The sequence below is a fragment of the Salvelinus fontinalis genome, chromosome 33 (assembly GCF_029448725.1).
Source record: "Salvelinus fontinalis isolate EN_2023a chromosome 33, ASM2944872v1, whole genome shotgun sequence".
Taxonomy (NCBI): domain Eukaryota; kingdom Metazoa; phylum Chordata; class Actinopteri; order Salmoniformes; family Salmonidae; genus Salvelinus; species Salvelinus fontinalis.
In genome coordinates this window covers 35,180,954-35,288,174 of record NC_074697.1, presented here as the reverse complement: position 1 = coordinate 35,288,174, position 107,221 = coordinate 35,180,954, and the positions used below count along the sequence as shown (strand labels likewise).

General features: G+C 43.6%; 42 non-coding genes across 42 annotated transcripts; all 42 read left to right on the top strand.

Annotated features, from left to right (window-relative positions):
* Positions 1–10,971: 10,971 nt before the first annotated feature.
* Positions 10,972–11,043, top strand: trnap-ugg (transfer RNA proline (anticodon UGG)). The gene has a single exon. It is a non-coding gene; the product is annotated as a tRNA-Pro (tRNA).
* A 3,575-nt stretch (positions 11,044–14,618) lies between these two features.
* On the top strand, positions 14,619–14,690 carry trnap-ugg (transfer RNA proline (anticodon UGG)). Its single transcript has one exon. It is a non-coding gene; the product is annotated as a tRNA-Pro (tRNA).
* Positions 14,691–15,530: 840 nt separating this feature from the next.
* Positions 15,531–15,602, top strand: trnap-ugg (transfer RNA proline (anticodon UGG)). Its single transcript has one exon. It is a non-coding gene; the product is annotated as a tRNA-Pro (tRNA).
* An 840-nt stretch (positions 15,603–16,442) lies between these two features.
* trnap-ugg (transfer RNA proline (anticodon UGG)) lies at positions 16,443–16,514 on the top strand. Its single transcript has one exon. It is a non-coding gene; the product is annotated as a tRNA-Pro (tRNA).
* Positions 16,515–18,266: 1,752 nt separating this feature from the next.
* On the top strand, positions 18,267–18,338 carry trnap-ugg (transfer RNA proline (anticodon UGG)). Its single transcript has one exon. It is a non-coding gene; the product is annotated as a tRNA-Pro (tRNA).
* Positions 18,339–19,178: 840 nt separating this feature from the next.
* Positions 19,179–19,250, top strand: trnap-ugg (transfer RNA proline (anticodon UGG)). The gene has a single exon. It is a non-coding gene; the product is annotated as a tRNA-Pro (tRNA).
* An 840-nt stretch (positions 19,251–20,090) lies between these two features.
* On the top strand, positions 20,091–20,162 carry trnap-ugg (transfer RNA proline (anticodon UGG)). Its single transcript has one exon. It is a non-coding gene; the product is annotated as a tRNA-Pro (tRNA).
* An 840-nt stretch (positions 20,163–21,002) lies between these two features.
* Positions 21,003–21,074, top strand: trnap-ugg (transfer RNA proline (anticodon UGG)). The gene has a single exon. It is a non-coding gene; the product is annotated as a tRNA-Pro (tRNA).
* Positions 21,075–21,914: 840 nt separating this feature from the next.
* trnap-ugg (transfer RNA proline (anticodon UGG)) lies at positions 21,915–21,986 on the top strand. Its single transcript has one exon. It is a non-coding gene; the product is annotated as a tRNA-Pro (tRNA).
* A 2,349-nt stretch (positions 21,987–24,335) lies between these two features.
* trnap-ugg (transfer RNA proline (anticodon UGG)) lies at positions 24,336–24,407 on the top strand. The gene has a single exon. It is a non-coding gene; the product is annotated as a tRNA-Pro (tRNA).
* An 840-nt stretch (positions 24,408–25,247) lies between these two features.
* trnap-ugg (transfer RNA proline (anticodon UGG)) lies at positions 25,248–25,319 on the top strand. Its single transcript has one exon. It is a non-coding gene; the product is annotated as a tRNA-Pro (tRNA).
* A 2,349-nt stretch (positions 25,320–27,668) lies between these two features.
* On the top strand, positions 27,669–27,740 carry trnap-ugg (transfer RNA proline (anticodon UGG)). Its single transcript has one exon. It is a non-coding gene; the product is annotated as a tRNA-Pro (tRNA).
* An 840-nt stretch (positions 27,741–28,580) lies between these two features.
* On the top strand, positions 28,581–28,652 carry trnap-ugg (transfer RNA proline (anticodon UGG)). Its single transcript has one exon. It is a non-coding gene; the product is annotated as a tRNA-Pro (tRNA).
* Positions 28,653–32,510: 3,858 nt separating this feature from the next.
* Positions 32,511–32,582, top strand: trnap-ugg (transfer RNA proline (anticodon UGG)). Its single transcript has one exon. It is a non-coding gene; the product is annotated as a tRNA-Pro (tRNA).
* An 840-nt stretch (positions 32,583–33,422) lies between these two features.
* Positions 33,423–33,494, top strand: trnap-ugg (transfer RNA proline (anticodon UGG)). Its single transcript has one exon. It is a non-coding gene; the product is annotated as a tRNA-Pro (tRNA).
* Positions 33,495–38,578: 5,084 nt separating this feature from the next.
* On the top strand, positions 38,579–38,650 carry trnap-ugg (transfer RNA proline (anticodon UGG)). Its single transcript has one exon. It is a non-coding gene; the product is annotated as a tRNA-Pro (tRNA).
* Positions 38,651–40,087: 1,437 nt separating this feature from the next.
* trnap-ugg (transfer RNA proline (anticodon UGG)) lies at positions 40,088–40,159 on the top strand. The gene has a single exon. It is a non-coding gene; the product is annotated as a tRNA-Pro (tRNA).
* Positions 40,160–42,506: 2,347 nt separating this feature from the next.
* Positions 42,507–42,578, top strand: trnap-ugg (transfer RNA proline (anticodon UGG)). Its single transcript has one exon. It is a non-coding gene; the product is annotated as a tRNA-Pro (tRNA).
* Positions 42,579–44,926: 2,348 nt separating this feature from the next.
* trnap-ugg (transfer RNA proline (anticodon UGG)) lies at positions 44,927–44,998 on the top strand. The gene has a single exon. It is a non-coding gene; the product is annotated as a tRNA-Pro (tRNA).
* A 2,035-nt stretch (positions 44,999–47,033) lies between these two features.
* trnap-ugg (transfer RNA proline (anticodon UGG)) lies at positions 47,034–47,105 on the top strand. Its single transcript has one exon. It is a non-coding gene; the product is annotated as a tRNA-Pro (tRNA).
* A 4,769-nt stretch (positions 47,106–51,874) lies between these two features.
* On the top strand, positions 51,875–51,946 carry trnap-ugg (transfer RNA proline (anticodon UGG)). Its single transcript has one exon. It is a non-coding gene; the product is annotated as a tRNA-Pro (tRNA).
* A 1,437-nt stretch (positions 51,947–53,383) lies between these two features.
* Positions 53,384–53,456, top strand: trnap-ugg (transfer RNA proline (anticodon UGG)). The gene has a single exon. It is a non-coding gene; the product is annotated as a tRNA-Pro (tRNA).
* Positions 53,457–58,823: 5,367 nt separating this feature from the next.
* trnap-ugg (transfer RNA proline (anticodon UGG)) lies at positions 58,824–58,895 on the top strand. The gene has a single exon. It is a non-coding gene; the product is annotated as a tRNA-Pro (tRNA).
* A 2,956-nt stretch (positions 58,896–61,851) lies between these two features.
* On the top strand, positions 61,852–61,923 carry trnap-ugg (transfer RNA proline (anticodon UGG)). The gene has a single exon. It is a non-coding gene; the product is annotated as a tRNA-Pro (tRNA).
* A 1,437-nt stretch (positions 61,924–63,360) lies between these two features.
* On the top strand, positions 63,361–63,432 carry trnap-ugg (transfer RNA proline (anticodon UGG)). Its single transcript has one exon. It is a non-coding gene; the product is annotated as a tRNA-Pro (tRNA).
* Positions 63,433–64,869: 1,437 nt separating this feature from the next.
* On the top strand, positions 64,870–64,941 carry trnap-ugg (transfer RNA proline (anticodon UGG)). Its single transcript has one exon. It is a non-coding gene; the product is annotated as a tRNA-Pro (tRNA).
* Positions 64,942–66,379: 1,438 nt separating this feature from the next.
* On the top strand, positions 66,380–66,451 carry trnap-ugg (transfer RNA proline (anticodon UGG)). The gene has a single exon. It is a non-coding gene; the product is annotated as a tRNA-Pro (tRNA).
* A 1,437-nt stretch (positions 66,452–67,888) lies between these two features.
* trnap-ugg (transfer RNA proline (anticodon UGG)) lies at positions 67,889–67,960 on the top strand. Its single transcript has one exon. It is a non-coding gene; the product is annotated as a tRNA-Pro (tRNA).
* Positions 67,961–69,398: 1,438 nt separating this feature from the next.
* trnap-ugg (transfer RNA proline (anticodon UGG)) lies at positions 69,399–69,470 on the top strand. Its single transcript has one exon. It is a non-coding gene; the product is annotated as a tRNA-Pro (tRNA).
* A 1,438-nt stretch (positions 69,471–70,908) lies between these two features.
* trnap-ugg (transfer RNA proline (anticodon UGG)) lies at positions 70,909–70,980 on the top strand. Its single transcript has one exon. It is a non-coding gene; the product is annotated as a tRNA-Pro (tRNA).
* A 1,437-nt stretch (positions 70,981–72,417) lies between these two features.
* trnap-ugg (transfer RNA proline (anticodon UGG)) lies at positions 72,418–72,489 on the top strand. Its single transcript has one exon. It is a non-coding gene; the product is annotated as a tRNA-Pro (tRNA).
* Positions 72,490–73,926: 1,437 nt separating this feature from the next.
* Positions 73,927–73,998, top strand: trnap-ugg (transfer RNA proline (anticodon UGG)). The gene has a single exon. It is a non-coding gene; the product is annotated as a tRNA-Pro (tRNA).
* A 2,035-nt stretch (positions 73,999–76,033) lies between these two features.
* On the top strand, positions 76,034–76,105 carry trnap-ugg (transfer RNA proline (anticodon UGG)). Its single transcript has one exon. It is a non-coding gene; the product is annotated as a tRNA-Pro (tRNA).
* Positions 76,106–77,542: 1,437 nt separating this feature from the next.
* On the top strand, positions 77,543–77,614 carry trnap-ugg (transfer RNA proline (anticodon UGG)). The gene has a single exon. It is a non-coding gene; the product is annotated as a tRNA-Pro (tRNA).
* Positions 77,615–87,469: 9,855 nt separating this feature from the next.
* On the top strand, positions 87,470–87,541 carry trnap-ugg (transfer RNA proline (anticodon UGG)). The gene has a single exon. It is a non-coding gene; the product is annotated as a tRNA-Pro (tRNA).
* Positions 87,542–90,029: 2,488 nt separating this feature from the next.
* On the top strand, positions 90,030–90,101 carry trnap-ugg (transfer RNA proline (anticodon UGG)). Its single transcript has one exon. It is a non-coding gene; the product is annotated as a tRNA-Pro (tRNA).
* Positions 90,102–93,187: 3,086 nt separating this feature from the next.
* Positions 93,188–93,259, top strand: trnap-ugg (transfer RNA proline (anticodon UGG)). The gene has a single exon. It is a non-coding gene; the product is annotated as a tRNA-Pro (tRNA).
* Positions 93,260–94,696: 1,437 nt separating this feature from the next.
* trnap-ugg (transfer RNA proline (anticodon UGG)) lies at positions 94,697–94,768 on the top strand. The gene has a single exon. It is a non-coding gene; the product is annotated as a tRNA-Pro (tRNA).
* Positions 94,769–96,205: 1,437 nt separating this feature from the next.
* trnap-ugg (transfer RNA proline (anticodon UGG)) lies at positions 96,206–96,277 on the top strand. Its single transcript has one exon. It is a non-coding gene; the product is annotated as a tRNA-Pro (tRNA).
* A 1,436-nt stretch (positions 96,278–97,713) lies between these two features.
* trnap-ugg (transfer RNA proline (anticodon UGG)) lies at positions 97,714–97,785 on the top strand. The gene has a single exon. It is a non-coding gene; the product is annotated as a tRNA-Pro (tRNA).
* A 1,436-nt stretch (positions 97,786–99,221) lies between these two features.
* trnap-ugg (transfer RNA proline (anticodon UGG)) lies at positions 99,222–99,293 on the top strand. The gene has a single exon. It is a non-coding gene; the product is annotated as a tRNA-Pro (tRNA).
* Positions 99,294–100,728: 1,435 nt separating this feature from the next.
* On the top strand, positions 100,729–100,800 carry trnap-ugg (transfer RNA proline (anticodon UGG)). The gene has a single exon. It is a non-coding gene; the product is annotated as a tRNA-Pro (tRNA).
* The last annotated feature ends 6,421 nt before the right edge of the window (positions 100,801–107,221 follow it).

Genomic DNA, 107,221 nt, shown 5'->3' with positions numbered 1-107,221 from the left:
ACAGCAATAAAATGTCTTCCACGAAATGGCTCTTTGGTCTAGGGGTATGATTCTCGCTTTGGGTGCGACAGGTCCCGGGTTCAAATCCGGGACGAGCCCTTTAACAGTCTGAGACAAGCGGATCTTTGTTTACTGGTTGGAGGGGCAACTGCCATCCCTGGAGTATAGGACGAGGTGGCTGAGTGATTAAGGCAATGGACTGCTAATCATTTGTGCTCTCCACTAGTGGCTTCAACATGTATTAATTTCTTCCTTGATTAAAAATCTGTAATTTTAACCGGTACTGGTTACCTTCAGACGAGTCCTGTGACACTTGTGGGGGTCGTAGAGCAAAACTGAGAACGGCATTGCGTTTGTTAGAGTCTCCCCTTTCCATAGAATGGTCAAACAATTTTGTTGGTCAAAGCGTTCGGAAGCTACAGACATTTATATGAGAAAACTGATATTCGGGATGTCTCATGTTTTGACAAACATCGCTCTCGCTCTGCCGCCTTTCACCGAAAATGCAGAGGTGTGACATCAGCGGTTATGGAAGATTGAGAAGCATCCAGTGCAAAAAAAAAGGTGAAATCTCTAGTTTCAAACTGACAGATTCCAATGGGGATTTTATCATTTATTCACATACCGGTGCGTCAATCGGCTCAAATTCAATGAGCTCCAATTCGTTTTGATGTCTTCTTTTTCAACTTCAAAATCTTCATTTAGCTCTTCTTCATTTGTTTCTTGCTGTTACAGAAAATGAAAATTGAATCTGAAAGACTCGGCAGATGAATTACAGAGGATTTGAACTGAAACCTGGTCAACTGCTTGGAAGACAGCTATGCTCACAAGTATACCAACAAAACTCACGTGATTCACTGTGGCCTGGCACCATCGACAAGTCAATCCATATCCTCACCGTCATTGCTGGCGACAGCAATAAAATGTCTTCCACGAAATGGCTCTTTGGTCTAGGGGTATGATTCTCGCTTTGGGTGCGACAGGTCCCGGGTTCAAATCCGGGACGAGCACTTTAACAGTCTGAGACAAGCGGATCTTTGTTTACTGGTTGGAGGGGCAACTGCAATCCCTGGAGTATAGGACGAGGTGGCTGAGTGATTAAGGCAATGGACTGCTAATCATTTGTGCTCTCCACTAGTGGCTTCAACATGTATTAATTTCTTCCTTGATTAAAAATCTGTAATTTTAACCGGTACTGGTTACCTTCAGACGAGTCCTGTGACACTTGTGGGGGTCGTAGAGCAAAACTGAGAACGGCATTGCGTTTGTTAGAGTCTCCCCTTTCCATAGAATGGTCAAACAATTTTGTTGGTCAAACCGTTCGGAAGCTACAGACATTTATATGAGAAAACTGATATTCGGGATGTCTCATGTTTTGACAAACATCGCTCTCGCTCTGCCGCCTTTCACCGAAAATGCAGAGGTGTGACATCAGCGGTTATGGAAGATTGAGAAGCATCCAGTGCAAAAAAAAAGGTGAAATCTCTAGTTTCAAACTGACAGATTCCAATGGGGATTTTATCATTTATTCACATACCGGTGCGTCAATCGGCTCAAATTCAATGAGCTCCAATTCGTTTTGATGTCTTCTTTTTCAACTTCAAAATCTTCATTTAGCTCTTCTTCATTTGTTTCTTGCTGTTACAGAAAATGAAAATTGAATCTGAAAGACTCGGCAGATGAATTACAGAGGATTTGAACTGAAACCTGGTCAACTGCTTGGAAGACAGCTATGCTCACAAGTATACCAACAAAACTCACGTGATTCACTGTGGCCTGGCACCATCGACAAGTCAATCCATATCCTCACCGTCATTGCTGGCGACAGCAATAAAATGTCTTCCACGAAATGGCTCTTTGGTCTAGGGGTATGATTCTCGCTTTGGGTGCGACAGGTCCCGGGTTCAAATCCGGGACGAGCACTTTAACAGTCTGAGACAAGCGGATCTTTGTTTACTGGTTGGAGGGGCAACTGCAATCCCTGGAGTATAGGACGAGGTGGCTGAGTGATTAAGGCAATGGACTGCTAATCATTTGTGCTCTCCACTAGTGGCTTCAACATGTATTAATTTCTTCCTTGATTAAAAATCTGTAATTTTAACCGGTACTGGTTACCTTCAGACGAGTCCTGTGACACTTGTGGGGGTCGTAGAGCAAAACTGAGAACGGCATTGCGTTTGTTAGAGTCTCCCCTTTCCATAGAATGGTCAAACAATTTTGTTGGTCAAACCGTTCGGAAGCTACAGACATTTATATGAGAAAACTGATATTCGGGATGTCTCATGTTTTGACAAACATCGCTCTCGCTCTGCCGCCTTTCACCGAAAATGCAGAGGTGTGACATCAGCGGTTATGGAAGATTGAGAAGCATCCAGTGCAAAAAAAAAGGTGAAATCTCTAGTTTCAAACTGACAGATTCCAATGGGGATTTTATCATTTATTCACATACCGGTGCGTCAATCGGCTCAAATTCAATGAGCTCCAATTCGTTTTGATGTCTTCTTTTTCAACTTCAAAATCTTCATTTAGCTCTTCTTCATTTGTTTCTTGCTGTTACAGAAAATGAAAATTGAATCTGAAAGACTCGGCAGATGAATTACAGAGGATTTGAACTGAAACCTGGTCAACTGCTTGGAAGACAGCTATGCTCACAAGTATACCAACAAAACTCACGTGATTCACTGTGGCCTGGCACCATCGACAAGTCAATCCATATCCTCACCGTCATTGCTGGCGACAGCAATAAAATGTCTTCCACGAAATGGCTCTTTGGTCTAGGGGTATGATTCTCGCTTTGGGTGCGACAGGTCCCGGGTTCAAATCCGGGACGAGCACTTTAACAGTCTGAGACAAGCGGATCTTTGTTTACTGGTTGGAGGGGCAACTGCAATCCCTGGAGTATAGGACGAGGTGGCTGAGTGATTAAGGCAATGGACTGCTAATCATTTGTGCTCTCCACTAGTGGCTTCAACATGTATTAATTTCTTCCTTGATTAAAAATCTGTAATTTTAACCGGTACTGGTTACCTTCAGACGAGTCCTGTGACACTTGTGGGGGTCGTAGAGCAAAACTGAGAACGGCATTGCGTTTGTTAGAGTCTCCCCTTTCCATAGAATGGTCAAACAATTTTGTTGGTCAAACCGTTCGGAAGCTACAGACATTTATATGAGAAAACTGATATTCGGGATGTCTCATGTTTTGACAAACATCGCTCTCGCTCTGCCGCCTTTCACCGAAAATGCAGAGGTGTGACATCAGCGGTTATGGAAGATTGAGAAGCATCCAGTGCAAAAAAAAAGGTGAAATCTCTAGTTTCAAACTGACAGATTCCAATGGGGATTTTATCATTTATTCACATACCGGTGCGTCAATCGGCTCAAATTCAATGAGCTCCAATTCGTTTTGATGTCTTCTTTTTCAACTTCAAAATCTTCATTTAGCTCTTCTTCATTTGTTTCTTGCTGTTACAGAAAATGAAAATTGAATCTGAAAGACTCGGCAGATGAATTACAGAGGATTTGAACTGAAACCTGGTCAACTGCTTGGAAGACAGCTATGCTCACAAGTATACCAACAAAACTCACGTGATTCACTGTGGCCTGGCACCATCGACAAGTCAATCCATATCCTCACCGTCATTGCTGGCGACAGCAATAAAATGTCTTCCACGAAATGGCTCTTTGGTCTAGGGGTATGATTCTCGCTTTGGGTGCGACAGGTCCCGGGTTCAAATCCGGGACGAGCACTTTAACAGTCTGAGACAAGCGGATCTTTGTTTACTGGTTGGAGGGGCAACTGCAATCCCTGGAGTATAGGACGAGGTGGCTGAGTGATTAAGGCAATGGACTGCTAATCATTTGTGCTCTCCACTAGTGGCTTCAACATGTATTAATTTCTTCCTTGATTAAAAATCTGTAATTTTAACCGGTACTGGTTACCTTCAGACGAGTCCTGTGACACTTGTGGGGGTCGTAGAGCAAAACTGAGAACGGCATTGCGTTTGTTAGAGTCTCCCCTTTCCATAGAATGGTCAAACAATTTTGTTGGTCAAACCGTTCGGAAGCTACAGACATTTATATGAGAAAACTGATATTCGGGATGTCTCATGTTTTGACAAACATCGCTCTCGCTCTGCCGCCTTTCACCGAAAATGCAGAGGTGTGACATCAGCGGTTATGGAAGATTGAGAAGCATCCAGTGCAAAAAAAAAGGTGAAATCTCTAGTTTCAAACTGACAGATTCCAATGGGGATTTTATCATTTATTCACATACCGGTGCGTCAATCGGCTCAAATTCAATGAGCTCCAATTCGTTTTGATGTCTTCTTTTTCAACTTCAAAATCTTCATTTAGCTCTTCTTCATTTGTTTCTTGCTGTTACAGAAAATGAAAATTGAATCTGAAAGACTCGGCAGATGAATTACAGAGGATTTGAACTGAAACCTGGTCAACTGCTTGGAAGACAGCTATGCTCACAAGTATACCAACAAAACTCACGTGATTCACTGTGGCCTGGCACCATCGACAAGTCAATCCATATCCTCACCGTCATTGCTGGCGACAGCAATAAAATGTCTTCCACGAAATGGCTCTTTGGTCTAGGGGTATGATTCTCGCTTTGGGTGCGACAGGTCCCGGGTTCAAATCCGGGACGAGCACTTTAACAGTCTGAGACAAGCGGATCTTTGTTTACTGGTTGGAGGGGCAACTGCAATCCCTGGAGTATAGGACGAGGTGGCTGAGTGATTAAGGCAATGGACTGCTAATCATTTGTGCTCTCCACTAGTGGCTTCAACATGTATTAATTTCTTCCTTGATTAAAAATCTGTAATTTTAACCGGTACTGGTTACCTTCAGACGAGTCCTGTGACACTTGTGGGGGTCGTAGAGCAAAACTGAGAACGGCATTGCGTTTGTTAGAGTCTCCCCTTTCCATAGAATGGTCAAACAATTTTGTTGGTCAAACCGTTCGGAAGCTACAGACATTTATATGAGAAAACTGATATTCGGGATGTCTCATGTTTTGACAAACATCGCTCTCGCTCTGCCGCCTTTCACCGAAAATGCAGAGGTGTGACATCAGCGGTTATGGAAGATTGAGAAGCATCCAGTGCAAAAAAAAAGGTGAAATCTCTAGTTTCAAACTGACAGATTCCAATGGGGATTTTATCATTTATTCACATACCGGTGCGTCAATCGGCTCAAATTCAATGAGCTCCAATTCGTTTTGATGTCTTCTTTTTCAACTTCAAAATCTTCATTTAGCTCTTCTTCATTTGTTTCTTGCTGTTACAGAAAATGAAAATTGAATCTGAAAGACTCGGCAGATGAATTACAGAGGATTTGAACTGAAACCTGGTCAACTGCTTGGAAGACAGCTATGCTCACAAGTATACCAACAAAACTCACGTGATTCACTGTGGCCTGGCACCATCGACAAGTCAATCCATATCCTCACCGTCATTGCTGGCGACAGCAATAAAATGTCTTCCACGAAATGGCTCTTTGGTCTAGGGGTATGATTCTCGCTTTGGGTGCGACAGGTCCCGGGTTCAAATCCGGGACGAGCACTTTAACAGTCTGAGACAAGCGGATCTTTGTTTACTGGTTGGAGGGGCAACTGCAATCCCTGGAGTATAGGACGAGGTGGCTGAGTGATTAAGGCAATGGACTGCTAATCATTTGTGCTCTCCACTAGTGGCTTCAACATGTATTAATTTCTTCCTTGATTAAAAATCTGTAATTTTAACCGGTACTGGTTACCTTCAGACGAGTCCTGTGACACTTGTGGGGGTCGTAGAGCAAAACTGAGAACGGCATTGCGTTTGTTAGAGTCTCCCCTTTCCATAGAATGGTCAAACAATTTTGTTGGTCAAACCGTTCGGAAGCTACAGACATTTATATGAGAAAACTGATATTCGGGATGTCTCATGTTTTGACAAACATCGCTCTCGCTCTGCCGCCTTTCACCGAAAATGCAGAGGTGTGACATCAGCGGTTATGGAAGATTGAGAAGCATCCAGTGCAAAAAAAAAGGTGAAATCTCTAGTTTCAAACTGACAGATTCCAATGGGGATTTTATCATTTATTCACATACCGGTGCGTCAATCGGCTCAAATTCAATGAGCTCCAATTCGTTTTGATGTCTTCTTTTTCAACTTCAAAATCTTCATTTAGCTCTTCTTCATTTGTTTCTTGCTGTTACAGAAAATGAAAATTGAATCTGAAAGACTCGGCAGATGAATTACAGAGGATTTGAACTGAAACCTGGTCAACTGCTTGGAAGACAGCTATGCTCACAAGTATACCAACAAAACTCACGTGATTCACTGTGGCCTGGCACCATCGACAAGTCAATCCATATCCTCACCGTCATTGCTGGCGACAGCAATAAAATGTCTTCCACGAAATGGCTCTTTGGTCTAGGGGTATGATTCTCGCTTTGGGTGCGACAGGTCCCGGGTTCAAATCCGGGACGAGCACTTTAACAGTCTGAGACAAGCGGATCTTTGTTTACTGGTTGGAGGGGCAACTGCAATCCCTGGAGTATAGGACGAGGTGGCTGAGTGATTAAGGCAATGGACTGCTAATCATTTGTGCTCTCCACTAGTGGCTTCAACATGTATTAATTTCTTCCTTGATTAAAAATCTGTAATTTTAACCGGTACTGGTTACCTTCAGACGAGTCCTGTGACACTTGTGGGGGTCGTAGAGCAAAACTGAGAACGGCATTGTGTTTGTTAGAGTCTCCCCTTTCCATAGAATGGTCAAACAATTTTGTTGGTCAAACCGTTCGGAAGCTACAGACATTTATATGAGAAAACTGATATTCGGGATGTCTCATGTTTTGACAAACATCGCTCTCGCTCTGCCGCCTTTCACCGAAAATGCAGAGGTGTGACATCAGCGGTTATGGAAGATTGAGAAGCATCCAGTGCAAAAAAAAAGGTGAAATCTCTAGTTTCAAACTGACAGATTCCAATGGGGATTTTATCATTTATTCACATACCGGTGCGTCAATCGGCTCAAATTCAATGAGCTCCAATTCGTTTTGATGTCTTCTTTTTCAACTTCAAAATCTTCATTTAGCTCTTCTTCATTTGTTTCTTGCTGTTACAGAAAATGAAAATTGAATCTGAAAGACTCGGCAGATGAATTACAGAGGATTTGAACTGAAACCTGGTCAACTGCTTGGAAGACAGCTATGCTCACAAGTATACCAACAAAACTCACGTGATTCACTGTGGCCTGGCACCATCGACAAGTCAATCCATATCCTCACCGTCATTGCTGGCGACAGCAATAAAATGTCTTCCACGAAATGGCTCTTTGGTCTAGGGGTATGATTCTCGCTTTGGGTGCGACAGGTCCCGGGTTCAAATCCGGGACGAGCACTTTAACAGTCTGAGACAAGCGGATCTTTGTTTACTGGTTGGAGGGGCAACTGCAATCCCTGGAGTATAGGACGAGGTGGCTGAGTGATTAAGGCAATGGACTGCTAATCATTTGTGCTCTCCACTAGTGGCTTCAACATGTATTAATTTCTTCCTTGATTAAAAATCTGTAATTTTAACCGGTACTGGTTACCTTCAGACGAGTCCTGTGACACTTGTGGGGGTCGTAGAGCAAAACTGAGAACGGCATTGTGTTTGTTAGAGTCTCCCCTTTCCATAGAATGGTCAAACAATTTTGTTGGTCAAAGCGTTCGGAAGCTACAGACATTTATATGAGAAAACTGATATTCGGGATGTCTCATGTTTTGACAAACATCGCTCTCGCTCTGCCGCCTTTCACCGAAAATGCAGAGGTGTGACATCAGCGGTTATGGAAGATTGAGAAGCATCCAGTGCAAAAAAAAAGGTGAAATCTCTAGTTTCAAACTGACAGATTCCAATGGGGATTTTATCATTTATTCACATACCGGTGCGTCAATCGGCTCAAATTCAATGAGCTCCAATTCGTTTTGATGTCTTCTTTTTCAACTTCAAAATCTTCATTTAGCTCTTCTTCATTTGTTTCTTGCTGTTACAGAAAATGAAAATTGAATCTGAAAGACTCGGAAGATGAATTACAGAGGATTTGAACTGAAACCTGGTCAACTGCTTGGAAGACAGCTATGCTCACAAGTATACCAACAAAACTCACGTGATTCACTGTGGCCTGGCACCATCGACAAGTCAATCCATATCCTCACCGTCATTGCTGGCGACAGCAAAAAAATGTCTTCCACGAAATGGCTCGTTGGTCTAGGGGTATGATTCTCGCTTTGGGTGCGAGAGGTCCCGGGTTCAAATCCGGGACGAGCACTTTAACAGTCTGAGACAAGCGGATCTTTGTTTACTGGTTGGAGGGGCAACTGCCATCCCTGGAGTATAGGACGAGGTGGCTGAGTGATTAAGGCAATGGACTGCTAATCATTTGTGCTCTCCACTAGTGGCTTCAACATGTATTAATTTCTTCCTTGATTAAAAATCTGTAATTTTAACCGGTACTGGTTACCTTCAGACGAGTCCTGTGACACTTGTGGGGGTCGTAGAGCAAAACTGAGAACGGCATTGCGTTTGTTAGAGTCTCCCCTTTCCATAGAATGGTCAAACAATTTTGTTGGTCAAACCGTTCGGAAGCTACAGACATTTATATGAGAAAACTGATATTCGGGATGTCTCATGTTTTGACAAACATCGCTCTCGCTCTGCCGCCTTTCACCGAAAATGCAGAGGTGTGACATCAGCGGTTATGGAAGATTGAGAAGCATCCAGTGCAAAAAAAAAGGTGAAATCTCTAGTTTCAAACTGACAGATTCCAATGGGGATTTTATCATTTATTCACATACCGGTGCGTCAATCGGCTCAAATTCAATGAGCTCCAATTCGTTTTGATGTCTTCTTTTTCAACTTCAAAATCTTCATTTAGCTCTTCTTCATTTGTTTCTTGCTGTTACAGAAAATGAAAATTGAATCTGAAAGACTCGGCAGATGAATTACAGAGGATTTGAACTGAAACCTGGTCAACTGCTTGGAAGACAGCTATGCTCACAAGTATACCAACAAAACTCACGTGATTCACTGTGGCCTGGCACCATCGACAAGTCAATCCATATCCTCACCGTCATTGCTGGCGACAGCAATAAAATGTCTTCCACGAAATGGCTCTTTGGTCTAGGGGTATGATTCTCGCTTTGGGTGCGACAGGTCCCGGGTTCAAATCCGGGACGAGCACTTTAACAGTCTGAGACAAGCGGATCTTTGTTTACTGGTTGGAGGGGCAACTGCAATCCCTGGAGTATAGGACGAGGTGGCTGAGTGATTAAGGCAATGGACTGCTAATCATTTGTGCTCTCCACTAGTGGCTTCAACATGTATTAATTTCTTCCTTGATTAAAAATCTGTAATTTTAACCGGTACTGGTTACCTTCAGACGAGTCCTGTGACACTTGTGGGGGTCGTAGAGCAAAACTGAGAACGGCATTGTGTTTGTTAGAGTCTCCCCTTTCCATAGAATGGTCAAACAATTTTGTTGGTCAAACCGTTCGGAAGCTACAGACATTTATATGAGAAAACTGATATTCGGGATGTCTCATGTTTTGACAAACATCGCTCTCGCTCTGCCGCCTTTCACCGAAAATGCAGAGGTGTGACATCAGCGGTTATGGAAGATTGAGAAGCATCCAGTGCAAAAAAAAAGGTGAAATCTCTAGTTTCAAACTGACAGATTCCAATGGGGATTTTATCATTTATTCACATACCGGTGCGTCAATCGGCTCAAATTCAATGAGCTCCAATTCGTTTTGATGTCTTCTTTTTCAACTTCAAAATCTTCATTTAGCTCTTCTTCATTTGTTTCTTGCTGTTACAGAAAATGAAAATTGAATCTGAAAGACTCGGCAGATGAATTACAGAGGATTTGAACTGAAACCTGGTCAACTGCTTGGAAGACAGCTATGCTCACAAGTATACCAACAAAACTCACGTGATTCACTGTGGCCTGGCACCATCGACAAGTCAATCCATATCCTCACCGTCATTGCTGGCGACAGCAATAAAATGTCTTCCACGAAATGGCTCTTTGGTCTAGGGGTATGATTCTCGCTTTGGGTGCGACAGGTCCCGGGTTCAAATCCGGGACGAGCACTTTAACAGTCTGAGACAAGCGGATCTTTGTTTACTGGTTGGAGGGGCAACTGCAATCCCTGGAGTATAGGACGAGGTGGCTGAGTGATTAAGGCAATGGACTGCTAATCATTTGTGCTCTCCACTAGTGGCTTCAACATGTATTAATTTCTTCCTTGATTAAAAATCTGTAATTTTAACCGGTACTGGTTACCTTCAGACGAGTCCTGTGACACTTGTGGGGGTCGTAGAGCAAAACTGAGAACGGCATTGTGTTTGTTAGAGTCTCCCCTTTCCATAGAATGGTCAAACAATTTTGTTGGTCAAAGCGTTCGGAAGCTACAGACATTTATATGAGAAAACTGATATTCGGGATGTCTCATGTTTTGACAAACATCGCTCTCGCTCTGCCGCCTTTCACCGAAAATGCAGAGGTGTGACATCAGCGGTTATGGAAGATTGAGAAGCATCCAGTGCAAAAAAAAAGGTGAAATCTCTAGTTTCAAACTGACAGATTCCAATGGGGATTTTATCATTTATTCACATACCGGTGCGTCAATCGGCTCAAATTCAATGAGCTCCAATTCGTTTTGATGTCTTCTTTTTCAACTTCAAAATCTTCATTTAGCTCTTCTTCATTTGTTTCTTGCTGTTACAGAAAATGAAAATTGAATCTGAAAGACTCGGAAGATGAATTACAGAGGATTTGAACTGAAACCTGGTCAACTGCTTGGAAGACAGCTATGCTCACAAGTATACCAACAAAACTCACGTGATTCACTGTGGCCTGGCACCATCGACAAGTCAATCCATATCCTCACCGTCATTGCTGGCGACAGCAAAAAAATGTCTTCCACGAAATGGCTCGTTGGTCTAGGGGTATGATTCTCGCTTTGGGTGCGAGAGGTCCCGGGTTCAAATCCCGGACGAGCCCTTTAACAGTCTGAGACAAGCGGATCTTTGTTTACTGGTTGGAGGGGCAACTGCCATCCCTGGAGTATCGGACGAGGTGGCTGAGTGATTAAGGCAATGGACTGCTAATCATTTGTGCTCTCCACTAGTGGCTTCAACATGTATTAATTTCTTCCTTGATTAAAAATCTGTAATTTTAACCGGTACTGGTTACCTTCAGACGAGTCCTGTGACACTTGTGGGGGTCGTAGAGCAAAACTGAGAACGGCATTGCGTTTGTTAGAGTCTCCCCTTTCCATAGAATGGTCAAACAATTTTGTTGGTCAAACCGTTCGGAAGCTACAGACATTTATATGAGAAAACTGATATTCGGGATGTCTCATGTTTTGACAAACATCGCTCTCGCTCTGCCGCCTTTCACCGAAAATGCAGAGGTGTGACATCAGCGGTTATGGAAGATTGAGAAGCATCCAGTGCAAAAAAAAAGGTGAAATCTCTAGTTTCAAACTGACAGATTCCAATGGGGATTTTATCATTTATTCACATACCGGTGCGTCAATCGGCTCAAATTCAATGAGCTCCAATTCGTTTTGATGTCTTCTTTTTCAACTTCAAAATCTTCATTTAGCTCTTCTTCATTTGTTTCTTGCTGTTACAGAAAATGAAAATTGAATCTGAAAGACTCGGCAGATGAATTACAGAGGATTTGAACTGAAACCTGGTCAACTGCTTGGAAGACAGCTATGCTCACAAGTATACCAACAAAACTCACGTGATTCACTGTGGCCTGGCACCATCGACAAGTCAATCCATATCCTCACCGTCATTGCTGGCGACAGCAATAAAATGTCTTCCACGAAATGGCTCTTTGGTCTAGGGGTATGATTCTCGCTTTGGGTGCGACAGGTCCCGGGTTCAAATCCGGGACGAGCACTTTAACAGTCTGAGACAAGCGGATCTTTGTTTACTGGTTGGAGGGGCAACTGCAATCCCTGGAGTATAGGACGAGGTGGCTGAGTGATTAAGGCAATGGACTGCTAATCATTTGTGCTCTCCACTAGTGGCTTCAACATGTATTAATTTCTTCCTTGATTAAAAATCTGTAATTTTAACCGGTACTGGTTACCTTCAGACGAGTCCTGTGACACTTGTGGGGGTCGTAGAGCAAAACTGAGAACGGCATTGTGTTTGTTAGAGTCTCCCCTTTCCATAGAATGGTCAAACAATTTTGTTGGTCAAACCGTTCGGAAGCTACAGACATTTATATGAGAAAACTGATATTCGGGATGTCTCATGTTTTGACAAACATCGCTCTCGCTCTGCCGCCTTTCACCGAAAATGCAGAGGTGTGACATCAGCGGTTATGGAAGATTGAGAAGCATCCAGTGCAAAAAAAAAGGTGAAATCTCTAGTTTCAAACTGACAGATTCCAATGGGGATTTTATCATTTATTCACATACCGGTGCGTCAATCGGCTCAAATTCAATGAGCTCCAATTCGTTTTGATGTCTTCTTTTTCAACTTCAAAATCTTCATTTAGCTCTTCTTCATTTGTTTCTTGCTGTTACAGAAAATGAAAATTGAATCTGAAAGACTCGGCAGATGAATTACAGAGGATTTGAACTGAAACCTGGTCAACTGCTTGGAAGACAGCTATGCTCACAAGTATACCAACAAAACTCACGTGATTCACTGTGGCCTGGCACCATCGACAAGTCAATCCATATCCTCACCGTCATTGCTGGCGACAGCAATAAAATGTCTTCCACGAAATGGCTCTTTGGTCTAGGGGTATGATTCTCGCTTTGGGTGCGACAGGTCCCGGGTTCAAATCCGGGACGAGCACTTTAACAGTCTGAGACAAGCGGATCTTTGTTTACTGGTTGGAGGGGCAACTGCAATCCCTGGAGTATAGGACGAGGTGGCTGAGTGATTAAGGCAATGGACTGCTAATCATTTGTGCTCTCCACTAGTGGCTTCAACATGTATTAATTTCTTCCTTGATTAAAAATCTGTAATTTTAACCGGTACTGGTTACCTTCAGACGAGTCCTGTGACACTTGTGGGGGTCGTAGAGCAAAACTGAGAACGGCATTGTGTTTGTTAGAGTCTCCCCTTTCCATAGAATGGTCAAACAATTTTGTTGGTCAAACCGTTCGGAAGCTACAGACATTTATATGAGAAAACTGATATTCGGGATGTCTCATGTTTTGACAAACATCGCTCTCGCTCTGCCGCCTTTCACCGAAAATGCAGAGGTGTGACATCAGCGGTTATGGAAGATTGAGAAGCATCCAGTGCAAAAAAAAAGGTGAAATCTCTAGTTTCAAACTGACAGATTCCAATGGGGATTTTATCATTTATTCACATACCGGTGCGTCAATCGGCTCAAATTCAATGAGCTCCAATTCGTTTTGATGTCTTCTTTTTCAACTTCAAAATCTTCATTTAGCTCTTCTTCATTTGTTTCTTGCTGTTACAGAAAATGAAAATTGAATCTGAAAGACTCGGCAGATGAATTACAGAGGATTTGAACTGAAACCTGGTCAACTGCTTGGAAGACAGCTATGCTCACAAGTATACCAACAAAACTCACGTGATTCACTGTGGCCTGGCACCATCGACAAGTCAATCCATATCCTCACCGTCATTGCTGGCGACAGCAATAAAATGTCTTCCACGAAATGGCTCTTTGGTCTAGGGGTATGATTCTCGCTTTGGGTGCGACAGGTCCCGGGTTCAAATCCGGGACGAGCACTTTAACAGTCTGAGACAAGCGGATCTTTGTTTACTGGTTGGAGGGGCAACTGCAATCCCTGGAGTATAGGACGAGGTGGCTGAGTGATTAAGGCAATGGACTGCTAATCATTTGTGCTCTCCACTAGTGGCTTCAACATGTATTAATTTCTTCCTTGATTAAAAATCTGTAATTTTAACCGGTACTGGTTACCTTCAGACGAGTCCTGTGACACTTGTGGGGGTCGTAGAGCAAAACTGAGAACGGCATTGTGTTTGTTAGAGTCTCCCCTTTCCATAGAATGGTCAAACAATTTTGTTGGTCAAAGCGTTCGGAAGCTACAGACATTTATATGAGAAAACTGATATTCGGGATGTCTCATGTTTTGACAAACATCGCTCTCGCTCTGCCGCCTTTCACCGAAAATGCAGAGGTGTGACATCAGCGGTTATGGAAGATTGAGAAGCATCCAGTGCAAAAAAAAGGTGAAATCTCTAGTTTCAAACTGACAGATTCCAATGGGGATTTTATCATTTATTCACATACCGGTGCGTCAATCGGCTCAAATTCAATGAGCTCCAATTCGTTTTGATGTCTTCTTTTTCAACTTCAAAATCTTCATTTAGCTCTTCTTCATTTGTTTCTTGCTGTTACAGAAAATGAAAATTGAATCTGAAAGACTCGGAAGATGAATTACAGAGGATTTGAACTGAAACCTGGTCAACTGCTTGGAAGACAGCTATGCTCACAAGTATACCAACAAAACTCACGTGATTCACTGTGGCCTGGCACCATCGACAAGTCAATCCATATCCTAACCGTCATTGCTGGCGACAGCAAAAAAATGTCTTCCACGAAATGGCTCGTTGGTCTAGGGGTATGATTCTCGCTTTGGGTGCGAGAGGTCCCGGGTTCAAATCCCGGACGAGCCCTTTAACAGTCTGAGACAAGCGGATCTTTGTTTACTGGTTGGAGGGGCAACTGCCATCCCTGGAGTATAGGACGAGGTGGCTGAGTGATTAAGGCAATGGACTGCTAATCATTTGTGCTCTCCACTAGTGGCTTCAACATGTATTAATTTCTTCCTTGATTAAAAATCTGTAATTTTAACCGGTACTGGTTACCTTCAGACGAGTCCTGTGACACTTGTGGGGGTCGTAGAGCAAAACTGAGAACGGCATTGCGTTTGTTAGAGTCTCCCCTTTCCATAGAATGGTCAAACAATTTTGTTGGTCAAACCATTCGGAAGCTACAGACATTTATATGAGAAAACTGATATTCGGGATGTCTCATGTTTTGACAAACATCGCTCTCGCTCTGCCGCCTTTCACCGAAAATGCAGAGGTGTGACATCAGCGGTTATGGAAGATTGAGAAGCATCCAGTGCAAAAAAAAAGGTGAAATCTCTAGTTTCAAACTGACAGATTCCAATGGGGATTTTATCATTTATTCACATACCGGTGCGTCAATCGGCTCAAATTCAATGAGCTCCAATTCGTTTTGATGTCTTCTTTTTCAACTTCAAAATCTTCATTTAGCTCTTCTTCATTTGTTTCTTGCTGTTACAGAAAATGAAAATTGAATCTGAAAGACTCGGAAGAGTAATTACAGAGGATTTGAACTGAAACCTGGTCAACTGCTTGGAAGACAGCTATGCTCACAAGTATACCAACAAAACTCACGTGATTCACTGTGGCCTGGCACCATCGACAAGTCAATCCGTATCCTAACCGTCATTGCTGGCGACAGCAAAAAAATGTCTTCCACGAAATGGCTCGTTGGTCTAGGGGTATGATTCTCGCTTTGGGTGCGAGAGGTCCTGGGTTCAAATCCCGGACGAGCCCTTTAACAGTCTGAGACAAGCGGATCTTTGTTTCCTGGTTGGAGGGGCAACTGCCATCCCTGGAGTATAGGACGAGGTGGCTGAGTGATTAAGGCAATGGACTGCTAATCATTTGTGCTCTCCACTAGTGGCTTCAACATGTATTAATTTCTTCCTTGATTAAAAATCTGTAATTTTAACCGGTACTGGTTACCTTCAGACGAGTCCTGTGACACTTGTGGGGGTCGTAGAGCAAAACTGAGAACGGCATTGCGTTTGTTAGAGTCTCCCCTTTCCATAGAATGGTCAAACAATTTTGTTGGTCAAACCGTTCGGAAGCTACAGACATTTATATGAGAAAACTGATATTCGGGATGTCTCATGTTTTGATAAACATCGCTCTCGCTCTGCCGCCTTTCACCGAAAATGCAGAGGTGTGACATCAGCGGTTATGGAAGATTGAGAAGCATCCAGTGCAAAAAAAAAGGTGAAATCTCTAGTTTCAAACTGACAGATTCCAATGGGGATTTTATCATTTATTCACATACCGGTGCGTCAATCGGCTCAAATTCAATGAGCTCCAATTCGTTTTGATGTCTTCTTTTTCAACTTCAAAATCTTCATTTAGCTCTTCTTCATTTGTTTCTTGCTGTTACAGAAAATGAAAATTGAATCTGAAAGACTCGGAAGAGTAATTACAGAGGATTTGAACTGAAACCTGGTCAACTGCTTGGAAGACAGCTATGCTCACAAGTATACCAACAAAACTCACGTGATTCACTGTGGCCTGGCACCATCGACAAGTCAATCCGTATCCTAACCGTCATTGCTGGCGACAGCAAAAAAATGTCTTCCACGAAATGGCTCGTTGGTCTAGGGGTATGATTCTCGCTTTGGGTGCGAGAGGTCCCGGGTTCAAATCCCGGACGAGCCCTTTAACAGTCTGAGACAAGCGGATCTTTGTTTCCTGGTTGGAGGGGCAACTGCCATCCCTGGAGTATAGGACGAGGTGGCTGAGTGATTAAGGCAATGGACTGCTAATCATTTGTGCTCTCCACTAGTGGCTTCAACATGTATTAATTTCTTCCTTGATTAAAAATCTGTAATTTTAACCGGTACTGGTTACCTTCAGACGAGTCCTGTGACACTTGTGGGGGTCGTAGAGCAAAACTGAGAACGGCATTGTGTTTGTTAGAGTCTCCCCTTTCCATAGAATGGTCAAACAATTTTGTTGGTCAAACCGTTCGGAAGCTACAGACATTTATATGAGAAAACTGATATTCGGGATGTCTCATGTTTTGACAAACATCGCTCTCGCTCTGCCGCCTTTCACCGAAAATGCAGAGGTGTGACATCAGCGGTTATGGAAGATTGAGAAGCATCCAGTGCAAAAAAAAAGGTGAAATCTCTAGTTTCAAACTGACAGATTCCAATGGGGATTTTATCATTTATTCACATACCGGTGCGTCAATCGGCTCAAATTCAATGAGCTCCAATTCGTTTTGATGTCTTCTTTTTCAACTTCAAAATCTTCATTTAGCTCTTCTTCATTTGTTTCTTGCTGTTACAGAAAATGAAAATTGAATCTGAAAGACTCGGCAGATGAATTACAGAGGATTTGAACTGAAACCTGGTCAACTGCTTGGAAGACAGCTATGCTCACAAGTATACCAACAAAACTCACGTGATTCACTGTGGCCTGGCACCATCGACAAGTCAATCCATATCCTCACCGTCATTGCTGGCGACAGCAATAAAATGTCTTCCACGAAATGGCTCTTTGGTCTAGGGGTATGATTCTCGCTTTGGGTGCGACAGGTCCCGGGTTCAAATCCGGGACGAGCACTTTAACAGTCTGAGACAAGCGGATCTTTGTTTACTGGTTGGAGGGGCAACTGCAATCCCTGGAGTATAGGACGAGGTGGCTGAGTGATTAAGGCAATGGACTGCTAATCATTTGTGCTCTCCACTAGTGGCTTCAACATGTATTAATTTCTTCCTTGATTAAAAATCTGTAATTTTAACCGGTACTGGTTACCTTCAGACGAGTCCTGTGACACTTGTGGGGGTCGTAGAGCAAAACTGAGAACGGCATTGTGTTTGTTAGAGTCTCCCCTTTCCATAGAATGGTCAAACAATTTTGTTGGTCAAAGCGTTCGGAAGCTACAGACATTTATATGAGAAAACTGATATTCGGGATGTCTCATGTTTTGACAAACATCGCTCTCGCTCTGCCGCCTTTCACCGAAAATGCAGAGGTGTGACATCAGCGGTTATGGAAGATTGAGAAGCATCCAGTGCAAAAAAAAAGGTGAAATCTCTAGTTTCAAACTGACAGATTCCAATGGGGATTTTATCATTTATTCACATACCGGTGCGTCAATCGGCTCAAATTCAATGAGCTCCAATTCGTTTTGATGTCTTCTTTTTCAACTTCAAAATCTTCATTTAGCTCTTCTTCATTTGTTTCTTGCTGTTACAGAAAATGAAAATTGAATCTGAAAGACTCGGAAGATGAATTACAGAGGATTTGAACTGAAACCTGGTCAACTGCTTGGAAGACAGCTATGCTCACAAGTATACCAACAAAACTCACGTGATTCACTGTGGCCTGGCACCATCGACAAGTCAATCCATATCCTCACCGTCATTGCTGGCGACAGCAAAAAAATGTCTTCCACGAAATGGCTCGTTGGTCTAGGGGTATGATTCTCGCTTTGGGTGCGAGAGGTCCCGGGTTCAAATCCCGGACGAGCCCTTTAACAGTCTGAGACAAGCGGATCTTTGTTTACTGGTTGGTGGGGCAACTGCCATCCCTGGAGTATCGGACGAGGTGGCTGAGTGATTAAGGCAATGGACTGCTAATTATTTGTGCTCTCCACTAGTGGCTTCAACATGTATTAATTTCTTCCTTGATTAAAAATCTGTAATTTTAACCGGTACTGGTTACCTTCAGACGAGTCCTGTGACACTTGTGGGGGTCGTAGAGCAAAACTGAGAACGGCATTGCGTTTGTTAGAGTCTCCCCTTTCCATAGAATGGTCAAACAATTTTGTTGGTCAAACCATTCGGAAGCTACAGACATTTATATGAGAAAACTGATATTCGGGATGTCTCATGTTTTGACAAACATCGCTCTCGCTCTGCCGCCTTTCACCGAAAATGCAGAGGTGTGACATCAGCGGTTATGGAAGATTGAGAAGCATCCAGTGCAAAAAAAAAGGTGAAATCTCTAGTTTCAAACTGACAGATTCCAATGGGGATTTTATCATTTATTCACATACCGGTGCGTCAATCGGCTCAAATTCAATGAGCTCCAATTCGTTTTGATGTCTTCTTTTTCAACTTCAAAATCTTCATTTAGCTCTTCTTCATTTGTTTCTTGCTGTTACAGAAAATGAAAATTGAATCTGAAAGACTCGGAAGATGAATTACAGAGGATTTGAACTGAAACCTGGTCAACTGCTTGGAAGACAGCTATGCTCACAAGTATACCAACAAAACTCACGTGATTCACTGTGGCCTGGCACCATCGACAAGTCAATCCATATCCTAACCGTCATTGCTGGCGACAGCAAAAAAATGTCTTCCACGAAATGGCTCGTTGGTCTAGGGGTATGATTCTCGCTTTGGGTGCGAGAGGTCCCGGGTTCAAATCCCGGACGAGCCCTTTAACAGTCTGAGACAAGCGGATCTTTGTTTACTGGTTGGAGGGGCAACTGCCATCCCTGGAGTATAGGACGAGGTGGCTGAGTGATTAAGGCAATGGACTGCTAATCATTTGTGCTCTCCACTAGTGGCTTCAACATGTATTAATTTCTTCCTTGATTAAAAATCTGTAATTTTAACCGGTACTGGTTACCTTCAGACGAGTCCTGTGACACTTGTGGGGGTCGTAGAGCAAAACTGAGAACGGCATTGCGTTTGTTAGAGTCTCCCCTTTCCATAGAATGGTCAAACAATTTTGTTGGTCAAACCATTCGGAAGCTACAGACATTTATATGAGAAAACTGATATTCGGGATGTCTCATGTTTTGACAAACATCGCTCTCGCTCTGCCGCCTTTCACCGAAAATGCAGAGGTGTGACATCAGCGGTTATGGAAGATTGAGAAGCATCCAGTGCAAAAAAAAAGGTGAAATCTCTAGTTTCAAACTGACAGATTCCAATGGGGATTTTATCATTTATTCACATACCGGTGCGTCAATCGGCTCAAATTCAATGAGCTCCAATTCGTTTTGATGTCTTCTTTTTCAACTTCAAAATCTTCATTTAGCTCTTCTTCATTTGTTTCTTGCTGTTACAGAAAATGAAAATTGAATCTGAAAGACTCGGAAGAGTAATTACAGAGGATTTGAACTGAAACCTGGTCAACTGCTTGGAAGACAGCTATGCTCACAAGTATACCAACAAAACTCACGTGATTCACTGTGGCCTGGCACCATCGACAAGTCAATCCGTATCCTAACCGTCATTGCTGGCGACAGCAAAAAAATGTCTTCCACGAAATGGCTCGTTGGTCTAGGGGTATGATTCTCGCTTTGGGTGCGAGAGGTCCCGGGTTCAAATCCCGGACGAGCCCTTTAACAGTCTGAGACAAGCGGATCTTTGTTTCCTGGTTGGAGGGGCAACTGCCATCCCTGGAGTATAGGACGAGGTGGCTGAGTGATTAAGGCAATGGACTGCTAATCATTTGTGCTCTCCACTAGTGGCTTCAACATGTATTAATTTCTTCCTTGATTAAAAATCTGTAATTTTAACCGGTACTGGTTACCTTCAGACGAGTCCTGTGACACTTGTGGGGGTCGTAGAGCAAAACTGAGAACGGCATTGCGTTTGTTAGAGTCTCCCCTTTCCATAGAATGGTCAAACAATTTTGTTGGTCAAACCGTTCGGAAGCTACAGACATTTATATGAGAAAACTGATATTCGGGATGTCTCATGTTTTGATAAACATCGCTCTCGCTCTGCCGCCTTTCACCGAAAATGCAGAGGTGTGACATCAGCGGTTATGGAAGATTGAGAAGCATCCAGTGCAAAAAAAAAGGTGAAATCTCTAGTTTCAAACTGACAGATTCCAATGGGGATTTTATCATTTATTCACATACCGGTGCGTCAATCGGCTCAAATTCAATGAGCTCCAATTCGTTTTGATGTCTTCTTTTTCAACTTCAAAATCTTCATTTAGCTCTTCTTCATTTGTTTCTTGCTGTTACAGAAAATGAAAATTGAATCTGAAAGACTCGGAAGAGTAATTACAGAGGATTTGAACTGAAACCTGGTCAACTGCTTGGAAGACAGCTATGCTCACAAGTATACCAACAAAACTCACGTGATTCACTGTGGCCTGGCACCATCGACAAGTCAATCCGTATCCTAACCGTCATTGCTGGCGACAGCAAAAAAATGTCTTCCACGAAATGGCTCGTTGGTCTAGGGGTATGATTCTCGCTTTGGGTGCGAGAGGTCCCGGGTTCAAATCCCGGACGAGCCCTTTAACAGTCTGAGACAAGCGGATCTTTGTTTCCTGGTTGGAGGGGCAACTGCCATCCCTGGAGTATAGGACGAGGTGGCTGAGTGATTAAGGCAATGGACTGCTAATCATTTGTGCTCTCCACTAGTGGCTTCAACATGTATTAATTTCTTCCTTGATTAAAAATCTGTAATTTTAACCGGTACTGGTTACCTTCAGACGAGTCCTGTGACACTTGTGGGGGTCGTAGAGCAAAACTGAGAACGGCATTGCGTTTGTTAGAGTCTCCCCTTTCCATAGAATGGTCAAACAATTTTGTTGGTCAAACCGTTCGGAAGCTACAGACATTTATATGAGAAAACTGATATTCGGGATGTCTCATGTTTTGATAAACATCGCTCTCGCTCTGCCGCCTTTCACCGAAAATGCAGAGGTGTGACATCAGCGGTTATGGAAGATTGAGAAGCATCCAGTGCAAAAAAAAAGGTGAAATCTCTAGTTTCAAACTGACAGATTCCAATGGGGATTTTATCATTTATTCACATACCGGTGCGTCAATCGGCTCAAATTCAATGAGCTCCAATTCGTTTTGATGTCTTCTTTTTCAACTTCAAAATCTTCATTTAGCTCTTCTTCATTTGTTTCTTGCTGTTACAGAAAATGAAAATTGAATCTGAAAGACTCGGAAGATGAATTACAGAGGATTTGAACTGAAACCTGGTCAACTGCTTGGAAGACAGCTATGCTCACAAGTATACCAACAAAACTCACGTGATTCACTGTGGCCTGGCACCATCGACAAGTCAATCCATATCCTCACCGTCATTGCTGGCGACAGCAAAAAAATGTCTTCCACGAAATGGCTCGTTGGTCTAGCGGTATGCTTCTCGCTTTGGCTGCGAGAGGTCCCGGGTTCAAATCCCGGACGAGCCCTTTAACAGTCTGAGACAAGCGGATCTTTGTTTACTGTTTGGAGGGGCAACTGCAATCCCTGGAGTATAGGACGAGGTGGCTGAGTGATTAAGGCAATGGACTGCTAATAATTTGTGCTCTCCACTAGTGGCTTCAACATGTATTAATTTCTTCCTTGATTAAAAATCTGTAATTTTAACCGGTACTGGTTACCTTCAGACGAGTCCTGTGACACTTGTGGGGGTCGTAGAGCAAAACTGAGAACAGCATTGTGTTTGTTAGAGTCTCCCCTTTCCATAGAATGGTCAAACAATTTTGTTGGTCAAACCGTTCGGAAGCTACAGACATTTATATGAGAAAACTGATATTCGGGATGTCTCATGTTTTGACAAACATCGCTCTCGCTCTGCCGCCTTTCACCGAAAATGCAGAGGTGTGACATCAGCGGTTATGGAAGATTGAGAAGCATCCAGTGCAAAAAAAAAGGTGAAATCTCTAGTTTCAAACTGACAGATTCCAATGGGGATTTTATCATTTATTCACGTACCGGTGTACTTTGGGTGCGAGAGGTCCCGGGTTCAAATCCCGAACGAGCCCTTTTGTAGAGCCTTTAACAGTCTGAGACAGGCGGATCTTGGGCAACTGGTTGGAGGGGCAACTGCCATCCCTGGAGTGCAGGACGAGGTGGCTGAGTGATTAAGGCAATGGACTGCTAATCATTTGTGCTTTGCACAAGTGGCTTCAACATTGCACAACTTTTCTTCATTTCTTCCTTGATTAAAAATCTGTAATTTTAACCGGTACTGGTTACCTTCAGACGAGTCCTGTGACACTTGTGGGGGTCGTAGAGCAAAACTGAGAACGGCATTGTGTTTGTTAGAGTCTCCCCTTTCCATAGAATGGTCAAACAATTTTGTTGGTCAAACCGTTCGGAAGCTACAGACATTTATATGAGAAAACTGATATTCGGGATGTCTCATGTTTTGACAAACATCGCACTCGCTCTGCCGCCTTTCACCGAAAATGCAGAGGTGTGACATCAGCGGTTATGGAAGTTTGAGAAGCATCCAGTGCAAAAAAAAGGTGAAATCTCTAGTTTCAAACTGACAGATTCCAATGGGGATTTTATCATTTATTCACATACCGGTGCGTCAATCGGCTCAAATTCAATGAGCTCCAATTCGTTTTGATGTCTTCTTTTTCATCTTCAAAATCTTCATTTAGCTCTTCTTCATTTGTTTCTTGCTGTTACAGAAAATGAAAATTTAATCTGAAAGACTCGGCAGATGAATTACAGAGGATTTGAACTGAAACCTGGTCAACTGCTTGGAAGACAGCTATGCTCACAAGTATACCAACAAAACTCACGTGATTCACTGTGGCCTGGAACCATCGACAAGTCAATCCATATCCTCACCGACATTGCTGGCGACAGCAAAAAAATGTCTTCGATAAAATGGCTCGTTGGTCTAGGGGTATGATTCTCGCTTTGGGTGCGAGAGGTCCCGGGTTCAAATCCAGAACGAGCCCTTTAACAGTCTGAGGGAGGCGGATCTTTGGCTACTGGTTGGAGGGGCAACTGCCATCCCTGGAATATAGGACGAGGTGGCTGAGTGATTAAGGCAATGGACTGCTAATCATTTGTGCTCTGCACTAGTGGCTTCAACATGTATTAATTTCTTCCTTGATTAAAAATCTGTAATTTTAACCGGTACTGGTTACCTTCAGACGAGTCCTGTGACACTTGCGGGGGTCGTAGAGCAAAACTGAGAACGGCATTGTGTTTGTTAGAGTCTCCCCTTTCCATAGAATGGTCAAACAATTTTGTTGGTCAAACCGTTCGGAAGCTACAGACATTTATATGAGAAAACTGATATTCGGGATGTCTCATGTTTTGATAAACATCGCTCTCGCTCTGCCGCCTTTCACCGAAAATGCAGAGGTGTGACATCAGCGGTTATGGAAGATTGAGAAGCATCCAGTGCAAAAAAAAAGGTGAAATCTCTAGTTTCAAACTGACAGATTCCAATGGGGATTTTATCATTTATTCACATACCGGTGCGTCAATCGGCTCAAATTCAATGAGCTCCAATTCGTTTTGATGTCTTCTTTTTCAACTTCAAAATCTTCATTTAGCTCTTCTTCATTTGTTTCTTGCTGTTACAGAAAATGAAAATTGAATCTGAAAGACTCGGAAGAGTAATTACAGAGGATTTGAACTGAAACCTGGTCAACTGCTTGGAAGACAGCTATGCTCACAAGTATACCAACAAAACTCACGTGATTCACTGTGGCCTGGCACCATCGACAAGTCAATCCGTATCCTAACCGTCATTGCTGGCGACAGCAAAAAAATGTCTTCCACGAAATGGCTCGTTGGTCTAGGGGTATGATTCTCGCTTTGGGTGCGAGAGGTCCCGGGTTCAAATCCCGGACGAGCCCTTTAACAGTCTGAGACAAGCGGATCTTTGTTTCCTGGTTGGAGGGGCAACTGCCATCCCTGGAGTATAGGACGAGGTGGCTGAGTGATTAAGGCAATGGACTGCTAATCATTTGTGCTCTCCACTAGTGGCTTCAACATGTATTAATTTCTTCCTTGATTAAAAATCTGTAATTTTAACCGGTACTGGTTACCTTCAGACGAGTCCTGTGACACTTGTGGGGGTCGTAGAGCAAAACTGAGAACGGCATTGCGTTTGTTAGAGTCTCCCCTTTCCATAGAATGGTCAAACAATTTTGTTGGTCAAACCGTTCGGAAGCTACAGACATTTATATGAGAAAACTGATATTCGGGATGTCTCATGTTTTGATAAACATCGCTCTCGCTCTGCCGCCTTTCACCGAAAATGCAGAGGTGTGACATCAGCGGTTATGGAAGATTGAGAAGCATCCAGTGCAAAAAAAAAGGTGAAATCTCTAGTTTCAAACTGACAGATTCCAATGGGGATTTTATCATTTATTCACATACCGGTGCGTCAATCGGCTCAAATTCAATGAGCTCCAATTCGTTTTGATGTCTTCTTTTTCAACTTCAAAATCTTCATTTAGCTCTTCTTCATTTGTTTCTTGCTGTTACAGAAAATGAAAATTGAATCTGAAAGACTCGGAAGATGAATTACAGAGGATTTGAACTGAAACCTGGTCAACTGCTTGGAAGACAGCTATGCTCACAAGTATACCAACAAAACTCACGTGATTCACTGTGGCCTGGCACCATCGACAAGTCAATCCATATCCTCACCGTCATTGCTGGCGACAGCAAAAAAATGTCTTCCACGAAATGGCTCGTTGGTCTAGCGGTATGCTTCTCGCTTTGGCTGCGAGAGGTCCCGGGTTCAAATCCCGGACGAGCCCTTTAACAGTCTGAGACAAGCGGATCTTTGTTTACTGGTTGGAGGGGCAACTGCAATCCCTGGAGTATAGGACGAGGTGGCTGAGTGATTAAGGCAATGGACTGCTAATAATTTGTGCTCTCCACTAGTGGCTTCAACATGTATTAATTTCTTCCTTGATTAAAAATCTGTAATTTTAACCGGTACTGGTTACCTTCAGACGAGTCCTGTGACACTTGTGGGGGTCGTAGAGCAAAACTGAGAACGGCATTGTGTTTGTTAGAGTCTCCCCTTTCCATAGAATGGTCAAACAATTTTGTTGGTCAAACCGTTCGGAAGCTACAGACATTTATATGAGAAAACTGATATTCGGGATGTCTCATGTTTTGACAAACATCGCTCTCGCTCTGCCGCCTTTCACCGAAAATGCAGAGGTGTGACATCAGCGGTTATGGAAGATTGAGAAGCATCCAGTGCAAAAAAAAAGGTGAAATCTCTAGTTTCAAACTGACAGATTCCAATGGGGATTTTATCATTTATTCACGTACCGGTGTACTTTGGGTGCGAGAGGTCCCGGGTTCAAATCCCGAACGAGCCCTTTTGTAGAGCCTTTAACAGTCTGAGACAGGCGGATCTTGGGCAACTGGTTCGAGGGGCAACTGCCATCCCTGGAGTGCAGGACGAGGTGGCTGAGTGATTAAGGCAATGGACTGCTAATCATTTGTGCTTTGCACAAGTGGCTTCAACATTGCACAACTTTTCTTCATTTCTTCCTTGATTAAAAATCTGTAATTTTAACCGGTACTGGTTACCTTCAGACGAGTCCTGTGACACTTGTGGGGGTCGTAGAGCAAAACTGAGAACGGCATTGTGTTTGTTAGAGTCTCCCCTTTCCATAGAATGGTCAAACAATTTTGTTGGTCAAACCGTTCGGAAGCTACAGACATTTATATGAGAAAACTGATATTCGGGATGTCTCATGTTTTGACAAACATCGCACTCGCTCTGCCGCCTTTCACCGAAAATGCAGAGGTGTGACATCAGCGGTTATGGAAGTTTGAGAAGCATCCAGTGCAAAAAAAAGGTGAAATCTCTAGTTTCAAACTGACAGATTCCAATGGGGATTTTATCATTTATTCACATACCGGTGCGTCAATCGGCTCAAATTCAATGAGCTCCAATTCGTTTTGATGTCTTCTTTTTCATCTTCAAAATCTTCATTTAGCTCTTCTTCATTTGTTTCTTGCTGTTACAGAAAATGAAAATTTAATCTGAAAGACTCGGCAGATGAATTACAGAGGATTTGAACTGAAACCTGGTCAACTGCTTGGAAGACAGCTATGCTCACAAGTATACCAACAAAACTCACGTGATTCACTGTGGCCTGGAACCATCGACAAGTCAATCCATATCCTCACCGACATTGCTGGCGACAGCAAAAAAATGTCTTCGATAAAATGGCTCGTTGGTCTAGGGGTATGATTCTCGCTTTGGGTGCGAGAGGTCCCGGGTTCAAATCCAGAACGAGCCCTTTAACAGTCTGAGGGAGGCGGATCTTTGGCTACTGGTTGGAGGGGCAACTGCCATCCCTGGAATATAGGACGAGGTGGCTGAGTGATTAAGGCAATGGACTGCTAATCATTTGTGCTCTGCACTAGTGGCTTCAACATGTATTAATTTCTTCCTTGATTAAAAATCTGTAATTTTAACCGGTACTGGTTACCTTCAGACGAGTCCTGTGACACTTGCGGGGGTCGTAGAGCAAAACTGAGAACGGCATTGTGTTTGTTAGAGTCTCCCCTTTCCATAGAATGGTCAAACAATTTTGTTGGTCAAACCGTTCGGAAGCTACAGACATTTATATGAGAAAACTGATATTCGGGATGTCTCATGTTTTGATAAACATCGCTCTCGCTCTGCCGCCTTTCACCGAAAATGCAGAGGTGTGACATCAGCGGTTATGGAAGATTGAGAAGCATCCAGTGCAAAAAAAAAGGTGAAATCTCTAGTTTCAAACTGACAGATTCCAATGGGGATTTTATCATTTATTCACATACCGGTGCGTCAATCGGCTCAAATTCAATGAGCTCCAATTCGTTTTGATGTCTTCTTTTTCAACTTCAAAATCTTCATTTAGCTCTTCTTCATTTGTTTCTTGCTGTTACAGAAAATGAAAATTGAATCTGAAAGACTCGGAAGAGTAATTACAGAGGATTTGAACTGAAACCTGGTCAACTGCTTGGAAGACAGCTATGCTCACAAGTATACCAACAAAACTCACGTGATTCACTGTGGCCTGGCACCATCGACAAGTCAATCCGTATCCTAACCGTCATTGCTGGCGACAGCAAAAAAATGTCTTCCACGAAATGGCTCGTTGGTCTAGGGGTATGATTCTCGCTTTGGGTGCGAGAGGTCCCGGGTTCAAATCCCGGACGAGCCCTTTAACAGTCTGAGACAAGCGGATCTTTGTTTCCTGGTTGGAGGGGCAACTGCCATCCCTGGAGTATAGGACGAGGTGGCTGAGTGATTAAGGCAATGGACTGCTAATCATTTGTGCTCTCCACTAGTGGCTTCAACATGTATTAATTTCTTCCTTGATTAAAAATCTGTAATTTTAACCGGTACTGGTTACCTTCAGACGAGTCCTGTGACACTTGTGGGGGTCGTAGAGCAAAACTGAGAACGGCATTGCGTTTGTTAGAGTCTCCCCTTTCCATAGAATGGTCAAACAATTTTGTTGGTCAAACCGTTCGGAAGCTACAGACATTTATATGAGAAAACTGATATTCGGGATGTCTCATGTTTTGATAAACATCGCTCTCGCTCTGCCGCCTTTCACCGAAAATGCAGAGGTGTGACATCAGCGGTTATGGAAGATTGAGAAGCATCCAGTGCAAAAAAAAAGGTGAAATCTCTAGTTTCAAACTGACAGATTCCAATGGGGATTTTATCATTTATTCACATACCGGTGCGTCAATCGGCTCAAATTCAATGAGCTCCAATTCGTTTTGATGTCTTCTTTTTCAACTTCAAAATCTTCATTTAGCTCTTCTTCATTTGTTTCTTGCTGTTACAGAAAATGAAAATTGAATCTGAAAGACTCGGAAGATGAATTACAGAGGATTTGAACTGAAACCTGGTCAACTGCTTGGAAGACAGCTATGCTCACAAGTATACCAACAAAACTCACGTGATTCACTGTGGCCTGGCACCATCGACAAGTCAATCCATATCCTCACCGTCATTGCTGGCGACAGCAAAAAAATGTCTTCCACGAAATGGCTCGTTGGTCTAGCGGTATGCTTCTCGCTTTGGCTGCGAGAGGTCCCGGGTTCAAATCCCGGACGAGCCCTTTAACAGTCTGAGACAAGCGGATCTTTGTTTACTGGTTGGAGGGGCAACTGCAATCCCTGGAGTATAGGACGAGGTGGCTGAGTGATTAAGGCAATGGACTGCTAATAATTTGTGCTCTCCACTAGTGGCTTCAACATGTATTAATTTCTTCCTTGATTAAAAATCTGTAATTTTAACCGGTACTGGTTACCTTCAGACGAGTCCTGTGACACTTGTGGGGGTCGTAGAGCAAAACTGAGAACGGCATTGTGTTTGTTAGAGTCTCCCCTTTCCATAGAATGGTCAAACAATTTTGTTGGTCAAACCGTTCGGAAGCTACAGACATTTATATGAGAAAACTGATATTCGGGATGTCTCATGTTTTGACAAACATCGCTCTCGCTCTGCCGCCTTTCACCGAAAATGCAGAGGTGTGACATCAGCGGTTATGGAAGATTGAGAAGCATCCAGTGCAAAAAAAAAGGTGAAATCTCTAGTTTCAAACTGACAGATTCCAATGGGGATTTTATCATTTATTCACGTACCGGTGTACTTTGGGTGCGAGAGGTCCCGGGTTCAAATCCCGAACGAGCCCTTTTGTAGAGCCTTTAACAGTCTGAGACAGGCGGATCTTGGGCAACTGGTTGGAGGGGCAACTGCCATCCCTGGAGTGCAGGACGAGGTGGCTGAGTGATTAAGGCAATGGACTGCTAATCATTTGTGCTTTGCACAAGTGGCTTCAACATTGCACAACTTTTCTTCATTTCTTCCTTGATTAAAAATCTGTAATTTTAACCGGTACTGGTTACCTTCAGACGAGTCCTGTGACACTTGTGGGGGTCGTAGAGCAAAACTGAGAACGGCATTGTGTTTGTTAGAGTCTCCCCTTTCCATAGAATGGTCAAACAATTTTGTTGGTCAAACCGTTCGGAAGCTACAGACATTTATATGAGAAAACTGATATTCGGGATGTCTCATGTTTTGACAAACATCGCACTCGCTCTGCCGCCTTTCACCGAAAATGCAGAGGTGTGACATCAGCGGTTATGGAAGTTTGAGAAGCATCCAGTGCAAAAAAAAGGTGAAATCTCTAGTTTCAAACTGACAGATTCCAATGGGGATTTTATCATTTATTCACATACCGGTGCGTCAATCGGCTCAAATTCAATGAGCTCCAATTCGTTTTGATGTCTTCTTTTTCATCTTCAAAATCTTCATTTAGCTCTTCTTCATTTGTTTCTTGCTGTTACAGAAAATGAAAATTTAATCTGAAAGACTCGGCAGATGAATTACAGAGGATTTGAACTGAAACCTGGTCAACTGCTTGGAAGACAGCTATGCTCACAAGTATACCAACAAAACTCACGTGATTCACTGTGGCCTGGAACCATCGACAAGTCAATCCATATCCTCACCGACATTGCTGGCGACAGCAAAAAAATGTCTTCGATAAAATGGCTCGTTGGTCTAGGGGTATGATTCTCGCTTTGGGTGCGAGAGGTCCCGGGTTCAAATCCAGAACGAGCCCTTTAACAGTCTGAGGGAGGCGGATCTTTGGCTACTGGTTGGAGGGGCAACTGCCATCCCTGGAATATAGGACGAGGTGGCTGAGTGATTAAGGCAATGGACTGCTAATCATTTGTGCTCTGCACTAGTGGCTTCAACATGTATTAATTTCTTCCTTGATTAAAAATCTGTAATTTTAACCGGTACTGGTTACCTTCAGACGAGTCCTGTGACACTTGCGGGGGTCGTAGAGCAAAACTGAGAACGGCATTGTGTTTGTTAGAGTCTCCCCTTTCCATAGAATGGTCAAACAATTTTGTTGGTCAAACCGTTCGGAAGCTACAGACATTTATATGAGAAAACTGATATTCGGGATGTCTCATGTTTTGACAAACATCGCTCTCGCTCTGCCGCCTTTCACCGAAAATGCAGAGGTGTGACATCAGCGGTTATGGAAGTTTGAGAAGCATCCAGTGCAAAAAAAAGGTGAAATCTCTAGTTTCAAACTGACAGATTCCAATGGGGATTTTATCATTTATTCACATACCGGTGCGTCAATCGGCTCAAATTCAATGAGCTCCAATTCGTTTTGATGTCTTCTTTTTCATCTTCAAAATCTTCATTTAGCTCTTCTTCATTTGTTTCTTGCTGTTACAGAAAAGGAAAATTTAATCTGAAAGACTCGGCAGATGAATTACAGAGGATTTGAACTGAAACCTGGTCAACTGCTTGGAAGACAGCTATGCTCACAAGTATACCAACAAAACTCACGTGATTCACTGTGGCCTGGAACCATCGACAAGTCAATCCATATCCTCACCGACATTGCTGGCGACAGCAAAAAAATGTCTTCGATAAAATGGCTCGTTGGTCTAGGGGTATGATTCTCGCTTTGGGTGCGAGAGGTCCCGGGTTCAAATCCAGAACGAGCCCTTTAACAGTCTGAGGGAGGCGGATCTTTGGCTACTGGTTGGAGGGGCAACTGCCGTCCCTGGAGTGCAGGACGAGGTGGCTGAGGGATCAAGGCAATGGACTGCTAATCATTTGTGCTCTGCACTAGTGGCTTCAACATTTATTAATTTCTTCCTTGATTAAAAATCTGTAATTTTAACCGGTACTGGTTACCTTCAGACAAGTCCTGTGACACTTGCGGGGGTCGTAGAGCAAAACTGAGAACGGCATTGTGTTTGTTAGAGTCTCCCCTTTCCATAGAATGGTCAAACAATTTTGTTGGTCAAACCGTTCGGAAGCTACAGACATTTATTTGAGAAAACTGATTTTTGGGATGTCTCATGTTTTGACAAACATCGCTCTCGCTCTGCCGCCTTTCACCGAAAATGCAGAGGTGTGACATCAGCGGTTATGTAAGATTGAGAAGCATCCAGTGCAAAAAAAAAGGTGAAATCTCTAGTTTCAAACTGACAGATTCCAATGGGGATTTTATCATTTATTCACGTACCGGTGTACTTTGGGTGCGAGAGGTCCCGGGTTCAAATCCCGAACGAGCCCTTTTGTAGAGCCTTTAACAGTCTGAGACAGGCGGATCTTGGGCAACTGGTTGGAGGGGCAACTGCCATCCCTGGAGTGCAGGACGAGGTGGCTGAGTGATTAAGGCAATGGACTGCTAATCATTTGTGCTTTGCACAAGTGGCTTCAACATTGCACAACTTTTCTTTATTTCTTCCTTGATTAAAAATCTGTAATTTTAACCGGTACTGGTTACCTTCAGACGAGTCCTGTGACACTTGTGGGGGTCGTAGAGCAAAACTGAGAACGGCATTGTGTTTGTTAGAGTCTCCCCTTTCCATAGAATGGTCAAACAATTTTGTTGGTCAAACCGTTCGGAAGCTACAGACATTTATATGAGAAAACTGATATTCGGGATGTCTCATGTTTTGACAAACATCGCTCTCGCTCTGCCGCCTTTCACCAAAAATGCAGAGGTGTGACATCAGCGGTTATGGAAGATTGAGAAGCATCCAGTGCAAAAAAAAAGGTGAAATCTCTAGTTTCAAACTGACAGATTCCAATGGGGCTTTTATCATTTATTCAAATACCGGTGCGTCAATCGGCTCAAATTCAATGAGCTCCAATTCGATTTGATGTCTTCTTTTTCAACTTCAAAATCTTCATTTAGCTCTTCTTCATTTGTTTCTTGCTGTTACAGAAAATGAAAATTGAATCTGAAAGACTCGGCAGATGAATTACAGAGGATTTGAACTGAAACCTGGTCAACTGCTTGGAAGACAGCTATGCTCACAAGTATACCAACAAAACTCACGTGATTCACTGTGGCCTGGAACCATCGACAAGTCAATCCATATCCTCACCGACATTGCTGGCGACAGCAAAAAAATGTCTTCGATAAAATGGCTCGTTGGTCTAGGGGTATGATTCTCGCTTTGGGTGCGAGAGGTCCCGGGTTCAAATCCCGAACGAGCCCTTTAACAGTCTGAGGGAGGCGGATCTTTGGCTACTGGTTGGAGGGGCAACTGCCGTCCCTGGAGTGCAGGACGAGGTGGCTGAGGGATCAAGGCAATGGACTGCTAATCATTTGTGCTCTGCACTAGTGGCTTCAACATTTATTAATTTCTTCCTTGATTAAAAATCTGTAATTTTAACCGGTACTGGTTACCTTCAGACAAGTCCTGTGACACTTGCGGGGGTCGTAGAGCAAAACTGAGAACGGCATTGTGTTTGTTAGAGTCTCCCCTTTCCATAGAATGGTCAAACAATTTTGTTGGTCAAACCGTTCGGAAGCTACAGACATTTATTTGAGAAAACTGATTTTTGGGATGTCTCATGTTTTGACAAACATCGCTCTCGCTCTGCCGCCTTTCACCGAAAATGCAGAGGTGTGACATCAGCGGTTATGTAAGATTGAGAAGCATCCAGTGCAAAAAAAAAGGTGAAATCTCTAGTTTCAAACTGACAGATTCCAATGGGGCTTTTATCATTTATTCAAATACCGGTGCGTCAATCGGCTCAAATTCAATGAGCTCCAATTCGATTTGATGTCTTCTTTTTCAACTTCAAAATCTTCATTTAGCTCTTCTTCATTTGTTTCTTGCTGTTACAGAAAATGAAAATTGAATCTGAAAGACTCGGCAGATGAATTACAGAGGATTTGAACTGAAACCTGGTCAACTGCTTGGAAGACAGCTATGCTCACAAGTATACCAACAAAACTCACGTGATTCACTGTGGCCTGGAACCATCGACAAGTCAATCCATATCCTCACCGACATTGCTGGCGACAGCAAAAAAATGTCTTCGATAAAATGGCTCGTTGGTCTAGGGGTATGATTCTCGCTTTGGGTGCGAGAGGTCCCGGGTTCAAATCCCGAACGAGCCCTTTAACAGTCTGAGGGAGGCGGATCTTTGGCTACTGGTTGGAGGGGCAACTGCCGTCCCTGGAGTGCAGGACGAGGTGGCTGAGGGATCAAGGCAATGGACTGCTAATCATTTGTGCTCTGCACTAGTGGCTTCAACATTTATTAATTTCTTCCTTGATTAAAAATCTGTAATTTTAACCGGTACTGGTTACCTTCAGACAAGTCCTGTGACACTTGCGGGGGTCGTAGAGCAAAACTGAGAACGGCATTGTGTTTGTTAGAGTCTCCCCTTTCCATAGAATGGTCAAACAATTTTGTTGGTCAAACCGTTCGGAAGCTACAGACATTTATTTGAGAAAACTGATTTTTGGGATGTCTCATGTTTTGACAAACATCGCTCTCGCTCTGCCGCCTTTCACCGAAAATGCAGAGGTGTGACATCAGCGGTTATGTAAGATTGAGAAGCATCCAGTGCAAAAAAAAAGGTGAAATCTCTAGTTTCAAACTGACAGATTCCAATGGGGATTTTATCATTTATTCACGTACCGGTGTACTTTGGGTGCGAGAGGTCCCGGGTTCAAATCCCAAACGAGCCCTTTTGTAGAGCCTTTAACAGTCTGAGACAGGCGGATCTTGGGCAACTGGTTGGAGGGGCAACTGCCATCCCTGGAGTGCAGGACGAGGTGGCTGAGTGATTAAGGCAATGGACTGCTAATCATTTGTGCTTTGCACAAGTGGCTTCAACATTGCACAACTTTTCTTCATTTCTTCCTTAAATAAAAATCTGTAATTTTAACCGGTACTGGTTACCTTCAGACGAGTCCTGTGACACTTGTGGGGGTCGTAGAGCAAAACTGAGAACGGCATTGTGTTTGTTAGAGTCTCCCCTTTCCATAGAATGCTCAAACAATTTTGTTGGTCAAACCGTTCGGAAGCTACAGACATTTATATGAGAAAACTGATATTCGGGATGTCTCATGTTTTGACAAACATCGCTCTCGCTCTGCCGCCTTTCACCGAAAATGCAGAGGTGTGACATCAGCGGTTATGGAAGATTGAGAAGCATCCAGTGCAAAAAAAAAGGTGAAATCTCTAGTTTCAAACTGACAGATTCCAATGGGGATTTTATCATTTATTCAAATACCGGTGCGTCAATCGGCTCAAATTCAATGAGCTCCAATTCGATTTGATGTCTTCTTTTTCAACTTCAAAATCTTCATTTAGCTCTTCTTCATTTGTTTCTTGCTGTTACAGAAAATGAAAATTGAATCTGAAAGACTCGGCAGATGAATTACAGAGGATTTGAACTGAAACCTGGTCAACTGCTTGGAAGACAGCTATGCTCACAAGTATACCAACAAAACTCACGTGATTCACTGTGGCCTGGCACCATCGACAAGTCAATCCATATCCTCACCGTCATTGCTGGCGACAGCAAAAAAATGTCTTTGACAAAATGGCTTGTTGGTCAAGGGGTATGATTCTTGCTTTGGGTGCGAGAGGTCCCGGGTTCAAATCCCGGACGAGGCCTTTAACTGTCTGAGACAAGCGGATCTTTGTTTACTGGTTGGAGGGGCAACTGCCATCCCTGGAATATAGGACGAGGTGGCTGAGTGATTAACCTGTTGGGGATGGGGGCGCTGTTTAGACTATTTATGCTAATGTGGCTAATTTTTTAAACGGCTTCCCACAAAATCCTTGATCGTACAATATGCATATTATTATTATTATTGGATAGAAAACAGTCTATAGTTTCTATAGGAGTTGAAATTTTGTCTCTAAGTGGAACAGAGCCCATTCTACAGCAATTTCCCTGACATGGAGTCAGATTTGAGAAACGTTGGCCACTTTTCTGAAGTCATTTAAACGGGCACTGTCGTTGCTATGACTATACGGACACTTCTTACGTCTTCCCCTGGATGCCTTTACGTGATGACGATTCCAACGGGCTCGATTGCTCGTTCACAGGCCCTACAAATGAAAAAAACCTTTAGCTAGCAAGTCTTTTCTTGCTGCGTAACGCGCGTGGAAGACACCGACCCTCTCCTGTTCCAAGCGTTAGTTTAGCCTGTTATATTTCTCCGGTCATCTTTTCACTCGTTATAGGAGTTACAAACATCACAAAGTAGTTAATTTAAAGCGTTTTATAGCAATTTATATCCGTTTAGTGCGATTTTGGGACATTTATTTTTGCAACGATGTGAAAAGTTGGGAACGCTTTTCAGTTCATCCCGAACGTAGTTGACATTTCCACATGGCAAGAGGACAGCTTTCCACCAAAAGACGATTTCTCCCAAGAAAGGATCCTTTGCCCAAGATACTGATGGAAGAACAGCTCAAGGTAGGACATTTTTATTATGATAAATCGTGTTTCTGTCGAAACATTTTAGTGGCTTAGGACGCCATGTTTTTTGACGTAGCTTCGCTTGGCGCAAACTGTATTGAAAAGTAAGGATAAATTAAAAAATGTAATAACGCAATTGTATTAAGAATTAAATTGTCTATCAATCCCTGTCCACCCTATATTTTTTAGTCACGTTTATGAGTATTTATGTATAAGAGTAGATCACTGTCTAAGTGGCGCAAGGACGTTTTCTTTACCAGCTTGTCTACATTTCACATTGTCTAACCATGATTTTGGTGGCTAAATATAAACATTTTCGATCAAACTGTATATGCATGTTGTAATGTGATGTTACAGGAGTGTCATCAGAAGAATTCTGAGAAGGTTAGTGAAAAAATTTATATCTTTTGGCGATGTTGACTTTTATCGCTCACTTTGGCTAGAATCAATGCTGGGCTGCTAATTGCTATGTGCTAAGCTAATATAACGATTTATTGTGTTTTCGCTGTAAGACACTTAGAAAATCTGAAATATTGTCTGTATTCACAGGATCTGTGTCTTTCGATTCGTGTATGCTGTGTATTTTTACGAAATGTTTGATGATTAGTAGTTAGGTAAACACGTTGCTCATTGTAATTATTCTAGTCCATTTGTGATGGTGGGTGCAATTGTAAACTATGCCATATACCTGAAATATGCACTTTTTTCTAACAAAACCTATCCCATACCATAAATATGTTATCAGACTGTCATCTAATGAGTTTTTTTGTTGGTTAGGGGCTATAAATATCTTAGTTTAGCCGAATTGGTGATGGCTACTGGTGTTGGTGGACAAATAAAAGATGGTGGATTATGCTAATGTGTTTTTAGGTAATAGATGTACATCTTTACATATTGTGTCTTCCCTGTAAAACATTTTAAAAATCGGAAATGTTGACTGGATTCATAAGATCTGTGTCTTTCATTAGCTGTATTGGACTTTAATGTGTGAAAGTTAAATATTTTTAAAAAATATTTTTTTTGAATTTCGCGGCACTGGTTTTTCAGTGGGGGGGGGGGGGGGTGTGCCGCTAGCGCCACGCTGATCCTAGACAGGTTAAGGCAATGGACTGCTAATCATTTGTGCTCTCCACTAGTGGCTTCAACATGTATTAATTTCTTCCTTGATTAAAAATCTGTCATTTTAACCGGTACTGGTTACCTTCAGACGAGTCCTGTGACACTTGTGGGGGTCGTAGAGCAAAACTGACAACGGCATTGTGTTTGTTAGAGTCTCCCCTTTCCATAGAATGGTCAAACAATTTTGTTGGTCAAACCGTTCGGAAGCTACAGACATTTATATGAGAAAACTGATATTCGGGATGTCTCATGTTTTGACAAACATCGCTCTCGCTCTGCCGCCTTTCACCAAAAATGCAGAGGTGTGACATCAGCGGTTATGGAAGATTGAGAAGCATCCAGTGCAAAAAAAAAGGTGAAATCTCTAGTTTCAAACTGACAGATTCCAATGGGGCTTTTATCATTTATTCAAATACCGGTGCGTCAATCGGCTCAAATTCAATGAGCTCCAATTCGATTTGATGTCTTCTTTTTCAACTTCAAAATCTTCATTTAGCTCTTCTTCATTTGTTTCTTGCTGTTACAGAAAATGAAAATTGAATCTGAAAGACTCGGCAGATGAATTACAGAGGATTTGAACTGAAACCTGGTCAACTGCTTGGAAGACAGCTATGCTCACAAGTATACCAACAAAACTCACGTGATTCACTGTGGCCTGGCACCATCGACAAGTCAATCCATATCCTCACCGTCATTGCTGGCGACAGCAAAAAAATGTCTTTGACAAAATGGCTTGTTGGTCAAGGGGTATGATTCTTGCTTTGGGTGCGAGAGGTCCCGGGTTCAAATCCCGGACGAGGCCTTTAACTGTCTGAGACAACCGGATCTTTGTTTACTGGTTGGAGGGGCAACTGCCATCCCTGGAATATAGGACGAGGTGGCTGAGTGATTAAGGCAATGGACTGCTAATCATTTGTGCTCTCCACTAGTGGCTTCAACATGTATTAATTTCTTCCTTGATTAAAAATCTGTCATTTTAACCGGTACTGGTTACCTTCAGACGAGTCCTGTGACACTTGTGGGGGTCGTAGAGCAAAACTGAGAACGGCATTGTGTTTGTTAGAGTCTCCCCTTTCCATAGAATGGTCAAACAATTTTGTTGGTCAAACCGTTCGGAAGCTACAGACATTTATATGAGAAAACTGATATTCGGGATGTCTCATGTTTTGACAAACATCGCTCTCGCTCTGCCGCCTTTCACCGAAAATGCAGAGGTGTGACATCAGCGGTTATGGAAGTTTGAGAAGCATCCAGTGCAAAAAAAAGGTGAAATCTCTAGTTTCAAACTGACAGATTCCAATGGGGATTTTATCATTTATTCACATACCGGTGCGTCAATCGGCTCAAATTCAATGAGCTCCAATTCGTTTTGATGTCTTCTTTTTCATCTTCAAAATCTTCATTTAGCTCTTCTTCATTTGTTTCTTGCTGTTACAGAAAATGAAAATTTAATCTGAAAGACTCGGCAGATGAATTACAGAGGATTTGAACTGAAACCTGGTCAACTGCTTGGAAGACAGCTATGCTCACAAGTATACCAACAAAACTCACGTGATTCACTGTGGCCTGGAACCATCGACAAGTCAATCCATATCCTCACCGACATTGCTGGCGACAGCAAAAAAATGTCTTCGATAAAATGGCTCGTTGGTCTAGGGGTATGATTCTCGCTTTGGGTGCGAGAGGTCCCGGGTTCAAATCCCGAACGAGCCCTTTAACAGTCTGAGGGAGGCGGATCTTTGGCTACTGGTTGGAGGGGCAACTGCCGTCCCTGGAGTGCAGGACGAGGTGGCTGAGGGATCAAGGCAATGGACTGCTAATCATTTGTGCTCTGCACTAGTGGCTTCAACATTTATTAATTTCTTCCTTGATTAAAAATCTGTAATTTTAACCGGTACTGGTTACCTTCAGACAAGTCCTGTGACACTTGCGGGGGTCGTAGAGCAAAACTGAGAACGGCATTGTGTTTGTTAGAGTCTCCCCTTTCCATAGAATGGTCAAACAATTTTGTTGGTCAAACCGTTCGGAAGCTACAGACATTTATTTGAGAAAACTGATTTTTGGGATGTCTCATGTTTTGACAAACATCGCTCTCGCTCTGCCGCCTTTCACCGAAAATGCAGAGGTGTGACATCAGCGGTTATGGAAGATTGAGAAGCATCCAGTGCAAAAAAAAAGGTGAAATCTCTAGTTTCAAACTGACAGATTCCAATGGGGATTTTATCATTTATTCACGTACCGGTGTACTTTGGGTGCGAGAGGTCCCGGGTTCAAATCCCGAACGAGCCCTTTTGTAGAGCCTTTAACAGTCTGAGACAGGCGGATCTTGGGCAACTGGTTGGAGGGGCAACTGCCATCCCTGGAGTGCAGGACGAGGTGGCTGAGTGATTAAGGCAATGGACTGCTAATCATTTGTGCTTTGCACAAGTGGCTTCAACATTGCACAACTTTTCTTTATTTCTTCCTTGATTAAAAATCTGTAATTTTAACCGGTACTGGTTACCTTCAGACAAGTCCTGTGACACTTGCGGGGGTCGTAGAGCAAAACTGAGAACGGCATTGTGTTTGTTAGAGTCTCCCCTTTCCATAGAATGCTCAAACAATTTTGTTGGTCAAACCGTTCGGAAGCTACAGACATTTATATGAGAAAACTGATATTCGGGATGTCTCATGTTTTGACAAACATCGCTCTCGCTCTGCCGCCTTTCACCGAAAATGCAGAGGTGTGACATCAGCGGTTATGGAAGTTTGAGAAGCATCCAGTGCAAAAAAAAGGTGAAATCTCTAGTTTCAAACTGACAGATTCCAATGGGGATTTTATCATTTATTCACATACCGGTGCGTCAATCGGCTCAAATTCAATGAGCTCCAATTCGTTTTGATGTCTTCTTTTTCATCTTCAAAATCTTCATTTAGCTCTTCTTCATTTGTTTCTTGCTGTTACAGAAAATGAAAATTTAATCTGAAAGACTCGGCAGATGAATTACAGAGGATTTGAACTGAAACCTGGTCAACTGCTTGGAAGACAGCTATGCTCACAAGTATACCAACAAAACTCACGTGATTCACTGTGGCCTGGAACCATCGACAAGTCAATCCATATCCTCACCGACATTGCTGGCGACAGCAAAAAAATGTCTTCGATAAAATGGCTCGTTGGTCTAGGGGTATGATTCTCGCTTTGGGTGCGAGAGGTCCCGGGTTCAAATCCCGAACGAGCCCTTTAACAGTCTGAGGGAGGCGGATCTTTGGCTACTGGTTGGAGGGGCAACTGCCGTCCCTGGAGTGCAGGACGAGGTGGCTGAGGGATCAAGGCAATGGACTGCTAATCATTTGTGCTCTGCACTAGTGGCTTCAACATTTATTAATTTCTTCCTTGATTAAAAATCTGTAATTTTAACCGGTACTGGTTACCTTCAGACGAGTCCTGTGACACTTGCGGGGGTCGTAGAGCAAAACTGAGAACGGCATTGTGTTTGTTAGAGTCTCCCCTTTCCATAGAATGCTCAAACAATTTTGTTGGTCAAACCGTTCGGAAGCTACAGACATTTATATGAGAAAACTGATATTCGGGATGTCTCATGTTTTGACAAACATCGCTCTCGCTCTGCCGCCTTTCACCGAAAATGCAGAGGTGTGACATCAGCGGTTATGGAAGATTGAGAAGCATCCAGTGCAAAAAAAAAGGTGAAATCTCTAGTTTCAAACTGACAGATTCCAATGGGGATTTTATCATTTATTCACGTACCGGTGTACTTTGGGTGCGAGAGGTCCCGGGTTCAAATCCCGAACGAGCCCTTTTGTAGAGCCTTTAACAGTCTGAGACAGGCGGATCTTGGGCAACTGGTTGGAGGGGCAACTGCCATCCCTGGAGTGCAGGACGAGGTGGCTGAGTGATTAAGGCAATGGACTGCTAATCATTTGTGCTTTGCACAAGTGGCTTCAACATTGCACAACTTTTCTTTATTTCTTCCTTGATTAAAAATCTGTAATTTTAACCGGTACTGGTTACCTTCAGACGAGTCCTGTGACACTTGTGGGGGTCGTAGAGCAAAACTGAGAACGGCATTGTGTTTGTTAGAGTCTCCCCTTTCCATAGAATGGTCAAACAATTTTGTTGGTCAAACCGTTCGGAAGCTACAGACATTTATATGAGAAAACTGATATTCGGGATGTCTCATGTTTTGACAAACATCGCTCTCGCTCTGCCGCCTTTCACCGAAAATGCAGAGGTGTGACATCAGCGGTTATGGAAGATTGAGAAGCATCCAGTGCAAAAAAAAAGGTGAAATCTCTAGTTTCAAACTGACAGATTCCAATGGGGCTTTTATCATTTATTCAAATACCGGTGCGTCAATCGGCTCAAATTCAATGAGCTCCAATTCGATTTGATGTCTTCTTTTTCAACTTCAAAATCTTCATTTAGCTCTTCTTCATTTGTTTCTTGCTGTTACAGAAAATGAAAATTGAATCTGAAAGACTCGACAGATGAATTACAGAGGATTTGAACTGAAACCTGGTCAACTGCTTGGAAGACAGCTATGCTCACAAGTATACCAACAAAACTCACGTGATTCACTGTGGCCTGGCACCATCGACAAGTCAATCCATATCCTCACCGTCATTGCTGGCGACAGCAAAAAAATGTCTTTGACAAAATGGCTTGTCGGTCAAGGGGTATGATTCTTGCTTTGGGTGCGAGAGGTCCGGGTTCAAATCCCGGTCGATGCCTTTAACTGTCTGAGACAAGCGGATCTTTGTTTACTGGTTGGAGGGGCAACTGCCATCCCTGGAATATAGGACGAGGTGGCTGAGTGATTAAGGCAATGGACTGCTAATCATTTGTGCTCTCCACTAGTGGCTTCAACATGTATTAATTTCTTCCTTGATTAAAAATCTGTCATTTTAACCGGTACTGGTTACCTTCAGACGAGTCCTGTGACACTTGTGGGGGTCGTAGAGCAAAACTGAGAACGGCATTGTGTTTGTTAGAGTCTCCCCTTTCCATAGAATGGTCAAACAATTTTGTTGGTCAAACCGTTCGGAAGCTACAGACATTTATATGAGAAAACTGATATTCGGGATGTCTCATGTTTTGACAAACATCGCTCTCGCTCTGCCGCCTTTCACCGAAAATGCAGAGGTGTGACATCAGCGGTTATGGAAGTTTGAGAAGCATCCAGTGCAAAAAAAGGTGAAATCTCTAGTTTCAAACTGACAGATTCCAATGGGGATTTTATCATTTATTCACATACCGGTGCGTCAATCGGCTCAAATTCAATGAGCTCCAATTCGTTTTGATGTCTTCTTTTTCATCTTCAAAATCTTCATTTAGCTCTTCTTCATTTGTTTCTTGCAGTTACAGAAAATGAAAATTTAATCTGAAAGACTCGGCAGATGAATTACAGAGGATTTGAACTGAAACCTGGTCAACTGCTTGGAAGACAGCTATGCTCACAAGTATACCAACAAAACTCACGTGATTCACTGTGGCCTGGAACCATCGACAAGTCAATCCATATCCTCACCGACATTGCTGGCGACAGCAAAAAAATGTCTTCGATAAAATGGCTCGTTGGTCTAAGGGTATGATTCTCGCTTTGGGTGCGAGAGGTCCCGGGTTCAAATCCCGAACGAGCCCTTTAACAGTCTGAGGGAGGCGGATCTTTGGCTACTGGTTGGAGGGGCAACTGCCGTCCCTGGAGTGCAGGACGAGGTGGCTGAGGGATCAAGGCAATGGACTGCTAATCATTTGTGCTCTGCACTAGTGGCTTCAACATTTATTAATTTCTTCCTTGATTAAAAATCTGTAATTTTAACCGGTACTGGTTACCTTCAGACAAGTCCTGTGACACTTGCGGGGGTCGTAGAGCAAAACTGAGAACGGCATTGTGTTTGTTAGAGTCTCCCCTTTCCATAGAATGGTCAAACAATTTTGTTGGTCAAACCGTTCGGAAGCTACAGACATTTATTTGAGAAAACTGATTTTTGGGATGTCTCATGTTTTGACAAACATCGCTCTCGCTCTGCCGCCTTTCACCGAAAATGCAGAGGTGTGACATCAGCGGTTATGGAAGATTGAGAAGCATCCAGTGCAAAAAAAAAGGTGAAATCTCTAGTTTCAAACTGACAGATTCCAATGGGGATTTTATCATTTATTCACGTACCGGTGTACTTTGGGTGCGAGAGGTCCCGGGTTCAAATCCCGAACGAGCCCTTTTGTAGAGCCTTTAACAGTCTGAGACAGGCGGATCTTGGGCAACTGGTTGGAGGGGCAACTGCCATCCCTGGAGTGCAGGACGAGGTGGCTGAGTGATTAAGGCAATGGACTGCTAATCATTTGTGCTTTGCACAAGTGGCTTCAACATTGCACAACTTTTCTTTATTTCTTCCTTGATTAAAAATCTGTAATTTTAACCGGTACTGGTTACCTTCAGACGAGTCCTGTGACACTTGTGGGGGTCGTAGAGCAAAACTGAGAACGGCATTGTGTTTGTTAGAGTCTCCCCTTTCCATAGAATGGTCAAACAATTTTGTTGGTCAAACCGTTCGGAAGCTACAGACATTTATATGAGAAAACTGATATTCGGGATGTCTCATGTTTTGACAAACATCGCTCTCGCTCTGCCGCCTTTCACCGAAAATGCAGAGGTGTGACATCAGCGGTTATGGAAGATTGAGAAGCATCCAGTGCAAAAAAAAAGGTGAAATCTCTAGTTTCAAACTGACAGATTCCAATGGGGCTTTTATCATTTATTCAAATACCGGTGCGTCAATCGGCTCAAATTCAATGAGCTCCAATTCGATTTGATGTCTTCTTTTTCAACTTCAAAATCTTCATTTAGCTCTTCTTCATTTGTTTCTTGCTGTTACAGAAAATGAAAATTGAATCTGAAAGACTCGACAGATGAATTACAGAGGATTTGAACTGAAACCTGGTCAACTGCTTGGAAGACAGCTATGCTCACAAGTATACCAACAAAACTCACGTGATTCACTGTGGCCTGGCACCATCGACAAGTCAATCCATATCCTCACCGTCATTGCTGGCGACAGCAAAAAAATGTCTTTGACAAAATGGCTTGTCGGTCAAGGGGTATGATTCTTGCTTTGGGTGCGAGAGGTCCCGGGTTCAAATCCCGGACGATGCCTTTAACTGTCTGAGACAAGCGGATCTTTGTTTACTGGTTGGAGGGGCAACTGCCATCCCTGGAATATAGGACGAGGTGGCTGAGTGATTAAGGCAATGGACTGCTAATCATTTGTGCTCTCCACTAGTGGCTTCAACATGTATTAATTTCTTCCTTGATTAAAAATCTGTCATTTTAACCGGTACTGGTTACCTTCAGACGAGTCCTGTGACACTTGTGGGGGTCGTAGAGCAAAACTGAGAACGGCATTGTGTTTGTTAGAGTCTCCCCTTTCCATAGAATGGTCAAACAATTTTGTTGGTCAAACCGTTCGGAAGCTACAGACATTTATATGAGAAAACTGATATTCGGGATGTCTCATGTTTTGACAAACATCGCTCTCGCTCTGCCGCCTTTCACCGAAAATGCAGAGGTGTGACATCAGCGGTTATGGAAGTTTGAGAAGCATCCAGTGCAAAAAAAGGTGAAATCTCTAGTTTCAAACTGACAGATTCCAATGGGGATTTTATCATTTATTCACATACCGGTGCGTCAATCGGCTCAAATTCAATGAGCTCCAATTCGTTTTGATGTCTTCTTTTTCATCTTCAAAATCTTCATTTAGCTCTTCTTCATTTGTTTCTTGCAGTTACAGAAAATGAAAATTTAATCTGAAAGACTCGGCAGATGAATTACAGAGGATTTGAACTGAAACCTGGTCAACTGCTTGGAAGACAGCTATGCTCACAAGTATACCAACAAAACTCACGTGATTCACTGTGGCCTGGAACCATCGACAAGTCAATCCATATCCTCACCGACATTGCTGGCGACAGCAAAAAAATGTCTTCGATAAAATGGCTCGTTGGTCTAAGGGTATGATTCTCGCTTTGGGTGCGAGAGGTCCCGGGTTCAAATCCCGAACGAGCCCTTTAACAGTCTGAGGGAGGCGGATCTTTGGCTACTGGTTGGAGGGGCAACTGCCGTCCCTGGAGTGCAGGACGAGGTGGCTGAGGGATCAAGGCAATGGACTGCTAATCATTTGTGCTCTGCACTAGTGGCTTCAACATTTATTAATTTCTTCCTTGATTAAAAATCTGTAATTTTAACCGGTACTGGTTACCTTCAGACAAGTCCTGTGACACTTGCGGGGGTCGTAGAGCAAAACTGAGAACGGCATTGTGTTTGTTAGAGTCTCCCCTTTCCATAGAATGGTCAAACAATTTTGTTGGTCAAACCGTTCGGAAGCTACAGACATTTATTTGAGAAAACTGATTTTTGGGATGTCTCATGTTTTGACAAACATCGCTCTCGCTCTGCCGCCTTTCACCGAAAATGCAGAGGTGTGACATCAGCGGTTATGTAAGATTGAGAAGCATCCAGTGCAAAAAAAAAGGTGAAATCTCTAGTTTCAAACTGACAGATTCCAATGGGGATTTTATCATTTATTCACGTACCGGTGTACTTTGGGTGCGAGAGGTCCCGGGTTCAAATCCCAAACGAGCCCTTTTGTAGAGCCTTTAACAGTCTGAGACAGGCGGATCTTGGGCAACTGGTTGGAGGGGCAACTGCCATCCCTGGAGTGCAGGACGAGTTGGCTGAGTGATTAAGGCAATGGACTGCTAATCATTTGTGCTTTGCACAAGTGGCTTCAACATTGCACAACTTTTCTTCATTTCTTCCTTAAATAAAAATCTGTAATTTTAACCGGTACTGGTTACCTTCAGACGAGTCCTGTGACACTTGTGGGGGTCGTAGAGCAAAACTGAGAACGGCATTGTGTTTGTTAGAGTCTCCCCTTTCCATAGAATGCTCAAACAATTTTGTTGGTCAAACCGTTCGGAAGCTACAGACATTTATATGAGAAAACTGATATTCGGGATGTCTCATGTTTTGACAAACATCGCTCTCGCTCTGCCGCCTTTCACCGAAAATGCAGAGGTGTGACATCAGCGGTTATGGAAGATTGAGAAGCATCCAGTGCAAAAAAAAAGGTGAAATCTCTAGTTTCAAACTGACAGATTCCAATGGGGATTTTATCATTTATTCACGTACCGGTGTACTTTGGGTGCGAGAGGTCCCGGGTTCAAATCCCGAACGAGCCCTTTTGTAGAGCCTTTAACAGTCTGAGACAGGCGGATCTTGGGCAACTGGTTGGAGGGGCAACTGCCATCCCTGGAGTGCAGGACGAGGTGGCTGAGTGATTAAGGCAATGGACTGCTAATCATTTGTGCTTTGCACAAGTGGCTTCAACATTGCACAACTTTTCTTTATTTCTTCCTTGATTAAAAATCTGTAATTTTAACCGGTACTGGTTACCTTCAGACGAGTCCTGTGACACTTGTGGGGGTCGTAGAGCAAAACTGAGAACGGCATTGTGTTTGTTAGAGTCTCCCCTTTCCATAGAATGGTCAAACAATTTTGTTGGTCAAACCGTTCGGAAGCTACAGACATTTATATGAGAAAACTGATATTCGGGATGTCTCATGTTTTGACAAACATCGCTCTCGCTCTGCCGCCTTTCACCGAAAATGCAGAGGTGTGACATCAGCGGTTATGGAAGTTTGAGAAGCATCCAGTGCAAAAAAAAGGTGAAATCTCTAGTTTCAAACTGACAGATTCCAATGGGGATTTTATCATTTATTCACATACCGGTGCGTCAATCGGCTCAAATTCAATGAGCTCCAATTCGTTTTGATGTCTTCTTTTTCATCTTCAAAATCTTCATTTAGCTCTTCTTCATTTGTTTCTTGCAGTTACAGAAAATGAAAATTTAATCTGAAAGACTCGGCAGATGAATTACAGAGGATTTGAACTGAAACCTGGTCAACTGCTTGGAAGACAGCTATGCTCACAAGTATACCAACAAAACTCACGTGATTCACTGTGGCCTGGAACCATCGACAAGTCAATCCATATCCTCACCGACATTGCTGGCGACAGCAAAAAAATGTCTTCGATAAAATGGCTCGTTGGTCTAAGGGTATGATTCTCGCTTTGGGTGCGAGAGGTCCCGGGTTCAAATCCCGAACGAGCCCTTTAACAGTCTGAGGGAGGCGGATCTTTGGCTACTGGTTGGAGGGGCAACTGCGGTCCCTGGAGTGCAGGACGAGGTGGCTGAGGGATCAAGGCAATGGACTGCTAATCATTTGTGCTCTGCACTAGTGGCTTCAACATTTATTAATTTCTTCCTTGATTAAAAATCTGTAATTTTAACCGGTACTGGTTACCTTCAGACAAGTCCTGTGACACTTGCGGGGGTCGTAGAGCAAAACTGAGAACGGCATTGTGTTTGTTAGAGTCTCCCCTTTCCATAGAATGGTCAAACAATTTTGTTGGTCAAACCGTTCGGAAGCTACAGACATTTATTTGAGAAAACTGATTTTTGGGATGTCTCATGTTTTGACAAACATCGCTCTCGCTCTGCCGCCTTTCACCGAAAATGCAGAGGTGTGACATCAGCGGTTATGTAAGATTGAGAAGCATCCAGTGCAAAAAAAAAGGTGAAATCTCTAGTTTCAAACTGACAGATTCCAATGGGGATTTTATCATTTATTCACGTACCGGTGTACTTTGGGTGCGAGAGGTCCCGGGTTCAAATCCCAAACGAGCCCTTTTGTAGAGCCTTTAACAGTCTGAGACAGGCGGATCTTGGGCAACTGGTTGGAGGGGCAACTGCCATCCCTGGAGTGCAGGACGAGTTGGCTGAGTGATTAAGGCAATGGACTGCTAATCATTTGTGCTTTGCACAAGTGGCTTCAACATTGCACAACTTTTCTTCATTTCTTCCTTAAATAAAAATCTGTAATTTTAACCGGTACTGGTTACCTTCAGACGAGTCCTGTGACACTTGTGGGGGTCGTAGAGCAAAACTGAGAACGGCATTGTGTTTGTTAGAGTCTCCCCTTTCCATAGAATGCTCAAACAATTTTGTTGGTCAAACCGTTCGGAAGCTACAGACATTTATATGAGAAAACTGATATTCGGGATGTCTCATGTTTTGACAAACATCGCTCTCGCTCTGCCGCCTTTCACCGAAAATGCAGAGGTGTGACATCAGCGGTTATGGAAGATTGAGAAGCATCCAGTGCAAAAAAAAAGGTGAAATCTCTAGTTTCAAACTGACAGATTCCAATGGGGATTTTATCATTTATTCACGTACCGGTGTACTTTGGGTGCGAGAGGTCCCGGGTTCAAATCCCGAACGAGCCCTTTTGTAGAGCCTTTAACAGTCTGAGACAGGCGGATCTTGGGCAACTGGTTGGAGGGGCAACTGCCATCCCTGGAGTGCAGGACGAGGTGGCTGAGTGATTAAGGCAATGGACTGCTAATCATTTGTGCTTTGCACAAGTGGCTTCAACATTGCACAACTTTTCTTTATTTCTTCCTTGATTAAAAATCTGTAATTTTAACCGGTACTGGTTACCTTCAGACGAGTCCTGTGACACTTGTGGGGGTCGTAGAGCAAAACTGAGAACGGCATTGTGTTTGTTAGAGTCTCCCCTTTCCATAGAATGGTCAAACAATTTTGTTGGTCAAACCGTTCGGAAGCTACAGACATTTATATGAGAAAACTGATATTCGGGATGTCTCATGTTTTGACAAACATCGCACTCGCTCTGCCGCCTTTCACCGAAAATGCAGAGGTGTGACATCAGCGGTTATGGAAGATTGAGAAGCATCCAGTGCAAAAAAAAAGGTGAAATCTCTAGTTTCAAACTGACAGATTCCAATGGGGCTTTTATCATTTATTCAAATACCGGTGCGTCAATCGGCTCAAATTCAATGAGCTCCAATTCGATTTGATGTCTTCTTTTTCAACTTCAAAATCTTCATTTAGCTCTTCTTCATTTGTTTCTTGCTGTTACAGAAAATGAAAATTGAATCTGAAAGACTCGACAGATGAATTACAGAGGATTTGAACTGAAACCTGGTCAACTGCTTGGAAGACAGCTATGCTCACAAGTATACCAACAAAACTCACGTGATTCACTGTGGCCTGGCACCATCGACAAGTCAATCCATATCCTCACCGTCATTGCTGGCGACAGCAAAAAAATGTCTTTGACAAAATGGCTTGTTGGTCAAGGGGTATGATTCTTGCTTTGGGTGCGAGAGGTCCCGGGTTCAAATCCCGGACGAGGCCTTTAACTGTCTGAGACAAGCGGATCTTTGTTTACTGGTTGGAGGGGCAACTGCCATCCCTGGAATATAGGACGAGGTGGCTCAGTGATTAAGGCAATGGACTGCTAATCATTTGTGCTTTCCACTAGTGGCTTCAACATGTATTAATTTCTTCCTTGATTAAAAATCTGTCATTTTAACCGGTACTGGTTACCTTCAGACGAGTCCTGTGACACTTGTGGGGGTCGTAGAGCAAAACTGAGAACGGCATTGTGTTTGTTAGAGTCTCCCCTTTCCATAGAATGGTCAAACAATTTTGTTGGTCAAACCGTTCGGAAGCTACAGACATTTATATGAGAAAACTGATATTCGGGATGTCTCATGTTTTGACAAACATCGCTCTCGCTCTGCCGCCTTTCACCGAAAATGCAGAGGTGTGACATCAGCGGTTATGGAAGTTTGAGAAGCATCCAGTGCAAAAAAAAGGTGAAATCTCTAGTTTCAAACTGACAGATTCCAATGGGGATTTTATCATTTATTCACATACCGGTGCGTCAATCGGCTCAAATTCAATGAGCTCCAATTCGTTTTGATGTCTTCTTTTTCATCTTCAAAATCTTCATTTAGCTCTTCTTCATTTGTTTCTTGCTGTTACAGAAAATGAAAATTTAATCTGAAAGACTCGGCAGATGAATTACAGAGGATTTGAACTGAAACCTGGTCAACTGCTTGGAAGACAGCTATGCTCACAAGTATACCAACAAAACTCACGTGATTCACTGTGGCCTGGCACCATCGACAAGTCAATCCATATCCTCACCGTCATTGCTGGCGACAGCAAAAAAATGTCTTTGACAAAATGGCTTGTTGGTCAAGGGGTATGATTCTTGCTTTGGGTGCGAGAGGTCCCGGGTTCAAATCCCGGACGAGGCCTTTAACTGTCTGAGACAAGCGGATCTTTGTTTACTGGTTGGAGGGGCAACTGCCATCCCTGGAATATAGGACGAGGTGGCTCAGTGATTAAGGCAATGGACTGCTAATCATTTGTGCTTTCCACTAGTGGCTTCAACATGTATTAATTTCTTCCTTGATTAAAAATCTGTCATTTTAACCGGTACTGGTTACCTTCAGACGAGTCCTGTGACACTTGTGGGGGTCGTAGAGCAAAACTGAGAACGGCATTGTGTTTGTTAGAGTCTCCCCTTTCCATAGAATGGTCAAACAATTTTGTTGGTCAAACCGTTCGGAAGCTACAGACATTTATATGAGAAAACTGATATTCGGGATGTCTCATGTTTTGACAAACATCGCTCTCGCTCTGCCGCCTTTCACCGAAAATGCAGAGGTGTGACATCAGCGGTTATGGAAGTTTGAGAAGCATCCAGTGCAAAAAAAAGGTGAAATCTCTAGTTTCAAACTGACAGATTCCAATGGGGATTTTATCATTTATTCACATACCGGTGCGTCAATCGGCTCAAATTCAATGAGCTCCAATTCGTTTTGATGTCTTCTTTTTCATCTTCAAAATCTTCATTTAGCTCTTCTTCATTTGTTTCTTGCTGTTACAGAAAATGAAAATTTAATCTGAAAGACTCGGCAGATGAATTACAGAGGATTTGAACTGAAACCTGGTCAACTGCTTGGAAGACAGCTATGCTCACAAGTATACCAACAAAACTCACGTGATTCACTGTGGCCTGGCACCATCGACAAGTCAATCCATATCCTCACCGTCATTGCTGGCGACAGCAAAAAAATGTCTTTGACAAAATGGCTTGTTGGTCAAGGGGTATGATTCTTGCTTTGGGTGCGAGAGGTCCCGGGTTCAAATCCCGGACGAGGCCTTTAACTGTCTGAGACAAGCGGATCTTTGTTTACTGGTTGGAGGGGCAACTGCCATCCCTGGAATATAGGACGAGGTGGCTCAGTGATTAAGGCAATGGACTGCTAATCATTTGTGCTTTCCACTAGTGGCTTCAACATGTATTAATTTCTTCCTTGATTAAAAATCTGTCATTTTAACCGGTACTGGTTACCTTCAGACGAGTCCTGTGACACTTGTGGGGGTCGTAGAGCAAAACTGAGAACGGCATTGTGTTTGTTAGAGTCTCCCCTTTCCATAGAATGGTCAAACAATTTTGTTGGTCAAACCGTTCGGAAGCTACAGACATTTATATGAGAAAACTGATATTCGGGATGTCTCATGTTTTGACAAACATCGCTCTCGCTCTGCCGCCTTTCACCGAAAATGCAGAGGTGTGACATCAGCGGTTATGGAAGTTTGAGAAGCATCCAGTGCAAAAAAAAGGTGAAATCTCTAGTTTCAAACTGACAGATTCCAATGGGGATTTTATCATTTATTCACATACCGGTGCGTCAATCGGCTCAAATTCAATGAGCTCCAATTCGTTTTGATGTCTTCTTTTTCATCTTCAAAATCTTCATTTAGCTCTTCTTCATTTGTTTCTTGCTGTTACAGAAAATGAAAATTTAATCTGAAAGACTCGGCAGATGAATTACAGAGGATTTGAACTGAAACCTGGTCAACTGCTTGGAAGACAGCTATGCTCACAAGTATACCAACAAAACTCACGTGATTCACTGTGGCCTGGAACCATCGACAAGTCAATCCATATCCTCACCGACATTGCTGGCGACAGCAAAAAAATGTCTTCGATAAAATGGCTCGTTGGTCTAAGGGTATGATTCTCGCTTTGGGTGCGAGAGGTCCCGGGTTCAAATCCCGAACGAGCCCTTTAACAGTCTGAGGGAGGCGGATCTTTGGCTACTGGTTGGAGGGGCAACTGCCGTCCCTGGAGTGCAGGACGAGGTGGCTGAGGGATCAAGGCAATGGACTGCTAATCATTTGTGCTCTGCACTAGTGGCTTCAACATTTATTAATTTCTTCCTTGATTAAAAATCTGTAATTTTAACCGGTACTGGTTACCTTCAGACAAGTCCTGTGACACTTGCGGGGGTCGTAGAGCAAAACTGAGAACGGCATTGTGTTTGTTAGAGTCTCCCCTTTCCATAGAATGGTCAAACAATTTTGTTGGTCAAACCGTTCGGAAGCTACAGACATTTATATGAGAAAACTGATATTCGGGATGTCTCATGTTTTGACAAACATCGCACTCGCTCTGCCGCCTTTCACCGAAAATGCAGAGGTGTGACATCAGCGGTTATGGAAGTTTGAGAAGCATCCAGTGCAAAAAAAAGGTCAAATCTCTAGTTTCAAACTGACAGATTCCAATGGGGATTTTATCATTTATTCACGTACCGGTGTACTTTGGGTGCGAGAGGTCCCGGGTTCAAATGCCAAACGAGCCCTTTTGTAGAGCCTTTAACAGTCTGAGACAGGCGGATCTTGGGCAACTGGTTGGAGGGGCAACTGCCATCCCTGGAGTGCAGGACGAGGTGGCTGAGTGATTAAGGCAATGGACTGCTAATCATTTGTGCTTTGCACAAGTGGCTTCAACATTGCACAACTTTTCTTCATTTCTTCCTTGATTAAAAATCTGTAATTTTAACCGGTACTGGTTACCTTCAGACGAGTCCTGTGACACTTGTGGGGGTCGTAGAGCAAAACTGAGAACGGCATTGTGTTTGTTAGAGTCTCCCCTTTCCATAGAATGGTCAAACAATTTTGTTGGTCAAACTGTTCGGAAGCTACAGACATTTATATGAGAAAACTGATATTCGGGATGTCTCCTGTTTTGACAAACATCGCTCTCGCTCTGCCGCCTTTCACCGAAAATGCAGAGGTGTGACATCAGCGGTTATGGAAGATTGAGAAGCATCCAGTGCAAAAAAAAAGGTGAAATCTCTAGTTTCAAACTGACAGATTCCAATGGGGCTTTTATCATTTATTCAAATACCGGTGCGTCAATCGGCTCAAATTCAATGAGCTCCAATTCGATTTGATGTCTTCTTTTTCAACTTCAAAATCTTCATTTAGCTCTTCTTCATTTGTTTCTTGCTGTTACAGAAAATGAAAATTGAATCTGAAAGACTCGGCAGATGAATTACAGAGGATTTGAACTGAAACCTGGTCAACTGCTTGGAAGACAGCTATGCTCACAAGTATACCAACAAAACTCACGTGATTCACTGTGGCCTGGCACCATCGACAAGTCAATCCATATCCTCACCGTCATTGCTGGCGACAGCAAAAAAATGTCTTTGACAAAATGGCTTGTTGGTCTAGGGGTATGATTCTTGCTTTGGGTGCGAGAGGTCCCGGGTTCAAATCCCGGATGAGGCCTTTAACTGTCTGAGACAAGCGGATCTTTGTTTACTGGTTGGAGGGGCAACTGCCATCCCTGGAATATAGGACGAGGTGGCTGAGTGATTAAGGCAATGGACTGCTAATCATTTGTGCTCTCCACTAGTGGCTTCAACATGTATTAATTTCTTCCTTGATTAAAAATCTGTAATTTTAACCGGTACTGGTTACCTTCAGACAAGTCCTGTGACACTTGCGGGGGTCGTAGAGCAAAACTGAGAACGGCATTGTGTTTGTTAGAGTCTCCCCTTTCCATAGAATGGTCAAACAATTTTGTTGGTCAAACCGTTCGGAAGCTACAGACATTTATTTGAGAAAACTGATTTTTGGGATGTCTCATGTTTTGACAAACATCGCTCTCGCTCTGCCGCCTTTCACCGAAAATGCAGAGGTGTGACATCAGCGGTTATGTAAGATTGAGAAGCATCCAGTGCAAAAAAAAAGGTGAAATCTCTAGTTTCAAACTGACAGATTCCAATGGGGATTTTATCATTTATTCACGTACCGGTGTACTTTGGGTGCGAGAGGTCCCGGGTTCAAATCCCAAACGAGCCCTTTTGTAGAGCCTTTAACAGTCTGAGACAGGCGGATCTTGGGCAACTGGTTGGAGGGGCAACTGCCATCCCTGGAGTGCAGGACGAGGTGGCTGAGTGATTAAGGCAATGGACTGCTAATCATTTGTGCTTTGCACAAGTGGCTTCAACATTGCACAACTTTTCTTCATTTCTTCCTTAAATAAAAATCTGTAATTTTAACCGGTACTGGTTACCTTCAGACGAGTCCTGTGACACTTGTGGGGGTCGTAGAGCAAAACTGAGAACGGCATTGTGTTTGTTAGAGTCTCCCCTTTCCATAGAATGCTCAAACAATTTTGTTGGTCAAACCGTTCGGAAGCTACAGACATTTATATGAGAAAACTGATATTCGGGATGTCTCATGTTTTGACAAACATCGCTCTCGCTCTGCCGCCTTTCACCGAAAATGCAGAGGTGTGACATCAGCGGTTATGGAAGATTGAGAAGCATCCAGTGCAAAAAAAAAGGTGAAATCTCTAGTTTCAAACTGACAGATTCCAATGGGGATTTTATCATTTATTCACGTACCGGTGTACTTTGGGTGCGAGAGGTCCCGGGTTCAAATCCCGAACGAGCCCTTTTGTAGAGCCTTTAACAGTCTGAGACAGGCGGATCTTGGGCAACTGGTTGGAGGGGCAACTGCCATCCCTGGAGTGCAGGACGAGGTGGCTGAGTGATTAACCTGTCTAGGATCAGCGTGGCGCTAGCGGCCCCCCCCCCCCCCCCCCCCACTGAAAAACCAGTGCCGCGAAATTCAAAAAAAATATTTTTTTAAAATATTTAACTTTCACACATTAAAGTCCAATACAGCTAATGAAAGACACAGATCTTGTGAATCCAGTCAACATTTCCGATTTTTAAAATGTTTTACAGGGAAGACACAATATGTAAAGATGTACATCTATTACCTAAAAACACATTAGCATAATCCACCATCTTTTATTTGTCCACCAACACCAGTAGCCATCACCAATTCGGCTAAACTAAGATATTTATAGCCCCTAACCAACAAAAAAACTCATTAGATGACAGTCTGATAACATATTTATGGTATGGGATAGGTTTTGTTAGAAAAAAGTGCATATTTCAGGTAGATGGCATAGTTTACAATTGCACCCACCATCACAAATGGACTAGAATAATTACAATGAGCAACGTGTTTACCTAACTACTAATCATCAAACATTTCGTAAAAATACACAGCATACACGAATCGAAAGACACAGATCCTGTGAATACAGACAATATTTCAGATTTTCTAAGTGTCTTACAGCGAAAACACAATAAATCGTTATATTAGCTTAGCACATAGCAATTAGCAGCCCAGCATTGATTCTAGCCAAAGTGAGCGATAAAAGTCAACATCGCCAAAAGATATTAATTTTTTCACTAACCTTCTCAGAATTCTTCCGATGACACTCCTGTAACATCACATTACAACATGCATATACAGTTTGATCGAAAATGTTTATATTTAGCCCCCAAAATCATGGTTAGACAATGTGAAATGTAGCTCAGTTGGTCAGAAAATGTCCTTGCGCCACTTAGACAGTGATCTACTCTTATACATAAATACTCATAAACGTGACTAAAAAATACAGGGTGGACAGGGATTGATAGACAATTTAATTCTTAATACAATTGCGTTATTACATTTTTTAATTTATCCTTACTTTTCAATACAGTTTGCGCCAAGCGAAGCTACGTCAAAAAACATGGCGTCCTAAGCCACTAAAATGTTTCGACAGAAACACGATTTATCATAATAAAAATGTCCTACCTTGAGCTGTTCTTCCATCAGTATCTTGGGCAAAGGATCCTTTCTTGGGAGAAATCGTCTTTTGGTGGAAAGCTGTCCTCTTGCCATGTGGAAATGTCAACTGCGTTCGGGATGAACTGAAAAGCGTGCCCAACTTTTCACATCGTTGCAAAAATAAATGTCCCAAAATCGCACTAAACGGATATAAATTGCTATAAAACGCTTTAAATTAACTACCTTATGATGTTTTTAACTCCTATAACGAGTGAAAAGATGACCGGAGAAATATAACAGGCTAAACTAACGCTTGGAACAGGTGCGCGCCGGTGTCTTCTTGGCTCATGACGCAGCTCCCAAAGAATGACTAGCTTCAGGGTTTTTTCATTTGTAGGGCCTGTGAACGCGCAATCGACCCCGTTGGAATCGTCATCACGTAAAGGCATCCAGGGAAAGACGTAAGAAGTGTCCGTATAGTCATAGCAACGACAGTGCCCTTTTAAATGACTTCAGAACAGTGGCCAACATTTCTCAAATCTGACTCCATGTCAGGGAAATTGCTGTAGAATGGGCTCTGTTCCACTTAGAGACAAAATTTCAACTCCTATAGAAACTATAGACTGTTTTCTATCCAATAATAATAATAATATGCATATTGTACGATCAAGGATTTTGTGGGAAGCCGTTTAAAAAATTAGCCAAATTAGCATAAGTAGTCTAAACAGCGCCCCCATCCCCAACAGGTTAAGGCAATGGACTGCTAATCATTTGTGCTTTGCACAAGTGGCTTCAACATTGCACAACTTTTCTTTATTTCTTCCTTGATTAAAAATCTGTAATTTTAACCGGTACTGGTTACCTTCAGACGAGTCCTGTGACACTTGTGGGGGTCGTAGAGCAAAACTGAGAACGGCATTGTGTTTGTTAGAGTCTCCCCTTTCCATAGAATGGTCAAACAATTTTGTTGGTCAAACCGTTCGGAAGCTACAGACATTTATATGAGAAAACTGATATTCGGGATGTCTCATGTTTTGACAAACATCGCACTCGCTCTGCCGCCTTTTACCGAAAATGCAGAGGTGTGACATCAGCGGTTATGGAAGATTGAGAAGCATCCAGTGCAAAAAAAAAGGTGAAATCTCTAGTTTCAAACTGACAGATTCCAATGGGGCTTTTATCATTTATTCAAATACCGGTGCGTCAATCGGCTCAAATTCAATGAGCTCCAATTCGATTTGATGTCTTCTTTTTCAACTTCAAAATCTTCATTTAGCTCTTCTTCATTTGTTTCTTGCTGTTACAGAAAATGAAAATTGAATCTGAAAGACTCGACAGATGAATTACAGAGGATTTGAACTGAAACCTGGTCAACTGCTTGGAAGACAGCTATGCTCACAAGTATACCAACAAAACTCACGTGATTCACTGTGGCCTGGCACCATCGACAAGTCAATCCATATCCTCACCGTCATTGCTGGCGACAGCAAAAAAATGTCTTTGACAAAATGGCTTGTTGGTCAAGGGGTATGATTCTTGCTTTGGGTGCGAGAGGTCCCGGGTTCAAATCCCGGACGAGGCCTTTAACAGTCTGAGACAAGCGGATCTTTGTTTACTGGTTGGAGGGGCAACTGCCATCCCTGGAATATAGGACGAGGTGGCTGAGTGATTAAGGCAATGGACTGCTAATCATTTGTGCTCTCCACTAGTGGCTTCAACATGTATTAATTTCTTCCTTGATTAAAAATCTGTCATTTTAACCGGTACTGGTTACCTTCAGACGAGTCCTGTGACACTTGTGGGGGTCGTAGAGCAAAACTGAGAACGGCATTGTGTTTGTTAGAGTCTCCCCTTTCCATAGAATGGTCAAACAATTTTGTTGGTCAAACCGTTCGGAAGCTACAGACATTTATTTGAGAAAACTGATTTTTGGGATGTCTCATGTTTTGACAAACATCGCTCTCGCTCTGCCGCCTTTCACCGAAAATGCAGAGGTGTGACATCAGCGGTTATGGAAGATTGAGAAGCATCCAGTGCAAAAAAAAAGGTGAAATCTCTAGTTTCAAACTGACAGATTCCAATGGGGATTTTATCATTTATTCACGTACCGGTGTACTTTGGGTGCGAGAGGTCCCGGGTTCAAATCCCAAACGAGCCCTTTTGTAGAGCCTTTAACAGTCTGAGACAGGCGGATCTTGGGCAACTGGTTGGAGGGGCAACTGCCATCCCTGGAGTGCAGGACGAGGTGGCTGAGTGATTAAGGCAATGGACTGCTAATCATTTGTGCTTTGCACAAGTGGCTTCAACATTGCACAACTTTTCTTCATTTCTTCCTTGATTAAAAATCTGTAATTTTAACCGGTACTGGTTACCTTCAGACGAGTCCTGTGACACTTGTGGGGGTCGTAGAGCAAAACTGAGAACGGCATTGTGTTTGTTAGAGTCTCCCCTTTCCATAGAATGGTCAAACAATTTTGTTGGTCAAACCGTTCGGAAGCTACAGACATTTATATGAGAAAACTGATATTCGGGATGTCTCATGTTTTGACAAACATCGCACTCGCTCTGCCGCCTTTCACCGAAAATGCAGAGGTGTGACATCAGCGGTTATGGAAGTTTGAGAAGCATCCAGTGCAAAAAAAAGGTGAAATCTCTAGTTTCAAACTGACAGATTCCAATGGGGATTTTATCATTTATTCACATACCGGTGCGTCAATCGGCTCAAATTCAATGAGCTCCAATTCGTTTTGATGTCTTCTTTTTCATCTTCAAAATCTTCATTTAGCTCTTCTTCATTTGTTTCTTGCTGTTACAGAAAATGAAAATTTAATCTGAAAGACTCGGCAGATGAATTACAGAGGATTTGAACTGAAACCTGGTCAACTGCTTGGAAGACAGCTATGCTCACAAGTATACCAACAAAACTCACGTGATTCACTGTGGCCTGGAACCATCGACAAGTCATTCCATATCCTCACCGACATTGCTGGCGACAGCAAAAAAATGTCTTCGATAAAATGGCTCGTTGGTCTAGGGGTATGATTCTCGCTTTGGGTGCGAGAGGTCCCCGGTTCAAATCCCGGACGAGCCCTTTAACAGTCTGAGGGAGGCGGATCTTTGGCTACTGGTTGGAGGGGCAACTGCCGTCCCTGGAGTGCAGGACGAGGTGGCTGAGGGATCAAGGCAATGGACTGCTAATCATTTGTGCTCTGCACTAGTGGCTTCAACATTTATTAATTTCTTCCTTGATTAAAAATCTGTAATTTTAACCGGTACTGGTTACCTTCAGACAAGTCCTGTGACACTTGTGGGGGTCGTAGAGCAAAACTGAGAACGGCATTGTGTTTGTTAGAGTCTCCCCTTTCCATAGAATGGTCAAACAATTTTGTTGGTCAAACCGTTCGGAAGCTACAGACATTTATATGAGAAAACTGATATTCGGGATGTCTCATGTTTTGACAAACATCGCACTCGCTCTGCCGCCTTTCACCGAAAATGCAGAGGTGTGACATCAGCGGTTATGGAAGTTTGAGAAGCATCCAGTGCAAAAAAAAAGGTGAAATCTCTAGTTTCAAACTGACAGATTCCAATGGGGATTTTATCATTTATTCACGTACCGGTGTACTTTGGGTGCGAGAGGTCCCGGGTTCAAATGCCAAACGAGCCCTTTTGTAGAGCCTTTAACAGTCTGAGACAGCCGGATCTTGGGCAACTGGTTGGAGGGGCAACTGCCATCCCTGGAGTGCAGGACGAGGTGGCTGAGTGATTAAGGCAATGGACTGCTAATCATTTGTGCTTTGCACAAGTGGCTTCAACATTGCACAACTTTTCTTTATTTCTTCCTTGATTAAAAATCTGTAATTTTAACCGGTACTGGTTACCTTCAGACGAGTCCTGTGACACTTGTGGGGGTCGTAGAGCAAAACTGAGAACGGCATTGTGTTTGTTAGAGTCTCCCCTTTCCATAGAATGGTCAAACAATTTTGTTGGTCAAACCGTTCGGAAGCTACAGACATTTATATGAGAAAACTGATATTCGGGATGTCTCATGTTTTGACAAACATCGCACTCGCTCTGCCGCCTTTCACCGAAAATGCAGAGGTGTGACATCAGCGGTTATGGAAGTTTGAGAAGCATCCAGTGCAAAAAAAAGGTGAAATCTCTAGTTTCAAACTGACAGATTCCAATGGGGATTTTATCATTTATTCACATACCGGTGCGTCAATCGGCTCAAATTCAATGAGCTCCAATTCGTTTTGATGTCTTCTTTTTCATCTTCAAAATCTTCATTTAGCTCTTCTTCATTTGTTTCTTGCTGTTACAGAAAATGAAAATTTAATCTGAAAGACTCGGCAGATGAATTACAGAGGATTTGAACTGAAACCTGGTCAACTGCTTGGAAGACAGCTATGCTCACAAGTATACCAACAAAACTCACGTGATTCACTGTGGCCTGGAACCATCGACAAGTCAATCCATATCCTCACCGACATTGCTGGCGACAGCAAAAAAATGTCTTCGATAAAATGGCTCGTTGGTCTAGGGGTATGATTCTCGCTTTGGGTGTGAGAGGTCCCCGGTTCAAATCCCGGACGAGCCCTTTAACAGTCTGAGGGAGGCGGATCTTTGGCTACTGGTTGGAGGGGCAACTGCCGTCCCTGGAGTGCAGGACGAGGTGGCTGAAGAATCAAGGCAATGGACTGCTAATCATTTGTGCTTTGCACAAGTGGCTTCAACATTGCACAACTTTTCTTTATTTCTTCCTTGATTAAAAATCTGTAATTTTAACCGGTACTGGTTACCTTCAGACGAGTCCTGTGACACTTGTGGGGGTCGTAGAGCAAAACTGAGAACGGCATTGTGTTTGTTAGAGTCTCCCCTTTCCATAGAATGGTCAAACAATTTTGTTGGTCAAACCGTTCGGAAGCTACAGACATTTATATGAGAAAACTGATATTCGGGATGTCTCATGTTTTGACAAACATCGCACTCGCTCTGCCGCCTTTCACCGAAAATGCAGAGGTGTGACATCAGCGGTTATGGAAGTTTGAGAAGCATCCAGTGCAAAAAAAAAGGTGAAATCTCTAGTTTCAAACTGACAGATTCCAATGGGGATTTTATCATTTATTCACGTACCGGTGTACTTTGGGTGCGAGAGGTCCCGGGTTCAAATGCCAAACGAGCCCTTTTGTAGAGCCTTTAACAGTCTGAGACAGGCGGATCTTGGGCAACTGGTTGGAGGGGCAACTGCCATCCCTGGAGTGCAGGACGAGGTGGCTGAGTGATTAAGGCAATGGACTGCTAATCATTTGTGCTTTGCACAAGTGGCTTCAACATTGCACAACTTTTCTTTATTTCTTCCTTGATTAAAAATCTGTAATTTTAACCGGTACTGGTTACCTTCAGACGAGTCCTGTGACACTTGTGGGGGTCGTAGAGCAAAACTGAGAACGGCATTGTGTTTGTTAGAGTCTCCCCTTTCCATAGAATGGTCAAACAATTTTGTTGGTCAAACCGTTCGGAAGCTACAGACATTTATATGAGAAAACTGATATTCGGGATGTCTCATGTTTTGACAAACATCGCACTCGCTCTGCCGCCTTTCACCGAAAATGCAGAGGTGTGACATCAGCGGTTATGGAAGTTTGAGAAGCATCCAGTGCAAAAAAAAGATGAAATCTCTAGTTTCAAACTGACAGATTCCAATGGGGATTTTATCATTTATTCACATACCGGTGCGTCAATCGGCTCAAATTCAATGAGCTCCAATTCGTTTTGATGTCTTCTTTTTCATCTTCAAAATCTTCATTTAGCTCTTCTTCATTTGTTTCTTGCTGTTACAGAAAATGAAAATTTAATCTGAAAGACTCGGCAGATGAATTACAGAGGATTTGAACTGAAACCTGGTCAACTGCTTGGAAGACAGCTATGCTCACAAGTATACCAACAAAACTCACGTGATTCACTGTGGCCTGGAACCATCGACAAGTCAATCCATATCCTCACCGACATTGCTGGCGACAGCAAAAAAATGTCTTCGATAAAATGGCTCGTTGGTCTAGGGGTATGATTCTCGCTTTGGGTGCGAGAGGTCCCGGGTTCAAATCCCGGACGAGCCCTTTAACAGTCTGAGGGAGGCGGATCTTTGGCTACTGGTTGGAGGGGCAACTGCCGTCCCTGGAGTGCAGGACGAGGTGGCTGAGGGATCAAGGCAATGGACTGCTAATCATTTGTGCTCTGCACTAGTGGCTTCAACATTTATTAATTTCTTCCTTGATTAAAAATCTGTAATTTTAACCGGTACTGGTTACCTTCAGACAAGTCCTGTGACACTTGCGGGGGTCGTAGAGCAAAACTGAGAACGGCATTGTGTTTGTTAGAGTCTCCCCTTTCCATAGAATGGTCAAACAATTTTGTTGGTCAAACCGTTCGGAAGCTACAGACATTTATTTGAGAAAACTGATTTTTGGGATGTCTCATGTTTTGACAAACATCGCTCTCGCTCTGCCGCCTTTCACCGAAAATGCAGAGGTGTGACATCAGCGGTTATGTAAGATTGAGAAGCATCCAGTGCAAAAAAAAAGGTGAAATCTCTAGTTTCAAACTGACAGATTCCAATGGGGATTTTATCATTTATTCACGTACCGGTGTACTTTGGGTGCGAGAGGTCCCGGGTTCAAATCCCAAACGAGCCCTTTTGTAGAGCCTTTAACAGTCTGAGACAGGCGGATCTTGGGCAACTGGTTGGAGGGGCAACTGCCATCCCTGGAGTGCAGGACGAGGTGGCTGAGTGATTAAGGCAATGGACTGCTAATCATTTGTGCTTTGCACAAGTGGCTTCAACATTGCACAACTTTTCTTCATTTCTTCCTTGATTAAAAATCTGTAATTTTAACCGGTACTGGTTACCTTCAGACGAGTCCTGTGACACTTGTGGGGGTCGTAGAGCAAAACTGAGAACGACATTGTGTTTGTTAGAGTCTCCCCTTTCCATAGAATGGTCAAACAATTTTGTTGGTCAAACCGTTCGGAAGCTACAGACATTTATATGAGAAAACTGATATTCGGGATGTCTCATGTTTTGACAAACATCGCACTCGCTCTGCCGCCTTTCACCGAAAATGCAGAGGTGTGACATCAGCGGTTATGGAAGTTTGAGAAGCATCCAGTGCAAAAAAAAGATGAAATCTCTAGTTTCAAACTGACAGATTCCAATGGGGATTTTATCATTTATTCACATACCGGTGCGTCAATCGGCTCAAATTCAATGAGCTCCAATTCGTTTTGATGTCTTCTTTTTCATCTTCAAAATCTTCATTTAGCTCTTCTTCATTTGTTTCTTGCTGTTACAGAAAATGAAAATTTAATCTGAAAGACTCGGCAGATGAATTACAGAGGATTTGAACTGAAACCTGGTCAACTGCTTGGAAGACAGCTATGCTCACAAGTATACCAACAAAACTCACGTGATTCACTGTGGCCTGGAACCATCGACAAGTCAATCCATATCCTCACCGACATTGCTGGCGACAGCAAAAAAATGTCTTCGATAAAATGGCTCGTTGGTCTAGGGGTATGATTCTCGCTTTGGGTGCGAGAGGTCCCGGGTTCAAATCCCGGACGAGCCCTTTAACAGTCTGAGGGAGGCGGATCTTTGGCTACTGGTTGGAGGGGCAACTGCCGTCCCTGGAGTGCAGGACGAGGTGGCTGAGGGATCAAGGCAATGGACTGCTAATCATTTGTGCTCTGCACTAGTGGCTTCAACATTTATTAATTTCTTCCTTGATTAAAAATCTGTCATTTTAACCGGTACTGGTTACCTTCAGACAAGTCCTGTGACACTTGCGGGGGTCGTAGAGCAAAACTGAGAACGGCATTGTGTTTGTTAGAGTCTCCCCTTTCCATAGAATGGTCAAACAATTTTGTTGGTCAAACCGTTCGGAAGCTACAGACATTTATTTGAGAAAACTGATTTTTGGGATGTCTCATGTTTTGACAAACATCGCTCTCGCTCTGCCGCCTTTCACCGAAAATGCAAAGGTGTGACATCAGCGGTTATGTAAGATTGAGAAGCATCCAGTGCAAAAAAAAAGGTGAAATCTCTAGTTTCAAACTGACAGATTCCAATGGGGATTTTATCATTTATTCACGTACCGGTGTACTTTGGGTGCGAGAGGTCCCGGGTTCAAATCCCAAACGAGCCCTTTTGTAGAGCCTTTAACAGTCTGAGACAGGCGGATCTTGGGCAACTGGTTGGAGGGGCAACTGCCATCCCTGGAGTGCAGGACGAGGTGGCTGAGTGATTAAGGCAATGGACTGCTAATCATTTGTGCTTTGCACAAGTGGCTTCAACATTGCACAACTTTTCTTCATTTCTTCCTTGATTAAAAATCTGTAATTTTAACCGGTACTGGTTACCTTCAGACGAGTCCTGTGACACTTGTGGGGGTCGTAGAGCAAAACTGAGAACGGCATTGTGTTTGTTAGAGTCTCCCCTTTCCATAGAATGGTCAAACAATTTTGTTGGTCAAACCGTTCGGAAGCTACAGACATTTATATGAGAAAACTGATATTCGGGATGTCTCATGTTTTGACAAACATCGCACTCGCTCTGCCGCCTTTCACCGAAAATGCAGAGGTGTGATATCAGCGGTTATGGAAGTTTGAGAAGCATCCAGTGCAAAAAAAAGATGAAATCTCTAGTTTCAAACTGACAGATTCCAATGGGGATTTTATCATTTATTCACATACCGGTGCGTCAATCGGCTCAAATTCAATGAGCTCCAATTCGTTTTGATGTCTTCTTTTTCATCTTCAAAATCTTCATTTAGCTCTTCTTCATTTGTTTCTTGCTGTTACAGAAAATGAAAATTTAATCTGAAAGACTCGGCAGATGAATTACAGAGGATTTGAACTGAAACCTGGTCAACTGCTTGGAAGACAGCTATGCTCACAAGTATACCAACAAAACTCACGTGATTCACTGTGGCCTGGAACCATCGACAAGTCAATCCATATCCTCACCGACATTGCTGGCGACAGCAAAAAAATGTCTTCGATAAAATGGCTCGTTGGTCTAGGGGTATGATTCTCGCTTTGGGTGCGAGAGGTCCCCGGTTCAAATCCCGGACGAGCCCTTTAACAGTCTGAGGGTGGCGGATCTTTGGCTACTGGTTGGAGGGGGCAACTGCCGTCCCTGGAGTGCAGGACGAGGTGGCTGAGGGATCAAGGCAATGGACTGCTAATCATTTGTGCTCTGCACTAGTGGCTTCAACATTTATTGATTTCTTCCTTGATTAAAAATCTGTCATTTTAACCGGTACTGGTTACCTTCAGACAAGTCCTGTGACACTTGCGGGGGTCGTAGAGCAAAACTGAGAACGGCATTGTGTTTGTTAGAGTCTCCCCTTTCCATAGAATGGTCAAACAATTTTGTTGGTCAAACCGTTCGGAAGCTACAGACATTTATTTGAGAAAACTGATTTTTGGGATGTCTCATGTTTTGACAAACATCGCTCTCGCTCTGCCGCCTTTCACCGAAAATGCAAAGGTGTGACATCAGCGGTTATGTAAGATTGAGAAGCATCCAGTGCAAAAAAAAAGGTGAAATCTCTAGTTTCAAACTGACAGATTCCAATGGGGATTTTATCATTTATTCACGTACCGGTGTACTTTGGGTGCGAGAGGTCCCGGGTTCAAATCCCAAACGAGCCCTTTTGTAGAGCCTTTAACAGTCTGAGACAGGCGGATCTTGGGCAACTGGTTGGAGGGGCAACTGCCATCCCTGGAGTGCAGGACGAGGTGGCTGAGTGATTAAGGCAATGGACTGCTAATCATTTGTGCTTTGCACAAGTGGCTTCAACATTGCACAACTTTTCTTCATTTCTTCCTTGATTAAAAATCTGTAATTTTAACCGGTACTGGTTACCTTCAGACGAGTCCTGTGACACTTGTGGGGGTCGTAGAGCAAAACTGAGAACGGCATTGTGTTTGTTAGAGTCTCCCCTTTCCATAGAATGGTCAAACAATTTTGTTGGTCAAACCGTTCGGAAGCTACAGACATTTATATGAGAAAACTGATATTCGGGATGTCTCATGTTTTGACAAACATCGCACTCGCTCTGCCGCCTTTCACCGAAAATGCAGAGGTGTGATATCAGCGGTTATGGAAGTTTGAGAAGCATCCAGTGCAAAAAAAAGATGAAATCTCTAGTTTCAAACTGACAGATTCCAATGGGGATTTTATCATTTATTCACATACCGGTGCGTCAATCGGCTCAAATTCAATGAGCTCCAATTCGTTTTGATGTCTTCTTTTTCATCTTCAAAATCTTCATTTAGCTCTTCTTCATTTGTTTCTTGCTGTTACAGAAAATGAAAATTTAATCTGAAAGACTCGGCAGATGAATTACAGAGGATTTGAACTGAAACCTGGTCAACTGCTTGGAAGACAGCTATGCTCACAAGTATACCAACAAAACTCACGTGATTCACTGTGGCCTGGAACCATCGACAAGTCAATCCATATCCTCACCGACATTGCTGGCGACAGCAAAAAAATGTCTTCGATAAAATGGCTCGTTGGTCTAGGGGTATGATTCTCGCTTTGGGTGCGAGAGGTCCCGGGTTCAAATCCCGGACGAGCCCTTTAACAGTCTGAGGGAGGCAGATCTTTGGCTACTGGTTGGAGGGGCAACTGCCGTCCCTGGAGTGCAGGACGAGGTGGCTGAGGGATCAAGGCAATGGACTGCTAATCATTTGTGCTCTGCACTAGTGGCTTCAACATTTATTAATTTCTTCCTTGATTAAAAATCTGTAATTTTAACCGGTACTGGTTACCTTCAGACAAGTCCTGTGACACTTGCGGGGGTCGTAGAGCAAAACTGAGAACGGCATTGTGTTTGTTAGAGTCTCCCCTTTCCATAGAATGGTCAAACAATTTTGTTGGTCAAACCGTTCGGAAGCTACAGACATTTATTTGAGAAAACTGATTTTTGGGATGTCTCATGTTTTGACAAACATCGCTCTCGCTCTGCCGCCTTTCACCGAAAATGCAAAGGTGTGACATCAGCGGTTATGTAAGATTGAGAAGCATCCAGTGCAAAAAAAAAGGTGAAATCTCTAGTTTCAAACTGACAGATTCCAATGGGGATTTTATCATTTATTCACGTACCGGTGTACTTTGGGTGCGAGAGGTCCCGGGTTCAAATCCCAAACGAGCCCTTTTGTAGAGCCTTTAACAGTCTGAGACAGGCGGATCTTGGGCAACTGGTTGGAGGGGCAACTGCCATCCCTGGAGTGCAGGACGAGGTGGCTGAGTGATTAAGGCAATGGACTGCTAATCATTTGTGCTTTGCACAAGTGGCTTCAACATTGCACAACTTTTCTTCATTTCTTCCTTGATTAAAAATCTGTAATTTTAACCGGTACTGGTTACCTTCAGACGAGTCCTGTGACACTTGTGGGGGTCGTAGAGCAAAACTGAGAACGGCATTGTGTTTGTTAGAGTCTCCCCTTTCCATAGAATGGTCAAACAATTTTGTTGGTCAAACCGTTCGGAAGCTACAGACATTTATATGAGAAAACTGATATTCGGGATGTCTCATGTTTTGACAAACATCGCACTCGCTCTGCCGCCTTTCACCGAAAATGCAGAGGTGTGATATCAGCGGTTATGGAAGTTTGAGAAGCATCCAGTGCAAAAAAAAGATGAAATCTCTAGTTTCAAACTGACAGATTCCAATGGGGATTTTATTTTTAATTCACATACCGGTGCGTCAATCGGCTCAAATTCAATGAGCTCCAATTCGTTTTGATGTCTTCTTTTTCATCTTCAAAATCTTCATTTAGCTCTTCTTCATTTGTTTCTTGCTGTTACAGAAAATGAAAATTGAATCTGAAAGACTCGGCAGATGAATTACAGAGGATTTGAACTGAAACCTGGTCAACTGCTTGGAAGACAGCTATGCTCACAAGTATACCAACAAAACTCACGTGATTCACTGTGGCCTGGAACCATCGACAAGTCAATCCATATCCTCACCGACATTGCTGGCGACAGCAAAAAAATGTCTTCGATAAAATGGCTCGTTGGTCTAGGGGTATGATTCTCGCTTTGGGTGCGAGAGGTCCCCGGTTCAAATCCCGGACGAGCCCTTTAACAGTCTGAGGGTGGCGGATCTTTGGCTACTGGTTGGAGGGGGCAACTGCCGTCCCTGGAGTGCAGGACGAGGTGGCTGAGGGATCAAGGCAATGGACTGCTAATCATTTGTGCTCTGCACTAGTGGCTTCAACATTTATTAATTTCTTCCTTGATTAAAAATCTGTAATTTTAACCGGTACTGGTTACCTTCAGACAAGTCCTGTGACACTTGCGGGGGTCGTAGAGCAAAACTGAGAACGGCATTGTGTTTGTTAGAGTCTCCCCTTTCCATAGAATGGTCAAACAATTTTGTTGGTCAAACCGTTTGGAAGCTACAGACATTTATTTGAGAAAACTGATTTTTGGGATGTCTCATGTTTTGACAAACATCGCTCTCGCTCTGCCGCCTTTCACCGAAAATGCAGAGGTGTGACATCAGCGGTTATGTAAGATTGAGAAGCATCCAGTGCAAAAAAAAAGGTGAAATCTCTAGTTTCAAACTGACAGATTCCAATGGGGATTTTATCATTTATTCACGTACCGGTGTACTTTGGGTGCGAGAGGTCCCGGGTTCAAATCCCAAACGAGCCCTTTTGTAGAGCCTTTAACAGTCTGAGACAGGCGGATCTTGGGCAACTGGTTGGAGGGGCAACTGCCATCCCTGGAGTGCAGGACGAGGTGGCTGAGTGATTAAGGCAATGGACTGCTAATCATTTGTGCTTTGCACAAGTGGCTTCAACATTGCACAACTTTTCTTTATTTCTTCCTTGATTAAAAATCTGTAATTTTAACCGGTACTGGTTACCTTCAGACGAGTCCTGTGACACTTGTGGGGGTCGTAGAGCAAAACTGAGAACGGCATTGTGTTTGTTAGAGTCTCCCCTTTCCATAGAATGGTCAAACAATTTTGTTGGTCAAACCGTTCGGAAGCTACAGACATTTATATGAGAAAACTGATATTCGGGATGTCTCATGTTTTGACAAACATCGCACTCGCTCTGCCGCCTTTCACCGAAAATGCAGAGGTGTGATATCAGCGGTTATGGAAGTTTGAGAAGCATCCAGTGCAAAAAAAAGATGAAATCTCTAGTTTCAAACTGACAGATTCCAATGGGGATTTTATTTTTAATTCACATACCGGTGCGTCAATCGGCTCAAATTCAATGAGCTCCAATTCGTTTTGATGTCTTCTTTTTCATCTTCAAAATCTTCATTTAGCTCTTCTTCATTTGTTTCTTGCTGTTACAGAAAATGAAAATTGAATCTGAAAGACTCGGCAGATGAATTACAGAGGATTTGAACTGAAACCTGGTCAACTGCTTGGAAGACAGCTATGCTCACAAGTATACCAACAAAACTCACGTGATTCACTGTGGCCTGGAACCATCGACAAGTCAATCCATATCCTCACCGACATTGCTGGCGACAGCAAAAAAATGTCTTCGATAAAATGGCTCGTTGGTCTAGGGGTATGATTCTCGCTTTGGGTGCGAGAGGTCCCCGGTTCAAATCCCGGACGAGCCCTTTAACAGTCTGAGGGTGGCGGATCTTTGGCTACTGGTTGGAGGGGGCAACTGCCGTCCCTGGAGTGCAGGACGAGGTGGCTGAGGGATCAAGGCAATGGACTGCTAATCATTTGTGCTCTGCACTAGTGGCTTCAACATTTATTAATTTCTTCCTTGATTAAAAATCTGTAATTTTAACCGGTACTGGTTACCTTCAGACAAGTCCTGTGACACTTGCGGGGGTCGTAGAGCAAAACTGAGAACGGCATTGTGTTTGTTAGAGTCTCCCCTTTCCATAGAATGGTCAAACAATTTTGTTGGTCAAACCGTTTGGAAGCTACAGACATTTATTTGAGAAAACTGATTTTTGGGATGTCTCATGTTTTGACAAACATCGCTCTCGCTCTGCCGCCTTTCACCGAAAATGCAGAGGTGTGACATCAGCGGTTATGTAAGATTGAGAAGCATCCAGTGCAAAAAAAAAGGTGAAATCTCTAGTTTCAAACTGACAGATTCCAATGGGGATTTTATCATTTATTCACGTACCGGTGTACTTTGGGTGCGAGAGGTCCCGGGTTCAAATCCCAAACGAGCCCTTTTGTAGAGCCTTTAACAGTCTGAGACAGGCGGATCTTGGGCAACTGGTTGGAGGGGCAACTGCCATCCCTGGAGTGCAGGACGAGGTGGCTGAGTGATTAAGGCAATGGACTGCTAATCATTTGTGCTTTGCACAAGTGGCTTCAACATTGCACAACTTTTCTTTATTTCTTCCTTGATTAAAAATCTGTAATTTTAACCGGTACTGGTTACCTTCAGACGAGTCCTGTGACACTTGTGGGGGTCGTAGAGCAAAACTGAGAACGGCATTGTGTTTGTTAGAGTCTCCCCTTTCCATAGAATGGTCAAACAATTTTGTTGGTCAAACCGTTCGGAAGCTACAGACATTTATATGAGAAAACTGATATTCGGGATGTCTCATGTTTTGACAAACATCGCACTCGCTCTGCCGCCTTTCACCGAAAATGCAGAGGTGTGACATCAGCGGTTATGGAAGTTTGAGAAGCATCCAGTGCAAAAAAAAGATGAAATCTCTAGTTTCAAACTGACAGATTCCAATGGGGATTTTATCATTTATTCACATACCGGTGCGTCAATCGGCTCAAATTCAATGAGCTCTAATTCGTTTTGATGTCTTCTTTTTCATCTTCAAAATCTTCATTTAGCTCTTCTTCATTTGTTTCTTGCTGTTACAGAAAATGAAAATTGAATCTGAAAGACTCGGCAGATGAATTACAGAGGATTTGAACTGAAACCTGGTCAACTGCTTGGAAGACAGCTATGCTCACAAGTATACCAACAAAACTCACGTGATTCACTGTGGCCTGGAACCATCGACAAGTCAATCCATATCCTCACCGACATTGCTGGCGACAGCAAAAAAATGTCTTCGATAAAATGGCTCGTTGGTCTAGGGGTATGATTCTCGCTTTGGGTGCGAGAGGTCCCGGGTTCAAATCCTGGACGAGCCCTTTAACAGTCTGAGGGAGGCGGATCTTTGGCTACTGGTTGGAGGGGCAACTGCCGTCCCTGGAGTGCAGGACGAGGTGGCTGAGGGATCAAGGCAATGGACTGCTAATCATTTGTGCTCTGCACTAGTGGCTTCAACATTTATTAATTTCTTCCTTGATTAAAAATCTGTCATTTTAACCGGTACTGGTTACCTTCAGACAAGTCCTGTGACACTTGCGGGGGTCGTAGAGCAAAACTGAGAACGGCATTGTGTTTGTTAGAGTCTCCCCTTTCCATAGAATGGTCAAACAATTTTGTTGGTCAAACCGTTCGGAAGCTACAGACATTTATTTGAGAAAACTGATTTTTGGGATGTCTCATGTTTTGACAAACATCGCTCTCGCTCTGCCGCCTTTCACCGAAAATGCAAAGGTGTGACATCAGCGGTTATGTAAGATTGAGAAGCATCCAGTGCAAAAAAAAAGGTGAAATCTCTAGTTTCAAACTGACAGATTCCAATGGGGATTTTATCATTTATTCACGTACCGGTGTACTTTGGGTGCGAGAGGTCCCGGGTTCAAATCCCAAACGAGCCCTTTTGTAGAGCCTTTAACAGTCTGAGACAGGCGGATCTTGGGCAACTGGTTGGAGGGGCAACTGCCATCCCTGGAGTGCAGGACGAGGTGGCTGAGTGATTAAGGCAATGGACTGCTAATCATTTGTGCTTTGCACAAGTGGCTTCAACATTGCACAACTTTTCTTCATTTCTTCCTTGATTAAAAATCTGTAATTTTAACCGGTACTGGTTACCTTCAGACGAGTCCTGTGACACTTGTGGGGGTCGTAGAGCAAAACTGAGAACGGCATTGTGTTTGTTAGAGTCTCCCCTTTCCATAGAATGTTCAAACAATTTTGTTGGTCAAACCGTTCGGAAGCTACAGACATTTATATGAGAAAACTGATATTCGGGATGTCTCATGTTTTGACAAACATCGCACTCGCTCTGCCGCCTTTCACCGAAAATGCAGAGGTGTGATATCAGCGGTTATGGAAGTTTGAGAAGCATCCAGTGCAAAAAAAAGATGAAATCTCTAGTTTCAAACTGACAGATTCCAATGGGGATTTTATCATTTATTCACATACCGGTGCGTCAATCGGCTCAAATTCAATGAGCTCTAATTCGTTTTGATGTCTTCTTTTTCATCTTCAAAATCTTCATTTAGCTCTTCTTCATTTGTTTCTTGCTGTTACAGAAAATGAAAATTGAATCTGAAAGACTCGGCAGATGAATTACAGAGGATTTGAACTGAAACCTGGTCAACTGCTTGGAAGACAGCTATGCTCACAAGTATACCAACAAAACTCACGTGATTCACTGTGGCCTGGAACCATCGACAAGTCAATCCATATCCTCACCGACATTGCTGGCGACAGCAAAAAAATGTCTTCGATAAAATGGCTCGTTGGTCTAGGGGTATGATTCTCGCTTTGGGTGCGAGAGGTCCCGGGTTCAAATCCTGGACGAGCCCTTTAACAGTCTGAGGGAGGCGGATCTTTGGCTACTGGTTGGAGGGGCAACTGCCGTCCCTGGAGTGCAGGACGAGGTGGCTGAGGGATCAAGGCAATGGACTGCTAATCATTTGTGCTCTGCACTAGTGGCTTCAACATTTATTAATTTCTTCCTTGATTAAAAATCTGTCATTTTAACCGGTACTGGTTACCTTCAGACAAGTCCTGTGACACTTGCGGGGGTCGTAGAGCAAAACTGAGAACGGCATTGTGTTTGTTAGAGTCTCCCCTTTCCATAGAATGGTCAAACAATTTTGTTGGTCAAACCGTTCGGAAGCTACAGACATTTATTTGAGAAAACTGATTTTTGGGATGTCTCATGTTTTGACAAACATCGCTCTCGCTCTGCCGCCTTTCACCGAAAATGCAAAGGTGTGACATCAGCGGTTATGTAAGATTGAGAAGCATCCAGTGCAAAAAAAAAGGTGAAATCTCTAGTTTCAAACTGACAGATTCCAATGGGGATTTTATCATTTATTCACGTACCGGTGTACTTTGGGTGCGAGAGGTCCCGGGTTCAAATCCCAAACGAGCCCTTTTGTAGAGCCTTTAACAGTCTGAGACAGGCGGATCTTGGGCAACTGGTTGGAGGGGCAACTGCCATCCCTGGAGTGCAGGACGAGGTGGCTGAGTGATTAAGGCAATGGACTGCTAATCATTTGTGCTTTGCACAAGTGGCTTCAACATTGCACAACTTTTCTTCATTTCTTCCTTGATTAAAAATCTGTAATTTTAACCGGTACTGGTTACCTTCAGACGAGTCCTGTGACACTTGTGGGGGTCGTAGAGCAAAACTGAGAACGGCATTGTGTTTGTTAGAGTCTCCCCTTTCCATAGAATGTTCAAACAATTTTGTTGGTCAAACCGTTCGGAAGCTACAGACATTTATATGAGAAAACTGATATTCGGGATGTCTCATGTTTTGACAAACATCGCACTCGCTCTGCCGCCTTTCACCGAAAATGCAGAGGTGTGATATCAGCGGTTATGGAAGTTTGAGAAGCATCCAGTGCAAAAAAAAGATGAAATCTCTAGTTTCAAACTGACAGATTCCAATGGGGATTTTATTTTTAATTCACATACCGGTGCGTCAATCGGCTCAAATTCAATGAGCTCCAATTCGTTTTGATGTCTTCTTTTTCATCTTCAAAATCTTCATTTAGCTCTTCTTCATTTGTTTCTTGCTGTTACAGAAAATGAAAATTGAATCTGAAAGACTCGGCAGATGAATTACAGAGGATTTGAACTGAAACCTGGTCAACTGCTTGGAAGACAGCTATGCTCACAAGTATACCAACAAAACTCACGTGATTCACTGTGGCCTGGAACCATCGACAAGTCAATCCATATCCTCACCGACATTGCTGGCGACAGCAAAAAAATGTCTTCGATAAAATGGCTCGTTGGTCTAGGGGTATGATTCTCGCTTTGGGTGCGAGAGGTCCCGGGTTCAAATCCCGGACGAGCCCTTTAACAGTCTGAGGGAGGCGGATCTTTGGCTACTGGTTGGAGGGGCAACTGCCGTCCCTGGAGTGCAGGACGAGGTGGCTGAGGGATCAAGGCAATGGACTGCTAATCATTTGTGCTCTGCACTAGTGGCTTCAACATTTATTAATTTCTTCCTTGATTAAAAATCTGTTATTTTAACCGGTACTGGTTACCTTCAGACAAGTCCTGTGACACTTGCGGGGGTCGTAGAGCAAAACTGAGAACGGCATTGTGTTTGTTAGAGTCTCCCCTTTCCATAGAATGGTCAAACAATTTTGTTGGTCAAACCGTTCGGAAGCTACAGACATTTATTTGAGAAAACTGATTTTTGGGATGTCTCATGTTTTGACAAACATCGCTCTCGCTCTGCCGCCTTTCACCGAAAATGCAGAGGTGTGACATCAGCGGTTATGTAAGATTGAGAAGCATCCAGTGCAAAAAAAAAGGTGAAATCTCTAGTTTCAAACTGACAGATTCCAATGGGGATTTTATCATTTATTCACGTACCGGTGTACTTTGGGTGCGAGAGGTCCCGGGTTCAAATCCCAAACGAGCCCTTTTGTAGAGCCTTTAACAGTCTGAGACAGGCGGATCTTGGGCAACTGGTTGGAGGGGCAACTGCCATCCCTGGAGTGCAGGACGAGGTGGCTGAGTGATTAAGGCAATGGACTGCTAATCATTTGTGCTTTGCACAAGTGGCTTCAACATTGCACAACTTTTCTTCATTTCTTCCTTGATTAAAAATCTGTAATTTTAACCGGTACTGGTTACCTTCAGACAAGTCCTGTGACACTTGCGGGGGTCGTAGAGCAAAACTGAGAACGGCATTGTGTTTGTTAGAGTCTCCCCTTTCCATAGAATGGTCAAACAATTTTGTTGGTCAAACCGTTCGGAAGCTACAGACATTTATTTGAGAAAACTGATTTTTGGGATGTCTCATGTTTTGACAAACATCGCTCTCGCTCTGCCGCCTTTCACCGAAAATGCAGAGGTGTGACATCAGCGGTTATGTAAGATTGAGAAGCATCCAGTGCAAAAAAAAAGGTGAAATCTCTAGTTTCAAACTGACAGATTCCAATGGGGATTTTATCATTTATTCACGTACCGGTGTACTTTGGGTGCGAGAGGTCCCGGGTTCAAATCCCAAACGAGCCCTTTTGTAGAGCCTTTAACAGTCTGAGACAGGCGGATCTTGGGCAACTGGTTGGAGGGGCAACTGCCATCCCTGGAGTGCAGGACGAGGTGGCTGAGTGATTAAGGCAATGGACTGCTAATCATTTGTGCTTTGCACAAGTGGCTTCAACATTGCACAACTTTTCTTCATTTCTTCCTTGATTAAAAATCTGTAATTTTAACCGGTACTGGTTACCTTCAGACGAGTCCTGTGACACTTGTGAGGGTCGTAGAGCAAAACTGAGAACGGCATTGTGTTTGTTAGAGTCTCCCCTTTCCATAGAATGGTCAAACAATTTTGTTGGTCAAACCGTTCGGAAGCTACAGACATTTATATGAGAAAACTGATATTCGGGATGTCTCATGTTTTGACAAACATCGCACTTGCTCTGCCGCCTTTCACCGAAAATGCAGAGGTGTGACATCAGCGGTTATGGAAGTTTGAGAAGCATCCAGTGCAAAAAAAAGATGAAATCTCTAGTTTCAAACTGACAGATTCCAATGGGGATTTTATCATTTATTCACATACCGGTGCGTCAATCGGCTCAAATTCAATGAGCTCCAATTCGTTTTGATGTCTTCTTTTTCATCTTCAAAATCTTCATTTAGCTCTTCTTCATTTGTTTCTTGCTGTTACAGAAAATGAAAATTTAATCTGAAAGACTCGGCAGATGAATTACAGAGGATTTGAACTGAAACCTGGTCAACTGCTTGGAAGACAGCTATGCTCACAAGTATACCAACAAAACTCACGTGATTCACTGTGGCCTGGAACCATCGACAAGTCAATCCATATCCTCACCGACATTGCTGGCGACAGCAAAAAAATGTCTTCGATAAAATGGCTCGTTGGTCTAGGGGTATGATTCTCGCTTTGGGTGCGAGAGGTCCCGGGTTCAAATCCCGGACGAGCCCTTTAACAGTCTGAGGGAGGCAGATCTTTGGCTACTGGTTGGAGGGGCAACTGCCGTCCCTGGAGTGCAGGACGAGGTGGCTGAGGGATCAAGGCAATGGACTGCTAATCATTTGTGCTCTGCACTAGTGGCTTCAACATTTATTAATTTCTTCCTTGATTAAAAATCTGTAATTTTAACCGGTACTGGTTACCTTCAGACAAGTCCTGTGACACTTGCGGGGGTCGTAGAGCAAAACTGAGAACGGCATTGTGTTTGTTAGAGTCTCCCCTTTCCATAGAATGGTCAAACAATTTTGTTGGTCAAACCGTTCGGAAGCTACAGACATTTATTTGAGAAAACTGATTTTTGGGATGTCTCATGTTTTGACAAACATCGCTCTCGCTCTGCCGCCTTTCACCGAAAATGCAAAGGTGTGACATCAGCGGTTATGTAAGATTGAGAAGCATCCAGTGCAAAAAAAAAGGTGAAATCTCTAGTTTCAAACTGACAGATTCCAATGGGGATTTTATCATTTATTCACGTACCGGTGTACTTTGGGTGCGAGAGGTCCCGGGTTCAAATCCCAAACGAGCCCTTTTGTAGAGCCTTTAACAGTCTGAGACAGGCGGATCTTGGGCAACTGGTTGGAGGGGCAACTGCCATCCCTGGAGTGCAGGACGAGGTGGCTGAGTGATTAAGGCAATGGACTGCTAATCATTTGTGCTTTGCACAAGTGGCTTCAACATTGCACAACTTTTCTTCATTTCTTCCTTGATTAAAAATCTGTAATTTTAACCGGTACTGGTTACCTTCAGACGAGTCCTGTGACACTTGTGGGGGTCGTAGAGCAAAACTGAGAACGGCATTGTGTTTGTTAGAGTCTCCCCTTTCCATAGAATGGTCAAACAATTTTGTTGGTCAAACCGTTCGGAAGCTACAGACATTTATATGAGAAAACTGATATTCGGGATGTCTCATGTTTTGACAAACATCGCACTCGCTCTGCCGCCTTTCACCGAAAATGCAGAGGTGTGATATCAGCGGTTATGGAAGTTTGAGAAGCATCCAGTGCAAAAAAAAGATGAAATCTCTAGTTTCAAACTGACAGATTCCAATGGGGATTTTATTTTTAATTCACATACCGGTGCGTCAATCGGCTCAAATTCAATGAGCTCCAATTCGTTTTGATGTCTTCTTTTTCATCTTCAAAATCTTCATTTAGCTCTTCTTCATTTGTTTCTTGCTGTTACAGAAAATGAAAATTGAATCTGAAAGACTCGGCAGATGAATTACAGAGGATTTGAACTGAAACCTGGTCAACTGCTTGGAAGACAGCTATGCTCACAAGTATACCAACAAAACTCACGTGATTCACTGTGGCCTGGAACCATCGACAAGTCAATCCATATCCTCACCGACATTGCTGGCGAGAGCAAAAAAATGTCTTCGATAAAATGGCTCGTTGGTCTAGGGGTATGATTCTCGCTTTGGGTGCGAGAGGTCCCGGGTTCAAATCCCGGACGAGCCCTTTAACAGTCTGAGGGAGGCGGATCTTTGGCTACTGGTTGGAGGGGCAACTGCCGTCCCTGGAGTGCAGGACGAGGTGGCTGAGGGATCAAGGCAATGGACTGCTAATCATTTGTGCTCTGCACTAGTGGCTTCAACATTTATTAATTTCTTCCTTGATTAAAAATCTGTTATTTTAACCGGTACTGGTTACCTTCAGACAAGTCCTGTGACACTTGCGGGGGTCGTAGAGCAAAACTGAGAACGGCATTGTGTTTGTTAGAGTCTCCCCTTTCCATAGAATGGTCAAACAATTTTGTTGGTCAAACCGTTCGGAAGCTACAGACATTTATTTGAGAAAACTGATTTTTGGGATGTCTCATGTTTTGACAAACATCGCTCTCGCTCTGCCGCCTTTCACCGAAAATGCAGAGGTGTGACATCAGCGGTTATGTAAGATTGAGAAGCATCCAGTGCAAAAAAAAAGGTGAAATCTCTAGTTTCAAACTGACAGATTCCAATGGGGATTTTATCATTTATTCACGTACCGGTGTACTTTGGGTGCGAGAGGTCCCGGGTTCAAATCCCAAACGAGCCCTTTTGTAGAGCCTTTAACAGTCTGAGACAGGCGGATCTTGGGCAACTGGTTGGAGGGGCAACTGCCATCCCTGGAGTGCAGGACGAGGTGGCTGAGTGATTAAGGCAATGGACTGCTAATCATTTGTGCTTTGCACAAGTGGCTTCAACATTGCACAACTTTTCTTCATTTCTTCCTTGATTAAAAATCTGTAATTTTAACCGGTACTGGTTACCTTCAGACAAGTCCTGTGACACTTGCGGGGGTCGTAGAGCAAAACTGAGAACGGCATTGTGTTTGTTAGAGTCTCCCCTTTCCATAGAATGGTCAAACAATTTTGTTGGTCAAACCGTTCGGAAGCTACAGACATTTATTTGAGAAAACTGATTTTTGGGATGTCTCATGTTTTGACAAACATCGCTCTCGCTCTGCCGCCTTTCACCGAAAATGCAGAGGTGTGACATCAGCGGTTATGTAAGATTGAGAAGCATCCAGTGCAAAAAAAAAGGTGAAATCTCTAGTTTCAAACTGACAGATTCCAATGGGGATTTTATCATTTATTCACGTACCGGTGTACTTTGGGTGCGAGAGGTCCCGGGTTCAAATCCCAAACGAGCCCTTTTGTAGAGCCTTTAACAGTCTGAGACAGGCGGATCTTGGGCAACTGGTTGGAGGGGCAACTGCCATCCCTGGAGTGCAGGACGAGGTGGCTGAGTGATTAAGGCAATGGACTGCTAATCATTTGTGCTTTGCACAAGTGGCTTCAACATTGCACAACTTTTCTTCATTTCTTCCTTGATTAAAAATCTGTAATTTTAACCGGTACTGGTTACCTTCAGACGAGTCCTGTGACACTTGTGGGGGTCGTAGAGCAAAACTGAGAACGGCATTGTGTTTGTTAGAGTCTCCCCTTTCCATAGAATGGTCAAACAATTTTGTTGGTCAAACCGTTCGGAAGCTACAGACATTTATATGAGAAAACTGATATTCGGGATGTCTCATGTTTTGACAAACATCGCACTCGCTCTGCCGCCTTTCACCGAAAATGCAGAGGTGTGACATCAGCGGTTATGGAAGTTTGAGAAGCATCCAGTGCAAAAAAAAGGTGAAATCTCTAGTTTCAAACTGACAGATTCCAATGGGGATTTTATCATTTATTCACGTACCGGTGTACTTTGGGTGCGAGAGGTCCCGGGTTCAAATGCCAAACGAGCCCTTTTGTAGAGCCTTTAACAGTCTGAGACAGGCGGATCTTGGGCAACTGGTTGGAGGGGCAACTGCCATCCCTGGAGTGCAGGACGAGGTGGCTGAGTGATTAAGGCAATGGACTGCTAATCATTTGTGCTTTGCACAAGTGGCTTCAACATTGCACAACTTTTCTTTATTTCTTCCTTGATTAAAAATCTGTAATTTTAACCGGTACTGGTTACCTTCAGACGAGTCCTGTGACACTTGTGGGGGTCGTAGAGCAAAACTGAGAATGGCATTGTGTTTGTTAGAGTCTCCCCTTTCCATAGAATGGTCAAACAATTTTGTTGGTCAAACCGTTCGGAAGCTACAGACATTTATATGAGAAAACTGATATTCGGGATGTCTCATGTTTTGACAAACATCGCACTCGCTCTGCCGCCTTTCACCGAAAATGCAGAGGTGTGACATCAGCGGTTATGGAAGTTTGAGAAGCATCCAGTGCAAAAAAAAGATGAAATCTCTAGTTTCAAACTGACAGATTCCAATGGGGATTTTATCGTTTATTCACATACCGGTGCGTCAATCGGCTCAAATTCAATGAGCTCCAATTCGTTTTGATGTCTTCTTTTTCATCTTCAAAATCTTCATTTAGCTCTTCTTCATTTGTTTCTTGCTGTTACAGAAAATGAAAATTGAATCTGAAAGACTCGGCAGATGAATTACAGAGGATTTGAACTGAAACCTGGTCAACTGCTTGGAAGACAGCTATGCTCACAAGTATACCAACAAACAATTTTGTTGGTCAAACCGTTCGGAAGCTACAGACATTTATTTGAGAAAACTGATTTTTGGGATGTCTCATGTTTTGACAAACATCGCTCTCGCTCTGCCGCCTTTCACCGAAAATGCAGAGGTGTGACATCAGCGGTTATGTAAGATTGAGAAGCATCCAGTGCAAAAAAAAAGGTGAAATCTCTAGTTTCAAACTGACAGATTCCAATGGGGATTTTATCATTTATTCACGTACCGGTGTACTTTGGGTGCGAGAGGTCCCGGGTTCAAATGCCAAACGAGCCCTTTTGTAGAGCCTTTAACAGTCTGAGACAGGCGGATCTTGGGCAACTGGTTGGAGGGGCAACTGCCATCCCTGGAGTGCAGGACGAGGTGGCTGAGTGATTAAGGCAATGGACTGCTAATCATTTGTGCTTTGCACAAGTGGCTTCAACATTGCACAACTTTTCTTTATTTCTTCCTTGATTAAAAATCTGTAATTTTAACCGGTACTGGTTACCTTCAGACGAGTCCTGTGACACTTGTGGGGGTCGTAGAGCAAAACTGAGAATGGCATTGTGTTTGTTAGAGTCTCCCCTTTCCATAGAATGGTCAAACAATTTTGTTGGTCAAACCGTTCGGAAGCTACAGACATTTATATGAGAAAACTGATATTCGGGATGTCTCATGTTTTGACAAACATCGCACTCGCTCTGCCGCCTTTCACCGAAAATGCAGAGGTGTGACATCAGCGGTTATGGAAGTTTGAGAAGCATCCAGTGCAAAAAAAAGGTGAAATCTCTAGTTTCAAACTGACAGATTCCAATGGGGATTTTATCATTTATTCACGTACCGGTGTACTTTGGGTGCGAGAGGTCCCGGGTTCAAATGCCAAACGAGCCCTTTTGTAGAGCCTTTAACAGTCTGAGACAGGCGGATCTTGGGCAACTGGTTGGAGGGGCAACTGCCATCCCTGGAGTGCAGGACGAGGTGGCTGAGTGATTAAGGCAATGGACTGCTAATCATTTGTGCTTTGCACAAGTGGCTTCAACATTGCACAACTTTTCTTTATTTCTTCCTTGATTAAAAATCTGTAATTTTAACCGGTACTGGTTACCTTCAGACGAGTCCTGTGACACTTGTGGGGGTCGTAGAGCAAAACTGAGAATGGCATTGTGTTTGTTAGAGTCTCCCCTTTCCATAGAATGGTCAAACAATTTTGTTGGTCAAACCGTTCGGAAGCTACAGACATTTATATGAGAAAACTGATATTCGGGATGTCTCATGTTTTGACAAACATCGCACTCGCTCTGCCGCCTTTCACCGAAAATGCAGAGGTGTGACATCAGCGGTTATGGAAGTTTGAGAAGCATCCAGTGCAAAAAAAAGATGAAATCTCTAGTTTCAAACTGACAGATTCCAATGGGGATTTTATCGTTTATTCACATACCGGTGCGTCAATCGGCTCAAATTCAATGAGCTCCAATTCGTTTTGATGTCTTCTTTTTCATCTTCAAAATCTTCATTTAGCTCTTCTTCATTTGTTTCTTGCTGTTACAGAAAATGAAAATTGAATCTGAAAGACTCGGCAGATGAATTACAGAGGATTTGAACTGAAACCTGGTCAACTGCTTGGAAGACAGCTATGCTCACAAGTATACCAACAAACAATTTTGTTGGTCAAACCGTTCGGAAACTACAGACATTTATTTGAGAAAACTGATTTTTGGGATGTCTCATGTTTTGACAAACATCGCTCTCGCTCTGCCGCCTTTCACCGAAATGCAGAGGTGTGACATCAGCGGTTATGTAAGATTGAGAAGCATCCAGTGCAAAAAAAAGGTGAAATCTCTAGTTTCAAACTGACAGATTCCAATGGGGATTTTATCATTTATTCACGTACCGGTGTACTTTGGGTGCGAGAGGTCCCGGGTTCAAATCCCAAACGAGCCCTTTTGTAGAGCCTTTAACAGTCTGAGACAGGCGGATCTTGGGCAACTGGTTGGAGGGGCAACTGCCATCCCTGGAGTGCAGGACGAGGTGGCTGAGTGATTAAGGCAATGGACTGCTAATCATTTGTGCTTTGCACAAGTGGCTTCAACATTGCACAACTTTTCTTCATTTCTTCCTTGATTAAAAATCTGTAATTTTAACCGGTACTGGTTACCTTCAGACGAGTCCTGTGACACTTGTGGGGGTCGTAGAGCAAAACTGAGAACGGCATTGTGTTTGTTAGAGTCTCCCCTTTCCATAGAATGGTCAAACAATTTTGTTGGTCAAACCGTTCGGAAGCTACAGACATTTATATGAGAAAACTGATATTCGGGATGTCTCATGTTTTGACAAACATCGCACTCGCTCTGCCGCCTTTCACCGAAAATGCAGAGGTGTGACATCAGCGGTTATGGAAGTTTGAGAAGCATCCAGTGCAAAAAAAAGATGAAATCTCTAGTTTCAAACTGACAGATTCCAATGGGGATTTTATCGTTTATTCACATACCGGTGCGTCAATCGGCTCAAATTCAATGAGCTCCAATTCGTTTTGATGTCTTCTTTTTCATCTTCAAAATCTTCATTTAGCTCTTCTTCATTTGTTTCTTGCTGTTACAGAAAATGAAAATTGAATCTGAAAGACTCGGCAGATGAATTACAGAGGATTTGAACTGAAACCTGGTCAACTGCTTGGAAGACAGCTATGCTCACAAGTATACCAACAAACAATTTTGTTGGTCAAACCGTTCGGAAACTACAGACATTTATTTGAGAAAACTGATTTTTGGGATGTCTCATGTTTTGACAAACATCGCTCTCGCTCTGCCGCCTTTCACCGAAAATGCAGAGGTGTGACATCAGCGGTTATGGAAGTTTGAGAAGCATCCAGTGCAAAAAAAAGATGAAATCTCTAGTTTCAAACTGACAGATTCCAATGGGGATTTTATCGTTTATTCACATACCGGTGCGTCAATCGGCTCAAATTCAATGAGCTCCAATTCGTTTTGATGTCTTCTTTTTCATCTTCAAAATCTTCATTTAGCTCTTCTTCATTTGTTTCTTGCTGTTACAGAAAATGAAAATTGAATCTGAAAGACTCGGCAGATGAATTACAGAGGATTTGAACTGAAACCTGGTCAACTGCTTGGAAGACAGCTATGCTCACAAGTATACCAACAAACAATTTTGTTGGTCAAACCGTTCGGAAGCTACAGACATTTATTTGAGAAAACTGATTTTTGGGATGTCTCATGTTTTGACAAACATCGCTCTCGCTCTGCCGCCTTTCACCGAAAATGCAGAGGTGTGACATCAGCGGTTATGTAAGATTGAGAAGCATCCAGTGCAAAAAAAAAGGTGAAATCTCTAGTTTCAAACTGACAGATTCCAATGGGGATTTTATCATTTATTCACGTACCGGTGTACTTTGGGTGCGAGAGGTCCCGGGTTCAAATCCCAAACGAGCCCTTTTGTAGAGCCTTTAACAGTCTGAGACAGGCGGATCTTGGGCAACTGGTTGGAGGGGCAACTGCCATCCCTGGAGTGCAGGACGAGGTGGCTGAGTGATTAAGGCAATGGACTGCTAATCATTTGTGCTTTGCACAAGTGGCTTCAACATTGCACAACTTTTCTTCATTTCTTCCTTGATTAAAAATCTGTAATTTTAACCGGTACTGGTTACCTTCAGACGAGTCCTGTGACACTTGTGGGGGTCGTAGAGCAAAACTGAGAACGGCATTGTGTTTATTAGAGTCTCCCCTTTCCATAGAATGGTCAAACAATTTTGTTGGTCAAACCGTTCGGAAGCTACAGACATTTATATGAGAAAACTGATATTCGGGATGTCTCATGTTTTGACAAACATCGCACTCGCTCTGCCGCCTTTCACCGAAAATGCAGAGGTGTGACATCAGCGGTTATGGAAGTTTGAGAAGCATCCAGTGCAAAAAAAAGGTGAAATCTCTAGTTTCAAACTGACAGATTCCAATGGGCATTTTATCATTTATTCACATACCGGTGCGTCAATCGGCTCAAATTCAATGAGCTCCAATTCGTTTTGATGTCTTCTTTTTCATCTTCAAAATCTTCATTTAGCTCTTCTTCATTTGTTTCTTGCTGTTACAGAAAATGAAAATTTAATCTGAAAGACTCGGCAGATGAATTACAGAGGATTTGAACTGAAACCTGGTCAACTGCTTGGAAGACAGCTATGCTCACAAGTATACCAACAAAACTCACGTGATTCACTGTGGCCTGGAACCATCGACAAGTCAATCCATATCCTCACCGACATTGCTGGCGACAGCAAAAAAATGTCTTCGATAAAATGGCTCGTTGGTCTAGGGGTATGATTCTCGCTTTGGGTGCGAGAGGTCCCCGGTTCAAATTCCGGACGAGCCCTTTAACAGTCTGAGGGAGGCGGATCTTTGGCTACTGGTATGAGGGGCAACTGCCGTCCCTGGGGTGCAGGACGAGGTGGCTGAGGGATCAAGGCAATGGACTGCTAATCATTTGTGCTCTGCACTAGTGGCTTCAACATTTATTAATTTCTTCCTTGATTAAAAATCTGTAATTTTAACCGGTACTGGTTACCTTCAGACAAGTCCTGTGACACTTGCGGGGGTCGTAGAGCAAAACTGAGAACGGCATTGTGTTTGTTAGAGTCTCCCCTTTCCATAGAATGGTCAAACAATTTTGTTGGTCAAACCGTTCGGAAGCTACAGACATTTATTTGAGAAAACTGATTTTTGGGATGTCTCATGTTTTGACAAACATCGCTCTCGCTCTGCCGCCTTTCACCGAAAATGCAGAGGTGTGACATCAGCGGTTATGTAAGATTGAGAAGCATCCAGTGCAAAAAAAAAGGTGAAATCTCTAGTTTCAAACTGACAGATTCCAATGGGGATTTTATCATTTATTCACGTACCGGTGTACTTTGGGTGCGAGAGGTCCCGGGTTCAAATCCCAAACGAGCCCTTTTGTAGAGCCTTTAACAGTCTGAGACAGGCGGATCTTGGGCAACTGGTTGGAGGGGCAACTGCCATCCCTGGAGTGCAGGACGAGGTGGCTGAGTGATTAAGGCAATGGACTGCTAATCATTTGTGCTTTGCACAAGTGGCTTCAACATTGCACAACTTTTCTTCATTTCTTCCTTGATTAAAAATCTGTAATTTGAACCGGTACTGGTTACCTTCAGACGAGTCCTGTGACACTTGTGGGGGTCGTAGAGCAAAACTGAGAACGGCATTGTGTTTGTTAGAGTCTCCCCTTTCCATAGAATGGTCAAACAATTTTGTTGGTCAAACCGTTCGGAAGCTACAGACATTTATATGAGAAAACTGATATTCGGGATGTCTCATGTTTTGACAAACATCGCACTCGCTCTGCCGCCTTTCACCGAAAATGCAGAGGTGTGACATCAGCGGTTATGGAAGTTTGAGAAGCATCCAGTGCAAAAAAAAGGTGAAATCTCTAGTTTCAAACTGACAGATTCCAATGGGCATTTTATCATTTATTCACATACCGGTGCGTCAATCGGCTCAAATTCAATGAGCTCCAATTCGTTTTGATGTCTTCTTTTTCATCTTCAAAATCTTCATTTAGCTCTTCTTCATTTGTTTCTTGCTGTTACAGAAAATGAAAATTTAATCTGAAAGACTCGGCAGATGAATTACAGAGGATTTGAAATGAAACCTGGTCAACTGCTTGGAAGACAGCTATGCTCACAAGTATACCAACAAAACTCACGTGATTCACTGTGGCCTGGAACCATCGACAAGTCAATCCATATCCTCACCGACATTGCTGGCGACAGCAAAAAAATGTCTTCGATAAAATGGCTCGTTGGTCTAGGGGTATGATTCTCGCTTTGGGTGCGAGAGGTCCCCGGTTCAAATTCCGGACGAGCCCTTTAACAGTCTGAGGGAGGCGGATCTTTGGCTACTGGTATGAGGGGCAACTGCCGTCCCTGGGGTGCAGGACGAGGTGGCTGAGGGATCAAGGCAATGGACTGCTAATCATTTGTGCTCTGCACTAGTGGCTTCAACATTTATTAATTTCTTCCTTGATTAAAAATCTGTAATTTTAACCGGTACTGGTTACCTTCAGACAAGTCCTGTGACACTTGCGGGGGTCGTAGAGCAAAACTGAGAACGGCATTGTGTTTGTTAGAGTCTCCCCTTTCCATAGAATGGTCAAACAATTTTGTTGGTCAAACCGTTCGGAAGCTACAGACATTTATTTGAGAAAACTGATTTTTGGGATGTCTCATGTTTTGACAAACATCGCTCTCGCTCTGCCGCCTTTCACCGAAAATGCAGAGGTGTGACATCAGCGGTTATGTAAGATTGAGAAGCATCCAGTGCAAAAAAAAAGGTGAAATCTCTAGTTTCAAACTGACAGATTCCAATGGGGATTTTATCATTTATTCACGTACCGGTGTACTTTGGGTGCGAGAGGTCCCGGGTTCAAATCCCAAACGAGCCCTTTTGTAGAGCCTTTAACAGTCTGAGACAGGCGGATCTTGGGCAACTGGTTGGAGGGGCAACTGCCATCCCTGGAGTGCAGGACGAGGTGGCTGAGTGATTAAGGCAATGGACTGCTAATCATTTGTGCTTTGCACAAGTGGCTTCAACATTGCACAACTTTTCTTCATTTCTTCCTTGATTAAAAATCTGTAATTTTAACCGGTACTGGTTACCTTCAGACGAGTCCTGTGACACTTGTGGGGGTCGTAGAGCAAAACTGAGAACGGCATTGTGTTTGTTAGAGTCTCCCCTTGCCATAGAATGGTCAAACAATTTTGTTGGTCAAACCGTTCGGAAGCTACAGACATTTATATGAGAAAACTGATATTCGGGATGTCTCATGTTTTGACAAACATCGCACTCGCTCTGCCGCCTTTCACCGAAAATGCAGAGGTGTGACATCAGCGGTTATGGAAGTTTGAGAAGCATCCAGTGCAAAAAAAAGGTGAAATCTCTAGTTTCAAACTGACAGATTCCAATGGGCATTTTATCATTTATTCACATACCGGTGCGTCAATCGGCTCAAATTCAATGAGCTCCAATTCGTTTTGATGTCTTCTTTTTCATCTTCAAAATCTTCATTTAGCTCTTCTTCATTTGTTTCTTGCTGTTACAGAAAATGAAAATTTAATCTGAAAGACTCGGCAGATGAATTACAGAGGATTTGAACTGAAACCTGGTCAACTGCTTGGAAGACAGCTATGCTCACAAGTATACCAACAAAACTCACGTGATTCACTGTGGCCTGGAACCATCGACAAGTCAATCCATATCCTCACCGACATTGCTGGCGACAGCAAAAAAATGTCTTCGATAAAATGGCTCGTTGGTCTAGGGGTATGATTCTCGCTTTGGGTGCGAGAGGTCCCCGGTTCAAATCCCGGACGAGCCCTTTAACAGTCTGAGGGAGGCGGATCTTTGGCTACTGGTTGGAGGGGCAACTGCCGTCCCTGGAGTGCAGGACGAGGTGGCTGAGGGATCAAGGCAATGGACTGCTAATCATTTGTGCTCTGCACTAGTGGCTTCAACATTTATTAATTTCTTCCTTGATTAAAAATCTGTAATTTTAACCGGTACTGGTTACCTTCAGACGAGTCCTGTGACACTTGTGGGGGTCGTAGAGCAAAACTGAGAACGGCATTGTGTTTGTTAGAGTCTCCCCTTTCCATAGAATGGTCAAACAATTTTGTTGGTCAAACCGTTCGGAAGCTACAGACATTTATATGAGAAAACTGATATTCGGGATGTCTCATGTTTTGACAAACATCGCACTCGCTCTGCTGCCTTTCACCGAAAATGCAGAGGTGTGACATCAGCGGTTATGGAAGTTTGAGAAGCATCCAGTGCAAAAAAAAGGTGAAATCTCTAGTTTCAAACTGACAGATTCCAATGGGGATTTTATCATTTATTCACATACCGGTGTACTTTGGGTGCGAGAGGTCCCGGGTTCAAATGCCAAACGAGCCCTTTTGTAGAGCCTTTAACAGTCTGAGACAGGCGGATCTTGGGCAACTGGTTGGAGGGGCAACTGCCATCCCTGGAGTGCAGGACGAGGTGGCTGAGTGATTAAGGCAATGGACTGCTAATCATTTGTGCTTTGCACAAGTGGCTTCAACATTGCACAACTTTTCTTTATTTCTTCCTTGATTAAAAATCTGTAATTTTAACCGGTACTGGTTACCTTCAGACGAGTCCTGTGACACTTGTGGGGGTCGTAGAGCAAAACTGATAATGGCATTGTGTTTGTTAGAGTCTCCCCTTTCCATAGAATGGTCAAACAATTTTGTTGGTCAAACCGTTCGGAAGCTACAGACATTTATATGAGAAAACTGATATTCGGGATGTCTCATGTTTTGACAAACATCGCACTCGCTCTGCCGCCTTTCACCGAAAATGCAGAGGTGTGACATCAGCGGTTATGGAAGTTTGAGAAGCATCCAGTGCAAAAAAAAGATGAAATCTCTAGTTTCAAACTGACAGATTCCAATGGGGATTTTATCGTTTATTCACATACCGGTGCGTCAATCGGCTCAAATTCAATGAGCTCCAATTCGTTTTGATGTCTTCTTTTTCATCTTCAAAATCTTCATTTAGCTCTTCTTCATTTGTTTCTTGCTGTTACAGAAAATGAAAATTGAATCTGAAAGACTCGGCAGATGAATTACAGAGGATTTGAACTGAAACCTGGTCAACTGCTTGGAAGACAGCTATGCTCACAAGTATACCAACAAACAATTTTGTTGGTCAAACCGTTCGGAAGCTACAGACATTTATTTGAGAAAACTGATTTTTGGGATGTCTCATGTTTTGACAAACATCGCTCTCGCTCTGCCGCCTTTCACCGAAAATGCAGAGGTGTGACATCAGCGGTTATGTAAGATTGAGAAGCATCCAGTGCAAAAAAAAAGGTGAAATCTCTAGTTTCAAACTGACAGATTCCAATGGGGATTTTATCATTTATTCACGTACCGGTGTACTTTGGGTGCGAGAGGTCCCGGGTTCAAATCCCAAACGAGCCCTTTTGTAGAGCCTTTAACAGTCTGAGACAGGCGGATCTTGGGCAACTGGTTGGAGGGGCAACTGCCATCCCTGGAGTGCAGGACGAGGTGGCTGAGTGATTAAGGCAATGGACTGCTAATCATTTGTGCTTTGCACAAGTGGCTTCAACATTGCACAACTTTTCTTCATTTCTTCCTTGATTAAAAATCTGTAATTTTAACCGGTACTGGTTACCTTCAGACGAGTCCTGTGACACTTGTGGGGGTCGTAGAGCAAAACTGAGAACGGCATTGTGTTTGTTAGAGTCTCCCCTTTCCATAGAATGGTCAAACAATTTTGTTGGTCAAACCGTTCGGAAGCTACAGACATTTATATGAGAAAACTGATATTCGGGATGTCTCATGTTTTGACAAACATCGCACTCGCTCTGCCGCCTTTCACCGAAAATGCAGAGGTGTGACATCAGCGGTTATGGAAGTTTGAGAAGCATCCAGTGCAAAAAAAAGGTGAAATCTCTAGTTTCAAACTGACAGATTCCAATGGGCATTTTATCATTTATTCACATACCGGTGCGTCAATCGGCTCAAATTCAATGAGCTCCAATTCGTTTTGATGTCTTCTTTTTCATCTTCAAAATCTTCATTTAGCTCTTCTTCATTTGTTTCTTGCTGTTACAGAAAATGAAAATTTAATCTGAAAGACTCGGCAGATGAATTACAGAGGATTTGAACTGAAACCTGGTCAACTGCTTGGAAGACAGCTATGCTCACAAGTATACCAACAAAACTCACGTGATTCACTGTGGCCTGGAACCATCGACAAGTCAATCCATATCCTCACCGACATTGCTGGCGACAGCAAAAAAATGTCTTCGATAAAATGGCTCGTTGGTCTAGGGGTATGATTCTCGCTTTGGGTGCGAGAGGTCCCCGGTTCAAATCCCGGACGAGCCCTTTAACAGTCTGAGGGAGGCGGATCTTTGGCTACTGGTTGGAGGGGCAACTGCCGTCCCTGGAGTGCAGGACGAGGTGGCTGAGGGATCAAGGCAATGGACTGCTAATCATTTGTGCTCTGCACTAGTGGCTTCAACATTTATTAATTTCTTCCTTGATTAAAAATCTGTAATTTTAACCGGTACTGGTTACCTTCAGACAAGTCCTGTGACACTTGCGGGGGTCGTAGAGCAAAACTGAGAACGGCATTGTGTTTGTTAGAGTCTCCCCTTTCCATAGAATGGTCAAACAATTTTGTTGGTCAAACCGTTCGGAAGCTACAGACATTTATTTGAGAAAACTGATTTTTGGGATGTCTCATGTTTTGACAAACATCGCTCTCGCTCTGCCGCCTTTCACCGAAAATGCAGAGGTGTGACATCAGCGGTTATGTAAGATTGAGAAGCATCCAGTGCAAAAAAAAAGGTGAAATCTCTAGTTTCAAACTGACAGATTCCAATGGGGATTTTATCATTTATTCACGTACCGGTGTACTTTGGGTGCGAGAGGTCCCCGGTTCAAATCCCAAACGAGCCCTTTTGTAGAGCCTTTAACAGTCTGAGACAGGCGGATCTTGGGCAACTGGTTGGAGGGGCAACTGCCATCCCTGGAGTGCAGGACGAGGTGGCTGAGTGATTAAGGCAATGGACTGCTAATCATTTGTGCTTTGCACAAGTGGCTTCAACATTGCACAACTTTTCTTCATTTCTTCCTTGATTAAAAATCTGTAATTTTAACCGGTACTGGTTACCTTCAGACGAGTCCTGTGACACTTGTGGGGGTCGTAGAGCAAAACTGAGAACGGCATTGTGTTTGTTAGAGTCTCCCCTTTCCATAGAATGGTCAAACAATTTTGTTGGTCAAACCGTTCGGAAGCTACAGACATTTATATGAGAAAACTGATATTCGGGATGTCTCATGTTTTGACAAACATCGCACTCGCTCTGCCGCCTTTCACCGAAAATGCAGAGGTGTGACATCAGCGGTTATGGAAGTTTGAGAAGCATCCAGTGCAAAAAAAAGGTGAAATCTCTAGTTTCAAACTGACAGATTCCAATGGGGATTTTATCATTTATTCACATACCGGTGTACTTTGGGTGCGAGAGGTCCCGGGTTCAAATGCCAAACGAGCCCTTTTGTAGAGCCTTTAACAGTCTGAGACAGGCGGATCTTGGGCAACTGGTTGGAGGGGCAACTGCCATCCCTGGAGTGCAGGACGAGGTGGCTGAGTGATTAAGGCAATGGACTGCTAATCATTTGTGCTTTGCACAAGTGGCTTCAACATTGCACAACTTTTCTTTATTTCTTCCTTGATTAAAAATCTGTAATTTTAACCGGTACTGGTTACCTTCAGACGAGTCCTGTGACACTTGTGGGGGTCGTAGAGCAAAACTGATAATGGCATTGTGTTTGTTAGAGTCTCCCCTTTCCATAGAATGGTCAAACAATTTTGTTGGTCAAACCGTTCGGAAGCTACAGACATTTATATGAGAAAACTGATATTCGGGATGTCTCATGTTTTGACAAACATCGCACTCGCTCTGCCGCCTTTCACCGAAAATGCAGAGGTGTGACATCAGCGGTTATGGAAGTTTGAGAAGCATCCAGTGCAAAAAAAAGATGAAATCTCTAGTTTCAAACTGACAGATTCCAATGGGGATTTTATCGTTTATTCACATACCGGTGCGTCAATCGGCTCAAATTCAATGAGCTCCAATTCGTTTTGATGTCTTCTTTTTCATCTTCAAAATCTTCATTTAGCTCTTCTTCATTTGTTTCTTGCTGTTACAGAAAATGAAAATTGAATCTGAAAGACTCGGCAGATGAATTACAGAGGATTTGAACTGAAACCTGGTCAACTGCTTGGAAGACAGCTATGCTCACAAGTATACCAACAAACAATTTTGTTGGTCAAACCGTTCGGAAGCTACAGACATTTATTTGAGAAAACTGATTTTTGGGATGTCTCATGTTTTGACAAACATCGCTCTCGCTCTGCCGCCTTTCACCGAAAATGCAGAGGTGTGATATCAGCGGTTATGTAAGATTGAGAAGCATCCAGTGCAAAAAAAAAGGTGAAATCTCTAGTTTCAAACTGACTGATTCCAATGGGGATTTTATCATTTATTCACGTACCGGTGTACTTTGGGTGCGAGAGGTCCCGGGTTCAAATCCCAAACGAGCCCTTTTGTAGAGCCTTTAACAGTCTGAGACAGGCGGATCTTGGGCAACTGGTTGGAGGGGCAACTGCCATCCCTGGAGTGCAGGACGAGGTGGCTGAGTGATTAAGGCAATGGACTGCTAATCATTTGTGCTTTGCACAAGTGGCTTCAACATTGCACAACTTTTCTTCATTTCTTCCTTGATTAAAAATCTGTAATTTTAACCGGTACTGGTTACCTTCAGACGAGTCCTGTGACACTTGTGGGGGTCGTAGAGCAAAACTGAGAACGGCATTGTGTTTGTTAGAGTCTCCCCTTTCCATAGAATGGTCAAACAATTTTGTTGGTCAAACCGTTCGGAAGCTACAGACATTTATATGAGAAAACTGATATTCGGGATGTCTCATGTTTTGACAAACATCGCACTCGCTCTGCCGCCTTTCACCGAAAATGCAGAGGTGTGACATCAGCGGTTATGGAAGTTTGAGAAGCATCCAGTGCAAAAAAAAGGTGAAATCTCTAGTTTCAAACTGACAGATTCCAATGGGCATTTTATCATTTATTCACATACCGGTGCGTCAATCGGCTCAAATTCAATGAGCTCCAATTCGTTTTGATGTCTTCTTTTTCATCTTCAAAATCTTCATTTAGCTCTTCTTCATTTGTTTCTTGCTGTTACAGAAAATGAAAATTTAATCTGAAAGACTCGGCAGATGAATTACAGAGGATTTGAACTGAAACCTGGTCAACTGCTTGGAAGACAGCTATGCTCACAAGTATACCAACAAAACTCACGTGATTCACTGTGGCCTGGAACCATCGACAAGTCAATCCATATCCTCACCGACATTGCTGGCGACAGCAAAAAAATGTCTTCGATAAAATGGCTCGTTGGTCTAGGGGTATGATTCTCGCTTTGGGTGCGAGAGGTCCCCGGTTCAAATCCCGGACGAGCCCTTTAACAGTCTGAGGGGGGCGGATCTTTGGCTACTGGTTGGAGGGGCAACTGCCGTCCCTGGGGTGCAGGACGAGGTGGCTGAGGGATCAAGGCAATGGACTGCTAATCATTTGTGCTCTGCACTAGTGGCTTCAACATTTATTAATTTCTTCCTTGATTAAAAATCTGTCATTTTAACCGGTACTGGTTACCTTCAGACAAGTCCTGTGACACTTGCGGGGGTCGTAGAGCAAAACTGAGAACGGCATTGTGTTTGTTAGAGTCTCCCCTTTCCATAGAATGGTCAAACAATTTTGTTGGTCAAACCGTTCGGAAGCTACAGACATTTATTTGAGAAAACTGATTTTTGGGATGTCTCATGTTTTGACAAACATCGCTCTCGCTCTGCCGCCTTTCACCGAAAATGCAGAGGTGTGACATCAGCGGTTATGTAAGATTGAGAAGCATCCAGTGCAAAAAAAAAGGTGAAATCTCTAGTTTCAAACTGACAGATTCCAATGGGGATTTTATCATTTATTCACGTACCGGTGTACTTTGGGTGCGAGAGGTCCCGGGTTCAAATCCCAAACGAGCCCTTTTGTAGAGCCTTTAACAGTCTGAGACAGGCGGATCTTGGGCAACTGGTTGGAGGGGCAACTGCCATCCCTGGAGTGCAGGACGAGGTGGCTGAGTGATTAAGGCAATGGACTGCTAATCATTTGTGCTTTGCACAAGTGGCTTCAACATTGCACAACTTTTCTTTATTTCTTCCTTGATTAAAAATCTGTAATTTTAACCGGTACTGGTTACCTTCAGACGAGTCCTGTGACACTTGTGGGGGTCGTAGAGCAAAACTGAGAACGGCATTGTGTTTGTTAGAGTCTCCCCTTGCCATAGAATGGTCAAACAATTTTGTTGGTCAAACCGTTCGGAAGCTACAGACATTTATATGAGAAAACTGATATTCGGGATGTCTCATGTTTTGACAAACATCGCACTCGCTCTGCCGCCTTTCACCGAAAATGCAGAGGTGTGACATCAGCGGTTATGGAAGTTTGAGAAGCATCCAGTGCAAAAAAAAGGTGAAATCTCTAGTTTCAAACTGACAGATTCCAATGGGCATTTTATCATTTATTCACATACCGGTGCGTCAATCGGCTCAAATTCAATGAGCTCCAATTCGTTTTGATGTCTTCTTTTTCATCTTCAAAATCTTCATTTAGCTCTTCTTCATTTGTTTCTTGCTGTTACAGAAAATGAAAATTTAATCTGAAAGACTCGGCAGATGAATTACAGAGGATTTGAACTGAAACCTGGTCAACTGCTTGGAAGACAGCTATGCTCACAAGTATACCAACAAAACTCACGTGATTCACTGTGGCCTGGAACCATCGACAAGTCAATCCATATCCTCACCGACATTGCTGGCGACAGCAAAAAAATGTCTTCGATAAAATGGCTCGTTGGTCTAGGGGTATGATTCTCGCTTTGGGTGCGAGAGGTCCCCGGTTCAAATCCCGGACGAGCCCTTTAACAGTCTGAGGGGGGCGGATCTTTGGCTACTGGTTGGAGGGGCAACTGCCGTCCCTGGGGTGCAGGACGAGGTGGCTGAGGGATCAAGGCAATGGACTGCTAATCATTTGTGCTCTGCACTAGTGGCTTCAACATTTATTAATTTCTTCCTTGATTAAAAATCTGTAATTTTAACCGGTACTGGTTACCTTCAGACAAGTCCTGTGACACTTGCGGGGGTCGTAGAGCAAAACTGAGAACGGCATTGTGTTTGTTAGAGTCTCCCCTTTCCATAGAATGGTCAAACAATTTTGTTGGTCAAACCGTTCGGAAGCTACAGACATTTATTTGAGAAAACTGATTTTTGGGATGTCTCATGTTTTGACAAACATCGCTCTCGCTCTGCCGCCTTTCACCGAAAATGCAGAGGTGTGACATCAGCGGTTATGTAAGATTGAGAAGCATCCAGTGCAAAAAAAAAGGTGAAATCTCTAGTTTCAAACTGACAGATTCCAATGGGGATTTTATCATTTATTCACGTACCGGTGTACTTTGGGTGCGAGAGGTCCCGGGTTCAAATCCCAAACGAGCCCTTTTGTAGAGCCTTTAACAGTCTGAGACAGGCGGATCTTGGGCAACTGGTTGGAGGGGCAACTGCCATCCCTGGAGTGCAGGACGAGGTGGCTGAGTGATTAAGGCAATGGACTGCTAATCATTTGTGCTTTGCACAAGTGGCTTCAACATTGCACAACTTTTCTTCATTTCTTCCTTGATTAAAAATCTGTAATTTTAACCGGTACTGGTTACCTTCAGACGAGTCCTGTGACACTTGTGGGGGTCGTAGAGCAAAACTGAGAACGGCATTGTGTTTGTTAGAGTCTCCCCTTGCCATAGAATGGTCAAACAATTTTGTTGGTCAAACCGTTCGGAAGCTACAGACATTTATATGAGAAAACTGATATTCGGGATGTCTCATGTTTTGACAAACATCGCACTCGCTCTGCCGCCTTTCACCGAAAATGCAGAGGTGTGACATCAGCGGTTATGGAAGTTTGAGAAGCATCCAGTGCAAAAAAAAGGTGAAATCTCTAGTTTCAAACTGACAGATTCCAATGGGCATTTTATCATTTATTCACATACCGGTGCGTCAATCGGCTCAAATTCAATGAGCTCCAATTCGTTTTGATGTCTTCTTTTTCATCTTCAAAATCTTCATTTAGCTCTTCTTCATTTGTTTCTTGCTGTTACAGAAAATGAAAATTGAATCTGAAAGACTCGGCAGATGAATTACAGAGGATTTGAACTGAAACCTGGTCAACTGCTTGGAAGACAGCTATGCTCACAAGTATACCAACAAAACTCACGTGATTCACTGTGGCCTGGAACCATCGACAAGTCAATCCATATCCTCACCGACATTGCTGGCGACAGCAAAAAAATGTCTTCGATAAAATGGCTCGTTGGTCTAGGGGTATGATTCTCGCTTTGGGTGCGAGAGGTCCCCGGTTCAAATCCCGGACGAGCCCTTTAACAGTCTGAGGGAGGCGGATCTTTGGCTACTGGTTGGAGGGGCAACTGCCGTCCCTGGAGTGCAGGATGAGGTGGCTGAGGGATCAAGTCAATGGACTGCTAATCATTTGTGCTCTGCACTAGTGGCTTCAACATTTATTAATTTCTTCCTTGATTAAAAATCTGTAATTTTAACCGGTACTGGTTACCTTCAGACAAGTCCTGTGACACTTGTGGGGGTCGTAGAGCAAAACTGAGAACGGCATTGTGTTTGTTAGAGTCTCCCCTTTCCATAAAATTGTCAAACAATTTTGTTGGTCAAACCGTTCGGAAGCTACAGACATTTATTTGAGAAAACTGATATTCGGGATGTCTCATGTTTTGACAAACATCGCACTCGCTCTGCCGCCTTTCACCGAAAATGCAGAGGTGTGACATCAGCGGTTATGGAAGTTTGAGAAGCATCCAGTGCAAAAAAAAGGTGAAATCTCTAGTTTCAAACTGACAGATTCCAATGGGGATTTTATCATTTATTCACGTACCGGTGTACTTTGGGTGCGAGAGGTCCCGGGTTCAAATGCCAAACGAGCCCTTTTGTAGAGCCTTTAACAGTCTGAGACAGGCGGATCTTGGGCAACTGGTTGGAGGGGCAACTGCCATCCCTGGAGTGCAGGACGAGGTGGCTGAGTGATTAAGGCAATGGACTGCTAATCATTTGTGCTTTGCACAAGTGGCTTCAACATTGCACAACTTTTCTTTATTTCTTCCTTGATTAAAAATCTGTAATTTTAACCGGTACTGGTTACCTTCAGACGAGTCCTGTGACACTTGTGGGGGTCGTAGAGCAAAACTGAGAACGGCATTGTGTTTGTTAGAGTCTCCCCTTGCCATAGAATGGTCAAACAATTTTGTTGGTCAAACCGTTCGGAAGCTACAGACATTTATATGAGAAAACTGATATTCGGGATGTCTCATGTTTTGACAAACATCGCACTCGCTCTGCCGCCTTTCACCGAAAATGCAGAGGTGTGACATCAGCGGTTATGGAAGTTTGAGAAGCATCCAGTGCAAAAAAAAGGTGAAATCTCTAGTTTCAAACTGACAGATTCCAATGGGCATTTTATCATTTATTCACATACCGGTGCGTCAATCGGCTCAAATTCAATGAGCTCCAATTCGTTTTGATGTCTTCTTTTTCATCTTCAAAATCTTCATTTAGCTCTTCTTCATTTGTTTCTTGCTGTTACAGAAAATGAAAATTTAATCTGAAAGACTCGGCAGATGAATTACAGAGGATTTGAACTGAAACCTGGTCAACTGCTTGGAAGACAGCTATGCTCACAAGTATACCAACAAAACTCACGTGATTCACTGTGGCCTGGAACCATCGACAAGTCAATCCATATCCTCACCGACATTGCTGGCGACAGCAAAAAAATGTCTTCGATAAAATGGCTCGTTGGTCTAGGGGTATGATTCTCGCTTTGGGTGCGAGAGGTCCCCGGTTCAAATCCCGGACGAGCCCTTTAACAGTCTGAGGGAGGCGGATCTTTGGCTACTGGTTGGAGGGGCAACTGCCGTCCCTGGAGTGCAGGACGAGGTGGCTGAGGGATCAAGGCAATGGACTGCTAATCATTTGTGCTCTGCACTAGTGGCTTCAACATTTATTAATTTCTTCCTTGATTAAAAATCTGTAATTTTAACCGGTACTGGTTACCTTCAGACAAGTCCTGTGACACTTGCGGGGGTCGTAGAGCAAAACTGAGAACGGCATTGTGTTTGTTAGAGTCTCCCCTTTCCATAGAATGGTCAAACAATTTTGTTGGTCAAACCGTTCGGAAGCTACAGACATTTATTTGAGAAAACTGATTTTTGGGATGTCTCATGTTTTGACAAACATCGCTCTCGCTCTGCCGCCTTTCACCGAAAATGCAGAGGTGTGACATCAGCGGTTATGTAAGATTGAGAAGCATCCAGTGCAAAAAAAAAGGTGAAATCTCTAGTTTCAAACTGACAGATTCCAATGGGGATTTTATCATTTATTCACGTACCGGTGTACTTTGGGTGCGAGAGGTCCCCGGTTCAAATCCCAAACGAGCCCTTTTGTAGAGCCTTTAACAGTCTGAGACAGGCGGATCTTGGGCAACTGGTTGGAGGGGCAACTGCCATCCCTGGAGTGCAGGACGAGGTGGCTGAGTGATTAAGGCAATGGACTGCTAATCATTTGTGCTTTGCACAAGTGGCTTCAACATTGCACAACTTTTCTTCATTTCTTCCTTGATTAAAAATCTGTAATTTTAACCGGTACTGGTTACCTTCAGACGAGTCCTGTGACACTTGTGGGGGTCGTAGAGCAAAACTGAGAACGGCATTGTGTTTGTTAGAGTCTCCCCTTTCCATAGAATGGTCAAACAATTTTGTTGGTCAAACCGTTCGGAAGCTACAGACATTTATATGAGAAAACTGATATTCGGGATGTCTCATGTTTTGACAAACATCGCACTCGCTCTGCCGCCTTTCACCGAAAATGCAGAGGTGTGACATCAGCGGTTATGGAAGTTTGAGAAGCATCCAGTGCAAAAAAAAGGTGAAATCTCTAGTTTCAAACTGACAGATTCCAATGGGGATTTTATCATTTATTCACATACCGGTGCGTCAATCGGCTCAAATTCAATGAGCTCCAATTCGTTTTGATGTCTTCTTTTCATCTTCAAAATCTTCATTTAGCTCTTCTTCATTTGTTTCTTGCTGTTACAGAAAATGAAAATTGAATCTGAAAGACTCGGCAGATGAATTACAGAGGATTTGAACTGAAACCTGGTCAACTGCTTGGAAGAGAGCTATGCTCACAAGTATACCAACAAAACTCACGTGATTCACTGTGGCCTGGAACCATCGACAAGTCAATCCATATCCTCACCGACATTGCTGGCGACAGCAAAAAAATGTCTTCAATGAAATGGATCGTTGGTCTAGGGGTATGATTCTCGCTTTGGGTGCGAGAGGTCCCGGGTTCAAATCCTGGACGAGCCCTTTAACAGTCTGAGGCAGGTGGATCTTTGACTACTGGTTGGAGGGGCAACTGCCGTCCCTGGAGTGCAGGACGAGGTGGCTGAGGGATCAAGGCAATGGACTGCTAATCATTTGTGCTCTGCACTAGTGGCTTCAACATTTATTAATTTCTTCCTTGATTAAAAATCTGTAATTTTAACCGGTACTGGTTACCTTCAGACGAGTCCTGTGACACTTGTGGGGGTCGTAGAGCAAAACTGAGAACGGCATTGTGTTTGTTAGAGTCTCCCCTTTCCATAAAATTGTCAAACAATTTTGTTGGTCAAACCGTTCGGAAGCTACAGACATTTATTTGAGAAAACTGATATTCGGGATGTCTCATGTTTTGACAAACATCGCACTCGCTCTGCCGCCTTTCACCGAAAATGCAGAGGTGTGACATCAGCGGTTATGGAAGTTTGAGAAGCATCCAGTGCAAAAAAAAGGTGAAATCTCTAGTTTCAAACTGACAGATTCCAATGGGGATTTTATCATTTATTCACGTACCGGTGTACTTTGGGTGCGAGAGGTCCCGGGTTCAAATCCCAAACGAGCCCTTTTGTAGAGCCTTTAACAGTCTGAGACAGGCGGATCTTGGGCAACTGGTTGGAGGGGCAACTGCCATCCCTGGAGTGCAGGACGAGGTGGCTGAGTGATTAAGGCAATGGACTGCTAATCATTTGTGCTTTGCACAAGTGGCTTCAACATTGCACAACTTTTCTTTATTTCTTCCTTGATTAAAAATCTGTAATTTTAACCGGTACTGGTTACCTTCAGACGAGTCCTGTGACACTTGTGGGGGTCGTAGAGCAAAACTGAGAACGGCATTGTGTTTGTTAGAGTCTCCCCTTTCCATAGAATGGTCAAACAATTTTGTTGGTCAAACCGTTCGGAAGCTACAGACATTTATATGAGAAAACTGATATTCGGGATGTCTCATGTTTTGACAAACATCGCACTCGCTCTGCCGCCTTTCACCGAAAATGCAGAGGTGTGACATCAGCGGTTATGGAAGTTTGAGAAGCATCCAGTGCAAAAAAAAGGTGAAATCTCTAGTTTCAAACTGACAGATTCCAATGGGGATTTTATCATTTATTCACATACCGGTGCGTCAATCGGCTCAAATTCAATGAGCTCCAATTCGTTTTGATGTCTTCTTTTCCTCTTCAAAATCTTCATTTAGCTCTTCTTCATTTGTTTCTTGCTGTTACAGAAAATGAAAATTGAATCTGAAAGACTCGGCAGATGAATTACAGAGGATTTGAACTGAAACCTGGTCAACTGCTTGGAAGAGAGCTATGCTCACAAGTATACCAACAAAACTCACGTGATTCACTGTGGCCTGGAACCATCGACAAGTCAATCCATATCCTCACCGACATTGCTGGCGACAGCAAAAAAATGTCTTCAATGAAATGGATCGTTGGTCTAGGGGTATGATTCTCGCTTTGGGTGCGAGAGGTCCCGGGTTCAAATCCTGGACGAGCCCTTTAACAGTCTGAGGCAGGTGGATCTTTGGCTACTGGTTGGAGGGGCAACTGCCGTCCCTGGAGTGCAGGACGAGGTGGCTGAGGGATCAAGGCAATGGACTGCTAATCATTTGTGCTCTGCACTAGTGGCTTCAACATTTATTAATTTCTTCCTTGATTAAAAATCTGTAATTTTAACCGGTACTGGTTACCTTCAGACGAGTCCTGTGACACTTGTGGGGGTCGTAGAGCAAAACTGAGAACGGCATTGTGTTTGTTAGAGTCTCCCCTTTCCATAAAATTGTCAAACAATTTTGTTGGTCAAACCGTTCGGAAGCTACAGACATTTATTTGAGAAAACTGATATTCGGGATGTCTCATGTTTTGACAAACATCGCACTCGCTCTGCCGCCTTTCACCGAAAATGCAGAGGTGTGACATCAGCGGTTATGGAAGTTTGAGAAGCATCCAGTGCAAAAAAAAGGTGAAATCTCTAGTTTCAAACTGACAGATTCCAATGGGGATTTTATCATTTATTCACGTACCGGTGTACTTTGGGTGCGAGAGGTCCCGGGTTCAAATGCCAAACGAGCCCTTTTGTAGAGCCTTTAACAGTCTGAGACAGGCGGATCTTGGGCAACTGGTTGGAGGGGCAACTGCCATCCCTGGAGTGCAGGACGAGGTGGCTGAGTGATTAAGGCAATGGACTGCTAATCATTTGTGCTTTGCACAAGTGGCTTCAACATTGCACAACTTTTCTTTATTTCTTCCTTGATTAAAAATCTGTAATTTTAACCGGTACTGGTTACCTTCAGACGAGTCCTGTGACACTTGTGGGGGTCGTAGAGCAAAACTGAGAACGGCATTGTGTTTGTTAGAGTCTCCCCTTTCCATGAAATGGTCAAACAATTTTGTTGGTCAAACCGTTCGGAAGCTACAGACATTTATATGAGAAAACTGATATTCGGGATGTCTCATGTTTTGACAAACATCGCTCTCGCTCTGCCGCCTTTCACCGAAGATGCAGAGGTGTGATATCAGCGGTTATTAAAGAGTAACACGTGGCGTCCAGCCAATCTGAGAATAGCCCATCCAACTAACCACCTACCTCATCCCCATATTTGTTTTTTGTTTTTTTCTGCTCTTCTGCACACCAGTATTTCTACTTGTACATCCTAATCTGCAAATCTATCACTCCAGTGTTAATTGCTAAATTGTAATTACTTCGCCATTATGGCCTATTTATTGCCTTACCTCCTTACTTAATTTGCACACACTGTATACAGATTTTCTATTGTGTTATTGACTATACGTTTGTTTATCTCATGTGTAACTCTGTGTTGTTGTTTTTGTCGCACTGCTTTGCTTTATCTTGGCTATGTCACAGTTGTAAATGAGAACTTGTTCTCAACTGGTCTACCTGGTTAATTAAACAAAGGTGAAATCAAACGTATTTAAAAAAAATTGTATATCAAGATTTTCTGTTATTGTTTAGTTAATGGAACTCACTCTGGTATTTAGTGTCATGGCAGGAATCTGTGAGTGGGAGGTATGGGAGGAGTCGACAGTAGGGAGTAATCCTTACCCTATAGTATGCACAGTAGGCCGGAGGGAGGAGGAGGTGTCAGTGGATGGAGTAGCCAGATGGATGTTCGGAAGGGCAAAGTGGGACCAGCTACAGGAGCTGAGTGAGCAGGTGATGGATCGGGTGGATATGAGAGGGGATGTGGATAGTATGAATAACTAGGTGAGAACATCTTTAGTGGGGGCAGCTACTGAGGCTATAGCTAAGACTTCAGGCATTGGGAGGAGGAAAGCAGTCCCATGGTGGACGGAGGAGTGTGGGGCAATGGTGAGGAGTAGGAACAGGGCATTTAGAGTACTGAAAAGGGCGCATAACTTCCAAAATCTGATTTAGTATAAGCAGGCCCAGGCCCTGGTGAGAACTATCCATTACACAAAAAGGTCATGTTGGCGACGGTTCTGTGACAACATTGGAAGGGTGACACCAGTGGGAAAAGTGTGGGGCATGATTAAGAGGATGAAAGGGGTCAGAAAGGAGTGGTATTATCTATTGTTGACAAGTGGGGGGATATGGCAGTAACAGATGAGGAAAAGGCAGAGTTGATGACCAAAGCCTTTGTCCAAGTGCATAGCACGGCAAATTTGTCAGAGGGGAAGTGGAGGAGAGAGAATGAGAGGGGAGCACCGTAGAATGCTGGATCGGAGGGAAGATGTACAGTACTAGTCTAAAGTTTGGACACACCTACTCATATAGCCACCCTTTGCCTCGATGACAGCTTTGCACACTCTTGGCAGTTTCTCAACCAGTTTCACCTGGAATGCTTTTTCAACAGTCTTGAAGGAGTTCCCACATATGCAGAGCACTTGTTGGTTGTTTTTCCTTCACTCTGCAGTCCAACTCATCCCAAACCATCTCAATTGTGTTAAGGTCGGGTGATTTTGGAGGCCAGGTCATCTGATACAGCACTCCATCACTCTCCTTCTTGGTCAAATAGTCCTTACACAGCCTGGAGATGTGTTGGGTCATTGTCCTGTTGAAAAACAAATGATAGTCCCACTAAGCGCAAACCAGATGGGATGGCGTATCGCTGCAGAATGCTGTGGTAGCCATGCTCGTTAAGTGTGCCTAGAATTCAAAATAAATCACAGACGGTGTCACCAGCAAAGCACCCCCACACCATCACATCTCCTCCTCCATGCTTCATGGTGGGAACCACACATGTGGAGATCATCTGTTCACCTACTCTGCATCTCACAAAGACACAACGGTTGAAACCACAAATCTCAAGTTTGGACTCATCACACCAAAGAACAGATTTCCACCGGTCTAATGTCCATTGCTCGTGTTTCTTGGCCCAAGCAAGTCTCTTCTTCTTTTTGGTGTCCTTTAGTAGTGGTTTCTTTGTAGCAATTCTACCATGAAGGCCTGATTCACGCAGTCTCCTCTGAACAGTTGATGTTGACATGTGTCTGTTACATTATTTTGGCTGCAATTTCTGAGGCTGGTAACTCTAATTAACTCATCCTCTGCAGCAGAGGTAACTCTGGGTCTTCCTTTCCTGTGGCGGTCCTCATGAGAGCCAGTTTCATCATAGCGCTTGATGGTTTTTGTTACTGCACTTGATGAAATGTTCAAAGTATTTGACATTTTCCAGATTGACTGACCTTCATGTCTTAAAGTAATGATTGACTTGTCAAGGCTCAGGCTAAGACCCAGATGCAGACACAGGAGGCGGATAGTACGAGTCTCAGAGTTTATTATAGTACACGGGGCAGGCCGAAGGTAAGTCAAGGCAGGCAAAGAGTCGTAATCCAAATCAGAGTCAGGTAGGTACAGGACGGCAGGCAGGCTCAGGGTCAGGACAGGCAGAAAGAAAGAAACAGGAGACAAAGGGCTGTGAGACAGAGGTTTAATCCAAGACACATGAAAAGTGGGATGTGCGGGGCAACAGAACATGGGCAGCAGAGGGGCTAAGGATTTTAGAGATGGGGAAAGTGTCGATGAAATGGGAAGAAAATTTACGGGACTCCACCCAGAGGTGCAGGTCCCCGAGTGTAAAGTCATACCCTCTGCACGAGCTGATAGCAGGGAGCTATCCGCCTGTCGCCGATACCTGGATGTGGTCTTCAGAAGAGCGGCCCGTGCGGCAGATGAACATCTGGGCAGAGGGTATGCTGACTTCTTCCTCTTGCTCAGGGAAGAGCGGGGGCTGATATCCCAATGAAAACTCAAAGGGCGAGAGACTGGTAGCCGAGCAGGGAGGGGTGTTACGGGCATATTCCACCCACACGAGTTGCTGGCTCCAGGTGGTGGGGTTGGCGGAGACGAGGAAACGAAGAGCCGTCTCCAGGTCCTGACTGTCTCGCTCCAACTTGCCGTTAGAACGGGGGTGAAAATCAGAGGACAGGCTGGCCGAAGACAATAAGGGTGCAGAATGACTTCCAGAACCGGGATGAGAACTGAGGTCCACAAACGGAGACCACGTCAACCGGAAGTCCATGGATCCGGAAGACGTGCTGCACCATGAGCTGAGACGCCACCTTGGCTGAGGGTAATTTTGGAAAGGGAATAAAATGGGCGGCTTTAGAAAACCTATCCCCCACCGTCAGGATCATGGTGCTGCCATCTGATGAAGCAAGACTAGTAACAAAGTCCAGGGATATCTGTAACCAGGGGCGATGAGGAACAGTGGTTGAAGAAGGCAAGCCGGAGCTTGACGCGAAGTCTTATTTTATGCACAAACAGTGCAGGCGGCGATTAATGCGCAGACATCAGGAACCATGGAAGGCCACCAAAAGCGTTGTCGGATGAAAGCCATGGTATGACGGGAGCCTGGATGGCAGGTTAGTCTCGAGGAATGTGCCCAATCCAGGACCGGGGAACGGGCAGAGTCCTGGACAAACATCCGGTTAGCTGGATCCCCCCTGGGAACGCTGCGCCTTAGGCACCGGGCTTTCTATAACCCAGACGAATGCAGCCGCTAGACAGGAGGTAGGGAGGATGGTTTCGGGGTCAGACGGAGTAACAGCGTGAGAGTACGTCAGGCTTCACATTCTTAGACCCCGAAGGGTAGGAGAGAGTGAAATTGAAACGGGTGAAAAACAGGGCCGAATGAGCATTCCTAGAATTGAGGCACTTGGCAGTACAGAGATATTACAGGTTCTTATGGTCAGTTCAAACTAAGATTGGGTGTTCCGCCCCCTCCAACCAGTGCCTCCACCCCTCCAACGCCAGGAGTTCTCGATTTCCCACATCTTAGTTCCTCTCAGCAGGGGTAAGACGATGGGAGAGAAAAGCGCAGGGGTGCAACTTTTGGTCCTGGTCAGAGCGCTGAGACAGGTTGGCCCCCACTCCGACATCTGAGGCGTCGACCTCCACCACAAACTGGTCCGGATGGATTAAGATGGGGGCTGTAGTGAATCGATGTTTGAGGTCCGAGAATGCCCGGTCAGCTGCTGGAGAACACGTGAATAGAACCTTGGGAGAGGTGAGTGCTGAAAGGGGGGAAGCCAGGGTGCTGTAACCCCGGGTGAAGCGGCGGTAGAAGTTAGCAAATCCCAGGAAATGTTGTAGCTGCACTCTGGATGTGGGTTGAGGCCAATCCACCACCGCTCTCACCTTGTCTGGATCCATCTGCATCCCTGCAGTGAGAGAGTCTTGGTTTCTGGACCGACAGGGAGTAAAGCCACTCCCAAGGTGGATCGACTTTTTGCTAAAGACCTCCCGGAGGTCCAGGTACTCTGCGGGAATGGCGGAGAGATCCGAGGCTTCTCCCAAGCCTGCAGGAAGATGTCCCGGGTCATGCTGTGCCGACTTAAGACACTGGACATGGCGGAATGGGCTCCAACCCACGATAGAACCAGTAGCTCAGTTGATCAGGGGATTGTGCTTCTGGAGCCATGAATAACCCAAAATCACAGGTACATTAGGAGATTCTATGATCAGGAACTGCATACACTCACTATAATTTCCTGATACTCGCAGGTTGATGGGAACCGTATTGCAGGTGACTCTGCCAATAGAGCGCCCATCCAGCGCTCTGACGTCCATGGGAATGGAGAGGGGTTGAGTGGAGATTCCCAGCTCCAACACCAAGGTAGCGTCGTTAAAGCTCTCGTTGGCCCCAGAGTCAATGAGCACCCAGAAAGAAATATAATGTCCTGTAGTCCCACAATACAGACAGCTCCTGGTGCTCAACCTGCGTAAATGTTCATCCAGAGATAATCTAGCCCTTCCCAGTAGCTTGGGCTCTGGAGGAGGCGAGTCGACTGCCCTCTGTGATTCCCGTGGGCACTCGGGTGACCTCAGATTCTCTTGGTAAGGTGGACGTTGGGAACTTCCGGGATTCCTCTGAGGCAAGGTGGGAGCAGTGGACAAGCGAGTGTGACTTGGAACAGACCTCCTGTCCCTTCTATGTTCCCGTAGCCACCCATCGATCCTTAAGGTCAAGGCGATGAGGGAGTCGAAGTCCATGGGAAGCTCCCGGGCTGCGAGCTCGTCTTTAACCTCCTCTGATAATCAGTGAAGGAACATGTCGAAAAGGGATTATGGATTCCAGGCACTCTCAGCTGCCAACGTGCGAAAATCCACTGCATAGCCTGCCACACTACGGGAGTCTTGATGTAGTTGGAGCAGCTTACGAGCAGGCTGGGTTAACTTCCCCTGAGAAAGATGAGGTGTGCTATGTTATGTTGACCCATCTCAGTGATGAAGCACTGGATAAGGTATTGGTGTTGTACAACTGGGTGTGGGAGGAGGGGAAACTACCAGGCTGCTGGAAGGAGGAAGTAGTGATACCAATCTGGAAGCCAGGGGAGGACCGAACGAGGCCAACAAGCTATCGGCCAATAGCTTTAACATGTATGTAGGATTACGGAATGTATGAGAGGCTAACTTACTTCCTGGAGAGCAGGGGG